This window comes from Macaca fascicularis, chromosome 4, assembly GCF_037993035.2.
Source record: "Macaca fascicularis isolate 582-1 chromosome 4, T2T-MFA8v1.1".
Classification (NCBI taxonomy): domain Eukaryota; kingdom Metazoa; phylum Chordata; class Mammalia; order Primates; family Cercopithecidae; genus Macaca; species Macaca fascicularis.
This window is the reverse complement of record NC_088378.1, coordinates 119,109,455-119,215,036: the sequence shown is the minus strand read 5'-3', so window position 1 is coordinate 119,215,036 and position 105,582 is coordinate 119,109,455. Positions and strand designations below refer to the sequence as shown.

Sequence of the window (105,582 nt, the reverse complement as noted above, 5' to 3'; positions counted from 1 at the left end):
TCTTCAACAAAGCTGGCACTATCCACATCCACTCCTTAAGTTTGCTGTCCACTTCTTGCCTTGCATCTCCTTTTAAGTTTACTTAAGATTGAGAAGCTGATCTCTGACAGCACCATCACAAGGTATAAAAGCGATTTCATGAAAGACCAAAGCCAGCAGGCCATTTCTGTGGTGTCCACACACTTGCTGCTCACCTGTTAGTTTATACAAAGCAGCAAGGGTAGGAGCCACAAATGTTACAGCAAATCACTTTTTTCTACTAAAATCCTGAATGGCAGTGCAGCCATTGGATGTCACTAATTACCTTGTGCTACAGTCACAGCTGGCATGCATCTGGAGTGTCAGGCTCAGGTGATGGAAGAGAGCTGAGCATTAGCCTGTAGCAAGCAATATTGTAGGAAGCAGAAATGATCATCACTTCAAATTGGCCACCAGGGAGTTGAAAGATTCTAATACACACACACACACACACACACACACACACACACAGTTGAAAGATTCTAATACACACACACACACACAGAGAGAGAGAGAGAGAGACAGAGAGAGAATTAAGATTCGCTCTGGTAGCTGAAGCTATCAGGTCTAACTGAAGAATTTGACTAAGACTGCTTATAGTGCTTTTGGCTTTGGGACTAATAAAAATCTGCCTTGTGGGTAAAGATGGGCTGTGAGTTAGCCACTACTCAGAAACCTGGGCCTGTACCTTGTCTGCACCACCAGGGGGGCCTTGAAAATACCATCAAATTAAGGTGTATCAAATCTGTATCTATAGGCTTTGAGGGTATTTGGGACAAATAGGTAGAGAAGACTTCTCTAAATGTTGTCTCCAGAGAATCAAGGGTCACTTGGGTAAGTGACTCCTGAATATCCTGCTGGCACATAAGTTCATTTTAAAAAGCCAACTTGAGTGCTTTATATGTACCATGAACTTAGCATTCAGTATCTCTAAGCCTCTCACCGCCATTCCTCGCAAAACATGAAACCCTTTTGACACAGATGAGCAAAAAGACTCAAAGGTTAACTGCTTAATTCACCTAGCTTCTTATGGCAGAGCAGGACCCAAGTCTGCAATGAAGCTTGCCATGCATCAGAACCACTCACCTTCACCTCCAGCAAACATTTCCTCTTTAATTCTCACACCCCATGGGTGTCCTTGACTAACTGCCACCTGTAACTGCACTCATCTTTTGAAATCTCTCCAAAGATGGTTCTGGTAAACACAGCAGGCAGCTATAGGCAACAGCAGCCACGTGACACCAGCGATCCCCACTGCCCGCCATTATTACTAACACTTGGATGTCATCTAGTCAGCACCAACATGTTTGTTGGCCTTTACACAAACGAAACCCCATTTCCTCCAAGCTAAACAACGTCATAGTATAGTAGGCATCAAGGATGATGTGCTTATTTCTGGAGCTTCCTACCCACAAAACGCCATGTTAAGAAAGCCCCTTTCCAACTTTACTATTAAAGATTCAAATAAAAATGATGCTTACTATCCAGCACTTGACATAACTGACTCTCCATCCTTAATTCTAATTCTCCAATTCGTATCACCACAATGGACAAATACGGGTCGAGATATGTAAGAAATGACTAATAAAGTGAAAAATAATAGACACGAGGGCTAAAATTCATTGCAAACTCCTTTAAGCAAACATAAACATCCATGTTAAAAGCATCACTGTATAAAAGCACATCAAGGAAATTATGAGACAATTCTGATCATTTTCTGCCTTTTATTGTTATTTCAGAAAATATTTGATGTTTCAAAATGTACATTTAAAAAATCCATACAAAACTGTAATTTGTTTTAAAACCAGACAGAAACAGTGGAAAAATGATTTTGAAAAACAGTTCACCAAAAAGACACCCCTCCCCCCAACCCTTTTACATGAAAGCATAAATACGGCAGGTACAAATTTTCCTTGAGTTCCTTGTTGAAATTTGGTCCATATGAACAGGCTAGAGTAGAAAACAGACAATTTGTCCACATTTGCATTATCAGTTGCTCAGGGCACCAGCAGCCTTAGTTCATCCTTCAGATGTTTTTTTAAACAGAGGAACTGAAAAATGAGGTTTACAGTCTCATCACATGAACACTCAAATCTGTACCCAGGGAAACGGTGGTATTACATTTACTATCACAGCCAGAGCCTGTCAGGTGAACAGGGTTATCCACCTGCGGCTGCTGCTTGGCCAAATATCCTTCCTCTCCACGTGAACAAGAAGCTCTAGAATGCTTTTAGGCAGAGCGATGGTGATGTTATGGGCACTACACTCATCTTATTCCTGGACAATGACTTAAGCCCCATCATAAGAATGGTTTTTTCCTCTTCAACAGATTTTGTAAAAATAGACCTCTAAGATGATGCTACATGTTCTAAAAGAGTGCCACAGAAACCCACCCAGGATGAGAATGACAGCAACAAAAGGAAAGTGGCTGCTATTTCTTGTGTGAGGGATGATGACTACCCCTCCCATGGGTCCCATTTCTCCCCCAGTTAGATGTTCTAAGGGACAGAAAGGCTGTGGAAAGGACCACCGGCTGGGAGAGTTATTGCACAACCCGGAAGAGCGAGAAAAACGTGGACAGGCAAGGGGCAGGGGAGAGGGTTGCTGCGACTAACACAAGGTAACACTGAATTAGGAGCTCAAACCGTTCTGCAACAGTCAGACATGTATGTGTTAGCACTTGAGACTGGGAAGTAAAAGTAAACTCCTTTATCATATAAACTTTGGGCTGAATGGGAAGCAAAATAGACCAAAAGAGGTTATGGTAAGCGTGCCTTTTAAAAAAATCTGGCGGTGGGGAAAATAATGGAGAAGCAGGGCTTGCTATGTGGGGCCAGACGGGAGTTTTCGAGGAGGGGGCTGGAAACTCTGGGCTTCCCTTAATAGGTATGCTTGTGGTTGGACCACCTCACTGCCTTCCACAGCCACCCAGCTGGGCCAGAAGAGAACTGACACAAGGGAGAAACCAAAAACAGAACACGCCACAGACCCTAATGCTGGGCAGTGGGGTTTGAAAGAAATGGGGCGAAACTGTCACAATCCGTGTCCCTTTTATATGTAACTGTACTGAGGTATGGTGTCTTTGGCTGCTTGTGACAAGCAGCCATCGAGCCCTGGCAGCTGGGGGCTGGCCACGGAGTACAAGTGAAAACCACACAGCAAAGTAAGGCACTTAATCACACACACACACACACACACGCACGCACGCGCACGCAATCTGCTTGGGACAAAAAGTCTACAGGGGTCGCCAAGCACGAAAGGCTACATGGAGACTGCAAATCCCAATGCTCTTCTTTATAGCTCTGCCAGTCCAGGGAACTCCATAAAAGAATGAGGCAGCTCTCACTGGGGGGAACTGGTCTTCAGCCTTTGCAAGATGGAGCTAACACTCATGCGAGAAGTGGGGTAAAGAGTGAGAAGTTGGTAAAGTCTTCCTCACTGGGACAACCTTGGCCTGGAGAGGGATCCTATTTAGGGTTTCCAGTCATCTGACAATGACCTAATCCTCCAATAATCCCTAAAGTCCTCTCCTGAGGAAAGGAACCATAAGCTCGGAAGGCAGAGCGAGGGAGGAAGAGCACACCACTGTCTCGACTCACAAGCTTTCAGCACTCCCTCTGTGAGAGGAGAGAGCTGAGAACATCAAGAATTGAAGTTTGTGCACTTGTGCCACCGGCCCTTAGGCGGGAGGCGGGAGAATTAGTTATGTGCAGACTTCCCTCTCTCTCACACCAGGCCTAGGAAAAACCAACTAGCAAGGCTAAAGCATACAAAGGAAATCTAAGCCGAGGCCTTTTCTAGGCACAAAGGGAGTCGGCAACCCACTTCTGATTAAAGCATCTGTGGAAGGTAAGAATTTTGTTGTGGAATCCTGGGATGAGATGCACTCTTTCACCCAACCTCTTATTAGCTGCTGAGAAAAAGGTCAAGGGGTACTGACAGAGGAGGTCCAAAGAGAGACCCCAGAAGCACACACCCGCCCCAAGCTTCGGGAGTTCTTAGGGTCCCAGGGTTTCCAGTCCAGACAAGGATCTGTGAATGTGGCCAGGGCAGCAAGGTGTGTACTGGGGTTTCTTACATGTTGGGAAGTTATGCCTTGGGACATGGGCAAGTTTCTCAGCAACCATTTCCGTCTGGTGGCCCAGACACACACAGGATTAGAACTGACTCGAAAGGGAGGACAGTAGCTCCCCTCCTGGCTCAGCCTGCTCCCCCTTCGCCCAGAACCATCCCCTACCTTCAAAAGGAGCACATGCAATTTATAAATAGTGCAGCTATCAGCGCCCGGATGGTAAAAATAACTCCCATCATCCCTGCACCTCCAAGGTGGGGAGCCGGTAGCACGGATCCTTGGTCCACCAGCGCCACCTCCCTCTCCTCCCACTGTGTCTGTCGGCTTCCCCACAAATTGAAGTTAGGACTGTCGAGAGGCCACAGTTGCTGAGGTAGGTCACGTCTTTCCTCCTGCCCTCGGTGCATGGTGCCGAACTCTCAAGCTTGGAGGTGTCTGGCGGAGCCTTCACAAATGGCTTGGCACTTTGGGGCAGGAGAAAATGCATCAAACTGAGGAAAACAGCCAAAGTGACCAAAATTAGAACAAGCTAGCCCAACAAGCTCATAGGATGAAGTGGAATTATTTCAGCTCTGGCAACAGAGTCTGTGTCGACCTGCCAAAGACTTGGCTCTGCTGTGAAATAAACGTGCCAGGGAGGGTGGTGGGCGGGGTGGGGGGTGACAAAGTACCCTACAACTACCCTCTAACCACCCTCCTCCCCAAACATCCCTGAAGCCCAGGCTGGCAAGATGCCAGCCCCACTCACGGTCTCAGGGTTTTTGTTTCACATAAAATAAACCCTTAGCACACCCCTGTCCACCGGGAAGCAGAGCCTAAGTTGACTCCGGCCACTGGGCTGGTGGGACCACATCCAAGGCATGAGGTACTGGCAGCACGGAAAGCTTTGCAAGAGACAGGCACATGAAGTTGTGGCGTCTCTGGCACGCCAAGTGTCCTGGGACAGAGCAACGGAAACCTACAGGCATGAGAATGAAGGTTGCTTGATGGCAAGACTTCAGCTGCTCTGCTCAACACTACCTCTCCAGCATCTGGCACAGCGCAGGCACCTGGCACATCCCAGCATGCCATACATATCTGTTGAAGGCACAACTCAACAGTTTAACCTGGGCTCACCTGAGAGAGGCCTCCTGCATGTGAAGCCCTGCCAGTGACACAGCCTGGAGGGCACCCAGGATGGGTGTTCTATAATGGGGGAGGAAGGTGGGCTTAGGAGGCTGCTGGCTGAACACGTCATTTGCAGTTACCAGGCAAGGTGGGGGGCCTGAACTCAATTACAGCCTCTGTTGGGGCTGTTTGACTGAAATGGCTAAGGGATCCCGTATCAGGTCTGCTGTATTGATACCAAAACTGCCCTTTTACCAACAGTTCTGCTGTGCAGCCCAGAGAAGTGTCAGGGAAGGAGAGGGAGAAATGGGGGAAATGCATATTTTCAAAAACACTGTCTCACTTCCTAAGGGTAATCAAAAGCAACCATGGGTAGCTCTTCCCATTTCTGCAACCTTATTGTGGAGAGGGATGAAGGCCTCCAATGGCATTAGGAAACAAATCCCTCAGTTACTGGGAAGTTAAAATTTATCTATGATGTAAGTGACTTGGAGAAGGAGAGTTGCCTTGATGAAAAGACCCATTTCCCCCTTTTTGATCTAAATTCAGGTTTGGTTTCTGCTGTGATGTCAAGAAGATGACCAGTATACCAAATGACACTACAATTCCTGCACCTACCAAGAACGACTCCCCTTCGCCTCAGCACAGAGTTCGGAGGTTCTTAATTAGGACCTTTTTTTATTATTGTTGTTTTAGAATTTTGCTCTCGTTGCCCAGGCTTTAGTGCCATGGTAAAATCTCTGCTCACTGCAACCTCCGCTTTCTGGGTTCAAGCGATTCTCCTGCCTCAGCCTCCCGAATAGCTGGGATTACAGGCACCTGCCACCACGCCTGGCTAATTTTTTGTATTTTTAGTAGAGATGGGGTTTCACCATGTTGGCCAGGCTGGTCTTGAGCTCCGGACCACAGATGACCTGCCCACCTCAGTCTCCCAAAGTGCTGGGATAACAGGCGTAAGCCACTGCGCCCGGCTGTAATTAGGACCTTTTTAAAGCTGAATGCCCCTTCTAAAAGTCCCCACAAGGCACCATAAGGACTTGGAGGCCTTGTCTTCAGGTGGAGGGGAGGGGAAAGAATCTGTGAGGGAAGGGGCCAGAAAGGCGCCTATCATCTACCCAGAGAGTGATTCTCAGTCAGTCATGGTTTCATGCAGCCTAAAATGCTGTAGTTGTGCTCAACAAACGACAATTCCAAAGAACACTCAACAAGGGCGGCCAGATGGCCAGTGGTCCGAGTGACCCTCCCTGGACACCAAGGGACCAGCATGGGGCTGAAGCCCTTGAGGCTTAGTGTTTCTGCAGCTAGAGATGAAGTCAAGGTAGTAAGTTTGGCCCCTGATGGGGCTGGCTGGCTCTGGAGGTGAGGACCAGCGTATCTCAGGCAGGTTTATGAACCGCTGTTTGGTTTGGTTTTGAATGCTTGTGAATGTCTAAAAAAGCAACGGCGACTGGGACTGCTGGAGAAAGGCCTAGGTCGACTCCTCTGTGGGTTCTGCCACCATTACCTTTCTGGAGGGGCCCGCTGTGCAGTTTGCTCTGCTCTTGCTCTAAGCAGTGGGAAGACGTATCTCCCCCCCCAGAGTGACAGCAGGCTGGCTTCCAATCCGCGGCCAGCCACTGGTAAGCGCTCAAGTCACAGGACCCAACTGAGTTCACACCATCCTTCTGGGTTGAGTTGTCATGTCCCAAATCCAAATGCCTTGGCGTTTACAACGAGCAGTGGCTGCTGTGCCTCAAGATGGTACGTGCAGAACTGGAATCATATATCTCATCAGTTAATCAGCACCAAGGAGATGATGATCCGAGAGGGCCGCTGTCTCTTCTTCTTGCCCATCCACATGAGGACCACCGAGGGCCTGCTGCCAGCCCCAGCCTTCTGTCGGGCAGGCCCTGGGGGACCGAAAGACAGGACTGCAATCTTAGCTCCCCTCCCATTGTAAAAATCAGACAGAAAAATGGCAAGATAAGGTGAAATTAGAAAGTGAAAAGGAAAAGCAGCAGCCATGAGGGAAGAGACAGAGCAAGCAGAAGGGTGCCAGCCACCGGTGCCTGGGGTTCTGGAAAAGCCAGCACAGGACAGGAGTGAGGACAGGAGGTGGCCTGAGGGGGAGAAAGAGAAAGATTTTTGGCTTTATTGAGAATGGTTTGTGGAAGAATAAGAGAAAGCCAAGAAGAAAGAAAGCGAAACCCCACATTGAAAGACAGGTTTCGGCCGTTTGAGACGGAGCATCACAGGCAGGGAGGAGGAGGCAGGGAGGGGCGTGGGCTCCTCGCCCCCTGCTGGGCCCCCACCAAGAGGATTCCTGTTCTTAGCACTTTGGCCTTAGGGAGACTTGAGTTTCTTAGTCCGTGGGGAGGTTCCGTTCTCTGCCTTCACCACTCCATTTTCATGGTAACCTGGGAAGTGGAGAGAGACAAGGATACATGATATTTCTGCTGCAGCTAAGGCAGGAGAGGGGAGGGTGGGGGCCAGGCCAAGGAAAGGGTCCAGGCAGCCCGGCTGCTACACATGGATGCACCAAAGGGGTGCAGGGCTGCAGCCTTGCACAGCAAACAGAAGCCAGCAGATGGCTCCCAGGAGGGTCCTGTCTTCCCCAGGGCCCCGTTTGGGAGGCTTGGTCTCTGACTGCGCTTTAGCAAGAAGGGCCTCGGATGACGCACAGTAACTCAGCAACAACAGAGGCCAGCCTGCCGAAGCCCGAGGCTGGGGCTAGATACTCGCTGAAATCACTGAGATGCTGTCACTGTCTCAATGTCCTCAGTTCCTCTCAGGCCCCTGCAAGGCGTCAGCCCATTTCCAGTTCAGCAAGAACTCCTAGGAGCAGCGGCCACAGAAGGGAGGGGGACGAGAGGCTGTAGGAACAAGGCCTCGCGCGGATGCCCAACACTCCTCTGGCAGAATAATTGTGCTCTTTCTATTGTTCAAAATACCTCCGTGCGCCTGCTCAAAGTCAGAGGTACTGGCTGCAGTCTTATGCCCCATAGCACCCCTGCCAGCCAGGCCTGACTCTGCGACACACCCAGCTGCGCGCGTGTCTGGTTCAAACACACATAAGCCTTTGCCAACCAGGTGGCCGCCTGGAGAAAAGCAGGTGAGTCAGAAAGCAGCGCCCAGTGCAGACAGGCCCCCAGGCTGGGCAGAACGTGCAGGGTTGGCAGGGCCTGGGGACCTGCTGAAGGTGGGTGATGACTGGAGTGCATGCAGGGGCCAAAGGAGAAGTGGGTGTCCCACCCCTACCCCCCACCTAGCACTGTGTCACTGTGAGTCATTCTTGGAGACAGAGGAGGAGCCAGCAAGCTGGGAGGCAGGGGCAGGCTGAGATGTGGAGCAAAAGGGCAGGTGAGGACAGAGGCCACTGTCCGGCACTGAGAATGGGCGGCGGCAGCAGCAGCAGCAGCAGCTGGCTGGGGTCCAGAAGCCACCCTGAGGACACGCTTCCTGCCAGAGTTCCCCGCCCAGCCACGGCCCTGCCCCACGGTGGCCAGGGCTCCCAGCCTAGTTAGGGCCAGCCCCACCCAGTCTGTCCTTGGCCCACACCCAGCCACGTGCCAACCAGGGAGCTAGGAGCCCCAGCCCCGAGGAAGGAGTCAGGAAGGAGAAGCTGGCAGGATTGGTCTGGGGAGCACCCAAGAAGCCTGGTGCCTTGGCTCCTCCCACCCATCCCAGCCAGACTTCCCTGGCTCCACTCTCTGCCAAGGGCCCTGGCACTCACCAGATTCCCTCTTGATGAGCCTGGCTGGTAGTCTGGGTGTAGCTGGGACTCTCCGCTTTGCACTCTGCTCATTCCAGTATTCCCGCCAGTGCCGCAGCTGGGAGTGGATGAAGCGCCACATGAGCCACGCCTGGGCGGCACATACCAGCAGCAGCACGCAGAGCCTGCGGAGGGGCAGAGGGTGGGCTTAGGCCGGGGCTTGGGCTCACAGCCTTGTGGCTGGGTTGTGCGGGGGAGAACAAGGGCCAGGGGCCCTGCCGTTCCCATGGCTCATCAGCTCCTCTTTCACCGCCAGCCCTCTTGCATACCACCACTATCACCAGGAAGAGTGTGTGCTTCAGTCAGTCTCTGCTCCAGCACACATCACATGTGCCAGGGAGATGGGAAGGAAGTGGCGACAGACGTTCGGCCAGCTCTACAATCACGCTACTCCCGTGACGAGGGAGGGGTCCATGGCTGTGTCTCTTCTGCGTACATGGCACAGAACAAGACTAATGTAAGCTCCACAAATACTGGTGGAATTCAAATGATCGGAATTTCTGGAAGAGTGGCTTCTCCTTTAACATGTCACTTAAAAGTGGAGCAACCCTGGGCAAATCACTCTCCTGGGCCTAGGGGCTCTGGGAAATAGTGGCTTCCTCGCTGCCTTTCTCACTGGTACAGGAGGCCACTGGCCAGGCCACTGAGCACATAGTTTTAAAGCCCCCACACGCAAGGAGAAGAGAATGATATCAACTGAGACACTGAGTGTGACGTCTCTATGTGCCACGAAGTGCCAGACAAATGTACGGGACTCCTATTTGGACTGCAGTCTGAGCAGGCCAGGACCAGGGGGTGAAGATGGTTTGGATGGAACCAGAGGCTGCTATCTCTTCTCCCTTCAGGCCTGATATCCAAAGATTTCCAAAAAAAATAGCAACATGTGGGAGACTAAAGGGTCTGCTGCCTCCAGACCTCCTGCAGGGGCTGCGCCAAGTTCAGGAGGCTCCTTGTGGTACTCAGGAAGCCCTGGCTTATCACCTTGGACTTCTGCTCGACTCACCTGCAAAACAAAGTGTTGAAGTTCCCTTTCTCGGGGTCAAATGCCTGGTTTTCCATGCGAGCCAGTCCAAAGCCAATGGCCAGCACGGCGAGGGTGAGGATGAAGAGGCGGGTGACCCCAAAAACGGCAGCCCAGGCACTGAACCTGCCCACAGAGGGAAGAGAGGATGTCAGTCTTTAGCGCCCTTGAAGGAATCTTCACCCACTTCTCCAGAAGACACCCCAAGTGGGAAGAGGATTCAAGGGTGGCTGGGAAAGTGCTTGAGGGATGAGATATCTAAACTCAGATGTTCCAGAAAAAAATAACGTGAGGGCACCACCTGCAGGTAAGTGGGCAGTGTGCACCCAGGGAGGGACCCTCCACCCTCCGGGCCTCAGCGGGAACCCCTGCCCAGGCCTCTAAGCAGGCCAGCCTGCAGCAGCCCCACTTACAGTTTCTCGTTGTTTTCATCTGCAAAGTAGAAGAGTCGAGCCGTGTGGAAGAGGAACTCAGTTGAGTACTGCAGCAGCAGCAAGATCAGGCCCAGGCGGCTCAGGCTGAGGGGGAAAAAGACTAGCCTTACATTCCCTCCGAGATGCTCGTGGGGCAGAAGCCATTGCATCTTGGCTCAGGCTGTCCCCTGTGCCTGGCTGAACTCTGCTTTCCACTCCCACATTCCCTGGCTGGCTCTGCTCCATCCTTTAGGATTCAGTTTAACTGTCACACCTTTAAGACGTTTTTCCTAATACAGACCCGCTGGCTGTTCAGCTGTCCTGTCTCGGTCAGATTCCCTTGCCTGCTCCCACAGCAAATCTGGCCTAGGCCCTTCACAGTACTTAGCACCTTGCACTCATCACCTTGGCTGGAACCAAGCACATAAAAGGTACTCAGAACACATTTGCTGAGCTCTGAGTATAGGAATATGAAGTGTTCCTGTTGTCTGACTTTCCATTATCCAAGCCTTCACAGCTCCGAGATACATGCAGAAGCAGGAAGTGCTCCTTCTGTGTGGTCCTGCTCGTACATTCTCCCCGGTCCTCACCACTGCTACGGTGACAGTGCAGACTGGCTTCTTAGACCCGTTATGCATGTGACACATGAGCATCCAACACAAGGGCAGAGTTGGCATCACCCCACAGCCTTCGGCCCTCAAAGACCCATCCATGAACTGATGCTGCTACAGGCCACCAGAGACAGGAGACAGAGTTCGAGAGCTCCCTCCCCGCCTGAATCTCACTAATCCAAGTCAGTCATTTGCACAGGATGCCTGCTGCAAGGATCTAGTCCAATGCACCTCGGGATTTCCAGGCACCTTGGCAGAAAGTTACACACAGTGAGCTCTGTAAGTGCCAGCTCAGAGAAAGTGTGGGGTGCTCTCTTTTACTGCATGGATAACACTCAGCAAAAGCCCAAATTATCAATGACACAGCTTATTACCATCAATAGAACTCTTTTCATAAAAGAGGCTCTCAAGAACTGACATTATAGCAACTCTTTCTGCCTCTAGATCAACCAAGAGAGACCTACTCTCCAAGTCATTATAAACCAAAGGGAAAGGAATTCCAGGGCTACGAGCTTTAGCAGTGTTTACACTGGACACTGTGAGGCAAGAGCCCAGCTTTGGGAGGCCTTCAAGCTGCAAAGCCATAGTTCAAAGGCCAACATCCATTGGAAGTCTTCCTGGCTCTCTCTGTTGAGGGTCTTCTTCTGGGTTGCAGAGCAGATGATACATACTGTGTTATGGTGCTCATCATTCTAAACTCTCCTTACCTATGTCTATAACTGTCTCTTCAGACTAAGAATGAACCACTGAAGATAAAGAATCTTCCATTACCATCTTTGTATTGTCAAGTCTTAGCATGGTGCTAGGCACACAGAGGGTGTCAACAAATGCCTGATAATTATATGATTGTGTGGACAGATGCATGGACATAAAAGGGCAAGGAACTCTGGCTGGCTCCATGGTCTCACTCACTTTAAGAGGTATGCTCCAGCTATGTGCACCAGGTACAGGCAAATATACTGGAGCTGGCGGGGAATTTCCTCCTGGAAACAAGAGAAGCAGATGGTAAATTTGCTAATTCCCTAACTGAAGACTCAGGGAAGGGGGAAAAGTGCAGGGAGTTGAGAGAAGGCCAGGCTTCTCTGGGCTGCTTTAACACACAGTCCCATGTCCCACGAGTCCCACAGTCCCACTGCATCAGGCTGCTGAAATTCAAGGGCATTCAGGTCCATTCCCAAATTCCAGCAGCCTTGGGTCTAGGGTCAGAGGGCGAGGTTTGGATTGAGAAAGAAGAAATAGGGACTGGAGAAGAGGGCTCTTGGAAATAATTCAGAAGGAAACTATAAAAAGTAAAAATTTAAAAAGACTATGGAAATGGCAAAGACCTCTCCTTTGACATCTAGAAGATGAGAGTTAGGTTTCCTCCAAAGCCACAGGTCTGGTGGAAGAGGCAGGCAAGAGACTGACACTGGTGGACAACACTCATGGGGGTCTACATGGCACTTCTCCAAGAGATGACTCAGCATGTTGCTCAACCCCGAACATATTCCTATCACCACCCAATACTCCATGCTTCTGGAGGAAAGGAAGGGAGGTACCCCCGGGAATAGCAGGAAGGGAGTGGTGAATGAATGGCCTCCAAGAAGGGGGAGAAGTGAGCACTCACCTTCCGTACCTTCTGGAAGTATAGCTCAGGAAGTGCGTGCAGCCAGTAGGCCAGCTGGCATAGGTAGAAAAACTTCACCTGGAAGCTGGAGACAAGGGGGCAAGTCACAAGGGCAGGATAGAGAAAAGTGTCCCTGCAGGCCCTGGCCAAGCACGGGAGGGAAAAGCATGGGCCGAGACTCTGCCTGTGAGGAGCTGGTCCAGGAGCAAGGGAGTAAGGCCAGTGACCACCGCACCCTGAGCCTGGGACCCTGGCTTCTCCGTTGGCCTGTGCCCTTGTTCCACATGCAAGACCACTTAAAGGGACACGGAAAGTCCACAGAAAGAAACAAACATGATTAAAAGAGTGCAGAGGAGGAGGAATCCTTCAGCCTTGAGGAGGGAGCTGATTACAGAGCACTGTTGATGGAGATGGGGACCAACAGATATACTGACACAACGAACGGCTCTAAGCAGCAAGGGAAGGTTCTAACTCAGTCCTATGTCCTTTGCTATTGTTGCTCTTAAAGATCTCAGGAAAGGCAGCCAGGTGCAGTGGCTCACGCCTGTAACCCCAGCACTTTGGGAGGCTGAGACAGGTGGATCACCTGAAGTCAGGAGTTCGAGACCAACCTGGCCAACATGGTGAGATCCCGTCTCTACTAAAAGTACAAAAATTAGCTGGGCGTGGTGCAACATGCCTGTAATCCGAGCTATTTGGGAGGCTGAGTCAGGAGAATCGCTTAAACCTGGGAGGCGGAGGTTGCAGTGAGCTGAGATCGTGCCATTGCACTCCAGCCTGGGCAACAAGAGCAAAACTTCATCTCAAAAAAAAAAGACAAAAAATAAAGTTCTCAGGAAAGGCAAAGGGTGGCCTCCTGAGGGAGATGGCCCCAGGTACTGCCCTCGGGGTAACCCGCCCTCTTGGCAGCACTATATGAGGCAGAGGACGCTGGCTCCGACAGAGCACCAGCCATGGCAGGCCAGAAGGGAAGACACTCTACGGATGTCAGGGGGTCGCCAAGAAGGTAGACAGCCCAGAGGGCATTATGGAGGGAGATGATCTGCTTCTGTATCTGCCTCGTGCAGCTGAGGCACCTCCGTGATGGGAGCCAGCACAGATGGAATTTCATCTGGGGATTCGCTGGTCAAGCATGCTGAGAAGAAGCGGCTTCCAGACAAGTCTACCATCCACAATAGGCTCAGGGCATGACCTGCTCGTCAGGCCAGCTGGGCCTGTGGTGTTCTGGCCACACTCAGCTGGGACAGGAAGGCAGCGGGCCCGGTCGCTCCTCCCTGGGGCTGAGTCACGAGAATACTCACGGGAGGTGCACATGCGGGTAGTCCTCCCAGAGGCTTCTTGGGTTTGTTAAGTATCCTTCCTGCAGTGGGTGAGAAGAGAGACCATTTAGAGATGTGGACATGAGACCTGCTGGGGGCCCTAGGACTGGTCCAGGGGTCAGGGATGCATCCAGCCCCCACCTGACAGAAAGAGGAAGGAAGGGGAAATGCGAAAACAGAGAACTTCTCTGTGTGGGACCCCTGGCGCTTGGCTAGTTTCTTTACTGTGGAAGAGTCATGCTGGAGTAGGAAGGGCCATGGTCTGAGGTCCAAAGACCCACATCTGAAGATGAGTCTGACAAGCGAATTAGTCTTGCTCCTCTGAGCAAGCTCATTAGTCTCCCTAAGCCACAGCTGGCTCATCTGCAAAACAAAATAAAAATACCCACCCTCACAGAGTTATTGTTGGAAATGAATGAGACAGTTTATGTGCCAGTGTCTAGTCCTGTGCCTGGCATGCAGGCGCTCAGGAAATGCCTCTATAATGAATACACAAATGAACTCTAGAATCACCACCCGCTGGAAAAATGAAAAGCCTACTTTGGCTTTTCACATCCTGCTGAATAAGAAACATGGCAGGACCCCGTAGGCCTCACCATGCAGCTGGACTCTGACACCTACACACTGTGTCATTACTGTCCGTTGTTTCCATTACTCTTGCAAGTCCCTTCACATTAGGGCCTTTTCCTGCCTACCTTTAGGATTCTAATATCTAGCCCAGCACCTTATATGGGGTGGGGAAGGTAACATGAAAATCCTCCCATCACAAAACATCTAGAAATGCTGGCGGAAATCTAATGAATATTCTTTTAAACACAAAGAGCTGATGAGCTCACAGTAAGCAAGGGAAATCCCCCAGGACCCAAAGGGAGAGGGAGGCTAAAAGGCAGAGCAGTAAGGTGACACTGTAGCAGCCCAGAAGGCACTTCTCATGGGCCAGGGTTTTTGTGCCCACGTGAGAACAGAAGATGGTGCCTTGGGAGGTGGAACCTGAGACCCTTGTATAAGATCAGGACCTCTGAAAGGCCGCAATCTCAGAGAGAAGAAAGACTAGAAAGTGTTTGCTGATCAACACAGGGAAATGAAGATGTCTGCTCAGCCCATACTCAAGGTGAAAACAAAATCATGTATTCTAAAAATCTGCAACCTCAGGTTCACTCTGAGTTTGCAGGTGAAATATACCACCTGTGTGATCCAAAAGCCACCAAGCTAAGAAATTAGAATTAATAGCGTTGTGGGTCAGTGATACCCTAGGGACATACCCTCATCCAAGGATGCTCAGGATTGCCACAGATAAAACTTTGCTAAAGATGAATTTATAATTCAAGATTACAAAACACGGAAAGAAACAATCTGCCACAGGCAAGAGTCAGCTGACACTACAGGAGTGCAATAAACACCAGTTGGCTGAATGAACAAATGATGAATGCTTTGTGCAATTTCTCTCTTCTGAAGAAAGGGCTCTTATTTGTCACTCAGAGAAGGCAGAGCAGATTAGATTAGGATGACTTCATTTTAGAAATGGGAAAATAAAAAAACAGATAGGCAGGATCTCCTGAAATAAGATAGTTTTGTTTTGTTTTGTTTGTTTGATACGGAGTTTTGCTCTTGTTGCCCAGGCTGGAGTGCAATGGCACGATCTCGGGTCACTGCAACCTCTGCCTTGCAGGTTCAAGTGATTCGCCTGCCTCAGCCTCCCAAGTAGCTGGGATCACAGGCACACACCACGCCCAGCTATTTTTTGTATTTTTAGTAGAGATGGGGTTTCACCATGTTGACCAGGCTGGTCTCGAACTCCTGACCTCAGGTGATCCGCCCGCCTCAACCTCCCAAAGTGCTGTGGATTACAGGCGTGCACCATCACGACCAGTCAAGATAGTTTTTCAGTAGCACAGCTGAAATCTGAGTTGGGCCACAAACCTTCTGGTCCAACAACTTCAGGCTAGGTTGCTTCAGTAAATCAGAAAATCAACTGAGCTGGTGGCTTTGATGAGAAGGCTGAGAACCTCAAATGTTCACACTGGGATTAAAGACAGGGGTTTTATAGTGCTCAGCATTTGGCCAACAAGGTTTAGTAAGAAGTATTCTAGGTTATTGTCTATTAGGATCTTTAGTTGTATTTTCAAGTGAGGGCTGATCCACCCACCTTTGAGTCACTAAACGCCCTGTGATCTGTCGGTATGCCTTTCAGGTAGAGTCCACAGCCCTAATTCCACAAACTTGGGCCTCCATGAGCACAACCTAACTGATAGGTCCAATTGGATACATGTATACCACTGTAGTCACGGTCACCTGGATTAGAAGGAAATGATCTCACCTCGAACTTACATGGCCTCATTTCTAATCTCTTCTCACTACCACTGCCCTCCTTTCTCCTCCCCGGGTCACGCGCTGATTGAGGAATAAAAGTGGATGAGGCTCTCAGGTGGTGGCGTGTGTGGCGGTCGTGACAGTTGTGAGCTCTTTCACATACACTGCTTCTATCACCCCCACCCGCCCCCTCTGTCACGCACACACGCCTGCCTTCATCAGCTCTCCTGCCCTAGGCTACCTCATTCCAGGGACATCAGAGAGGTGACAATGTCTCTTCCTAGAGGAAGCAGCAATGTACTTAGCAGGAAAAATGGTACTTCTGAAACTGAGGTGGGAGAGAAAGTTTTGCCAAAACAAGACTCGCCAAGAAAAGCAGCACTGAGAGCAATGTAAAGCCCAGACAACCTCATGATTTTAAACAGGAACGCTCCTTGGCTTGGCCTCTTACTCAGAGACAAAGAGGTCAGAACTTTGAAGCCAACAAGCAAAGAAACTCCCCAGAAAAATGTTGCCTGCTTGTGAATGTCCAGTCCACTGGGACTGGAGGAGGAAAGGAGTGGAGGGAGGAGAGCAGGGGGAGCCAGAGGAAAAATGACTCACTGCTCTGAGAACAGCCTTTTCCAGACCTCTGTCCAGGCAGCTGTCTGAGGGAGGACTGAGGCTGGGGCACCCTCTGAGCTCAGGCACGCAAAGCACCTGAGTCCACAGGGGGCTGAGGGTGACCCAGCAAGCACCTGAAACCCACCCCAGATCCCATCCACTGACAGGCCCCAGCGGATGGTTTGGAGAAGCTTTTGAAATCCTTTGTTGTCTCTTGATTCTAAAAATCCACCCATGAGCTAAGCAAGGCCTCAACAAGGTAGAGAGATTCCTCCTGTTTCCCCAGCAGCCTTCCTTTTGGTGTGTGAACAAACACAACCACGAAGAACAGCGTAATTCAGACACAGCACAGGCAAGTGCTACATAAATTCAGACATACCTTATATTATTTGACCATCAGAACAACCATGCACTAAAAATCTGCCCTAAAGCAACTAGTCTGTTAGTAGAAACCGGTCCTGGTACAAGCACCAGCGTTAAGGACATTCCCTCTACTTGGTTCTAAAATCTACGGTGGATTTTAGGTTCTAAAATATGAAGTCAGATGTGGCAAGGAAGTCAGACAGGGAAGACCAAACGCCCACCCATCCTGCTTTCTCCAGTGGAGTGTTCTTTTCTTTTTCCCTGAACAATGAGTAGTAGATCAATGGTAGATTAAAAGTTGGAGGCTGACATTCCCATAAAATGATTGGTGGTCCAGCCACACTCCCACTGCTCTCTTTCTATATATGCAGAGAGAAATGTTTCAATCAAACACCAAAATAATACTGGTATTTCTGGTGGGAGGAATTTGCTTTTTTGAACTTCTCTATATTGTTTGCTTTTTAAAAAATAATCATTTATGATATTTATTAAAACAACCAATTCATTACTTAAAAAATGTTGAAGGCTGGAGAGAGAAGATGCATTTGCAGTTTACTCACTCATTCTACAGCCAACATTTAGCGGGCACTTAGTATGCGCCAGGCACCATACCAGGGATACAGCAGTGAGCATGGTGCCTGCTAGCAGGCAGCTCAGAATCTAGTGGGAGAAACAGACAGAGAATATACCAACAAGAAAAGCACCAGCAACAGGCACAGTACAGAAAATGCCAATTGGTGGGGGATTCTCTGAGGAGATGGTATCTGGGAAGAGACTTGGATGGCAAGAAGGAGTTGGCCATGGGATGGCAGAGGATGAAGCCCTTGAGCAGAGAAACCACCAGTGCGCAAAGCCCAGGATGCAGAACAGCCAGGACAAAAGTGGGGTTGTGGCCAGTGAGATGAGACCAGCAGGATCAGCAGGACCCAGATCACATGAGTGGGGAGGAAAAACGATTTCACTGCAAGTGTGATGGGGGCTTTTAAGCATGGGAATGTATGGTTTTATTTCTGTTTTAAAAGATCCATCTGGCTGAGCAGAAAATGGATTGGGGTAGGAGGGTACAAGAGTGGAAACAGTCTCCTAGAAAAAAAGATATTCAGTGTCTAGGCAAGAGAAGATGGTGGCTTGGACTACACAGATCAAGGTGTCTCAACCTTGGCACTATGGCTAGATAATTCTTGGTTGTGGAGGCTGTCCTGTGCATTAAAGGCTGTATCGTAGCATCCCTGGCCTCCACCCACTAGATACCAGCAGCATATTGCCAAATGTCCCCTATAGGCCCAAATCTCCCCTGGTCAAGGGTCACTAGACTAGGGATGGTGGTGCAGGCAGAGAGCGGCAGACAGTCTCAATGGGTTTGGGAGGTACAGCTGGCAGGACCTGCAGATGAAATGACTGTGGAAAGTGAGAGAAAGAAGAGTCGTGAAGAAATTTGCATCATAACAGAAAAATACGATTTTTTAAAAAACAAGCTGTTTTTATGTCTTTTACAGAACTACCTCTCTTCTTTTTCAATCACTTTCCTTCTAGGAAGCACGGTTCCGATGGAGGAGGGCAAGGAGTCAAATGCTGTCAGGAGGAGTTGGGGGTCACTGGAGCTTTCCGTGGTCCCCCGGTCTCTGTGCCTATTGAATATGTTGAGTGGGGAACTGGCTCTCCCCAGAATAAAAGACTGTTAGGTGCCTCCCCAAGACAAGCCTATGTGCTCTCAAACTAATTAGCATCATGTTCAAATCCTTGAAGAACTGAGAGAGGCAAACACAGAGCTGCTGAGCATTTCACACCCTGGAAGGCATGTTAGGCAACTTGGCTCTAGCCTCCAAATCTGGTCACCACGTGTCACAGCTGCGGTGGAATGTCTGGGGGTGAAGCTGAAAGGGTAAAAGTGACTCAGAGATGAGGCAATCCTTCTCCTGAACAGCGGTTAAGCATCTTTGGTATCTTGAGGCTGTTCTGCTTCAAAGCAGCTTAGGCCTCCAGGGGTGGGCACGGACGGAACGTCAAGGGACTAGGTGTGGTCTGAAACCTGGAAGTCTAGGGACTTACGTGCACGGCACGACAGCAGGGATGCACTGTTCACACAGTGTCAATCTGCCCCTGGGACTGTGACAGAGTAGCCTTGCTTGAGAGGACAGAAGTCTTGGGCCTCTCATTTAAAATTCCTAGCGTTCTGCTTAGGAAAGCTGTTCTACGATGAAATGATAACAGGAATAAAAACAATGTGCAAAAGGACATGTTGACTCTGGCTTTGAGAATAGGAATTCAACATTCAGCTCTAGAGACAGAGTTCCTTGTGATGGATGGGCCCATCACTGTCACTGAAAGAAGAGGAAGAAAAGGAGGGATCTGTGGAAGGCCAGGAAGGAAATCTTAAAGAGGTCACAGGGTTGCTGAATTGTCCAAGACCCAGGCATGGATTCCTCGGGGGCCCAGGTTACAGAAAGGTGGAGCTCCAGGTGGTGGTGGGCACTAACTCAACACTTCCTAGCAGGACAGGCAAGGTCTTGTTACAGCAAACTCCAAAGGACCATCCGCATTCCTTTCTATGAGGGAATTTTGCTGTATCAAAGGTTGCTTGAAATAAGAGTCCGTTTACGTAGAAAGGAGGGGAAATTGTCCGGTCCTGCGGGCATCTGTTGCAACGGCATTGACTCTCACAGGATTTGATGAGCTGAGAGAGTGAGGCTGGCCTCGTTTATAGAAGGCCAAGGTAGTAAAACAGAGAGTAAGCTGGGCTTGGAACTCTACGTCCAAGTCCAAACTATCCTTGCTGCTTCAAAACCACAGACCCAAAGGCATACTGCAAAATTTGAGCTTGGAACTCTTCAATCTGTAACAGGGGTATCCGAATGAACATCAAACATATCTTATGGGACCGTGTTTGCAGAAGGGCCTTGTAAAACAATACAGTGTTAATGTAGGTACACGGTATCATTACTGCAGTATTGCATAATGATTATAACAAGTGGTGACTGTTGGCCAAGATGACTCTCTCCAGCTATAAAATGGCATCTCTCTGCAATACCATGAGAATGCAAACATAGTTTCATTTCTAAGAAGCTAAGAAGGTTCTAAGAAACTTGTTCCCCTTAACAGAAAAAGAAAAAGAGCAAGGTGTCCTCTGCAGTCATTTGATCAGCAATCCCAGAGCCGGAAGTGCCCCTTGGTCTGAGCTCTCCCACTTCAGCCGTCCTGAGAATGGCTCACCGTCACCACCACGTAGAAGCACCAAATCACCGAGGTGAAATGAAAGACGACCAGCTGTCCAGATTCATTGAACTTGCTGTGTTTGACCTTGGAGAGATGAAGCCGTTTGCTGATTTTCTAAAGAATAAAGAAAACCCCTCATATTAATATACAAATGTATCCATACTGGGCAGGTTTCAAACTCCTGTTTTCTCCCCACAAAAGGGTTGAACATCCTTAGAAGTTTGCAGCTGGCCATAATCCAAGGTATTTGGTGTAAACCTACTGTGTGCATACAGTGCTTGGTCTAAGGCAAGCATTTTGAGAAAGTGGCAAGATGAATGCCTCTAGCCTACGTGTAAAGAAAATATCCCCAATTACTCCATGTACCACAGACCCATAAGGAGACCATCTCCAGACAGCTTTCTCTCTGGGTAGTAAATACTGCTGTTCCATGTGCTGATTAAAGGAGGCTGTGAGAGGGAACAGAACTCAAAGCGTGGTGAAGGAAGCCCAGGCAACAGACCCAACCAGCGCAAGCAAGTTGGAGGATGAATGGGTGCAGAGCTGCAGTTTCCTCCAAGGCCAGGTCCTCCACCCCAAGGCACCTCCCCAGCTTCTGATCTCAGAATCCAGACATGTCACTTACATCTAAAATGTACTCCTGAACCACAGCGTGCAAGATGATGGTGATGAAGATGTAGAACAAGATTGTGACCAGGTCCTTAGGGCCATAGTGGTAGTGCACGGTCTCACTGTCTGTGGAGGTAATAAAAGTCCCATCAGCATCCCTGGGGGAAGGAAATACTCTGGGACCCAAAACTGAAACGAGATGGGAAGCAAAATGTGCCATCAAATGGTACCCATTTGCTATAGCCCCAGACTCAGAAGAAGGTTTCTGGTTTCTGCCCCAGATTCCTACCCACCCTCTGGTCTTAGCCCTTGGAAGCACCAACGACGGTGACTAAGGAGAACCAAGTGCATGGCTGCATTGTCATAACAGTATCTCCCAAGTCAGTGCAGCAGAGCACAGCGGTTAGGAGCCAGGATTGGAGACCACCAATCCCCATCACTGGCTCTATCACTCCCTAACTGTGTGACTGTGGATAAAGGACTAACCTCTTTGAGCCTCAATTTCCTCCCCTGAAAATGGGACTACAGTTATGCTTTCTCAAGAAAGCACCGCATAAGGGCTGAAGGTGGACTCAGAAGCTGGACTCCTCAGTTTGTACCACAGCTCTGTCCTATGTGATCCAGGGCTATCTATCTCCATGTGTGACTTTTCTGTACCTCAGTTTTCTCATCTGAAAAATGAGGACAACATTTCCTGCATAGTAGGTTTATTATGAGAATTAAATGAATAAATGCGAAGTGCTTAGAACAGTGTCTGGCACATAGTAAGTGCTATATACATACTTGCTATTATTTTTGTTGCTGGGCTATGGTAAGGATCAAATGAGATAATTTGCTTACAACAATCTACAGTAAGTCTGTTTAAATGGTAGCTTATTAAAATACAATTTAATAGTAATAAATGAGACAGCATCCCAGGTAGAGCAATCTTGTGAAACTCTGCCGTTGCAGCCTGTGGACAGGGGAGAATCTGCATGCTTGCTCCAGTCAGTGGGCAGCAGGCTGCGGGGCTGTGAGCCTGGTGGCCGTGTGCCTGGGTCTGGTCTGCTCTCTGCAACCCCCACCTCCACCAGGCAAATGGCTGCTCTCCAGCTGTGCTGCATTCGCTCTGAGTCACACACACATGAGTCATCTCGCTGCTGAGATGCATTTACCAGAAGGTAGCCAGGCTCAGTTTGTTTCAGGGTGGCCAGGGAACAAAGTCAAGCTGACGGGGTCACTCTGGGAGTCCACCCTAATCTCAGCCACCCTAGACTGAGGGAATGTAACGGTGGGCAGTGGTGAGGGGGTGGGAGGAGGTGGCGAGGACAGAGAGAGCGTGATCTTTGAAATCAGACAACCTTTCCTTTTTCCTCTCCCTCTTCCTTTCCACAAAGACCTCTTCTGTGAGAGGCACTGGGCTAACTGTTGAAACATGGAGATAAAAGACACCACCCCTGGTTGGAAAACATACAGTGCAGCAGGGAGACTAACAGACAGATGTACAATTACACTACAGACAGGCAGCACTCCCAAGAGGCACACACAGTGAGCCACAGCAGGCAAGGGCCCCACTCTGGCTCGGGTGAAGGTGGTGGGTAAACTGTTCACTGGTCAGGGTGAACAGGACAGCATCGGAACTTGGGGACCGGCAGGGGAGGCCGTTGCGGGGGCGGAGGGCATCCTAGCCAGAGAAAGCCACACCCACAAAGAATGAAGGGACTGTGGCTGGAGTGCTGGGGGCAGAGGAGAGGTCACCATGGTGAGTGGCAGGCTGCTGTGCATGGCCTTGTATGCCATGTGAAAGGGTGTGGACTTTATCCTGAAGGCAACGTGGAAACATCGAAGAATTCAAATTAAACAGGAAAATGATGACATTTGCGTTCTGGAACATTTACTCTGGCAGCAGTGAACATGCCCAGAGATAAGGACACCAGTTAGAAAGCTGTTCCTGTGATCCAGGTAAGAAGCCACAGGGCATGAACCAAGGCAGGAGAAGAGAAAGGAAGGGAGAAGGAGGGCTGTCAGTGAGAGAGAGCTGATGAGCCTGGGCCACTGAGGACTGAAGGGCTGGGATCCAGGACGGGGAGTCAGGCACTGAAGACCCGAGGAGAAGACATGAAGATGAGGGAGAGGAGACTCATGGCCCTGCCTCTCTGCTCTACCACGTGTGACGCCAGGATTACATTTTCCTTGCCTTCTTCATAAAGAGATCGATTAGGTGGCTGCATATTTTGAAATTATAAAATAAACACAGTTTCATCATCAAGATCATCCTTATTAGGTAAAATGGGATTTATACTCAACCAAACAAGCACAGTCCAAAAATCAGTGAAACAGTACCTGACAAGACCTTAGATTAGCTATTTTAAAGCCCTTTAAGAGGGTCACCTGCTATTCTTGATCCCAAATAGTAGGGTTCCAAAGAGATGTGACCATAGTCTGAAATCCTTGTTGAAACTAGAATGAATGTAGAAATAAACACAGACTTGTGTTCCTTTGCTGTTGAGAGCTGCACACACGTATCCTCATTGGCTGACAAACCATGCACAGGGCTCCATGCTGGGTGCTGGGAGACGGCAGTGAGCAAGGTGGGCACAGCCCCTGCCCTCTTGGAGCTTAGCGGGTACACACCAAATCCTCGTACACTTAAACACCGGCAGCCAAAGAACTGTAACTCAACAACAAAAACCAAACAACCTGATTCTAAAAGGGACAAAGTTCTTGAAGAGACATTTCTCCAAAGAAGAAATACAAATGGCCAATAAAGACACGAAAGATACTCAACACCACTCATTAGGGCAATGCAAATCAAAACCACAACAAGGTTATCTCCTCACACCCATTAGGATGGCTACAATGAAGAAAAATAAATAAATAAATAAAATAAAATAAAATAAAAAACAGAAAACAACAAGTATTGGTGAGGATGTGGAGAAATTGGAAACTTTGTACATTGTTGGTGGGAGTGTAAAATGGTACAGCCACTGCAGAAAACAGTATAGTGATTCTTCAGAAAGTTAACAATACAATTACCACATATTTCAGCAATTCCACTTCTGGGTGGTAGGGTAATTGAAGGTCAGATTTCAGTAAAATATTTGTACATCCATGTCCATAACAGCACTATTCACAATAGCCAAAAAGATGGAAGCGACACAGGTGTCCATGGATTGACGAATGAATAAACAACATGGGCTGTACATATACAGTGGAAGATGATTCAGCCTTTTAAAAAAAAGGAAATTCTGACACATGCTGCAACATGGATGGACCTCGAGGACAGTAGACTAAGTTAAATAAGTCAATCACAAAAGGACAAATACTGTATGATTCCATTCATATATGAGTTACCTAGACTAGTCAAATTTAGAGACAGAAAGCAGAATGGTGGTTACCAAGGGCTGGGAGTGAGAGGAACAGGAAGTGCTATTTCATGGGTACGGGGTTTGTTTTGCAAGACGAAAAGAGTTCTGAAGATTGGTTGTACAATAACATGAATGTACTTAACAGTACTGAACTGTACACTTAGAAATGGTTAAGATGGTAAGTTTTACGTTATGTGTATTTTACAATTTAAAAAACAGTAACAGCCGGGGGTGTCAATGCTCTGAAAAAACCCGCATGCAGGTGTGTCAATGCTCTGAAGTGGACTGAAGGCTGGGGGTGTGGAGCAGAAGGTTGGAGACCTGCAGAGGTGGGAGATCAGGAAGGACCCCTTAGAGGTCAGGGCAAGACATGTGGTCTGTACCCTAAAGGAATGAAAGCTACTGGAGGAGTTTAGTCACATGTTCATACAGAAATCTCTTCCTGCCACAGGGAGAACGGGTTAGAGCGGCAAGGCTGGAAGAGCAGTCAGGAGGCGCCCGCAGGAATTCCAGGTGGAGCAATGGGAGAAGACATGTGCGTCGGGTAGACTCCGTGACGGAATCAAAAGAACCAGCTAACACGCTGGCTATGCAGATTGATTCAATCATCGTAACTATCTCATGAGATGAACAAGGAAAGTGAATGAGGAAAGAGTTCACAGAGCTAAGGGACACAGTCTGTTTCTTGGGTTTCCTCATTCCTAGAACCCAGCCACCAAATGCCACCTCAAGGTCAACACAGCCCCCCATTCCACTCCATCACCGCTCCATTTCTGGTAACATGCCACTCCTCTGACCTCTTATTCCTACTATCATAAGGAACAGCTTCACACACAAATACTCAAAACTATATTCTAATTTGCAGAAATTATCTCCATGGCTTCCCTCCTTACCTGCTATCTTCCTACTTTTTGTTTTGTTTTTCGAGACAGTCTCGCTCTGTCACCCAGGCCTGAGTGTAATGGCACAATCTCGGCTCACCACAACCTCCTGGGTTCAAGCAATTCTCTTGCCTCAGCCTCCCAAGTAGCTGGGATTACAGGCGCGGGCCACCACATCCAGCAATTTTTTTTTGTATTTTTAGTAGAGATGGGGTTTTGCCATGTTGGCCAGGCTGGTCTTGAACTCCTGACCTAAGGTGATCCACCTGCCTTGGCCTCCCAAAGTGCTGGGATTACAGGTGTGAGCCACCACACCCAGCCCTATCTTCCTACTTTTGATCAGAGGAGGAAAGTATTAGGTTGGTGCAAAAGTAGTAATAAGTTGGCTTGGCGCTTTCTGTTTTCATAGAGCTGCAGGGGTTGGACCTTTGTCCTCTTCCAGGTGCCTATAAACAAACTGTTGTTTTTGATTTTTTTTTTCTTTTTAAATTTTGGTTGCTCACTAATTCTTACAAAAATCCTCACACAAGACCAGGCGCAGTGGTTTACGCCTGTAATCCCAGCACTTTGGGAGGCCAAGGCGGGCGGATCACGAGGTCAGGAGATCGAGACCATCCTGGCTAACACGGTAAAACTCCGTCTCTACTAAAAATACAAAAAAAAAAAAAAAAAAAAATTAGCCAGGTATGGTGGCGGGTGCCTGTAGTCCCAGCTACCCAGAAGGCTGAGGCAGGAGAATGGCATGAACCCGGGAGGTGGAGCTTGCAGTGAGCTGAGATTGTGCCACTGCACTCCAGCCTGGGCAACAGAGCAAGACTCCATCATAAACAAATAAATAAATATCCTCACACGACCCAGGTTAGAGCTCCCACTTCTCATAGACTGCCCCTGTCGTGCATGAGCTCTCAAAAAGAACAGCAATCGTTTGGCAATAATCTATTATATTTTTTTTAGAAGAATAAGTCCAGCACATCTCTGGCCTATGAGGCCAGACAGGTGACTCTGATTTTAGATCAAAACAAAATGCCTACAAGGGTGCAGGGGGAGCACAAATGAGCCAGGTGGTCCAGGTGTCTTAAGATAGCTGCATTCAATACAGAGGCCCACTGCATCAAGCAGGTCATATTCTTCACTTCCACAGAGAAATATGCTTTACACTGTTTTCCTTTAAACACATCACCCTCTTGGTCTATCTTTCACATCTCCACTTTGAGAGAAACAAGTTTAAGAGATATCCACTGACCTTTCAACCTTACTAAATAAATACACATTAAAACTGAGATAAACGGTAGCAACAGGCAGCCTCGATGTCAGGGACACACTAGAGAGGAGGGGCACATCCCACACTGTGTCCCGCAGGGGTGAGGGAGGCAGTGGCGAAGCTGCATCTCAGTCACTGTGGCTACGGGAGAGGCGCAACCCAGTGGCTGGAGTCCCAATATTTCAAAAGCAAAGAAAAATCTTTATGTGGAATCATCTGATTTTAAAATGCTGGTGACTAATTCGAAATTTTTAAAAACACTGTATGGGCCAACACCAGACTGGCCAAAGAAAACACATCTGTGGGCCAACTCTGACTACAGACCACAGATGTGTAACCTCCAACCTTCCTGACCCCCGAATACCTTTCCAACACCAATACTCGATGAGCCTTCTTCCTATATAACCCGATGGAGTATGCCAATATGCTCTAGTGGAGGAATTAATCTAGCTTTGGTAAAAAGCACCTTCAATGACGACCTTCCCACCGTAGTGGGTTATCCCACCTCCTACCAAAAGTGACACTCGCTTTGCTTATCTTTGATTACAGTTTAAAGGGAGACCTGAAACAGTCAGAATCTTGGCTGTTTTGACAATCTCTGTGGGCAGCTGTCCCTTTTGGGGAGTCACATTCTGCTTGACCTCCTGCTCCGCTTCCTATGACTAATAGGTATTTTCCTGTTTCCTTCTGAGGTCACCTGCAAGCGGCTTCTCCTGCCTGCCTTTACATTTCCCAATCCTGTCTGGATCCCACCGTGCGGTCTCTGACCTCCTCTGCACAACCTGAGCTGGTGTCCACTTACTACTGCCATCCCATCTGCTTCTGAGAACTCCTCTGAGCGGGGGCAGGCATCTGTCCTAGAAGCTTCTTCTTTTGTCTGAAAGCTAGTTGTTTAAAGAGCATCACTGTACTCCCAGTTGCTTTCCGAAGCCCTGCAAATCTGGATTTGTAAAATTTTCTTCTGTTGGTTTCTGTGCTAAGAGCCAACTCTGTTTTCATATTATTTTGAGTCTTTTACACTATATATAAATCCAGAATTAGATACGGAAACATCACCACAAACAAAAGCCGGAGGCAAATGATCACCTGGGGAAAATATTTACAATTCAGATCAGAGACAAAGGGCTAATCTTGCTAATAGGTAGTAAGTTGCTATAATTTGACAATAAAAGGATTTTTAAAAATCGAGTAGAAATGAACAAAGGATATAAACAGACAAGCCACAGAAAAAAGAAACATAGAAAAGATGATCCTTATACATTTAAAAAAATGCTCAGCCTTACACAGAAGAGATATGCAAATTAAAACTACACTGAGATACCATTTCATACCTATCAGATGGGCAAAAATCCAAAGCTTGACAATATATTCTTGCTCAGGCTGTGGGGAAACAGACTCTTTCTTACACACTGCCAGCAGGAATGTAAAACGGTACCACCTCTTTGGAGGGCAATTTGGCAATTTCTATTGAGATTACAAACGCATCAATCCTTTGATGCAGCAATTCTACTTCTGGAAATTTATCCTGCAGCTGGTACCTGCTACAGTCAAAATGACATGTGTACAAGGTTATACACGGTAAATGAATGGAAACAACCCATGTTGTTTTATCTATAGGGAACTGCTAGACACAGTTATAATACACCAGGGTTACTCAACATGTGGCCATGGGCCAATAGCATCAGTAACACCTGTGAGCTTAGAAACGCACATTCTTGGGCCCTGCCCCAGGCCTACTGGCTCAGAAACTTAAAGTAGAAATCTGTATTTAACCACACCTCCAGGTTATGCTGACCCAGCAACAATTTAAAAAATACTTATGTAAGCAATAGAGCGATTTAAAAATGAGAAAAATGAAATCAAGAACAGGGAAAACTGTAACCAGGGGATTTATGAATCAGAACAGTGGTTACTTTAGGAGGGGTGCTGACTGGGAGGGGCAGGAGGAAGCTGGGGTGCTATATCTTGATCTAGGCTAGAGCTGCATGGGTGTGTACATAGGTAAAAATTCATCAACATGGGCACTTGGCTGCATGCACTATACCTCAAAACAAATTTTTAGAAAGTTGATGATGCTCTCTACATCTTGATATGAAATGATATCTAGGAAACACTATTTGTTGGGGAAAAAAGCCAGGTACAGAAGAAGCATATAGTATTCCATCTTTTATGTAAGAAAGGGCAGGAAAGAAAAATAAGCATTTGTATCTACATAAAGCAACACTGGATGGCCAGTTAAGAAAGTGTGGGAGGGCCGGGCGCGGTGGCTCACGCCTGTAATCCCAGCACTTTGGGAGGCCGAGGCGAGGCGGGCGGATCACAAGGTCAGGAGATCGAGACCACGGTGAAACCCCGTCTCTACTAAAAATACAAAAAATTAGCCGGGCGCGGTTGTGGGCGCCTGTAGTCCCAGCTACTCGGGAGGCTGAGGCAGGAGAATGGCGTGAACCCGGGAGGCGGAGCTTGCAGTGAGCCGAGATCGCGCCACTGCACTCCAGCCTGGGCGACAGAGCGAGACTCCGTCTCAAAAAAAAAAAAAAAAAAAAAAAGAAAGTGTGGGAGGGTACACAGGACACAACAGGGACTGCCTACAGGGAGGAGGGGTGTGAAAGGAAGGGAGGGCAGGGTGGGAACAAGGCTCTCCCTCTGTAGTCATGGACTGGATGGGGCACAGGGAAGCTGGGAAGTGGGAAATAGTCTATCTTGGTCTAGGTTCAATTGGTACAAAAAACCCTGACCTAGGTTAGAGCTGTACAGGAAAGTGTTTCCATACAGATTTATAATGGAACCATGTGAATGTATTTCTATTCAAAAAATAATTTTTAAGTCTTCAAATTCTTCCTGCTTTGTACAAATAAAGTGGTGTCTTCTTATCTACCTTGTTGCTCTATTTTTTTTTTTTTTCCATAGGAAGCCAGACCGAGCATGAAAAGACCTGAAGCTCACTTCTGGAACCGCCACTTGTCTGTCATGTGATCCAGGGTCTCTCTGTCTCAGTTACCTCTTCTGAACAATGGGATAAAACCATCTACCTTTTCTCACAGAGCTATACATTGTAAGGTGCTATGCAAATAGATGAAAGCATTATGCCTATTTCCAACAGAAAGAATCAGACACTAAAGGAACAGAAGAGTCACTTGTTCTGTGCTATGCACGGTACTGAACACCTCTCATGGGAACATTTACTCTTCACGGTAATCCCGGATTATTATCTCCATTTACTGACATGGCGCTGAGGCGCAGAGGTGAGCAGTTGCTGTACCCCCAGGACCTGCAGCTAGGCAGCAGTGGGGCCAGGACTCAACCGTGCTACTAATGCCAGGGCCAAACCCATTAGCTCCCAACCAGGCCTCTCTGCCTCCTGACGTCCCTTCAAATCACACAGAAGGTGCACTCATTAAACCCTGAAGGCTTGCCCTACCCCCCAGGTGGCAGGGAAAAAAGAGGAGCTTAAGACAGGCATGGGGCAAGCAGCCTCCAGGGGCAGCACTCTGACCTCCACCCCTCCCCACTCTCCAGGCTGCTGGTCTACTCCCTCTGTGGCCTCCCAACCTGGAAGATGTGACCAGCGGTGTTTGAACTACAAGCATCACCATAGTTCTCAGACACATGAGCATACACACACACACACACACACACACACACACACACACACACACACACTACAAGCATCACCATAGTTCTCAGACACATGAGCATACACACACACACACACACACACACACACACACACACAAAGGCTGTTACAGGTTGAATTGTGCCTCCCAGCACTTTGGGAGGCCGAGGCAGGTGGATCACAAGGTCAGCAGTTCAAGACCACGCTGGCCAACACAGTGAAAACCCATCTCTACTAAAAATACAAAAATTAGCTGGGCTTGGTGGCAGGTGCCTGTAATCCCAGCTACTCAGGAGGCTGAGGCAGGAGAATCACTTGAACCTGTGGTTGAGTGGAGGTTGCAGTGAGCTGAGGCTGCGCCACTGCACTCCAGCCTGGGTGACAGAGCTAGACTCCGTCTCAAAATATATATATATTTGAAGTCCTAATTCAGATACAGTCTTTACAGAGATAAATTAAAATGAGGTCATTAGGGCGGAAACTGTTTCAGTATGACTGGTGGTCTTCTAAAATGGGAGAAATTTAGATACAGAGACAGACACAAACAGAGGGAGGGTGATGACAAGAGACACAGGGAGAAGATGGCCATTTATAAGCCAAGAGAGACTTAGAACAGATCCTTCCCTCACAGCCCTCAGAAGGAATCAACATTGCCATCATCTTGATCTCAGACTTCTGGTCTCCAGAACTGTGAGACAATACATTTCTCTTTAAGTCACTCAGTTTGTGGTACTTTGTTATGGCCATCCTAGGAAATACACACATACACACATACACACACACAAACACACATGCGCGCGCGCGCGCCAGAGAATTAAAGATCTGACGGATCTTCAAAGTTACCATTTTAACCCCACATTGCATGCTTTGGAATATATTTTCTCCATTTTTATAGTAAGGAAGGAAGATAAAGAAAGGATACTTACATGACATAAAACAATGTAGCAAAGATGAATGGAAGGTTGAAAAGAAGTTAAGATCCTGGACTTCTGCATTGCTTTTTTTTCCCTCCCCACCCCAGGCTGGAGTGCAGTGGCACAATCTCAGCTCACTGCAACCTCTGCCTCCCAGGTTCAAGCGATTCTCATGCCTCGAGTAGCTGGAATTACAGGTGCGCCCCACCACACCCGGCTAATTTTTTTGTGTTTTTAATAGAGACTGGGTTTTGCCACTGGGCGCAGTGGCTCACGCCTGTAATCCCAGCACTTTGGGAGGCCGAGGCGGGCAGATCATGGGGTCAAGAGATCGAGACCATCCTGGCTAACACAGTGAAACCCCGTCTCTACTAAAAATACAAAAAATTAGCCAGGCATGGTGGTGGGCGCCTGTAGTCCCAGCTACTCGGGAGACTGAGGCAGGAGAATGGCATGAACCCGGGAGGAGGGGCTTGCAGTGAGTCGAGATAGCACCACTGCCCTCCAGCCTGGGCGACAGAGCAACACTCTGTCCAAAAAAAAAAAAAAAGAAAGAAAGAAAGGATACTTCCATGACATAAAACAATGTAGCAAAGATGAATGAAGGGCTGAAGAGAAGTTGATAAGATCCTAGGCTTCTGCATTGTTTTGTTTTTTTTTTTCTTCCCCCCAGGCTGGAGTGCAGTGGCATGATCTCAGCTCACTACAACCTCTGCCTCCCAGGCTCAAGCGATTCTCATGCCTCAGCCTCCCAAGTAGCTGGAATTACTGGTGTGCCCCACCACACCTGGCTAATTGTTTTGCATTTTTACTACAGACTGGGTTTTACCATGTTGGCCAGGCTGGTCTCAAACTCCTGACCTCAAATGATTCTGCCTGCCTCGGCCTCCCAAAGTGCTGGGATGACAAGCATGAGCCACCGCACCCAGCTGGCATTGCTTTCTTGATGCACCATTCCTTTTTATAAGGCTGTAACCCTCCCTGTAGCTTTCCAGAAAGAAATATACAAGGATTCCTAGGTGCCAGGCACATACTACAGACTCCACTGTACTTCAAAGTTCTGTGACTTCTGCATACAACATCGCCTGGGCATGACACATGCATTCCATAGGCTGCCTCATGTGAAGAATGCTTACAGCTAGGGGAATGTGTGAACATTTTAAAATTCAGGGAGAGCTGTAAAGAAAAAATAATCTCTCAAGAGTCACATACAAAAAAAATTTTTTTAATTAAGGCTTTTTTTTTTTAACTTACATGAAAAAAAGAACAATTTCAACAAACCCATCATTAAATTGACAAAAATTATGTCAGTAAAAACAAGTGATTAGGAAAAAAAAATTATCTGGCTGGGTGTGGTGGCTCACGCCTGTAATCCCAGCACTTTGAGAGGCCGAGGTGGTGGATCACTTGAGGTCAGGGGTTCCAGACCAACCCGGCCAACATGGTGAAACCCTGTCCCTACTAACAATACAAAAATTAGCTGGGCATGGTGGCGGGTGCCTGTAGTCCTTGCTACTCAGGAGGCTGAGGCAGGAGAATAGCTTGAACCCAGGAGGTGGAGGATACAGTGAGCAAAGATCGCACCACTGCTCTCCAGCCTGGGCAACAGAGCAAGACTCCATCTCAAAAAAAAAGAAAAAAAAGAAAAAATTATCCTACCTAGATAGAAGAAACAATTTGATCAGGAGAAATAGGAAAGTGAAGTTCAAGTAAAGATGTGGGGTGGGGTCCAGGTCAGAAAGGGTGCGGGGGGGGGTGGGGGTAAGAGCAAGATGATTCACTAGGAGAAGAGACATTTGGGGGCTCAGTGCAGCAGTTCAAAGATGTGGGTCTGCAGGCTCTAGCCACGTTCCTGCTGACCGCAGGCTGCAGGCTGGTTAACAATCAGCCACAGCCACTCTGTGGCTCTGCTTATTTAAGCCTCTACAAGCTCCACACAGAATGGGATAAATTATCTGAGCTACGACAGGGAATTGGATAAAAATCAAGCTGCGTCTGAAGAAGACACTTCTAGGCTGCATGGGTGTTCAGTGTGTGAAAATTCGTTGAGCTGAACACATGATTTGTCCACCTTTCTGCACAATTGTTACACTTAGTAAGTTTTAGTTATTGGGGAAAAGAATCAAGTCCAGGACTGGCCACAAGTCCTGGGTCAGAGGCTCCCCATTCCTTTTCAGATGGCCAACCAATAAGGCCAGGGACACTGGGGGCCGTGGTTTTTCTCTTATTCATACACACAGAACCTCAGGGTCAGAGGAGATCTTTGTGGCTATTTGGCTCAACAGGGCCAGGACAGAGCCAAGTCTCTACCTCCCTGGTTGGGACTGCCTATGCCCACTGCCCCATTTGATAAACCCAGCTTTTCTAAAGCTTTCCAGAACCCTGGTGCTGTACAGGTGTGACCACCCCAGCCCCTCCTTGGCTCTCACTGGTGCATCCTTGGGAGCACGAATCAATTCTCTGAGCCTCAGTTTCCTTGGCTGTAAAAGGAGCAGGCTAGGCTAGATGAGTCTCAAGTCTCCTCCAGCTGTATGGGCCACAGATTAGGTAGCTTTCATCTATAATCAAGTATGGCTTCCATCTCCAGAGCCACCGCTGTCCACCTGTCTCTTTCCTTTCTTGACCCCCCATGAGCTCATCTTACAAAGAGGGGCTCAGCTTGATATGTGATGCCAACCTTTCAAGTATATGATACAAGCAATAGACAACACTAATTCCTGCCAATCACCAAAGGGAACAAGAATCATTTGAGCCCTGGAAAAAGGCCTTTGGCTGAATGAGGCTTTAAAACCATCTGTCTGAGGTTGTTTTGACTGCAGTGAGTCTCATCCTAGAAGAGGCTGCGAGAACAATGGCCAAGCTATGGTGTAGGAGGTTCTTAGGCCTTTCATCTCTGGCTGCAAAATGCAACAGAGCAGATGGTAGTAATAAAGCCAATTGGGATCCACAGGGCCTGGGGATGGATCCTTATTACCTTTGATCACTGCAAAACAAACCCATCTCTGGAAGAGCTCCCTCAGCCTCAACCTTGGTGTTCTAGGCGTGCAGCAGCAGGCAGGCTGAGCAACGTCAAAGCTACCAGAACTGCTGCCCACATTGCCTTACAAACATGTACATGACTTTTTTTTTTTTGAGACGGAGTCTCTCTCTGTCACCCAGGCTAGAGTGCAGTGGCGCAGTCTCAGCTCACTGCAACCTCCACCTCCTGGGTTCAAGAGATTCTCCTGCCTAAGCCTCCAGAGCAGCTGGGACTACAGGTGCGTGCCACCATGCCCGGCTGATTTTTTTGTATTTTTAGTAGAGACGGGGTTTCACCATGTTAGCCAGGATGGTCTTGATCTCCTGACCTCTTGAGCCGCCCGCCTTGGCCTCCCAAAGTGCTGGGATTACAGGTGTGAGCCACTGCGCCCAGCCACAAACATGTACATGACTTCTTAGGGAGCTGTAGCCCCAGCTGGAAACCAACTCCACTAGTGATACTCCCCACCTCCCCCAACCTTTCCCAGGACCCGATATTTATAGAGAAACCAAAACTAGAAAAGGACAGAAAGATGCAAATGAGTTACTGGGTTTAGGGGTTTCCCTATCTTACCTTTGAGGTTACAAGCGCAGGATTATTTGAAAGCCTAGAGATTTTCGCCCACCTCACTTAAAATCACGCTTCTCGGGCTAAAGCTCCGGGCACAGGAACCTCCGGAGCTCTTGTTAAAATGTAGGTTTTGATGCAGCAGGTCTGCGCTGGGGCCTGAAAGTCTGTGTTTCTCACAGGTTCCCTGGTGGTGCCGATGGTGTTGGTCTATGGAAAATCTGAGTAGCAAGCCCTTCAGAGGACTCCCAGGGCTTCCTGTCTACAGGAACCACTGGGGTTGAAGGAGTGGTCATCACTCTGGATTTTGCAGATGGGAGATAGAGACCCAGGTGTTAAGTGTTTTGCCCAAGACAATTCAGCAAATTAGTAGCACAACCCAAGACAACCTTGAGGCTAAATGCTTAGCCCGTTTAGGCTCACCTGTCGTAGATCAGACAGGAAGTCAACAGGCTTGGAGTCTGCCTGTGGGAAGAATCAAACTTTTCTTTTCTGACCTTTATAGTCTATACATTTCTGATCACACACGAGATACTTTGGGGTAGTTTAATTAGAAAGAAGACTCAAGAGTGTGTAATGGTAAGATCAGAAAACACACATTTTATTCCTTGCCAGAACTGAGCAGGGTGGACGGTTGTGGCCAGTTAAATTTGAATTTCAGATAAACGATGATTAATTTTCTAGTATAATTCTATCTCATACATCATTTGGGACGTACTTATACTTTTAAAAAGATATCTATTGTTTATCTGAAACTCTAACTGGCAGTGCTGAATTTTTATTTGCTAATAGAATGGCAAGCAGAAATGAGGAGAGCAGGAAGTTAGTAAAGGAATATTTCCTGCTTCATCACTGTTGTCCTTGAAGAAAACCTCAAGGATGCCAGGGTGGCAGGGGCTCCACCAGGATGCATAAGATGCATCACTGCCACTACTGTGTGCATCTCTCTGAAAGCAGCTTAATTTTTTTAACCAGCTGATTATAATGCACAAAGTCGTAAATTTATAGCTGGTGTTATGAGCTAAATTGTGTCTCCCCCACCTCCACCAAATCTTGTGGATGTCCTAACTTCTAGCACCTCAGAATGTGACCTCATTCAGAAACAGGGTCTCTGCAGATGTAGTTAGTTAAGATGAGGTCACCGTGGAGTAGGTTGGGCCTCTGATCCAACATGACTGTGTCCTTATGAAAAACAGAAATTTGGACACACAGACGTGTACACAGGGAGAATTCCGTGTGAAGACTGGCACTGCACTGCCGCACGCAAAGGAACTACCAGAAGCCAGGAGGGAAGCCTGGACTAGATCCTTCCCAGAGCCTTCTGAGGAGCGGGGCCCCTCTGCTGGCCCCATGGTCTCGGGATTCTAGCCTCCAGAAGGCTGGGATGGTAAATTTCTATTGTTTTAGCCACTAGGTTTGTGGTACTTTTGTTACACTGGCCCTAGGAAACTAGTACTGGGAGCTGGGAAGAAGAGAAAGGAGTATAGAAGAAGAGGGAGTTATGGCAAAACAAAACCTTCAAGAAAAGGCCCCAACCACATTACTTATTAACTTTGTTCCTTAGAACTTGAAAATGTCAGCTGAGGAAGACACAGGGATTTGGAAATGATGGACCCCCTTGTATGAAAACAGTTACTGGCTCTACTAAAATTCAGTTTTAAATGTTGAGTTGAGCAAGTTACACACTACTTAAGGAAGAAACCTTAGAAGTCAGAATTTACGCTGGTTATGGAAAAAAAAGGTACATTTCCAAGTTAGAGTGCGATCTAAAGAGATTTTGGGGAGGGTTTTTAAAATCACAACCTTAACAGACTTGTTATTGTACAGTGTTTTTTCCCATGAGAAGTCTGCTTTCCTCCAGTTCTTACAAACCAAACAATTACCATATTGGGTTAGTGATTAAGAAGCTCAAAACAAAATTAAGCAGGCTATTCTGATTTCATTCTCTCTCTTGATTATTTGCTTGTCATATTTCCAATAGCCCCAAATGGCAAGATTTAAATAAAAGATAGGCTACTTAAAACACTTAATCTTCTCTTTCTAAAGTAACTGAAACCCCCTCCATTTACCATGTACTTTACTGTACCTTTTCCTCTACCCAGGTCTGTTCTGGGCCTGGAGGAGGATTCCAGGAGCAGAATTCAATAGTCCCACCCTGGGAAAATGCCAAAGCCCACTGGCTCAAGTCACGCTGGCCTATGTACAGTTACTAGAGCCACTGTGCCCCCCGAGGTGTTACGAGAACCCTCCGAGGTGTCTGTGCCTCACTTGATGGCTTTTGCTTATGCTGGTCCCTGTGCACGGAGTGCTTTCTTCTGCCCAGACCTCTCCCTCTACTCACAACACAACGCAACCCCACACTCAGCAACATCTTCTGTCACCACCCCTTTGTTTTTCCTTACCACATAACCTTGTACATTTCCTTCATCACCCTATCACAACTACAATTTAATTCATTGTTTACTTGTTTATTACCTCTCTTAGTTTCATTTATCATGAAACTAATAAATGATAAGTTTCATGACATCAGAGATCAGATGGGTTCTGTACATTATTTTCCACCCAGACCCTGGCCCACAATGGGCACACAAATATTTGTCTAGCTTGATTAATTAATTAAGCAAATGAAGGCATGACATGGTGGCACTCCACTACCCCCACTCCCCCTTACTCAAACACTGTAGGAAGCTTTTTCTGCCCAGAGGGTCTGAGTTCAGCTCTAAAGTGTGCTTACCTACGCTTCTCATGCTGTTGTGAGAACAATGCTTGAGGATATCACTTGTCTTGCCAGTGTCTCTGGGAAGGTTTCAAACTCAAAAATCAACCCTCTGATTATGATCTGGCTTTACAAATAGCCCTTCTTATAATAAAAGGATGCCCAATCACATGCACATCAACTTTGGAGGTCTCCAGGGCAATTCTTTCTCATGGTAAATTAGTAACACAGCTCTGGGTAGGTAGGGTATGATCCAGCATCCCCTGTAAGTTGACTTCAGGGAGAAATGTAATGACAACACCAGCACAATATTTGATAACTGGCTGTCTCTGTAGACATTTATAAACTGGCATTCTGATTTTTTTTTAATCCTGTGCATTTTTATATTTACAAAACAACTTTAAAATTGAGGGTTTATGGGTCACGAGTATTAAATGACAGAGGATATTTTGGCAATACATACATAAAACCTTTACATACTACTTAACCTAGAAGTTCCAGTAATAGGAAGTTATCCTAAGAAAGCAATCATAAATAAACATAAAAATTTAGCCACAGGAATGTTCACTGTAGTACTATTTACAATAAAAACAGGAAACTTAAATATCCATATGGGGCTGATTGGATAATTTGTGGTAATCCCTATTAAGAAACATCCTGCAGCTTTTCAGAATATCTGGTTGAATGGAATGATAATCAATGACACAAAAAGGTTCATCATATTATAATAGCAAAAAATTGTGTTATAAATCAATATTCCAAAACATTCTAACTTTAGTTTTTTTCTGGGTGATGGGGTCCTGTGTGACTTTTATCTTCTTAATGGTTTTCTGTGTTATAATTTTTCTCTAAGACTTATGTATCACTCACATAAATGTATTTTGAAAAAGTGCTGAAGAATAATTTTTAACTAGTTACAAAAGGTCAAATACTATCTATATTTCACTTATATGAAGTACCTAAGGTAGTCAAATTCACAGAGACAAAAAATGGAATGGGGGCTATTGGGGGCTAGAGGGGGTAGGGAAAGGGGAGGTAGGGTTTGGTGGGCAGAGTTTCAATCTGCAAGATGAAAAGAGTTCTGGAGATGGATGGTGGTGATGGTAGCACAACAATGTGAAAGTACTTAGTGCCACTAAGTTACACGCTTAAAAATGGTTACGATGGTACATTTTATGTTATATATATTTTACAATGTTTTTAAACTAAAAAATAAATCAGTAAATCTTGAGTACAGTCGAGTCTCTGTTATTAGGATTTTCAAGAGGCAAGAGTAAATAAGCCCGGATTTGACTTAGAACACACAGCCCTGAGCTATATCATCCACGTGCCCCCAGCACTAGAGTGTGCCCTGGGATGAGCAGGCATCTGTCTGCTTGCTGACCACTGGTGCTGGCCACATGTTTCCTGGCCCACTGAGGCCAGAGATGCCCTCCAGTCTCTTCCGTGGCAGTTTTCTTCCTCTCTTGCCAGTGCCCCTCGGTTTGACTCTCAGATGAAGAAACTGACTTGGTTGCCCCCAAAAAGCATGGCTTCCTCCCAATCCTGGCCACAGTGACTGGGGCCAGGAAAGATTCATGGCTATATCCTCCATGAGCCGCAGGTTCAGGATTTGCCCCCAAAGTCTTTTAGCTAGTAGCTGGCAGAGCCAGACAAGGAAAAGAATCTCACCTTAAAGTCACCTCTCTACTATAAAGAGGAAAAGGCCGTGTGCAGTGGCACATGCCTGTAATCCTAGCACTTTGGGAGACCAAGGCGGGTAGATTACCTGAGGTCAGGAGTACAAGACCAGCCAGCCTAACACGGTGAAACTCCTTCCCTACTAAATACAAAAAATTAGCCAGGCGTGGTGGCGCATACCTGTAATCGCAGCTACTTGGGAGGCTGAGGCAGGAGAATCACCTGAACCCGGGAGGTGGAGGTTACAGTGAGCCAACATTGCGCCATTGTACTCCAGCATGGGCAACAAGAGCAAAACTCCCTCCAAAAAAAAGGCCGGGTGTGGTGGTTCATGCCTGTAATCCCAGCACTTTGGGAGGCCAAGGTGGGCGGATCACCTGAGGTCAGGAGTTCGAGACCAGCCTGACCAACATGGAGAAACCCTGTCTCTACTAAAAACACAAAATGAGCCAGGCATGGTGGCGCATGCCTGTAATCCCCACTACTTGGGAGGCTGAGGTGGGAGAATCACTTCAACCCGGGAGGCGGAGGCTGCAGTGAGCTGAGATCGCGCCATTGCACTCCAGCCTGGGCAACAAGAGTGAAACTCCGTCCAAAACAAACAAACAAAAACAACAACAACAAAAGAATAAAGAAGAACTACGTTCAGCAAACAAAAGTCCTTCCTTTGTTCATCAAGAGGCCACCCAGGACTTTGCTACTGAGAAAGGAGTGATGCTCAGGTGCTGGTGGCGGGATCTGAGAAGCCCAAAGTTGCAGACCTGTGCCCAAGGGCTGGACTCGGCCTTCAGATGATGTGTTGGTTTGGTTTACACAATGTTGACCCACATGGTGTTTGCAGAATTTCTAAATTAGCTGGCAACATTTAAAAATCAGAGTTTTTCTACCTAAAAAGAGATTTCTTTGGATTCTTTTGTGGAGGGTGGCAAAGGAAGTTCTTAGGCACACAAGGTTTACACTCCTATGTGATGACTGGCTGGAAGTGAGCAGCAGCTACTCCTTTAGATAGACCCCCTCCCCTGTCCAGTTCAGCGATTTACCTGCCTGGCCCAGCTGCTCCTTGAGCTGCAGCCCCTCAACTGTACTGGGAACTGCCAGTGAGGCCGCTGTGGTACCTGGCATGATGCTGGCTGGGTTCCCTGTAAGTGCTTGGAAATGCTCAGCCACTATGGGGGAAGCTTGTGATGCAGCAGCTGTAGTCAGTGGCCCTTAACAACAGCCGTGCAACAAGACCTGGGGCTGGGCCTGAGGTTTAGTCCTTACCCCAACCCAGTCAAGAGTGCAGCACTCTGTCCCCCAACCATGCTTCCATGCACTGTCAAAACGCAACATCCTGCCCATTGTCCTCACTGAAAATGTTAAAAGAAAGCCATGCTCTGGAGAACAGATCAATGGTCACGACGCCTCATGTCCTGTCTCCAACAGAACTCAATGTTAGATGCTTTGGAGAAAGGAGTAGGAGCTGCATGAAGCACCACGTGGTGCAGCAGGTCCTCTTCTGATGAAGAAGAGAGAGCAGAAGAGAGGGAAGTTCTTAGCTGTTAATGCTGCACCACTGCAATCTCAGTGGTGGAGGCTGCCAGAGGCTGGTTTCAATATCTAAGAAGATTATACACAGCTAGATGTGGTGGCTCACGCCTGTAATCCTTGCACTGCGGGAGGCCAAGGCGGGTGGATCACGAGGTCAGGAGTTCGAGACCAGCCTGGCCAACATGGTGAAACTCCGTCTCTACTAAGAATACAAAAATTAGCAGGATGTGGTGGCACACACCTGTAATCCCAGCTACTTGTGAGGCTGAGGCAGGAGAACTGCTTGAACCTGGGATGCAGAGGTTGCAGTGAGCCAAGATTGCGCCACTGCACTCCAGTCTGGGTGACAGAGCAGAGACTCCATCATGGGGGAAAAAAAAAAAGATTGTACACGGATGGTGAAAAGGAAGCTTTCCAGGTTCTTCAGGATTAACAGGGCCAGGAGAAGATGGAGACCAGTGATTCTTACCTGCTGTAGGCACGCTAATGTTATACTGAGGTAAAATAAATAGAAAGGCAGTCTTGGCTGTGACCTGTAAAACAAAGGAAAAGAGTTCCAGTTTAGCTTCTGGCCACATCAAAAGAAACAAGTGGAAGCTGCTAACCGCCCCTTTTACATCTTAGACCCTCAAACCTCTTGACTGAACGGTTCTGCCTAATGCAGAGTTGGCACTAGTTTTTGTTCTATTTTTCTTTAATGACATGCCTCTCAATACCTGTACGCTGGGACCCAGATGGTATCTAGACTGATACTCACTGCAGATGAGATGAAACAAGCTGTGTGTGACAGGATGGGAGCTCACAAGTGAATAGTACAAATCTGTTGGCCATTTATTCATTCATTCAGATATTTATCAGTTTACTTCTGTGCATCAGCATTGTGGAAGACAGAAACTAATAAATAAAGTCACAACCTTCAAGAAGGTTAGGGCCTAGCTGAGGTTTCCCCAGCACTTTGGCTGCCTGTGCATTGAAGAGCAACCCTGAAAGTTGACACCTGAGCTTCAGAAACAGAGAATTCCAGCTGCTAATTTCACATCTACCTTACTGGGAGTCATGGGACCAGATGTAACATCCCACATTGCTGGCTTATTTCAAAAACTGCCTTTAAAATCTTAGTTGTGCTGTGAAACAAAAAACTGTGGTTTCCACCTAGTTATGAATGGCCAAATCAGTACTGTGACAGTTTAGCCAGCAGGGGAGAGATGACAAAACTTGGGGGTTTGAAGCTTGGACTCGAGAATCGACTACCTGGTTTTAAATGCCAGCTCTACCATTTTCTTGCTATGTAACTACCAGCAAGTAATCTTATACGCCGAGCCTCAGTCTGCTTGTCCATAAAATCCGGGGTGTTTGTGATACCTCAGCTGGTCTGGGTACTACAGACTGGTGTGGCGCTGGCCCAGCTGTTAGCGTTGTTCAAGGATCCCCAGAGGTTTCGGATGTGCAGGTGGGCCTGAGAACCACCATCCACACTGTTCTGAAACCTGCAGTGAGGCCAGGTGAGGAGGAGGCCCAGGACCAGGCCTTTCCCAAGGGCCCTCTGGAGACACCTCATCAATAAAGGGTGCTGGTTCTTCTCTAACAGAGGTTTGAAGGATGCACATGTGAGGGACGGGGTGGGGGGACAAACACACTGGACAGTGGCAAAGGCAGCATGGAAACGAGTGAATGATGCATCACAGATGCCCTGTGTTGCCCAGACATGCCAGCGAGAGGTCACTATCCTCAGCTACTTCTAGAGACAACCCACTCCTTTGAAGAGCAAATCTCCCCCATCCCCTGGTCAACAAGACCCATCCCATTCAGTGGGTGTCGTTTACTCTGCACACACAGACGCAGGACGAGCCTTCTCGTGTTTCTGTGCTGCTGCCTTAGACATGTCCGATCAAGCTTGCAGGGAAAAACCCAAATGAGATTAGCTAAGAGAAGGACTGATAGCAAACACCAAGCCCTATCCGAATATACAGGTCTTCCTAATCCCCACCCTAAAACCTTAATACCTTTGGTCAAGACCTTTTTCAGTGTTCTCAACCTACCTTCCCGTCCGACTGCCTGTATTTTCTTTAGAACAGATGTGCTGGGTTTCAGCCAATACATTCTAGTCACTACTTCCTTTGGGGAGTTTTAGCCCCTCTCAGTTTGTGTCTTACCTTTCCTATACCCACCACCACACACACAGTTGTCCTGATTAGAATCTCACGCATCCCTTCATGACCCACCTCAATTGTAATGTGAAGCCATTCCCAGCTATTCAAGGGCATGACCTCTGCTTGCCGGATGCACTCTGTGTCATGCTCTGCTGTTTTTATCGTTTCCTTACCCTTGTTCATAGTTCTCATCAGCCTCTCACCTCCTCCGTAGTTCTCATCAGACTCCTCACAGTCCCACAGGCAGCGACTGTGCTGTCCTGTCCCATTTATCCTCGCAGCCCCTCTCACATAAGGAGCCCAGATGCACACAGTAAGTGCTCAGTAATGGCTCATTGCTTAAGATGAAAAACCAAAAGCCAAGTCAGCTTCATTCAGCTGTACTTATTCCCCCTCTGTCACGGGAGCTGTTCCCACTGCCATCATCCAGGCTGTCCTCTGTCACCAATGGCCTTCTCCGTGAGACCTGTCCAGGCACTAAGCCACCTGAATCCAGCTCTGCCAGAGCCCCTCCTGACCACGCTAGCCATGGTGGTTCTCCTTCTCTGAACTCCGCTCATATAGGTCATTCCTGGCCCAACCACCTAACACTCCATATTGTCTGACAAGACTCCTCTGAAAATAAACGTCATCTTCTCAGCCTGAAATCCCTGTGAAGGAAGATCAGAGGAGCTGGAAGAAATGAGAGAAAGGAGGAGCCAGGGGAATGGCAGGCAGGCAGGCATTAACCACACACTGCCCTGCCTAGGCACATCTCTCTCACTTGATTTCATTCAGGAAAGGCACATGTCTTCTGGAGCACAGGGTGGAGTGGACCTCTGTGGGGCTTGGGCTGTCTGCCATCCATTCTCCTCTCTTAACAGCACCAGGGTTTCCTGAGGGAAGCCTCCCTCCAGCTGCGTGTGGGCATAGGATGTGTGTGGCGTCACTACGGGGTATGGGAGGATGGAGAGGACAGACCCTCTCCTCAGGGCAGGAGCCCGGCCAACCGGACACCCTCCCCTGGGCTCTGGCTCTTGAGCGGGTATGAGGAGGTGCTGCTGGCCCCCAGAGGGCCTCCTTCAGCGGGCCAGGGTCCACTTCTAAGACACATTATCACTCAATGTGAAGAGCACTGGTGTTCAACTCCAGCTGCGCATTAGAATCCCTGGGGGAGCTTCTAAAATCTCTCTGCCTGAGCCACACCCCAGCCAACTGAACCAAACTCTTTGGGGCATGGGCATTTTGTCAAACTCCCCAGAGCATTCTGATGTGCTGCCAAGTCTGAGAACTTTTGCATTTTTTTTTAAAGGAAGATAGACATCTGGTATGTGGGCTCTACATATATTCTTGCCCTCGCCCAACATATACAGTTAACTGTCACCATTCACACGAGTTATGTTCTTTCAAGTCACTGCAAACACTGAATTAGTGAACACTGAAACATTGCTCCTGGGAGAAATACAGGGTTAGGTTCCTGCGAGCCTCTGGTCCCATTTTTTTCAACAGATCAATTCATAACCTTGTTTTATGTGTGTTTCTGTTTAAAGACACCTAATTTAACGTACATTGTTGATTCATTAACATTGAATTCATGGCCAACAGCGCTATAACTCATGCCAGAATAAAGCTTATCTAACCACATATGCTATCTTCATGAGGCACATCACAGTCATCCTACGCTCAGGACACTAGACAGCACTTCTGCATGACAGTTGGGGGCCATTTTTAAATAGTGAAATCACCAAGAAGCAGCATAAAAATGCAAAAAAATGTGGCACTAAAGAGACTACGAAAAAGACATCTGTCTACAGGATGAGAGCTGGAACGGGAGGCAGAGTGTCGCCTTGTTTGGCCTCAACTGGGAATGTGAGTGTTGGGCAACTCAAAAGCTCTGCACATGTCTGTGAATGACCAAGGAAGCCGATTTGGGGGTTACAAATAAATCTCAGCAAGTAAGCGAATTTGCAAAAACAAAATCCACAAATAAGGATCAAATGTATCAGGGCAAACCTGAACGTCAGCACCATGAGGGCCAAGATTTTTCTTTTTTAACAGCCATATCCAGGTATAATTTACACAACAATAAAAAAAATTCACCCGTTTTAAGTATACAGCTCTAAAGCATTTATCTTTATTTTTAAACTATCTCTTCCTTGGGGAAACATAAGATGTAGGAGCGTGGGGATCTGACCTGCCTTGATGATCTGACTTGCCTTGTTTGAGGCACACATCCGTGGATGGCTCCAAACTGCCCCAGAACACAGCGGCACTCAGCAAATGCTTAAATGAACACAGCGACTAAGCAGGAGAGAGCTGGTGCTGTGCTCAGCCATCTGACCCTCATCCTGTCATCTGTCCACGATTATTCTTCTACGTATATCCTCTCTCTCTCGGTCTGTCCCAGAGCTGGGTGAATAGTAGGTTTCCTATAAATTCCTATTTGACAAACTCGTAAGGTAAGCAGCTGTAATATTTAGTGACTGCAGATGAATGCTTACCATGTTTTCTGAACGTGATTCTGAGAGAACAGGATCTAGGACCATAATCATGACAAAAATACTAGATCCCAGTATTTTTTCCATCCCTAGCACCCTTGGTAGTGGCAGCAGAAACCATTCTAAAAAGTGCAACTTTCTCTGTAAACAGCCATGCTTGCTCCCACATTACCATATCTCAGCAAGATGGTGTCAGTTGCTCTGGTTTATAGATGAAAAAGCCAAATTTGAGGCACAGAGAGATAAAGTAGCCTCCCGAGACCTCACAACTATACAAGCAGAAAAGGCAACATTCAACTTGACTTTTTAAAAAACTTGTCCCCAAAACAAATTTAGGAGGCACACAATACTGCACATAGAATAGAATGGTAATGTAAAATGCAAGCAGGAAAGAACACAAAAAATATGCATTTTAGGCAAAGAAAAGAAGCAAGGAATGAGGCTGATCCACAAAAATGCATTCCAGGAAGTCCTACTCATTGGCTAAAGGTGGCCAGAAATTTGGCTCCAAGCTTTTCCGCAGCCACCTGAAGGAGGAAGGAGTGATCGGCTCCTAGATTGACCATATCCATCCATTAAAAAAGCAGAAAGCACTAGTCAAGGGCAGACTTACTTCTTCAGCCTTCTTCTGTGCCTTAAAAGGGCCTTTAACACCCCAAATCTTCACTCCATGACCCTCTCCCGACCTCAGACCAGGGATCAAACCACTAACAAGTCCCTCCCCACAAGCACCGGCTGAGTTCCTGTAGTACACAGGGCTGAGAATCAGGAGCCTATTAAAAATGTCATTCCAATTATTTCTCATCCCTCTAAGGCTGTTTATAGGAAACATTATTGAGTTTAATAGCATTTTAAATGCCAAGCTCAGTGGGTAAAAGGTTAAAAGTGACAACGTGCTAATACACTAATGTAAAAGGAGAACACTGAAATATGTAGGAAGGGTCACATCACACACACACATACACACAGAGAGAAACAGAGAGTGAGAAAGAAAGTTTCATTATATTTTTAACTAAAACAGGGCATCAAACACCAAGGCAAAGGCCTTGAGCATGCTTGTGTAGCCATAACAAACCAAAACTGTTCCACATGCCATGCTGTATTAGGGGCACATGAACCTGAGCTCTTGGCTGCAACTAGACCAAGGATGCTGGTGAAATAGCTGCTTCCAGCTAAGCATAGTGGATGTAGATTCCAGTCCCAGGTCTGCTGTGGGCCAGCTGGGTGACCTTGGGCAGAGTATTTCGCCTCTCTAGACCCCAGTTGACTCATCCATTAACAACAACAACAGTTAATGTTATCAAGTGCTTACTCGGTGCCATGCATGAGTCCAAGGTCTTCACACAAATCTATCTCATGTCATTCCCACAATGACCCTACAAGGTAGGCACTAATCATGTCCCCATTTCACAGATAAGCACGGGAAGGATAAAGCCAAAGCAGCAGCTCAGAAGGAATGTCCTTAAAGGTCCTTCTCACCCTCAGCTCGAAAAGGCAAACTTTACCTGATTCTACTTACTTTCCAATGCCCAAAACGCAACCTTACACTGACAAACTTTGTAAGAGGTCTTTCCAGAAGTTTAAAATATATTGTTGCTTCTTCACTTTGTGAAGATAAGGACTGGGTATCATCTACGTCTGACAGAGCAAGAAAATAAGGCCTCTCAGGTTAATCCACCACCTGCCAGCCACGGGCACTGGGTACGCCTAGGCTTCCAGATGCCCAGATAGGTTCTCCTTCCACTGCAAATTGTTAGCTGGTCACCAAAGACGAAAGAGAAGAACTGTGAAGAAAGCAGTTTCATGGCTTCTCTTTTAAATATTAAATCCTCTGGTTTGGTTTATTCTGTTTTGTTTTTTTTTTTTTCTTGGCAGACACATCCATGCATTGGCACTTGGAAGGGGTTGTGTGGGCAGACCAGCCCCCAGGGGCAGACAGGGGACAGAAGGCCTTATTTTCACAGAAGCAGCTCTGCTCTTAATGGCTTCTGTCTCACGGACACCACCCCTCCCACCTAAAGGACAAAACACAGAGACACATGTGTCCCACGACTGACGACCCTCATTTTTAATTCCTGAGAAGCACAGGATAAGGCCAAGTGACAGGTCCTACAGAGGCTGGGAAATTAGGCACCTAAAACTTCCCTTCTTCTCCCAGCTTGGCCTGTTTTTGGAATCCAAAGGGTCTTCACTAAAGCTTCCCCAGATTGATTTTGCATCTTTCTGTGGAGGAAGTGAACAGGAAAAGTTCAGGCAGACAAGAAAACCTTGGAAAGTTATGCCCAGTTGGTGGCGAAGAGATTTCTGGGTTTTGTTTTTTTAAACAAAAGAGTCTTTTAGCTTTTTTTCTTGGCATGTTTACGTCCCAAGCCCACTGATCACCTGCATGCGCCAGGGATGCGGTCCGGGTGCGACGGACGTGGGTTTGCAGCCCCTCCACTGCTCGATAAAACGCAGATACAGCTGAAACAAAGACGCTTTTCACTTGCGCTTTCTGAAAATCTCCGTTTTGAAGGGCCAGAGGCTGGCTGCCACGGCTAAGCGCCTGAATCGCAGGGGGCAGAGTTCTGACAGTACCTTTCTGTGTGGCTTTTAGCAACGCCTAGAGATTCTGGTTTTTCACCTGAAAAACTGCCTTGATAGGAAAATCAGGCAAAGCTAAACAAACACGCACACAACAGATTCTCTACAAGCCTGTGATCACAATGTTGAATAGACTCACTATTAACAGTTTCGATAGCAGTTTTAGATTAAAAGTGACATAGTGTATTCATGAAAAAATACTCGTAATTTGAATAGCCACAATAAAATTATGTTACTTGGTTTGTTACAGTCATCGTTTTGAAAGTCTAAACTTTATATTGGGATACAGAGGAATGCAGAAAGAGTCACAGTAAAGGGTTTTAAAAATCTTTGGAGTTGGACTTTTCAAAAAAGAGAATAAAGCTTGAACTTGCTATAACATACATCCCCAATTTGGGAAGTTAATCGGGTACTGAAAAACAGAGGGTGGCCTAGGGAAAGCCCTTCTCCACTGCCTTTATATCCACAAGTTAATTATAACTTTAAGAAGACTGTATATTTAAGCAATTTATGCTGGTATAGCTTGAACTTGGCATACTTATAGATAGTCTTATATAAAATATAGGAATTTGCCTGAAGTAAATGTATTACTTCTCTGAGAGCCTTAATATATATATTCTCATCCTCCCCTAAAAAGAGCACTGAGTTGGTATTTCTAATACTTATCACTTGATTATATACTTCACTCTCACTCACACCCACCTGCCCCCACCAAGTAGCTTTTCCCCTTATCTGGATAGCAAAGCATACTCATAAACCATTCCTTATGGAAGCTAAAAACTACATAAAAATTTTTAAACGCTCAGGCAAAATAATTTTTCAGAATAGTGACGTTCTTAATATTTATTTCTCCTGCATCATGGGGCAGAGTTCACATTACTGGTTGTGTCTGGATATGAGTAAAACGCACATTGGTCAGAACAAAATATTTTTACTTTTGGCCAAAAGCCACCCCTGTTCTGAGGCAGTATCATTGATACATTAAAAATAATAACATAAAAAAGAAAGGATTATGGAGTGCAAAATTTTAGGTTGCGAGTGAGTTTTTGAGAGTTGAGATTAGGTAATATTTTAGACTTGGCCGCAGACAAGAAACCCCTCATCGGTGTAGCACAGTGTCATTTCAGTGTCATTTCAGCTACAGTTTCTAAAGATGTTTTTGCTCCATAAGACAGAAAGCAAAAAGAGAGGAGGGTCATTCTCATCAGTATAGATGTGTCTGCAACATCCTGTCTGTCACTGATCTTCAGCAAGTAACAAGAGTGGGTACCAGGGAGAATCAAACCCAAGGAACTTCTGGCATTTCCTGGTATTCAGGGAAATTAAAGGATTATTCAAGGTCTCCACAGACTCAGGGTAGCTGGACCAGGCAGGACCCAGGTATATTTGCCTTCATTTGCTTGTTTGCTCTTAGGGAAAGCAAGAGTTGGCAGACAGTGATCTGCTGCAACCATTTTAAATTATTCTCCACCATCTGGAAAGTTTCCTGCTCAAAACATCAGCATGCTGACCCCCACATTTTGACTGAAGAGCTAGGCACGTGGATTAGAGCCTGCTAAGAAAATGAACCGTGAGTTCACACAGCGATGCGGCAGGGTGAAGCCATCTCCAGGGGCCATAAACCAGACCCGTCAGCAGGGCTGCCGGCCAATTCTCACAGGAAGCCTTCAAATTCCTCTGGGTATTTGTGTAGGGGCACATAAAGACAGGCCTTGACCCTGGGTGTCAACCTCCGCCTATCATTAAACTAAGCGAACTGAGGCCGGAAGGTGAAAATACGAGTTTTTAAAATGTTAGACGTGTGATCTCTGCTGTCCTAGTTTCCGTACTACCCCTACTCCATGGAGGAGTGTGTTGGTAAAAGGGCTTAAATGAGAGATCCCACGGAGTTGGCCATGGTACCATTCCAGTAGCTTTAGAAGTCAAGGTCAGGCTGGGGACCTCTGCTCTGTGTGTCTCAGTTCTGAATCACCTTGGTTTCCTACCACTCTCTGTTACAACAGTGCATCCCCCTCCTGTGGGAAATGCATCAAAACACACTCGGCACTGGCGTTTGAGTCCATCTTGCTTGAGTCTACAAAGACCGGCCAAGGACCACCTACATGAGGGAACCTGATAAGCAGAACTTCATAATGATGATTTGATTCCAGCATCTTAAACCAAGGCCAAGAACATTAATGAAAAACATCTAGCACTCAAACATCTCTGTTTGTCAGCAAATAATATTCACAAGGGGATATTCAGAACCATCTTCAAAGTGGAGAAGGAAAATAACAACATAAAAGGCAAGAGTTCCCAGGAAAATGTGCTACAGATGAACAGGAAATACAAATCTAACACCAAAGGCAAGGCCTCAGGTAAACGCTCCCCATACTTTGCCACAACCCAGTCTCCACATACCCCTAAGCCAAATAAACAAAGCCTGGCCAAATGTCAATATTTAAATATCATATCCCAAGGTTTCTCTCTCACATACACAGTTATGTACATATAAAATCTTATTAGACTAACTTGAAAGTGGGTTTTAACTAAAATATAAAAAGACTTGGGGATTTTTTCTCAGTCCTGCTAGGCTAGTCTCTATTCCAAGCTCTAGCATCCCAGGAATCTGACAGTGACTTCATGCAGGGCAAAGGTGGCCCAGGAAGAAAACCAAAAATCAGACGGAGAGGCTGGACCCCCATCTGAACTCACAGCTGGGTCTCAGAGGTTGACAGCGGGCATCAGACACCCTCGGCCATGACTCAATGTGCAAAGCCACACTTGGTGCTGAATGCAGGCCTTGGAGCAAGGTCCAGGAGGCCAGGTGTCCCCCACCCCTGGCCCATTCAGCAAGTCTCTTTCAGGGGGCTACAGGAAGGGACAGGAACTGCCTGGGACACGAATGACCTTAAGTTTTTGCCAAGAAGCACAGATAATCTCTCTGTAAGAAAGTCACAGAGTAAGAGCATAAGAAGGGGGCAGACACAGACACAAACAAAGAGAAGGAAAGAGGAAAGCAGCTCTCCTGCCAAGGCCTTGCAGGAGTAGGGGAAGAATGGGGAGCATGGTTCTCTTCCTTCATTCTTCTAGTCACTGCTATGGTCCCCACCCCCACCGACTGCACACACACCCCAAGCAGGAACCAAGGCCATGGCCATGCCAAGAGCAGCTGGAAGAACCACCCCCACGTGCTGTTTCTGCCATCTCCCTCTGACCAAGCCCTGGAAAAGACAACGGATCTTAAAATTCCACAGGCCCTGTTCCATAGTCCTCCATGGCTCCCTATTGCTCAGGAGAGAATCAGGACCTATGCTGGCATTCCGACTCCAAGGTGGCCCTATCTTGCTTTTCACATTTTGACCCCTCCACTCTGATACTCAGGAATTTTGCTCCAACCCCACAGCAGGCACCGCCATCCCTGGTAGGAATGGCACCACGGCTCAAATGTGCAGCTCAGTCAGATAAATCAGTACGCAAATAAGTCATTTACAACACAACAGAATCATCACTCTCACAGGGCAGGTACAGGCGGCACAGGTGGTTCAGGATGGAGAGGCTCCTGACTGTGAGAACTGAGGCTGCCCCAATCCAGGGAAAACTTCACCAGCAACGGTCTACCTGATCTGCACTCTGAAGGGCTAAAGAGGCAAACAAGAGGCAGGAAGGGTGCTACAGGCTGAAGGAACCGCATGCACTAAAGCAGAGAGAAGGGAGAAATGTGACTCCCAGGGAAAATGAGGGGCCTGCATATGGACGGTAGTGAGGCTGGAAGGTTGGCAGGAGGCAGGTCCTATGAAGGACCCTTTATGGCAGGTATAAACATTGAACTTCATCCTACATGTGAGAGGTAGCCACAGATGGTTTTTAAGCAGGGGGCAACCCAGTACGATTTCCATTGCGCCAATCTCATTCTGCTCACAGTGGAGAGAAAGGGCTGGAGATGGCAGGTGAGCCAGGCAGCACAGAGACTTAGATTACTGCAAAAAGAGAACATCCAGGCCTGGACTTAGGCAGCGGCAACAGACCTGGGGTAGTGCTAGGCAATTTTCAAAAGGCCTGATGGCACAATTAATTAAGGTGAGAGAATGGCCAAGTGTGGTGCTCAGGTCTTATTCAGGAAACAGACACACAAATGTCCAATTTAAATAAAATGTGCTAGGGGTGATGACAGACATTCACAGGATGTTGTAGATGGCTGGGGGGGTGAGAGGGGAAAAGGGCACTGAGAAGGCACAGTCAGAGGGGCCAGAGGAAACCCAGAAGGAGCCCAGCAGCCCAGGGAGGACACCATTGCAAGGAGTCAGCTGCACACCTGCAGATGCCCCAGGGAGGACCCGTCAACTCAGGACTGAAATGTGAGCAGCACGTGAGCAGGTTTTTGTTTTGTTTTCTGATGGGTCCCAAGTGCCTACAACAGCACTTGGCACATAGTGGGGACTTAATAAATATTTATGGAATGAATCTGTGAAGTGTCCATCAGATTTGTAAACCAGAGGTCACTGGTAAATGCTGCCAAAGTTGGAGGAAAGGGGGGGCAGAGCTGGTGTGCATGGGTGAGCATGGAGTGGGAGTGTGGAGACAGAAGTGTGGACTGCTCAGTCTAGCAGCTCAACTCGGAAGGAAAGCAAACAGATTGGGAGCTAGAGAGGAGTGGACAGTCAGGGAGCCGCGGGAGAAGCTTGGACCACGTGTGGTGATGAGAAAGACCATGGAGAGAAATATGGTTGGATGTGCAGAAAAACATGGGGGCATAGAGAGGATGATCTCCTGGGAATTACACCAATCCAATGGGTGTTTCTTCGGAAACAGATCCAGGACTGCAGAGAGGGATGCCCAAGAAGGAGCACTGGGCCTGGGCAGCTTTTGTTAAGACCACACCCTTTCTCAGTTCCCCAAGACCCCTGCTGCTTGTGCAGTTTAGACACCTTGTCATGATACACACACCAGCTATGGAGAAGATGCTCAATAAACACCCCATAAATTAATGTACTTTCAGAGGAGCTGGAGGGGAGAGAGGTAAAAACAAAATTAACATCCTCCCTCCACTATATTCGCAAAGGGGCTGGGAAATTTTCTGCTATTTAATCAATTCTTTTGAACCGATGCTACACTGCCACTCTCAGCAGCTGTGACTTTACTTTCATTCATTTCTCTAGAGGGACAGGCAGGGCCACCTGGACGGATTTACAAGGGATGACTGTTCTGCACGTTCCCAGGGGGAGAATTGTCAGGGTGCCAAAGGGGTGGAGGGCCACGGGAGGCCTCCGGTCTCCTCTCAGCCTGTCAGCCTTTACTGCATCGGCTGGACAGACAGAGTTCAGAATCAGAACCCACAGACATGTAGATAAGCACCTGGCCATGGGCCAGGATCCACGTTCATGTTCTACAGCCACAGTGACAGCTGCCCACAACCATGGGGCAATTCCGGATCTGACAATGGCCACACCGGGTTTTCTAAACAGGTATGTCACGGAAAGCATTACAAGTATGGTGTGTTTCTTCATGTGCACAAAGCTGGCTGGTAAGACAATTTCACACCCTAGTAATATGTCTTTGTTTAGCACTGTCCCTACACAACAAAATATAAAAATTTTTAAAAATCAATTCTTCAGTCACAAAATATTGAGCACATGCTCTAGGCAAGGCAAAATGCTACTGGAGATGAAAAAAATTACAACATCCACTTCCTTCTCTCAAAGGCTCAGGGCCAGAATCCAGAGTCAGGCTATACGTCTAGTCCAACTTCGTTATCACAAAGACAATAAAACCAACCACTCTTCTTTGAATATTTACTGCAAGCCAGGCAAGGTAAAGGCACTTTGCACAATTACCTCAAATAATCCTCAGCAACCCTGCAAGGAGCGACAATGACATCTAACGTGTGAGATCTTATGAAATGCCAGGCATTGTGCTAAACGCCAAACAGGATTACCTCATCTAACCTCCAACTCTATAAGGAACTGCTACATTACTACTATTCACTGAACTTCTATCACCTGCCAGGAACTGCTCTGAACACTTACAGAAATGATCTCACTTAATGCTCCCAGCGGCCCTAATGTGCAGAAAAGTGAGGCCCAAAAAGCTTAAGCAACATGCCCCAAGGCACACAGTTAATAAGCCCCAGAAGCAGGACTAGAACCCCAGATCCATCTGACCGTGACATCTGCACTGTTAATCACCATGCTACCTGAACAACGTGCCTAAGATCTAATGATCAAAATGAGACCTTGGTGCACAAAGGGTTCATTTTAAGACAAGACATGTCACAGATCAGAACAGCGTTATGCAAAGGGCAAGTGGAAGCTCCTTTGCTTCCTCCAGGGCAGAGACCATGTCTTTATTTATCTCCATACCCCCAGTGTTCTTGGCACAAAGGAGAGACCCAAAAGACATCTGTTAGTGCCCTGGGTTGGAGATTTCTGGACCTCCTCTGAGAAGATTTCTGGAAGGGGCTGAGCTGAGCCAGAAAGACGTACAGAAAGTGGATAAAAGGGGGCAGGTGAGGGTTAGAACAGAATCATAATGGCACTGAGAAAGGCCTGGAGAAGGCCTAGAGATACAATCGTTTAGCTTAGGATCGTCATGACAGCTTTACAGGGGCTGTCCACTGTGTGGTCCAACTTCAGATCTCAGCTGTGCCCATTTGTTCCAAATGAACCAGTCTAAAATGGAAGAACGAGTATCTGGCCCTCAGACCCCTTAAAGCTTTCCTCCCCTTCCTTCTCTCCTTCCCTCCTTCCCTTCCTCCCTTCTTTCCTTCCTCCCTCCCTTCCTTCCTTCCTTCCAAAAGCTGCCCAAAATCAGCTGTCTCCTGAGTTCATCAATGGGGATATCATCTATTCCAGCATGGTGCACATTTCAAAGCTTTGCTTCCCACAATGATTCAAACCAAGATAAAGAAATGATTGTCTCTCTCAAAGTATAAAGGAGGCAGCATTGTAACATAACATTTGAAACTCTTTTCAGCCACAAAACTCTAAAAAACCATCTCATATTTAATAATTAAACAATTAAATTTTATCAGTTACCTAACAGATATGTGAGTCCAAGCTCCTGCATGTGAAACTGTCAAGAAAGCCATTTCCTGTTGGATACAGATATTCAAAGACTAGTGGCAATTAGACACAGTGATTAGAATGCCATTTATGCTGCACCAGAAACTCCTCCTGGTCCCTGAGGGCTAGTGTGCAAAGCACTGGGGCAAGAGAAGGAAATGGGTTTAAGTGGTGCTTGAATATTATCTGAACCAGCCAAAAGATGGAAGTGGAAGCATTTAATGTGCGACCACTTTAAGAAGCAAGGGTGATTCTAACTCTCCCCAGAAATCAGGGCAAAAGTAGCTTAAAGTTAGATGTGTTGCACTATTTGGCTTATTGCAATCAGGAAACGTCTGTCCAAAAGTCCTATTCTCAGAGATGGTAGTATTTCAGGGACGTCGATTTAGCTTTGCCACCCTTTGATTGCCTGTTGTCATATATGAGGTAGGATTCAAACAGAAGGCAGAAGAGCATCTGTAAGTTCTACTGGACTGCACAGTGCTCCATCCTACCCTGTGTCCCAGAACAGACAGCTTCACCTTTGAGGAGTACTTCAGTGGGCTTCCGGTGGAATCTGCAGAACAGGAGACAGCATGAAAGGGGTATTCATCACCTGGCTCCTTTCCTGCCGGACAGTTCTGGCAGTGACTGCAAGCCTCCACCAAAGCACCAGCCCCTCCCCTTCAACCACAGCTCTCAGTGGTATTTCCTCTCTCTCCCTTCCCTCTTAGCTCTAGATCCATGCTATCCTCAGCCCCTTCAAGCTTAGGGATATCTCCCCACGTTCACAAGCCTTGGAATGCTTTACTGTTCCTTATCTGTTTCCCCTGAGCCAGTCCACGCCCTTGTTAATAGTGCCTACATAACCGCTCCTCAATTACCCCACCTGTTTCCTGTTGGGACCCTGACTGATGTAGATATGCTCCTCAAATAAAAGACTTAATACTAACACCATATGATAATAATTAACCTCATCAATGTAACCGCTGGCAATGGGACACTATTTTCATTTTATTTTATTTTATTTTTTGAAACAGTTTCACTCCCATCATCCAGACCGGAGTGCAGTGGCAAGATCTCAGCTCGCTGCAGCCTCCACTTCCTGGGCTCATGTGATTCTCCTGCCTCGGCCTACCGAGTAGCTAGGATTACAGGTGTGCACCACCACACCCGGCTAATTTTTGTACTTTTAGCAGAGATGGGGTTTCATCATGTTGGCCAGGCTAGTCTTGAACTCCTGGCCTCAAGAGATCCACTTGCCTTGGCCTCCCAAAGTGCTGGGATTACAGGAGTGTGCCACCATGCCCAGCCAAACAGGACACTTTAAACCAGCAAAATTACCCTCCACACACATCCTGGTACTATCCCTCATGAAACGCATGGGAGGCACACAAATTGCCACTCTTTATGGGCCATCTAATTTCCAAAGGACCAACACTGTTGATAACCAGCATCAGAAATGGTTTTCTTTAGGCAAGACACCCTGGGACTGGCTTCTCACAAACTCAGATCAAGATAAACCACCGCGGTGAACGACCACTTTCCTGCCTGAGTTTTTCAAGGGGGCCTTTACTGAGGCAGGAGGAGTTGAATACAGGATCTTGAGGACACCACTGGCCTCAGGCTGCAGTGACGAGTATGAGTCCTGGCTTCATGAACACTTGATCACATAGCTTTTTTTGTTATTTTGGAAAACCATATCCGTTATGAATGGAGACTGACTCTATACTAACCAATACTGTCTCCTAATTAATATCTGATCTGTTTCAGTCCGGAAGGCAAAGGATCTTTACCTTTATGTGCTCAGAGTGCCACACAGGGTCGCTTGGATGAAGGGATTACGCTGCTGGTCCCTAGCCATTTACCTCCCTTTCACAAAGGGATTCTTTCTAACGTTTTCAGGATAGAGCAGCAACTGGAGTGAGGGTGGGCATGCAGGGGAGGGTGAATGAGGGAGGAGGGAAAGTCTGCAAACAAACGGGCCACTTATCTCCAGGAGTCTTTCTACCTTTTCCTACAGCTGAGTAGCTTGGGGGCAGGTTGTCTGCCAAGCTTCCCTGGCCCGTGTAAACACTCTGGCACCAGCTGGGGTTTGGAATCTGCTGAGTCTCTGCCAGCTGGCAACCTGGAGATGGGTCAGATTAAAGGAATGCATAATGAAGAAGGGGGTGGGAGACAGAGGCTGTATTTACACAGAGGGGGTCTGCAGGGGTCAGTACGGCGCTAGCCAAAGGGGCCTCTGGAAGTAGAAAAATAGGAAGGGAAAAGGAAGGGGTTTCAATGTGCCCAAGCACCATGTCCCACCCAACTGGCCCAAGACTGTTATGTTCATTTATTTTTTTCCTTTTAAAAACTAACTTCTTTGTCCCCTTCTCAGTCCCCCACAGCATCTCCCAAGCCAATTACACACAGCCCTTTGAAAGGTTTGCAGCTGGCCGCTCGAGAAGGCTCAGCATGATCAGACAACACGGACACTTGATCTTCTGAGATCCCAATTTGGGAACGTTAACACGGAAACCCTAGCCACGTGCTGACAAGCAGGCCCTGGGCCACATTCTGCCCCAGACTGAGTCCAGGCAAGAGGAGAGGGCACAGATAGCCAGCAGTACCAAGCAGCTATCCTGGCTTCCAGCCTTAAAGAGAGACAGGCTCCCGGCTCCCCCATGCAAAGCCCAGGGAGCACGGATGCAGAGAGGACAGCCCTGAGACAAGAGCAACAGTCTCCCCAGCCCTTTCACTACCCTGCGGAGGCAAGGGGGACAAGAACAGACTGAAACCTGTTGGGTATTCGGTGGCCACACCTGCTAGGAAGGCTACCTGCAGCTCTACTACAGCCCATGCAAATAGGTAAAGCTCAAATGGCTGTACATATATTACTAAGAGGAAGCAGAGGGGAGAAAAGTGCAGTGAGGAGGCAAGAGACCTGTTTTGTTCCCTGGCAGCTCAGCCACAAACCCGACGGGCTGCCTCCAGCTGCTCCCATCCACCTTTGCATCCATGGATTCTTCCCCATGCTTCTGGGACACGGCTTCACCTCCAGGCCCATGGTGCAAGCCTCAGCTCTTCTTGCTTTCTTGGAAATCTCTGCTATAGCAGCCACCTCTATTCCAGTGACACTCAGATCTACTTTTCCTGCTGGAATCTTTCTCCCCAGGATGGGAGGTGCGAGGCTGCATCTTTACCTAGATAGTGCGTCATTAACTCCCATTCAGCATGCCAAACCTGGTGCCCAGGAGAAAGCTCTATACTTGCCTATGTCCCAGGCTGCAGTCCAAGACTCCCCACCTTTCCTTATAGCCCCTTGTTGGCTTTTTCCTTCACTATTTTATTAAATCCATCATTTCTACTCCCGATGCTGCTAAGAGCTTCATATTCTCTTTGTCACTAGCCTGTAGGAGAGACTTCTAACTGGATTCTCAGCCTCAAGACTCAAACCCCCTTCCTCCCCTCCCACTATCCATAGCTAGAACAGCCAGGCATATACACACAAACATGCACACACACACCACAGCCCCTCCATGCCTGCTGCTGCTTAAAGGATAATGTTAACCTCTTTAATCTGGCGTTCCTAAACCTCCCTCCCTCTCCACATTTGATTATCACAACTTTTCAAACTAATATGATAGCCTTGGATGTCCTAAAGGATATATTAAGGATATTATTCCGTTAAATACTCTCCAAGATCAACAAATGTATTTGGTAGAGAAATACATACCTCATTAATACTATATGAAGGCACTGACAAGTCCTGCAGTAAAGAAACAGTCAAGAAACAGTCAAGAAACAGCCTAACATTTCCCAAGGCAATCTGGCCCAGGAACACTTGTGTAGCAGAATACTTAGTGGCTGCTTTCTTTGATTCTCTGAATGTCCTTTCTTGCCTGCACTCCAGCAACCCAAATCTGCCTTCCATTTGTTCATCTGCCTTGGCTTTCCTTTGAGAGCCTGCTCCAGCCTCACCTCCTCCTTCCTCCTCCCCATTCTACCATCTTGGCTGCTTCCTCCTCACACCTGAAGCACTCGCTGCCTGTACCTCTTTGTTGAGAGGTAGTAAAGCACAATAGTTAAGAGTCCAGATTTTGGATTCAGAAAGACCTGTGTCAAAATCCCAATTCTGCCCTCACTAACTCCGAAACGGAGCTGTTCAGTTTCTTGGTGTAGACAGAGATGGAATCCATAAAGAGGAATGTGGAGGGGACTAGTGGGATTAGAAGGTCAAATCTAGCACAAGGCCTAGCACATCACAGGTATTCAATAAATAACAATTAGTCATTCTTCCTCTTCTTTTTTATCATTGCTTTGTAATTTATAATTTTCTGGGTTCTCCTGCCCCTACCCTTTGCATATATCAAGTTTAAATACGTGCTGATAAGGCCACCAGCAGCAACAGTTCCATCTTCCATGGGACAGCAGGAATACACCCTAACCTGCCAGCCCTGAACACACCATCCGCCCCAGCACACCATCCACCCCAGCCTACCAGCCCTGAGCAAGAGGCTCTCCCAGGCAATCAAGTCCTAGAACTTCACAGAAGCTCCTCAACGTTACCACCCAGCCCTGCCCCCACCGCCTGTTTGCTTACTGCACCCCTGGGAAGGGATGCGGAGGCAAGACATCACACTTTGGTTTTGAAAACCAAAGTGGGCCAGGCGCAGTGGCTCCCGCCTCTAATCCCAGCACTTTGGGAGGCCGAGGCAGGTGGATCACCTGAGGTCAGGAGTTCAAAACCAGCCTGGCCAACATGGTGAAACTCTGTCTCTACTAAAAATACAAATTAGCCTGGCATGGTGGCGTGTGTCTGTAATACCAGCTACTCGGGTGGCTGAGGCAGGAGAATCGCTTGAAACCAGGAGGCAGAGGTTGCAGAGATCACGCCACTGCACTCCAGCCTGGGCAACAGAGTGAGACTCTATCTCAAAAAAAAAAAGAGAAAAAAAAAGAAAACCAAAGTGAACAGATTTCACCCAAAAGCTGGCTGGGTAACTTATTTCCACAGACTCTCAATGGGGCAGCAATGGGCTACTGTGTTGGGGTTTAAAAGTTTTCTAATTTTCACCCTTTCAACAACCATTTCACCACAGGCCATTTCATCCATGGCTTATGCAGTCAATGTCAAGAAGAAGTTACATTTCCATTTTTAGAGTCAATCTTTTTTTTTTTTTTAAAGAGGGTCTCGCTCTGTGGGCCAGGCTGGAGTGCAACCACGGCTCTCACCGCAGCCTCAACCTCCCAGCTTCAAATGATCCTTCTACCTCAGCCTCTTCAGTAGCTGAGATACACGCCACCATGCCGAGGCTGGTCCCGAACTCCTGGCCTCAAGGGATCCTACTGTCTCAGCCTCCCAAAGTGCTGAGATAACAGGTGTGAGCCATTGCGCTTGGCCAACTTCTAGTCAATCCTGACTTGAGTTTTTCCTGATGCTTTTGTATCCTTCTCTGACTGGTCTAATACCCTCACTTTCACCTTCTGAGCCACTGTTCAAAAGGCTTTTGAAAAGTAACGCTTTGATTTATATTCGATGGGAATGGTATCTGTAAGATCGAGGGTGTGGGCTTCTCTTTTCAGCACCCCTTGGCTGCCCTGCTTTCAAGCCCCCTCCTCCTGCCCTCTTCACTCTCCCACTTCCACTCCCACCCTCCACCTGTGCCCTGGCTTCTGCCCCCAACCCCCCAACTCTCCCCCAGCAGTGGGCTTGTCACTAATCCAAACTTTCCATCTTTCCATTCCCCAAATAAAACCACTTCAACATTGCCTTTTTCTGATCATCAAAATAATACGCATTTCATTGAAACAAATATATATATATGAATAGACAGATATAAACATGGAGAAAAAAAGTAAAATTACTTGAAATCCTACGACAGAGAAAAACACTGGTGCTATTTTGACGATCATCCTTATAGATATCTTTCTATAAAAATAAAACACATCCAAACGTTTACAGAAAAAGGCTCGCACCAATATGGTATTCTGTAAGCTGCTTTTAAAAAAACCACAACCATATGTTTTGGACATCATTCTATGATACTGCATACAGATTTATGTCACCATTTTAAACTGATCTAGCCAATCCCTTACTGGTAGGCATTTAGGACAACCTCATCTTTAAAAAATGCTAACATCTCAAAATATTTGGATATACTATTGAGTGGGAAAAAAAAATCGGAATTCAGCCTGTGCATTTTTATTACAACCATAAAAAATCATAGTGTCCAGGCATAAAAACAGAATAAAAATTAAGTCAATTTTGTAAAGTGGAAAAGCTATAGGAAATCTGCTTATAAAAGTGGTATTTACACAGAAAAGAAAGTCCTTCAACAAAAACAACATGTAAAATGCAAAATCTCCATTATTTTTAAACATGTTACGATGGTTAGGTCACAACTCAGTATAAAATATTTCAAGCAGCTGATCTCCATTCAATTTAATCTCATAGTTTTCTTCCCAGTGGGAGAGGGAGACAGCAGTAAGCAGTGCTGAAGCCATATGATCTTTGAGAAGGAACAAGGTGAGGGGTAATTCTGGAGCTTGTGGCTCTTGGGGGAGGGCATTCATGCGCAAAGCCGGGGGCTGGGGGCTCAGGCATGCAGGGAGAAGTAGGGCTCAGAAGTCACCAAGAAGCCCTCAGCAAACCCACTCAATCTGTACTTTTTTGGTTTTGTTTTGTTTTGTTTTTGTTTTTGAGACAAAGTCTCGCTCTCTTGCTCAGGCTGGAGTGCAGTGGCACGATCTCGGCTCACGGAAACTTCCACCTCCTGGGTTCAAGTGATTCTCCTGTCTCAGCCTCCCGAGTAGCTGGACTGCAGGCGTGCGCCACCATACCCAGCTAATTTTTTGTATTTTTAATAGAGACGGGTTTTACCATGTTGGCCAGCCTGGTCTTGAACCCCTGACCTCAAGTGATCCACCCGCCTTGCCCGCACAAAGTGTTGAGATTATATGCGTGAGCCACTGCACCTGGCCCAATCTGTACATTTCTTAACAGTCTTCGTGGCCCAGGCAGCAATGTTTGAGTGTAAAAGGTATAGGCCAGGCGTAGTGGCTCATGCCTGTAATCCCAGCTCTTTGGGAGGCTAAGACAGGCAGATTGCTTGAGGTCAGGAGTTTGAGACCAGCCTGGCCAACACAGCAAAACCCCATCTCTACTAAAAATACAAAAATTAGCTGGGTGTGATGATGCATGCCTGTAGTCCCAGCTACTCGGGAGGCCAAGACAGGGGAAATGCTTGAACCCAGGAGGCGGAGGTTGCAGTGAGCCAGTATCGTCCCACTGCAGTTCAGCCTGGATGACAGAGTGAGACTCCATCTCAAAAAAAACAAAAACAAAAACAAAAAAACTATTTTGGGAGGCTGAGGTGGGCAGATCATCACCTGAGGTCAGGAGTTCGAGACCATCCTGGCCAACATGGCGAAACCCTGTCTCTACTAAAAATACAAAAGTTAGCCAGTGTGGTGGCGGGCACCTGTAATCCCAACTACTTAGGAGGCTGAGGCAGGAGAATCGCATGAGCCTAGGAGGTGGAGGTTGCAGTGAGCCAAGATCGTACCGTTGCACTCTAGCCTGGGCGACAAAGTGAAACTCTGTCTCAAAAAAAAAAAAAAAAGATATGTCTGGAGAGGAATGGATGCACCAGGATGTATAGACGGTACACAACCTATAATATGAAAATCAGAGGCACAGAAAATGGCTGCTTAATGATAGAGGCAATACTCATGGAATTAATTAATATTCAGGTACTCTGAACAAATAATATTGAGTCCTTACTGCATATCAAGTTCTATAAGGATGCCGTGCATGCATTATTCACTTACTTGGTCCTTTCAAAAACTCACTGAAGTAGGTACAAGAATTTTCAATCCCCTTTTACTGATAAGGAAATGGCCACAGTTAAGTAACTTCATCATGTTATCTAGTTAAGTACAGGAGCCGGTAAAGAATCAGACAATCTAAATCAAAGCCTGCACTCGTCATGCATACATACCACCGTTATTTAGAAGCCCTGTGTGATGTGGCAATGAGAAATGGAGAATCAGGGTGCATGTCCTGATAAGGCAACTGAGCCTCAAATCTGCAGCCTATTTTTCCAGAGAAGGAGAGCGTGCAAGTTAATCATCATAATAAATCTTTTCTAAAAGGAGCTCTATATACTATGTAAGAATGCCCTATCTTTCACTTTCAAGAGATCTCCATGGAAATGAACAAAATCAAATATGACCTGGAGCCAGTTCTCTGCAATCTGTTTAGTTTTACACATCCCCCTAATCTGTGACTTCGGCCACGTCACCATGGTCATTTTTTAGACACGAAATGAAGAAAAGGCACTTAGGAATAATCACAGAAGTCGTTCCTGGAGGAAGCTGAGCTTGCAAGCTGAAGGACAGTATATTTAGCTTAAATATGATGACTGGGAAGTCTAGGATACTATATTTGGGCAAACTGTTGATTTGGGGTTTGGTAAGTTCTGGTTTTGGCAGCAGCGCCCTTCTCCTGCCCTACCCCCACCTCAGGCCACGTGGGCTCAGCTATAGAGCACAGCTCTCGCACAAGCAAACCTGCAGACTTGGCCTCCCCAGGGCTCTGGGGAGCAAAGCAATTTCTCCAGGGATTGATAGGGTGAGAAACTACTTGCAATCAGCAAGTAGCCAAACTGGATGCCAGAAAAGTAGGAGCCTGGGAGCACCAGGTGGAAGCATGGTCCCATTCTGAGGCCCAAAAGCCCCCCAAGTCCAGTCCCTTAATGAGTGCCTCACCACTCTGGCCATCCTGAACTATAACCACCAGTTTTCCTTTCTATCGTCCCCATTAGACAGAGCAGAGAGCGTATCTTGAAAATCTCAGAGCAGCTGCTCAATAAATGTGGAATGAACTGAAGAGTTCTGGAGATTGGTTGCACAATGTGGATACACTTAACACTACTTAACGGCACACTTAAAAATGGTTAAGATGGCAGATTTAATGTTACGTGTATTTTACATAATTTTTAAGAAAACACAATAGTGACACTATTACAGCAAACAAAAGGTAATGGCACTTGGATCCTTCTAATACTCACTGTAGAGTGTAGGTTGAGTAATTTGAGTTTAGGAAGTATGGGAGGGTTAATTAGGTAACCTCCCATACACCCTGTTAATGGTGAATCATGACTTGCTGCAACAAAAAGTCACAGAGCGGTGGCAAATACAATCCCCCATTAGGCTTTTTCATGTGTCCCAAAGAAGGAAGAGTCAGGAAAATGTGTCAGTGGCTAGAGATGTGGCCCCAAACCCATCCAAGAAATCACACTCTAGTAATTCCAACGAATATTTTTCCTCACACCCTTTTAGCCTCAAGACCTTGCAGCTGGCACTCTTATTTATTAAGAGAGAGAGAGAGAAATGGAAAGCTTTTCACGAACCTGTGCCTTCCTTAAAGGACATGAAGATGGCATTTCACAAAGTGGGATCTCTGGAATGTAACTATACACTACTTGGAAAGAGATGGTCACAGACTTGAGAAACGGTGGATACTACTTTAGTAAGTTTATATGCTCTGTGAATCTCCAAGAAAGGGGGCATACTTCTGTGGCCCAGAACCCCCAGCCCCCACTGTCATCCCCAGGGGTTTCAACAGTTTGGACTCTACATCAGGAAAGATCAGTGGAACACACGCGACGGACTACTTGGAATACCCTGAGTTCAGATCCTGGCTCACCAATTTACTAGCTGTATCATCTTGGGCAAGTGACTTGAATTCTCTCGGCCTCCATCTCCTTCTCCTTAAAATAGAGTAAAGGACTCAGGCTGTGAAGTCAGACACACGGAGCTTGAATTGTGGCTCTGGCATTGATGAGCAACGAGAGTCCTTAGTCTGTGTAAACCTCAGTTCACTCATGTGTAAAAGAGGAGGCACCACAGTATCTGTCACACAGGCTGACTGTGGGGGCTGAATGACAGAATACAGGTAGAGTGCTTTTTACAAGACTGTGCACAAAGCCGGTAGTCAATACAGAAGACATGCTTGTTATCTTTGATTCTATAAACTGTGAAGTGCTCTATAAATGCTACCCATCTTCTAAGGCCTAAGTCAAGTCCCATTCTTCATGAAGATTTCCTGATTGCTAGAACCTAAACACTCTCTCACCTCTGGACTTACACCATTTGTAAACTACTATGTTTACCACAAATGTATCTGCATTGAGTCATATGCCAATATGTGGTATTATATCCTACATTGCTATCTAGTGGTTCAGACATAATTCTTATCTCAAGTTTTTATTTTTGTTGTTGTTTTTTCCCCAAACAGAATTGTGGGAAGTTAACTGAATTTAAAAGCAATACATACCTACTGTAAGAAAAATTTTAAAAAGAAACATATAGGCTGGGCGCAGTGGCTCATGCCTGTAATCCCAACACTTTGGGAGGCTGAGGCAGGCGGATCACCTGGCCAGCCTGGCCAACATGGTAAAACCCCGTCTCTACTAAAAATACAAAAAATTAGCTGGGCATGGTGGCAGGCGCTTGTAATCCCAGCTACTTCAGGAAGTTGAGGCAGGAGAATCACTTGAACCTGGGAGGCAGAGGTTGCAGTGAGCCGAGATCGCGCCATTGCACTCCAGCCTGAGCGACAAGAGTGAAACTGTCTCCAAAAAAAAAAAAAGAGAGAGAGAGAAACATATAAAGTTGAAAGCTGAAGTCTTCCATAACCTATCTCCTAGAGAGACACCAATGTTGACAGTCTGCTGTGTGTGATCTTTCCAGATGTCGCCTGTGCATACATAAACATAAGGTTTTTCTTATTAAAATAGGCTCATCCTATACATACTAATTTGTAATCTATTTTTTTTTTATCAGATATCAGTCAATGTCAACACAGAAAGATTGATCTTGTCCTCTTTCCAACAGCTATAAAGTATTCCGTTGTATGGCTCTATCACAATTTACCTAATCCGTTTGTTGTAGGTGGATATTTGGGTTATTTCAAATGAATTCTGATGTTAGAGCAAGAGCTGTGTCCTGTGTCCTGTGTGTTTTGGCATCTCCATGGAGTTAGCACAGTGAGAAGCATTCAGTAAACTGTCGTATGAACTCTGACAACATTTGCTCTGAGTCACAGAGGATTACTGGCTCACAGTTTGTCAAATATAACTCTCAATAACCAGCACTGCTGGGGCAAGCCAGAATAACGGGCAATATTCATAGTACCGGCCCTGAGCTATCATTCTCAGATCAAAAAGACAAGCTGTTCAATATAGTTTTGATGCTAGCTCCTTGCCTATATTAAAATTATTTAATGACCCAGCAATTCCACCCCCCAGGTATATATCCAAGAGAACTGAACACATGACATCCACACAAAAACTTGCACATGCATATTCAGAGCAGCATTATTCATAACTGCCAAAAGATAGAGACAAATGTCCATCAACTGATGAATGCATAAACAATATGCACTTTGCCATACAATAAAATGATTCCGTCATAAAAATAAATGAAATACTTATACACGCTACAACATACATGAACCCTGAAAACATGCTACATGAAAGAAGCCAGGTATTAAAAAACACATATGGTATGATTCCATTTATATTAAATGACCATTTGCGAGTCCAGAGACACAAAGTAGAGAGTTGTTGCTGGGGTGGAGATGCAAGTGGAGATTAAGGTGGGATGGTGAGCAATGGGAAATGAATCCGAACAGTTTTTTGTTTGTCCATTTGTTTTGTAGAGACGGAGCCTCGCTCTGTCACCCAGGCTGGAGTGCAGTGGCGCAATCTCGGCTCACTGCAACCTACACCTCCCAGACTCAAGTGATTCTCCTGCCTCAGCCTCCCAAGTAGCTGGGACTACAGGTACACGCCGCCATGCCCGGCTAATTTCTTTTGTACTTTAGTGGAGACGGAGTTTCTTTTTTTTTATTTTTTTGAGACAGAGTCTCGCTCTGTTGCCCAGGCTGGAATGCAGTGGCGTGATCGCGGCTCACTGCAAGCTCCACCTCCCGGGTTCATGCCATTCTCCTGCCTCAGCTTCCTGAGTAGCTGGGACTACAGGCGCCCGCCACCACGCCCGGCTAATTTTTTGTATTTTTAGTAAAGACAGGGTTTCACCATGTTAGCCAGGATGGTTTCATCTCCTGACCTCGTGATCCACCCGCCTTGGCCTCCCAAAGTGCTAGGATTACAGGTGTGAGTCACTGCGCTGGCGAAACAGGTTTCTTGTGAAGATGATGGAAATGTTTTGGAATTAGATAATGGCAATATCATAAAGCACAGTGAATACACTAAAAATCACTGTATTATACACTTTAAAAATCACTGTACCGTACACTTTAAAATGGTAAATTTCATGGTACGTGAATTCTATCTCGATTTTAAAATGCAAAAACAAAAACAAAAACAAAAACAAACTATAAAAAGGGGTTATCAACTGGTAATTCCACTTTACCACTCATGTACTGAAAAAATATGAGATTCGATAGAATGTCAAGTGCTGTGCTGGATACTAGAGATACTATGGTAAGCAATGCCTCCTGCCCTCAAAGAACGCACAAAGAGGTTGTGGAGTGTGACGGGCTGCACACGATAAACTTGGGGTCATCAGAACCATGATAAGGGAAGCACAGGGAGAAAGGAGGGCTTTCCAGAAAAAGTGGGCTGCAGCTTGAAGAATGAGGAACGGTTGGCCAAGTGAAAAGAGGAAGCATGTCCCGAGTAACTTGTATGAGGTGGCAGAGGCAACAGAAACATCATAGAGGAGCTGAAACATAATCAATAGGAAAAAGCCCCATGATCCAAATGTGCCCAACAGAATAACTTTAAAACTCCAACATGTATTTTGCCTCCTGTTATATACCAGGCACTTCACAGATGCTGAGAATTTTTTTTTAATTAAACTTCTGGGGTACATGTGCAGAACATGTAGTTTTGTTACATAGGTGTACACATGCCATGGTGGTTTGCTGCACCCATCACCCGGTCACCTACATTAGGTATTTCTCCTAATGCTATCCCTCCCCTAGCCTCCCCACCCCGCCACAGGCCCTGGTGTGTGATGTTCCCTTCCCTGTGTCCACATGTTCTCATTGTTCAACTCTCACTTATGAGTGAGAACATGCGGTATTTGGTTTTCTGATGCTGAGAATTTAGCAGGGAGCAAGATCAATGAAGGCACTGGTAGCACTTTCAGTACGTAACCATACATTTCCATGGGTATACAGTAAACAGTCTATGGCTAACTGATTCATTGACCTGGACACGGTATTTTAAAAGGACCAGTACAATTTGTCAATACCTATCAAAAATACGAATGCAGTTAACGTTTTGACCTTATCATCTCACTTCTGGGAAAATATCCAACAAGATAATGCCCATATAGGTACAAAATGACATATGGACCAAGATATTCACTGGTGCATTGTTTATATGAGCAAACCACTGGAAACGACCCAACTGTCTGTCAAAAGGGGACTGGTTAAATGAATTAAGGTGACCCTGCACAATGGAAGACTGTGCAGCCTTCCACATGAATGAGGAAATTCTCTGCGTACTGACATGGAAAGATCGCCCAGATATTTTGTTAACTGAAAAGGCAAGGTGCAAAAGTGTAAATAATACACTTCATTTTGTATAGGAAAGGAGACAGACACATAGATAGACAGATATAAGTATATATCTTATTTATAGCTTCTTGTATTTGCTTAAATAAACCCAACAAGACAAATACATAAAAGTCAATAAAAAGTGGTTACTTGGGGCTGGGCGTGGTGGCTCACGCCTGTAATCCCAGCACTTTGAGAGGCTGAGGTGGGCAGATCACGAGGTCAGGAGATCGAGACCATCCTGGCTAACACGGTGAAACCCCGTCTCTACTAAAAATACAAAAAATTAGCCGGGCATGGTGGTGGGCGCCTGTAGTCCCAGCTACTTGGGAGGCTGAGGCAGGAGAATGGCGTGAACCCAGGAGGCGGAGCTTGTACTCCAGCCTGGGGGACAGAGCAAGACTCCGTCTCAAAAAAAAAAAAAAAAAAAAAAAGTGGTTACTTGGGGACAGGGAGCTGGATGAGAACAGGTGGGGACGGGCAGTTCTTAATGAATTCCTTTTTATGTTTTTTATTTTTGAGTCACATGAATGTATCACCTAATGGTACCGATTCCAAAACTTTTTTTTTTTTTTGCCACGTGAATGTATCTCCTAATGGTACCTATTCCAAAAAAAAAAAAAAAAATTTAAGCTATCCGCATGCACATGCTAAAGTAGCCAGCATTCCTAATGTGCTCAAAAGCATCTCTTACTGATTACCCGAGAACCCAGAAGAGACAGCATGGATAGAAAAGCTTCAAATGACCAGCAGCAGCAGAAAGGCAACTCAGACACACACCATCCTGTGTGTACATGGGACCATTCCTGATAGATTCATCCTGACTACGTGGTAGGTACAGAGGTGCTGGGGATACCGAGAACATGTGAAACACCTCTTTCCTGGGGTTGTAGAGGGATGGCTCATGGCAAGCTCAAGGAGCCATGCCCCGCCCTAGTACAAATTGGAGTCACTCTCATGCTGAAAAATCTTCAATGGCTCCCTATTACCTAAGCTGAGGACCAAACCCAAATTTTCAAACAAACACCTCCATGGCCAGAACCCTGCCTGCCAGTCCGGTGTCACCTTTCACCACTTCCAACCTTAACCGGCCCCTACCCAGCCCACTCTGGCAATATAGAGACACTTGCCATACTCCCCCTGCGCCCATGCCTTCTCTCTGCCTGGAACTCCCCCTCCCCAGCACATCTGCCTGCCCCATGCCCCTCGAGCCTCAAGGACCAGCCCAAACTTCTCCTATTTAAAATGAACGGTCCCTACCCCTCCCAGGGGGGTTATGCTCCCTTCCCAGACACACTGTACCCACCACACACAAGAGCAGCAGTGACACTGTCACTCCCTAAGGACTCTCAACTCAATGGAGGCAGAATCTTCACCTCTTCATCCTTTATCCCTAGCCCCAAGAACAGGGCTTGGCAGAGAGCAAATGCTCGGTCCAAGTCTCGCTGAATGAATAAACAAGAGAAAGACAGAGGTGGGGAGAAGGGAGGAATTAACGCTCTCAGGGCAGAGGGGCTGGGAAACACCTTCTGAGCAGGTGGTGCTTTTGCCATATCTGAGGTGGGCCTTAAAAAAGAAATAGCAGTTATAGGATGAAACGGGGAATGAGATGACTTGGAGTGCATGGTGCATGAACAAAAGTAGAGAAGCATGAAGGAGGAGGGAATGTTCAGGGAACACAGGTAGGTTGGTCTGCAATGAGGGTCAGAGCAAGGATGAGGCCTGTGGGAGGTGCAGAGTCCAGGACAAAGGCTGAGATTGCAGGGAAGCTCTGACGCCAAGCTAATTGCCCAGCCTTTAGGCGGGCACCTTGGAAGGAGTCTAAGTAGGGAGACCCAGGCTTAGCTCTGTGTTTGAAGACAACCCGTGACAGCTATTAGGACCAACCATAGCCATTCAGGTGAGGAATATCAAGTACCTGAGCTAAAACAAAAGATCATCAGGACGAGAGGAGACCTGAGGGCAATTCAGGAGGTAAAACCACTGAACTTAGTGAACAGACATTGGGGGCAAGGCAGGGGAGGGCAAGCGATGGCTGCAGGTTTCGGTTCCGGTATATACACTTGCTGAATTTCCCTCTTCTAGAGATCATGCAAACTACAGTCATGCATGGGGATGGCGGTATGGGAGCTAATAAAATTGTGGTGTCACCAACAGGCCTTGGTAAGAAGACCCCTAGATACTCAACTAGTCTGCTAGAAATCAGACAAAGGGAAAATCTCACTGCATCTATTTCTAGGGGGTCTGGCAAAAGTTTAGAGATGAACAGCATACAATGGATCAACCAGTCTTCTTCACGTTATCACACGCACTTCAAAAAATTACTTACTGACACCTTCATCGGAACTTTCAGGTGCAAAATATAGGTAGACCCCAGTACATAGTGAGTGCTAAGTAACTTTTTTGAATAAACGTCACATACAGGCCATGCCTACTTCTTCTGTCCACCGAACATGCCATGGCCCTCCCAACCTCTACTATCTCTAGAAAAGCTTCCACAAAGGAAGTTCCCACTCCCTCTGCCTCCGCTGAACACCGGAACAAAACCAGTTTCCTTAAGTAAGGCCACGGTACTTGCATGCAAACTTCTTTATGGCTTATTTAGCTAATAAAACAAAAGGTAGAGGGAAAAGATGTTCTAACTCACTGGGTCCCTACCTTTTAAAAAATTAGAAGTTACATGAGATGCAAACAAATACCTTTTTTATTATAATAAGTCCATAGGACACTTCAGTGATAAACCATATGAAGGCAATGCAAGACAGTGAAACGGAATGATGTGCATGTTACAGGAGCACCACCAGCATCACGGCACACCTCAGCATTATAAGAAGGTCTAGGGAAAAGCCCTTTCTCTCTCCCAGCTTTCACTGTCCTTGCCCACTCCACCAATGCCCTGCTGCTTGCCTGTGTTACATGAAACATAAGAGAAAGAGAGCTGAGAACGGCCTTGCAGTTTCTGAAGTCTCTGAATCAACACCAGAGACAGTTCAGCTGCTTTGGGGGCTTGCTTCCTGGTTGGGGGTTGAGACTGGAATGTCCCCAGGTGGAATTTCTCACCTGGATCAGTGCCTCAGCATCCTAACCAGACTTCCTGTCTCTAATCTCTAGTCTCTAATCTCTAATCTCTAATCTCATCCCCTAAACCACTCTGGTAGTCTCCAGAGCAACCTCATTGCACCGCTGTCGTTCCTAACAGTCTTTAAAGGTTCCCATTACCTCCAGGACAGTCTCAACTCCACGGCAGGACCTAAGGGGCCCTCGGGTGATCTGGCCCCACCTCCACCCTTGTCCCTTGTCCCCGCTGCGTCCCACCTCCAGAGCATCCTATGACACCAGTGTGCTGAGTGTCCAATGCTCCACACCAGCTCATCTGTCTACAAAGGATGGACTGTTCTATCGCCCTCCCATATCTCCTTCTTTGGCCTTATCTAGCATCCATCTATTCCTATTCTGAGCTGGGAGACCACCCCCTCCGAAAGCATCCCCTCTAGCAGACTACACTTACTGAGCACCACCGTATGCTAGACCAGGAGACCCACATGGCAGCTCAAGTGGGGTAGTCATCAAAGTGACTGTACTTGCCTCCTTTTATCTATCTCCCTTACGAGATGGTAAATTCCTTGTGATTAAGCAACGTGTCCTTTTTCTCTGTGTTCCCAGCATCTAGAACCATGGTTCACACAAAAGCACTGCTTAATCAACATTTGCAGAACTAGGGGCAAGAGGTCAAAACCAGCTCAGTTCAGACTCACGTCCCTTGGGCCATGTGAGCAGCAACCCAAATGGTAGGGCTGAGAAACCAACAACATTGGTCAAGTTACACTTAGCTATGCCACAGCTGCAGGCTAAAGGCGTGGTAAGTGGTCAGTGAAAATCTGGCGAGGCCATAGTTGTCATGCCTGAAGTTATCTGGACCCAGGAAATGCAGGGAAGAGTAGCTGAGAAGTGTCACATTCTCTTCTTTCTGAAGCTCCAAAATGAGCACAGTAGAGAGAGTTGTATCAACAAATATGTTAGCTGGCTTGCATTTCATATTTCAGTGTTTTGTACAGAGTAAGTGTATTTGCTGAATGATTATAAATAAAATAAAACTCAATGGCCAAATGGTTGAATAGTGTTGAATGTGGATATTTCCCAGGCTGGGCGAAGAATGACAGAAATGTTTCTTTTACATTTCTTGGGTAATAAAATGTACTATGCAGCAGACCAACTTTGCTTTTTACTTCAGGGCTATAAAATTCTAGCTTTCCAGAAATTTCTGCAGATGAATCAGTCTGGATAGCCAAATTCTCCATATTGCCACAGATTTAGTTTTGAAACTTCAACATTGTTCATTATGGATGGTGATTTTAAGGTCACAAAGCCAAGCCCAGATTCCTTTCCAATATACGGATTTTCTCCTTCTCCACCATGGGTTCTGCCTTTAAGCTGTATTTCACGCCAACCCCGAATTTGTGCTAGAATCTGCTTTCAACTCAAGTAATAAATGAAACCAAGATTAGCAGTGAGCCCACTAACCTAATGGAGGCACAATGTTTCCCTAGTTACTACTCCTAAAGCTACAGGATTGGGGGAAGGTGCCTCTCTCCTTCTCCTCCCAATTTCTGACTGGCAATTTAGTTTTATACACATTTTCCAGTCCTGTTCTACAGGCCCTTTTTAAGAAGACACAACCAGGCTACCAGACATTCGACACGTCCATGAAGCAGGTGAGGCCTAGAGAGGTGAAGGGCCTTGCATGGGCCACAAGGCTATGTAATGGAAGAAGCCAGGCCCCTGTCCTCGCCCCTTTCACTGCACGCCTCCATGCTGCAGGCCTTCCACTGGCACCAGCCATAACTCATCCCTTAAGAGCCCTGAAAGAAGGGCACATGTTCCAGCCATCATACCTAAACCAGAGCCCAAACTGCTATTTTTTTTTTTTTTTTAAATCAACTACCACCCGTTCCTTTCTACTTCAACATTCCTCCTCCAAACAGTCACAAAATCCACATAAACAAGTTATTCCTTGCCCGTTGAGGTCACAAGTTGATCCAGTACAAAGCTGGACTACAAACTAAAAACACAGTCTCTACTACTCCAAAAGCGTGGGTCTGAAAAGTTCCAATTCTGCTCTGAGTTCTGAGGAATTCTTCTCAGCCGGAAACCAGGCATTGTGAAGCAGGCCCTGTGATTTCCTGCAGGACTCCAGGAATTGCTGGAGGGAAGGCCTGTTTATCCTGGGATTGCTCCTCCAGGTCAGGAGCTCCCAGACTGTTCTTAACCTTCAGGAAAGGAGCTGATAAATGATTGCATAAGTTCGGTCTCTACCCTTTGTCCTGAGGTAGGTATGTCCTTCTCCCTCTCCAATAGCCACAGAAGTCTTCATAACAGTGGTGGGCCCCTCAACAGTCTCTTTTTAAAATTCTCTATAAAAAGAAAAATTAAACACACTCTAAGAGAGAATATCTACACTTTTATAATAAAGATGAAGGAACAAACTGATTAAACTAACAATACTCTGTCCCTGCAAAATTCAGGGGCTTTATTAAGAAGTCCTCTTTCCATTTCAAAGGCAGGGCAATTGAGGCTCAGAGAGCTATGTCCTTCTCATCAGAGGTACAATCATCAGCTCCACCAACCCAAAAAAGACATTACAGATCATGTTTGGGTTTGATGTTTAAAGTCTTAAGAAACCATATGGAAGAGTTCTCCTAACTCCAGCCAGGGTTTCAATCAATACAGGCCAGCAACTTGGTCTTGGACTTTCCCAGCCTTCTGAACTATGAGAAATAAAGGCAGGGCCAGGCGCGGTGGCTCATGCCTGTAATCCCAACACTTTGGGAGGCCAAGGCGGCTGGATCACCTGAGGTCAGGAGTTCGAGACCAGCTTGGCCAAAATAGCAAAACCCCATCTCCACAAAAACACAAAAATTAGCCAGGCATAGTGGCAGGTGCCTGTAGTCCCAGCCACTTGGGAGGCTGAAGTGGGAGAATCGCTTGAACTCAGGAGGTGGAGGTTGCAGCGAGCCAAGAATGCACCACTGCACTTGAGCCTAGGCGACAGAGCGAGACTTCATCTTAAAAAAAAAAAAAAAAAGAAATGTAGGTTGTTTAAACCACCAAATCTATGGCATTTTTGTCACAGCAGCCCAAACAGACTGCCTTTACGCAATAACGTATGTATAAGGGTACCAACTGTGCCTCACAAGGTATCTAAAAGTGACCGCCACTCTTGTCCTTGAATACTGACTACACTACACCTAGGGCATTATTACTTAATTTAATAAACCACCCCTTCCATCAACAGCGATGGCTAGAGGTTGAGGTTCAATAGTCTGAGTACGCACCTGTCACTCACATCAAGTTGAAGACCTGACTCCTATCCACAAACCATCTATCAGCTTTAAGCTACCACACTAAGACCTCTTTGAGGAGAGGGACCCCACCTATTCATCTCTGCATTCCCAGAGCTCAGCACAGGCCCAGAACAGGCACTCAAGCACTCAATAAAAAGCTGCCAAATAAATGAGCACAGCACTCAATTTCAAGACTTCTACATAAATATTGGCATTCAAAGGTACAGTCTGGAATTCCAGTGGGCAGAGCTGTAGAAGACCACCAGAGATGAGTCAGAAGACTTGGAATCTAGCCCCCGTTTTGCCAAAAATTCACTCTACTATCCTGGGCAAATCTCCCAGTCAATAAGGGTCTTATTTTGTTTTTCTATAAACACAGTAGAAGACTTCTTAGGTTTCCCTCTAAGATTTTAAACTTATAAAATACACAGCAAAGATGTGCCCTTGAGCTACAGCTACAATGTTAACTTGATGATAAGGGCAGTAAAAATATAACAGCCAGAGTCATCTTCTCTTACACAGATGCTGGGTAGTAGCAGGCAGTAACTTTACTAGTAGGTAAAGCTCCTGTGTGTTTGCTTATGTTCACATGTTATATACACACACATTTGGGTCACTCCCTGTAGTCTCTTTCAGGGAGATGCAAATTTCAATAATTGTTCCAGGCAGAAAAGCCTCCAAGTGGAACAAAGAGCCACAGACATTACTTCCAGGTAATAAACAGATTCCACTCAGACAAAGAAAAATAAAGCAGCCTGTGGCTACATTCCATAGACGCCCCATTTGTGGAAGCATTAGGGCTGAGCTCTACATGAGAGCCAGACGTTGCTGAGTTCTTATTTTGGCTCCGACTCTAACTTGGAGTGGATGGTCCTTGGCCAAGTCTCTGCTCTAGAAGCCAGGCTCTGGATGAGTATGGCAACCCCCATAAACCATCCCGATTACAGGGTGAGGCGAGTGAAGCATTTCACAGATGTAAAGTGCTGCCAGCCCCCTCCAGACAAATGAGGAAAGCCATCACAAGGCAACGTGGCTTAGTGGAGAGTCACAGGGCAGCCCCTCTCCTAATCCTGGGCTCCTATAAACTCACCAGAGGCCTCAGAGATCTGCCTCAATCCCCCCTGCCCCCCCCCCCCACACACCCTGCCTCCATTTCCCCTGCTGAAAAGCAAGGACTTTTTCCAAGAGTCACTTGCAAAGCTCTTTAAACCACACAGTTAACTCGCAATGTTAACCAGCTGCGACCAAGTTAGGTGTGGTTCTCCTCTACTGTGGGACATCTGAGACAGTAGAGGTATACCAAGGCAAAGTAATAGAATGTATAAAAGATAAAGGTCTGTTTGTGAAATAAGAAGGGCTGTTCAGGAACCATGCTAGTACTTTTACTGTTCCCCCCGCCCCCACCCCCGCTCTTTTCTTTAACCATTAGGTACCAATGGATACCAGATACACAGAGCTGAATAAAAAGGTTAAGAGATACTATCAGTAAAGTTTCCCACCAAAGCCTGCTAATAGCGCTCTTGCTGATTAGAAAGCACTTCTGTCATTTGGGAACTCTAATCCGCTCTTATCAACCCTCTGGCTTCGTCATTTATCAGGGTGGGAACGAGAGGTACATCAACTATGCCACAGAGTGATTTCTGGGGCCCCTGCCCATGAAGAAGCAGATCAAAAAGGAGCTCATGCCTGCCAGAGTGAAGCTTTCACCATAGCAACACATGTTATTCTACAAACAGTCGGGACTAAGGCGCTCTGTTGTGACTGGTCCGGACGGTGCCCCCGAGAAACGAGTGACTGAGGGTTCAGACAACAGAGCAGGCAAGAAAAGTGGTACCTATTTAACTTGCAGGGCAGTCTCCCTGTGGTTTTTGCTTCTCCACAAAGTTAACAGTGGCAGCCCTAAGACCCTCCAGTACCCACAGCCTGAGTTCTAATAAGATGGATGTCAAAGAGAAAACAGGTGTTCTCCGTGGAGCAGCTGCACCACCAGGCTCCGTGGGGAAAAGAAGTTCTGGGGTAGAGAGATTGGTCTGTTTGGAGATTAGATGGCTAGCAGTGGAGAACTTGGGGGAAAGGTCTCCATCTCAAAACATATCATCTCTAAAACAAAATACAGCCAGGAAGCTCAGTGAGCCACCTGAGGATGAAACATACGACTCCCAGACCCACCAATGAAGTCAATAACAATAGTCATCCGTGTACTTGTTGAGACCATTAAGTGTCCACGTGCCAGATACAGTGCTGGGTATTTTTACACATATTAGCCTTCACTGGGTAGTTAGGGTTAAAAAGTCATTAGCCGATCAATGTCACTTTCCTGGATATCACATTTGTGCCAAGGAAAGAAACAGGAAAAATCAGTGTGCCCTTACATCCCATAGGATAGGATTACACTTGAGGCTTGACCAGTAGAAAATCTAGCTCCAAATGTCTGCTCTGTTGCTCATATCATGGAGGCATCCGTATAGAAATCCAACCACAGAACAAGAGCGCCCAAGAGAATAAGTAACCCTCCTTGGTTTCCTGTCTAACTTCTCTAGAACACCATGGATAAAGTAAAAGGCTAAAAGGGAGATGCATAAAGTTAGGAACTAGAAAAGCTGGCAAAGGCACTTCTTCAAAAGTGCATTAGAAGTTAGTCAAAAAGGCCAGGTGCGGTGGCTCAGGCCTATAATCCTAGCACTTTGGGAGGCCAAGGCAGGCGGATCACCTGCAGTCAGGAGTCCGAGACCAGCCTGGCCAACACGGTGAAACCCCGTCTCTACTAAAAATCCAAAAATTAGCCGGGTGTGTGGCACGTGCCTATAATTTCAGCTACCCGGGAGGCTGAGGCAAAAGAATCACTGGAACCTAGGAGGCAGAGGCTGCAGTGAGCCGAGATCGCACCACAGAGCACAGAGCGAGACTCCTTCTCAAGTTGGCCCATGTCCACAGACGTATATGTGCGCCATTTGCATATGTCTTTCTATGAACACAATAGGAACAGGATTGTTTTATGATGCTGCTAACATTCACAGACAGGACCTGCAGCCACATTTCAGGTTATGATGCCTACAGGTATGTCTGGGAGGATGTGAACCAGTGCCATGGAAGCCATGTACTAGCAGGTGGTGACATAAAGGGCTCCATCGTATATGCTACAAACATTTCACCCTGACAAGTCAATCAGTGTCAGGAGCAGGGAAGAAGGTGGTTCCTGAAGAAAAGGTAAATCTGCCAAATCTGCCTCCAAAACAATTAAAAAGCAAAAACCAGCCACCACCAAGAACTCCTCTGGGTCCCTAAACCTTGAAGTCATCACAGACCAGAAAGAAACCAAACTTATAAATGATAGGCTCAGAATTGTGGAAACATTCCTTTGCAGCTGCAGAGCCTGTAAATGAGCTTAAAAAAAAAAAAAAAGTTTCAGTCTTGAAATGACATTTGAAAGGTAGTATATAAATTGCTTCCTCTCTTCAGTGCACCCCCTTTTTCCTCATTCTCCATTCACTAATGAAAGACTTTTCCTCTTCTCCTGCCTGTTTCAATTTGAAACGTGGCACAGAACGGGACACTGGAAGGAGAAGGGAAGGTGGGGGGAGGTGGCTACTTTCAAATCTGACACACATACCCTCCAACCGGCTGTCCATACCCTGGTTGACGGTCAGGCCAGACTCCACCTAAGACAGGACTGAAGGACCAAAGAGTAGAGTAGAAACTCCCCCTCGTGCCACCTCTCCCAAAAGCAGACTTAACGGTGGAAAGGAAGGAGGGGGAAAATAAAGTTCCACATTCCTGACATTTTTTAGCCAAGTGCTGTGGCCGCACAGAGCAGCTTCTCTATTCCAAGCAGCCTCTAGGACTGGGAGAAAACCTGGGTTCAGGGAGGGAAAGCTGCCCCCTGCCTTTGAAACAGGATGGCTCAAAACTAAACCAAAATTGGGGTAGTGATAGGGGTGGGCGGTGAGAGCAGAGACAGCCTTTCATGTGTGTTCCCAAAAGGAAATTATCCCAAGGGAAAGAATTTAGAGTCATCATCTCCCTGGGGACAGAGAACTAGTAAGCCCTGGGGTCCCTAACAGGGAAACAGAAGCCCCCTGAATGCAGAAGAGGTGACCAGTGAGTTGGGGAAAGAGCAAGGCAGGGATGCAATGCAGACACAAGCGCTGTGGCCGCCTGGGGTGTGGGCTGACAGCGGGAGAGGGACCCAGCCCATTAGCAGACGCAGGTCAGAGGACCCCAGAGGGAGGAATGGCCAAGAAAGTCGCTCTTTGTGGGAAGAATTATAATTGAGTTTTCCTGGCTCAGCTTCTGAATGAAGGCATCCTAGCTGGGGCCAAGTCAGAACCCCAAGAGCCTATGTCCTCTCAGCCATTTCTCCCATTCCCCTTGTACCTCTTCCTGTCGTCACTTCTAGGAAAAGGGTGATGAGTCCCCACTTGCACCTACCATCCCACCATATGCATTCCTACATACCCACACATGCACACCACACACTTCCAGAGGGAAACCCAGAAGATTCTAAGTGATATCCAGCCAGTCTTGTGCTGGGTTATGAGGCGTCTCCCCCTGCTTTACTCTGAGTATGACGATGCCCATATTTGTTTCTCTGTGGTACCTACAGTATCCAGGACGCTTCTGATCTCATGTGATAGAGGCCGCAGTTCCAAACTCCCCCTCCCCACCAAAAGGAACACTTATCTCTGTGGAGAGTTAGTCAGTAGGTAAAGACAGTGAGGCCGCCCGCCATGTGCCCGGCACAAAAGAACACAAGACCTTCTTACTGGAGGCTTAGGGCAAAGCCCTCTTTCTCCCAGAGAAGCACAGACTGATGATCTCACAAAGTACCTCCAAAAGAAGGAGACAGCTGCCCTGCAGGTCCTGTAGGTTCAAGGTGCTATGGGAACAAGCGATGGGGTTGGCAGGAAAAGGGGGCCTGTAGGCACTTCAACCAGGGGCCTAGGTACATTCCCCAATCCAAGCCTAAGGGGGAGACAGAGTAGTTTTGTTTGTTTGTTGTTTTTCTCGTCTTGGGCCTTTCTCTTTCACCAGGTACTGGAAGTAAGAGTTCTTAGCACCTTTCAACTTCTAGAGTGGCAGGTTTAATGCACAGGACTTTCCATAAGACTAGAGACGGGGGAACGAGGTAGGTACCAAACTCAAAGCGCTGGCAGCTCTTTCTGAGCAAAGATAAAGCAGGTAGGGCCACAAACCCTAACAAATGCTAGAAATACGAAAGAGCCACAGGCTATGTGAGAAACTTGGCCGCTGCAGAGCCTGTGGCTTTGAGGTTTACAGCTGTCACGTGTATCTTTCCAGCCACACCCTCCAAGGCTGGGGACACGCACTTGGAGTCCTCTTAGAATGGAGGACAGCAAACAGACAGGAGAGAACGCACTGGGCAAAGGAAATTCTGTTATTTCGTTAAGCTGTTATTATAATAAATAATCACAGGGCTCCGGGCACAAGAGACTTTTTCATGTTGGTAGATGTTATGGCTTTTGTTGCTGATATGATCTCAGTTAAACCTTACAATCACCCTGTGCGGAAGACCAGTTCTATGAACGTCTTTAATGATGGAGAAACTGAGGCTGCAGTCAGCTTTCAGTCAGACTAGTCACAGAACAGGGACTGAGACACAGGGATATGACTCTGTGTGACACCACACACTTCCAGGGGAGAACCCAGAACAAGGTGGAGCAAGCCTGATCCAATATACCACTAGAGAGAGCTATGAGAGGGAGAGGAAGGACAGAGGGACTGAATTAAAGGAGCACTACCAAAAACTGGAGTGGAGACCCCAGTCCTAGTACCACCGTTTATTTCCTACAGACCCTAAAGCCCAGCCACGGACACATTCATTCATCCAACCCTGACCTGGCCACCACAAGAATGTTCCCAGCTTGAGAGCAGCTTCGCCAGCCAGTTAGGGCCCTTGTCATTCATAGAGATACAGGGAACCCGGAGAGGGACAGGGAAGGAAATTTAGCCAGGCAAGCCATCCTCCATCTCCGAGGAAGTTTGTAAATGATCACAGCTTCCTAACCCAACCATGAGAATGCAAGAAGCAACCTGGCCCAGAAGGGAGGACAAGGAGTCTCAGGAACCAGAGAAGACAGCGGTGAGAGTGAGGGGAATGTCGCTCATATATCTCACTTCTGAGACAAGATATACCGCAACAAACCCATGCCAACCTTCCTCCAGTTCTTCCCACTTTTGACTATCACATTTTTCTTGCTCTGCAAGAGTAGGGAATCCTTCCCATCAGTCTTGTGAATTCTGACCCCCTGCTGGCTTTCTACAACTCCCTGCCTGGGAGGCCAACACCAGGACATTGCTGTCGGGGTGGGATCCCCATCCTCTGCCCACCACTCCTACACTATAAGAGAATCAACTTCCCCAAAAAGTGGAGGGTATCCCTGTCTCTCTTCTTGTCTCTGTAAAGGGGGTGAAGCTCTGGGTCGCCGCAGATGTATCTAAAGGGACAGTCCACGGAGTGGTCAAGGATATCCAAAAACTGGCCTTCTAGAGCACAGCAAAAAAGTGGGAGCGAGAGGAGCGCAGAAGGCCACTGCTGGGATGGGGCCAGGGCCACACGTGAACATCCCAGCACGTTCCAGAGCTGAGATGCAAAACACCCAGAAAATCAGATAGGAAGTGGAAAAGGGTCAGGGTCTCTCCTACTGGAAAAGCCCAGAAGAGCTAGTGGCCACCCCTCGGGGGAAGAGGGGATTGTGCAATGACTGCCGGTCTGGGAGTCTCTGGGCTTGGCTCCCGGACTTCAGAAAGGAAACCCCACGCGTCAAGCCAGGGTGGCAGCGCGGCGGTTGGTTCGAGGCCAGGCTGGGGTTTCAGGGCTGCAGACAGAGCTGCAGGATACGGTGAGTCCCCAAGGGAGCGGCAGAGCATGGCATGGCTGGCACGGCGGGGAGCTGAGGGTGCTGTCTGGGCTGTCCGGGGTACAGGCCGGAGGGATACAGTGCACAAAGCTGGGGTGCAGATAACGTACACGGCAGCCAGGAGCCCCAGATCAGAGGAGGGCCCGCTGACCCGCAGGGGTGTGCCGGGTGGCGCACGACAGGGGGCACTGTCCCTCCAGCTCCCTCCTCCCCAGGCTCTCACCTCGAACATAAGCCCGATGAGGACGCAGAGCACCAGGCAGAAGCCGATGTCCGCATGGTTGTGGATGACGAACTCCTGGCTGAAGAGCGGGTAACTTTTCGTCCTCCTGCGGAAAGCCATGGCAGCGGGCGCGCAGCGGCCGGCGGGGCCCGCACCCTGCGCTCACGAACCGCAGCGCAAACTTCTCCAGCCCCGGCCCGGTCCGCCCGCCGGCCCGCCGCCCGCTCTCCCACAGCCGCCCGCCCGCCCAGCGCGGAACAACTTCGGGGCCCGCCCCCTTCCTCCGCCCGCCCCCGCCCCCGCCGCCCGTAACCGCCCCCGGCCGCAGCCCCCGCCCAGCCCGCTGCCCGCACTCGGCGCGCCCGGCCCCGCCCTCCGCGCGCTTAACCCTCTAGCCGCTGGGCACGCGCTGGCGGCCGGGGCGGAGGCGTCCGGGGGCGGCGAGCGGGACCCGGCTCCTCCTCGTCCCGCGCCAGCGCCGCGCCCGGCCGCATTCTCGGGGCCGGGGGCTCGGCCGCTCACGGCGGAGAAAGCAGGCCGCGGAGGAGGCGGGCGCCCGGGCCTGCCCGGACAGGAAGTGGGCCCAGGTTTCCCATTCCTCGCTCTGCTCCTTCCTCCGCGGCAAGGGCAGGCCCAGGAGGCAGCGAGCGCCCCGGGGGTGGCCGGGCAGCCGGATGCTCTCGGGGTTGCGGGCTGTGGCCCTGGGGGTTGAGGGCAGCGCGGGTGCGGCGGAAGCAGGGACGCTGCGAACCGGCCTTTTCGCTGGCCACAGCGCCCTGCACGGACGATCAGTGAATGGAGATTACTCAAGTATTTATCGAGAACTTGCAGTGGGCTAGGCACGGTTCAGGTTGTGTGAATGCGCAGATCAACACACCGAAAGACCCTGCCTTAGGGGAGCTTTCCCTCCAATGCGGGGAGAGGGTGGATGATTGCAGTTTTGCCCAGTAACTTTTGGGAACCTCACGCCACCATTAATTAGCTACACACATCTCACCGAAAGTCTACCTTACATATTAATCAGAAGAAGCGAAAAAGGAAGGCACTTTCTCATTGAAAGTTTCTATTTAATATTGTCTTAAAAGTACTCCTGGAAGGACAAAAGGTGTTTTTAATAAATTAATTTATATTCTCAAATATTGGATTTAATCCTACCAGTAATGAAGGAGTCAGTTACTTTCTAGATGTGCAGAAATTACTTAATGAACAAAAAACTAATTCCTATTCCATTTTTTATTAGGTCCACAGTTGTTTCACTTCTGAGTAAATATGATTTTTTAAAAGTGGCACGGGGTGGAATGTAATTGAGAAAGGATGGAGTTCCTAGAGAAATTTTACTTTCTCAATTTACACTCCACCTTACTTAGCATACAGTCTTGGGTCTGTAATTCCCTTATCTGACTCTCAAGGAAATGAAAAAGTAGTGCCTAGATTGGACTAAACCTCATTTAACTTCAAGACTGACCTTTCTCAAAGTTGAACCTTCGTCTTGTGAGGAACAGAAAAGATCAAGAATTGTGAAGCACCTCGATTTTCCAGCTGTGAAGATGTGTTCAAATTTTCAACATGCGGCCACATCTATGAGGTTGAACTTTATACAATTGGTTTATTTATAGGTTCAGATGGTTGAATTTAACAGTTACCCCCACCGCTGCTATTATTATTATTATTATTATTATTATTATTATTATTATTTTGAGACAGAGTCTTAACTCTGTTGCCCAGGCAGGAGTGCAGTGGCTCATTGCAACCTCTGCCTCCCGGCTTCAAGCAATTCTCATACCTCAGCCTGTAGCTGGAACTACAGGTGTGTGCCACCACACATGGCTAATTTTCGTATTTTTTAGTAGAGATGGGGGTTTCACCATGTTGGCCAGGCTGGTCTCAAACTCCTGACCGCAAGTGATCCGCCGTTTTTTGAGACGGATTCTCTATTGCCCAAGCTGAAGTGCAGTGACGCCATCTGGCTCACTGGAACCTCCTCCTTCCAGGTTCAAGCAATTCTCCTGCTTCAGCCTCCCTAGTAGCTGAGATTACAGGTGCCCTCCACTACCCCCTGTTAATTTTTGTATTTTTACTAGAGACAGGGTTTCACCATGTTAGCCAGGCTAGTGTCGAACTCCTGACCTTCAGTGATCTGCCCGTCTGGGCCTCCCAAATTGCTGAGATTACAGGCCACTGCACCCGGCCTTTTGCTACACTACACTACACTACACTACACTACTATACTATACTATGGGCAGCACAGTAGGTTTGTTTACACCAGCATCACCAGAAACACGTGGTTAATGCATTGCCCTACCGTGTTACAGTGGCTATGACATCACTAGGTGATAGGAAATTTTCAGCTCCATTGCAGTCTTGTGGAACAACTATTATATATATTGTTTGACCAGAACATCATTACATGGCATATGAGTGTATGTCCTCCAGTTTTTCGATATTCCTCCTGTCAAAAAGAGGCAATTCATTCCCCTCCCCTTGAGTGTGGGCTGGACTTAGTGGCTCACTCCTAACAGATAGAATATAGCGTAAGTTATGGTATGTGACTTCCAAGACTAGGCCAGAAGAGGCATTTGGGGTTTCTGCTTTCCTTCTCTCAGGTCACTCCCTCTGGAGGAAACCAGCTGCCACTTTGTGAGGATACTCATAGTCCTGTGGAGGCATATCCTCCATATGGCTAAGGCCTCCTGCCAACAACCATCACTGACTTGCCAGGCATGAGTGTGCCACCTTGGAAGCAGATTTTCCAGCCCCAGTCAAGCCTTTAGATGACATCAGCTGCTGCTAATCTCTTGACTACAACCTCATGAGAGACCCTGAGCCAGAACTAGCCAGGTAAGCCACTCCTGGATTCCTGACCCACTGCACCTGGAAGAGAATAAATATTTGCTATTTTAAACCACTAAATTTTACTGTAATTTCTTATACAGCAAGAAGTAGTTAATACTGCTAAGCTTACAATCTTTTAGAATAGACTCAGACATCATTACAATTCAGTGTGATGCTGGTGACTCTTAAGAATAACCTGAAATATACACACTCTGAGTACAAGCAAAAAGTAACTTAATTCTGTCTGGGGGTGTGGGGAGGAGGTCATTTGGGCTGGGCCTTTACCTGACAGATTGTACTGTCAGAGAATGCAGAAAAGGTGTGGTAGATGAATTTGGAGAGTTAAGACAGAGCTGGATTGTGGCAGGTTTTGCATACTGTGATAAAGAATTGTGACTTTATTCTGCAAACAATGGGAAGGAATGGAAAGTTGGTGCTTTTCATTTGTTTGTTTTTGAGATGGAGTTTCGCCTTTGTTGCCCAGCCTGCAGTGCAATGGCAGCATCTCTGCTCACCGCAACCTCCGCCTCCCGGGTTCAAGCAATTCTCCTGCCTCAGTCTCCCGAGTAGCTGGGATTACAGGCATGTGCCACCACGCCCGGCTAATTTTGTATTTTTAGTAGAGACAGGGTTTCTCCATGTTGGTCAGGCTGGTCTTGAACTCCCGACCTCAGGTGATCCACCCGCCTCAGCCTCCCAAAGTGCTGAGATTACAGGCGTGAACTACTGCACCCGGCAAGAAATGGAAAGCTTTTAAGCATGACCAGATCTGTCTTTAGAGAAGAACTATCAGGACTATGGAAGACCATCCTGATTTAAACAGGAAGACCACTTTGGAAACTATTATTAACAGTCCAGTAAAGTAATGAATACTTCTCTCTTTTTTTTTTTTTTTTTTTTTTTGAGACGGAGTCTTGCTCTGTTGCCCAGGCTGGAGTGCAGTGGCCGGATCTCGGCTCACTGCAAGCTCCGCCTCCCGGGTTCACGCCATTCTCCTGCCTCAGCCTCCCTAGTTTTTTGTATTTTTTAGTAGAGACGGGGTTTCACCGTGTTAGCCAGGATGGTCTCGATCTCCTGACCTCGTGATCTGCCTGTCTCGGCCTCCCAAAGTGCTGGGATTACAGGCTTGAGCCACCGCACCCGGCCCTCTCTCTTTTTTTTTTGAGACAGGGTCTCTGTCACCCAGGCTGGAGTACAGTGATGCAATCACGGCTCACTGCAGCCCCAACCTCCTGGGCTTAAGTGGTCTTCCTGCCTCAACTTCCGAGTAGCTGCAACTACAAGTGCACACCACCATGCCTGGCTAATTTTTATTTTTTTTTTAGAGACAGGGTCTCCCTATGTTGCCTAGGCTGGTCTCGAACTCCTGGGCTCAAGTGATCCTCCTGCCTCTACCTCCCAAAGTACTGGGATTACAGGCATGATCCACTGTGTCTGACTAGCACTTCTCAAAAAACAGTAGCAGTAAGAATAAAAGGGAGTTGAATGAATCAGAACTTGCATCTGGGATGACAGAAATGATGGTGGGACCATTAAAAAATTTATTCGGAATAGCAGATAAAGAGCATGTTTAAGGGAGGAGAAGAAGGTGGCCTCCACTTTGAGCAAGCTGAGGTTGAGGAGCCATGGAACACTTTGACAGCTCAGTTGGAAACTGTTGGATTGAATTTGGGGAGGGAAAATCACAACTAAAGTATTTTCAGTTCATCTTCAGTAGGACTGTTGAAGTCATCAGGTGACATGAGTGTTCCTGAGAGAATGAGAAAAAGTCTGAGGTCAGCAGAATCCTGGTGAACCCCGACACTCAGAATGGGGGAAGATGAGGAAATGGAAAGGGTGGCGTAGACGAAGCCACGACATAAGAATTTCATTAAGGACGGGTTGAATCAGGCAGAACGAGAATGAGATGAAGCCCCTAGATTCAGCCATCCTGGCTTTTAGAGACCACTTAATTGAACATTGGAGTGGGCTTAACAGTAGGTAGAAGTTGAGAAAAGGAGGTGGGTAAAAAGGTCTATTTGTAAAAAAAAAAAAAAATGTTTTGTGAGAAAAAGAGAAATGGATGGTGTTTTGAGGGCTATGGAAGATCTAAGGAAGGATCTTTAAATTATATTTAATTTTTGAGATTGGAACATATTTGGAGACAGAGAGGAAAAACCAGGAGACAGGGAAATACTGAAAATACTTGAGATACAGGAGATCAGTGATGAAACCGAGGAGGAGACCGGAGGGTGGCTCCAGCAATAGGAACAAAAGGGAAAACTCTCCTGACAAGGATCAGGGACCTAAAAATGGGTGAATACAGTTCCATCTGGATGTGGAGGAAATAACAACCCCTTACATTTATATTGCACTTTCCAGTCACCCTGTGAAGGAGGTAAGACAGTTATTACCAGCCCTTTCTTGTAGCTGTTCTGAGACATGACTGACCAAGGGCCACATAATGAGTAGGTAGCTGAAGCTGGACTCAGACCAGCCAGTCAGGCTCTCAGCACAGGGTTCCCTTTGCTGGACCATACTTCAGCCCGCTCAGGCTTCCTAAAGCACAGCACTGTAAGGCAGACACTACCTCTCCCTCTCTACCTATCTAGTCATGGCTGCCGACAATTCGGCTGTATCAATTTTTTTTTTTTTTTTTTTTGAGACAGAGCCTTGCTGTGTCACCCAGGCTGGAGTGCAGTGGCATGATCTTGGCTCACTGCAACCTCTGCCTCCTGGGTTCAAGTATCCAAAAAGAACCTGGGATTACAAGCATGTGCCACCATGCCTGGCTAATTTTTGTATTCTAGTAGAGATAGGGTTTTGCCATGTTGGTCAGGCTGGTCTTGAACTCCTGGCATCAAGGGATCTGCCCACCTTAGCCTCCCAAAGTGCTGGGATTACAGGCATGGGCCACTGCAACCGGCCTCAACTCTTAACTAAATTAGATTACTCCCTTTTTAAAAAACAGAACTTATGGTTTCCAATCCCTATGTCTGTGTGTTTTTGTTCACCTCTCAATGTTAACCACCTTTCAAAACAAAGAGTGTGCACCTCTTCTATCACTAAGCTTCATGGCATTAGTCTGGGGGCATTGACACAGCAATTTGTGTGTAGCTATCAGCTAGGACCAGGTCCTCCTGCAATCGGTATGTTTGTCTATGAGTTTTACCCCTCATTACATAGTGCAGTCCTTCAAGGCATGAATCCTGCCATGGAGTACTGTCATAGTCCAACAGCATAAAGCACAAGAGTCCCACATCTTATGTTCTCATCAGATATTGGTTGAATGCATGATTGAATGAGAGATGCTGTTGCTGTGGGCTGTGTAAGAATGACCACTATCCCCAACCTTATCTACTTGGAGCACAGCATGCTTTTGTGTTGATGAATTCTTTCCAGTAGCTGTCCTTTCCCCAAAGTGGAAAATATATTTTCTCACGTAACAAGAAGCCCAGACTTAGTTCATTCCTAGGGATAAGTAATGCATCAAAGACCAGGATCTCACTATCCACCCACTTTGAAACTTGTTTGCTTTTGTTTCAGGCTTACCCCTCATGGTTACAAAGTGGCTGCAACAGCTCCAGGTATTCTATCCTTTAACACAGAATAACTCAAACAACAAGACCCAAAATTCAGACAAGAAGGAAAGGGACTTTTGAAGAGTGAAGAAAACTTTCCTAGAAACCTCAGACTTCTCCTCATGCCTTATTGACCAGATTGTATCTCATGCCCATTTCTAAACCAATCGTTGGCAAAGTGAATGGTATTGATGTGATTAGATTAACTTTACCAAGAATGCATCCTCAGAGAGGCTGAGAAAAAGTCCAGCCTCCTTTGAAGAGCCTGGCTACCTTTTACCTGAACAAAACAAGAACTCTGATGAAAAGAAAAATGGAGAATTTATGTGGAGCAGGCATCCAGAGTGTCTATGCCAGGATTTTTTTTTTCAGTGCATTTCACCAGTTATATTTTTATCTAAATCTTTACCTTACAAGATATGTGGCACATTTGCCTAAAACAAGCCTTGCTTTCTGATTTCTGTGCACTCGGCACTTAAACCTTGCAAATGTCATTTACCTGACAGTCACTGTCAAGGAGTACCTGGCTAAAGAATCTCCAGCTAGACAAAGTAGAAGTATCTGTGCTCTGGCAGTTGAATATATTGTATCAGGCTCAACAGCAGCTTTCACCAAAGGATGAGACTTCACAACCATTAGATCTTCTTTTATTTTGTTTTTATTTAAAAAAAATTTTAACACACCATTGCTACCTTGAGGCCATTAGATCTTCTTACCCCCAATACCACAAAAATTTAGTGGAATCAGGGGTATATCAAGACAAGTGGAGTAGGGGAGCTGGAAGCGGTCAGCCCCCAGGGCAGGCAATGAGGGATTGTGAATTTGGAAAGAATTTTAAAGCAGTGATACAGCTCTAAATGCAATGTACTATCCTGGACTTAGCTCTGGAAGAGAAAAAACATATTAGTGGAAAAACTGATAAAATTCAAATAAAGTCTGTAGTTTGGTTAATAGTATTGTACCAATGTTAATTTCTGTTTTGATAAATGTACCATGGTTATGTAAGCTGGATGAAAGATATGTGGGAAATCTCTCTACTATTTCTGTAATTCTCCTGTAAACCTAAAAATATTTCAAAATAAAAGATTTAATGTTAAAATTGACTGAAAATTGATCCGCTTTTTTATTATCACCGTGTGCTGCACATGCTAAACAATTTTAGGAATAAAATACTTCCTCCCCTCCTCCAAATCTTTCGGTCTAAGTTCTAAACAATTGCTGTTTAGAATCTTAATAATATGTATGTAAATTTCAACTTAGCATATTTTTATTATTTATCTTTTAATGAACTTTGCAGGCTGGGTGCAGTGACTCATGCCTGCAATCCCAGCACTTTGGGAGGCCAAGGACAGAGGATTGCTTGAGCTCAAGATTTCAAGACCAGCCTGGGCAACATAGCAAGACCTCATCTCTACTGAAAAAAAAAAAAAAATTAGCCAGGCATGGTGGCATGCACCTGTAGTTCCAGCTACTGGGGGAGGGGGGTGCTGAGGCAGAAGGATAGCTTGACCCAGGTGGTTAAGGCTACAGTGAGCCATCACTGTACCTCTGCACTCCTGTCCGGGTGACAAAGTGAGACCCTGTCTCAAAAAACTAAAAAAAAAATTAAACATTGCATTCTACATGCAAGTTAATCCTAGAAACTCATGTACCCAATCAGCCTCTGATGTGTGCAGTGTCAGGTACACATATTTGTTCATACCCTATTGGAATCATCTGAGTTTGTTTGGGACACAGTTCACTTCTCCAATCTGGTACTACAGATTCTTGTGTTTAAACTAAAAATTTCAAACGGTGATAGCATGGCGATTGTAAAGACAAAGAAACAGGACTGGTTACTTTAATTCTGTCATTCTACATGACCACTTGAACCTTTTATTTGTGTTTAAAACTTAAGCTAGTGAAATACAGGGCATAATGCCAATACTATCATTTGTTTCATGGCATGCAGTGTGTGTGTGTGTGTGTGTGTGTGTGTGTGTGTGTGTGTGTGTGTGGCATTCTTTTCATTTTCATTGAGAGGAGCAAGGGGTTAAAAATGATCTGCTCCAGGGCTGGGCATGTTGGCTTATGCCTGTAATCCCAGCACTTTGGAAGGCCAAGGCAGGAGGGTCACTTGAGCCCAGGAGTTTGAGAATCACCTGGGCAATATAGGGAGACACCCCATCTCTACAAAAAAAAAAAAAAAAATTAAGAAAAAAAATCTCCTCCTGGCATCAAATATGCTAAATATAAGAGTGAATGCAATTAAGATTTGAGGTATTAGAAACTACCTTAGGGCTGGGCACGGTGGCTCATGCCTGTAATCCCAGCATTTTGAGAGGCCGAGGCAGGTGGATCACCTGAGGTTCGAGACCAGCCTGGCCCACATATAAGTGAAACCCTGTCTCTACTAAAAATACAAAAACTAGCTGAGTGTGGTGGCACACACCTGTAGTCCCAGCTACTTGGGAAGGTGAGGCAGGAGAATTGCTTGAACCCAGGAGATGGAGGTTGCAGGGAACTACGATCGCTCCACTGTACTCCACCCTGAGCAACAGAGCAAGACTGTGTCTCTCAAAAAAGAAAAAAAGAAACTACCTTAAACATTATAGATCCACTTTCTCACTTTAGAAGCAAAGAAAGGAAGGCTCAGATCTTGCTGCCATTAGTAAGGATTTCATGAGCAGGGTTGAAAACAGGCCCCCCTCCCTCCTGGTCTGTTGCTCCCAGCACTGCCTCTGAACCCTATGCCTGTTCTCCTTTAGCAGACAGGCGATAACTCAGAAAAACCAAGTCCCTTGTCCAATGGCCACGAGTGACTCAGTGGCAGAGTAGGCGTGGGAACCAGGACTCCTGACAGCTCCAGGGCTCTGACCACTGCGCCCAGTTTCCCCTTTCCAGCTCTCATTCAGCTAGAGACAGAGCAATTCCCGGCAACTAATGAATGTGCCACCAGACTTTCAGATGGCAAGAGGGGAGCATTGTTAAAAACAGACTTAAAAAAAAAAAGGACACAACTTGACACTAGACATGAGTAAACTTCAGCCAGAATTCCCACCACCAGAAAAATACTGGGATGTGACATTTGGGAAGCCAGGGAACAATTTCAGGTACTGTTTTCCTCTAATTTGGGAGACATCTTTGTTTTTTGTTGTTGTTGTTGTTGTTTGTTTGTTTGTTTGTTTTTGAGACGGAGTCTCACTCTGTCACCCAGGCTGGAGTGCAGTGGTGCGATCTCAGCTCACTGCAACCTCTACCTCCCGGGTTCTGGTGATTCTCCTGTCCCAGCTTCCTGAGTAGCTGGGATCACAGGTGTGTGCCACCACGCATGGCTAATTTTTGTATTTTTAGTAGAGCTGGGGTTTCACCATGTTGGCCAGGCTGATCTCAAACTCCTGACCTCAGGTGATCCGCCCCCTTCAGTTTCCCAAAGTGCTGGGATTACAGGTGTGAGCCACCGCGCCTGGCCTAATTTGGGAGGCATGTTTGGATGAAAAGTGTATTAGAAACTTAAGCTGCTGACAAATATGCTTATTCCTTAGTTTTTCTTTTCTTTTCTTTTTCTTTTCTTTTTTGAGATGGGGTCTCACTCTGTTGCACAGGCTGGAGTGCTGTGGCACGATCACGATTCGCTGCAGCCTTGGCCTCCCAAACTCAAGTGATCCTCCCACTACAGCCTTCCCGGTAGCTGGAACCACAGGCGCATGCCACCATGCCCAGCTAATTTTTAAAATTTTTTTGTAGAGACAAGATTTCACTATGTTGCTCAGGCTGGTCTCAAACTCTTGGGCTCAAGCAATCCTCCCACCTCTGCCTCCCAAAGTGCTAGAATTACAGGTGTGAGCCACTGTGCTGGCCCTTAGTTGTTCTATGTACACAGAGAAAGCAATAATTATCAGAGGGACACTGTTAGGATGCAGTATGCCATCACACTGAGGAAAAGTTCAATAGAAAGAACTCTGTGGAAAGAAGATTTCCATGAGCCAAAACACAACTCATGAACCCCTGTTACTCAACTGCCGTGCCTGCCGTCTCTGAGCAGCTGTCTCCTAGGCCGCAGAGAAACTCAGAAACTATCTTGATTAAAATTAGGCATCTCTCTGTGAACCTTGTTACCAGTCCTTGCAATTCATCCCATCGCTGCTTTTCAGATCACAGCCCAGTGTTCAGGAACCATTCGCTTGTTAATTATCAGGCACAGACAATGCATGCAACTACCAGTGTTCTGCTTTACACAACTCTCTACCACAGTAATTGGTTAGATATGTCCCGCTCCCTGCTGGACTAATAAATGAACTCTTACCACGTGCTTGGAAGGATGATGGATGAGTGAGCAGAGGATAAATGGATGGATAGGTAAATGGATGAGTGATGGATGTGTGGGTGGATGGATGCATGTGTGGATGAGTGGATCGGTGGGTAGTAGGTAGATGGATGAATGGGTGAATGGATGGTTGGTTGTGTAGAAAGGTGGCTGGGTGGATGGATTCATGGACCAAAGTGTGGAAATCTGTACCATTCCATCTTTATGTTGATACCCAAGGTAATTCCATAGTGAAGATGCCCCAAGTGGATTCTGCTTCCAAGTAAAAGATGTTCAGGACCAAAGTTATGTTTAGATTTGGTAGAAGTTTGCCTTGGAGTAGACTTTAAGACCCTGAAAGGCAGGGATCATAGCTTTCCATCTATGAGACAGTAACCATCATTGCCTGCCACAGAGTAGGTACTGAGTAAATATTTGTTGACAAACATGAATGAATGAATTATTTGGAAAACACAAGGACGGGCTCTCCTTGACTCTGAAGTTCAACCCCACATTCTGATTCTTCATGCTTATATAGTTTTAAAATTGTGTTTCTTTATAAATTGGTTAGGCATCCAGAAGTGTCCTGTTATGATGCAAAACATTCTTAGATGTTAAAAAATATTAAACCCTTTGCATCTGTTGTCCCTTTGTCAGGAATTGGCTGGTCACATTGCTGTCTCCCTGATTCTTTGCTGATGATGTTGGGCATGGGGCAGGTCTGGCGGTTTCTCTGACTGGGCTGAAGGACTTTTGCTGACAAGTAGGAGAGGGTCCTTTACAGTAGGAATCACCACGCCTGCAAGGAAGGACCCAAAGGCTCCCGTCTATCATGATCTCAGCAGCCAACCCCTGCCTACCATGCCTTCTTGGCAATCCTGCTCCTGATTTGAATGGAATTCCTCACTTTGTTCCATGGGTTTCTGCAAGCTGAGCAGGACACCTAGGTGAGGACAGAAGTGAAAAGAGAAGAGAAAAGGTGAGAGCAAGAAAGGAAACATGAGAAAAAGGGAGACACACAACAGTAAGAAGAGAAGGGAGGAAAGAGAGGGACATGAGCAGGGGATGGGAGAGACAAAAAATAGATTGTATTTGCAGCACAATGCCTCTAGTAATAATATTATCATTATCTTGCCTGAACAGATGTGCAAGGACTCCCATCTACTCATTATCCAACATGAAAATGGAACGCGTTTCTATCAGCCTCATCGGAAATCTTGGCAGATGCTGTCAGAAAGTGTGTGCTATTCCTGAGATGTGATTTTTCAACAGTGTAGACTGTACTATTTGACTAGGGGTGGGAAAAAGAGGAGAGGGAGTTGATTGTGCTTTCATTTGGTTTTGTTTTTAATTTTGAAATTCTTCTCTCCAAGAGGACCTTGCCTTGGACTATGTCCAGCTTTGCTGAATAGCCATGTCTGCATGACCAGTGGTCTGGGGCTGGCCGGCAGTTCCAGGGCCCCACCAAAGCCCAGTGCCAAGGGCCCATTTCTTTGAAATAGTTCCCTCATGGTTCTCACTTCCCCTTACTCCAACATTATTCATAGCTACCATGCCCCTCTATTCCACTTCTGCCCTGACCTCAATGTCTTGCATTGAGACATTTGAAGAGTGTGGTTCAAGGAAAGAGCATGTTTGTTCCCAGCTGAACAAGGCTCAGGGAGACTAGCAGTGCCAGAGACAGGAGTGGGCACCATTCGTCTCTGAATTAAGCCATGCAGTGTGCAAGTTCCCCATGGCAAACACCACCTTTCCCTGGGAAGACAGCCAAGGCCTGGAGCCCCATGTAGGAAATCTCCTGTGAGAGGCCCTTCCTGAGCCCCACAGAAAATGATTCTTTTCACAGGCACTGAGTCCCCTTCTTTTCTAGACGCAAATGCCCACATCACATTCCCCCTTCCTGGCCTTCTACACTCTGCCCCCGTGCCAAGTGCCCTCACCTAGGCCCCCTCATAGCTCATGCACCCCTTTCCCTTCCTTTCCACACTCAACTGGCCTCCCAGAGCCCTCAGAAAGCCTCTTCTACTCCCCAGCTGGGCTGTTGACTCTCCCTCCATCCAGCACTCTATGCTTCTTACATGAAACTGCTCCATGCCGTGACCTAACATCTCCAGAGTCTCCTCTCGGGTTGAACAGACATGATTTGTTGACTTTGCCAGATTAGCAAAGGGAGCAAATTCCATAGATGCCTCTGTCCCTAAGTCTCAAAGTGCAGACCTTCATCTTGATAGCAGGAGCGAGGTGATGGAGGCAGCCTGGGATTGCATAAAACAGTAACAGCAATATGACAGCTCTGTAGGGGCAATTATTCCCTGGCAGGTCTAAGGGCTAACCCTTAATCTTTCCAACAAGGCTCTGTAGTAGGTACTATTACTAGCCTCATTTTATAGCCAAGAAAATGGAAGGCTGGGCGCTGTGGCTCATGCCTGTAATCCTATCTCTTTGGGAGACGGGCGGATCACTTGAGGTCAGGAGTTCAAGACCAGTCTGGCCAACATGGTGAAATCCCGTCTCCACTAAAAATACAAAAATTAGCTGGGTGTAGCGTAAACCCAGCTACTCCAGAGGCTGAGGCACAAGAATCGCTTGAACCTGGGAGGCAGACGTTGCAGTAAGCCAAGATTGCACCGCTGCACTCCAGCCTGGGCAACAGAGCAAGAATCTGTCTCAAAAAAAAAAAAAAAAAAAAAAAAAAGGCCCAGCGCGGTGACTCATGCCTGTAAATCCTAGCACTTTGGGAGGCCGAGGCGGGTGGATCACCTGAAGTCAGTAGTTCAAGACTAGCCTGGCCAACATGATGAAACCCTGTCTCTACCAAAAATACAAAAATCAGTCGGGCATGGTTGTGCATGCCTGTAATCTCAGCTACTCGTTAGGCTGAGGCAGGAAAATTGCTTGAACCTGGGAGGCGGAGGTTGCAGTGAGCCGAGATTGCGCTACTGCACTCCAGCCTGGGCAACAAGAATAAGACTCCGTCTCAAAAAAAAGGAAAGAGAAATGTGTTAAGTGACTTTTCCAAGGCCCCAGGTTAGCAAGAGACAGAGACCCCTACTGTGCCTGGGGAGGGGCTTTCTGCACTCATTCAGCTGCCTTTCCTGGCATGCCCTGGGGATGGCAGGAAACCTGGATCCCAGCCCGGCTCTGCTGTTTCTAGGTGGGTTACCTCAGGTCAGACACATTCATTTCCCAAGTCTCTGTTTTCTAATCAGAAAAATTAGGGGATTTGAGGAAATTTCTCAGGGCCTTTTTCATTTGGTGATGCTGTCATTTTTTTCCTAATGATAAAAGTATTCAGAAAGCTCTTCAAATTTTCTGGACTCAGGGCCAGCCCTAGGCAAAGGGAAGAAATAAGAGACAACATTGATCTTTGGTGACACCTAAAGACTCTATCTGTGCAACCTTTTCCTCTGTCCAGAATAAGCCTTTGGTGTAATCCCTGCTGCCTCTGGGGACCCTAGGGCAAAGTCTCGGGGAGGGCGCAAAGAGGGCTTGTCCATCACCTGAGGACGCAGAGGACACATGTGCCCTGCACATCAGGATGAGTAAACCTGAGCTCCTTACTGAAATAAAGCCGTGTTTTGAGTGTGTCCTCACTTGTAACCGGGATAAATGCACTGACCAGTGCTAGTCAAAGATGACCTCAACAACTGCTCCATTCCAACTGTCTTGGGCAAGAGGGGAGTGATTCTTCATGCTTTAATATGAGATGGAGTCATAAATACTGTTTCAGATGCCAGGGAAACACATGCTCAGAGACACCAGCATCATACTGTCATGCCAGGAAACCTTCCGTGACTGCCTGCTAGAGGAAGTTCACATCCCTTAGCTTGGCTTCTAGGAGCTCCAGGAGCAACACTCTCACCTTCGCACCTTGGCCTCTGCCTTCCCTAGCTAGACACTCATGAGTACACATCCCCCCGATTCCCCGACCAATTTTGACTGAGCCAGCAGCACGTCAAGGGTTAACCCTTACCATTGGTAAAAATTTTGTATCATCATATTTGGTTGATTGTAAGATGCACACTTTTTCTCATTTTAACCTCTTACTCATTTAACATTGATGTTACAATCATTGACATGTCATTGTTTTGTGGCACTTTTTCTTTCTTAGTGATTTGTAAAATAACGGTGCATCGTGACTGAAGGCCTCTCGGATTTGATGAAATACTGGAAGTAGCATTCTCCAGATTTGAGCTCTAGAAGCTCAGCCGGAAGCTGGGAACCTGTGTTCCCATATGCTGAGTTTGTTTTCCCAGTTAGGACTGGGTCCTAGTGTAATGGGGTGATATCTGGGAATATCACCTATATAGCTCCCTAGTTGTAACCAAGGGTGGTATTCAAAGTGTTTAATGACCATACCAGGCCAGGTACAGTGGCTCACACCTGTAATCCCAACACTTTGAGAGGCCGAGGTGGGCGGATCACTTGAGGTCATGAGTTCAAGACCAGCCTGGCCAACATGGTGAAACCCTGTCTCTACCGAAAATACAAAAATTAGCCAGGCATTGTGGCAGGCGCCCGCCTGGAGTCCCAGCTACTCAGGAGGCCGAGGCAGGAGTCTCCCTTGAACCTGGGAGGCAGAGGTTGCCGTGAGCCAAAATCATGCCACTGTACTCCAGCCTGGGTAGTAGAGCAAGACTCTGTCTCAATTAAAAAAACAAAACAAAACAAAAAAATGACCATACGAATTAGAAGAGAAGACGACCGAAAACAACTGGCTTGTGTGTCCTGGAGCTTACCTGCTGAATCCCAGGCCTACTACCGTGCTCTTTACCTGTTGGTTCTCAACTCTGCTCATTCCTTATTTTGTGGATACTTGACAGCACACTCAAGGAACACTGCCTGTCGCCCAATCCCAGGAGATATTCCCTAATCAGGCTGAGCCGAGCGAGCATGGCTACCCTAGGCTCCTTCAAGGGTGGGTATGTGTACTAGTTTTCTGTTGCTGTTGTAACAAATTACTACGACTCTAGCTCAAAACCACACACATTTATTTTCTTACAGTGATGTAGGCCAGAAGTCTGGTTCAGGTCTCACTGGGCTGAAATCAAGGTGTCCACAGGGCCGTGTTCCTTTCTGGAGGCTTGAGGATAGAATCCGTTTCCTTGCTCTATCAGGTGTTGGCTGATTTTAGTTCCTTGCAGCTGCAGGAATGAGGCCCCTGTTTCCTTGCTGGCTGTCATCTGGGGGTCTCTATTAGCTTCTAGTAGCCTCTCTCTGTTTTGTTTTGGTTTTTTAATGATTAAGTGTAGAGTTTTTTTTTGAGGCTAAAACTTAAGGATAGCCATCCAAGGGCATAGATTCAAGTTGCCCTGAGTATATATTCCTATTAGCAGTAGTTACAAGTGACCCTTGTTTGTTTTCATTACTACATTATATTTGTACATATTTAAGGGATCTCTCTCCGGTTCTTACACATTGCCTCCTACATCTCAGTCCCAAATCCTTCCCACGCTGCCGTCTCCCTTACTCCGCTGAGCTAATGTGATTAGATGGGGCGCACTGGTAATCCGGCAGAGCCTCCTCTTCTCAAGATTCATGCCCTTAATCATATCTGCGAAGTCCCTTTTGCCGGGTAAGGTGACATAGTCACAGCTTCCAGGGGACTAGAATTTGAACATCTTTGACAGCATTATAATGCCTATTACAGTATGTAAACCATCCTTGCCAATGAAATGTAGAGAGAAATCTGCTGAGGCTTGCAGGGAGGATTTTGCTCTCTGATTAAGAAGAGAGACATTAGGAGGTCTGCTTTGATTGAGGTGGTGTGAGCTGTGGCAGCTATCTAATAACCATAGGGCCCTAACACCAAGAATAAAAGCAGACACACTGAGAACAGCAGTAAGAGTATCAAAGTGAAAAAGTAGAAAGAGCTTGGCCTTTTGATAACAATGTTTAGTCACCAAGCCAATCCTAGAACACCTACTTCCAGACTTCTTGAGAGATACTTTGCTATCTTTATTGCTTAAGCCACTGTTAGTTAAATATTGTTACTTGTAGCTAAAATCATCCCAGTATTCTGTTACTTGTAGCTAAGTCATCCCAGATAAAATTTAACACCTTCATTCTTGGTCCATTTCAACAATACCTTGATTTACTACTTGGTAATTTCTTTGTCCTACCTATTAATAGTATCTTGGTCCTACTATAGTACCGATACTACCCACCTCCTCCCTAAACTTTTGCCTATTTAACTAAGGTCCTAGCCTCCCGCCTAGTTTCTCCTGGCACCCTCTTTAGGGGCTAGGCAAGGCCCCTATATTTCCAGTTATGGCTGGGGATTAGTCTTGGATGAACAGATCTCCCCAGCCCATGACACCGCCTGTAGATTGTACCTCCTAGTTGAGATGATTGTCTGAATTATACTTGACCTTGCTGCCTTTAAAACATGATTACTCGGAAAGCTGACTGGCTTCACAGTGGCTCCATCTCCCCAGCCCTGACCCATCCAGTTTCACTGTTTAATCCTGCATTTCTGGGGTCACATCATAATACACTCTGTCCATCTTGATATCTCTGGTGTCTCTCCTTTTGTGTTTTTGAGACAGAGTCTCACTTTGTCATCCAGGCTGGAGTACAGTGACACAGTCTTGGCTCACTGCAGCTTCAACCTCCCAGGCTCAAGCGATTCTCTTGCCTTGGCCCCCCGAGTAGCTGGGACTACAGGTATGCACCACCATACCTGGTATTTTTTTTTTGTAGAGATGGGGTTTCGCTGTATTGCCCAGGCTGGTCTCAAACTCCTGGGCTCAAGTGATCTGTCTTAATATCCACGCATACTAGACCACTGGCCATTCTTTGACTACTCTTTTCACTTTTATGCTTTTACTCAACTTCTCATGCTGGTCCTTCAATCAGAAATGCCCTTTCTAGACTCTCATATCTACTCTTATATCTTTACCCCTAAATCCTTGTGACAATCTTGTGAGGAGGTGCTATTACTCCCATTTTGCAGATGATTTAAAAAAATTAGGTCACTTATTCAGGATCGTACAAAGTGGCAGACTGGGATGCTAATGCAGGTGTCTCTTACTTCAAAGCTCACGTCTTTTCATTCCCGTGTTTGGCATTTTAGAGATAGATAGTGTCCAACCCAAGACTTGAAGGACTCATTTCCCTCAAGGCGTTATAAGCACCCCGGGTGCAGGTCTGATTATTTATTGACCACTAAAGTCAGTGGTGGGCTTGTAAATGGTTAACAACTGACTCTCCGAGGGGCTTGGGGGATGCCCTGATTTACAGAGGTTTTCTGAGTCCTGTGGAGTAAATACTCCCAACTGACTGATTCCGAGCTACTAGCATGATGTATGTCACTGAACAAGGGGTAGGGAAGAGATGCGCAGTAGCACACGTTAGAGGGTATTTCCACTATACAGACGTCATTCATCTGAGCAGCCTCAAGGGCACAGTTAATAGTAAAATGTAGGGAAATAATTAAGAAATGATGAGTTGGTATCTTTATTACCTTCATTTTAAGTCTGATTTATTCAACAGTGATTTTATGTAATTTAATCTTTAATAATCATTACATTTAACAGTTTGCATATTTCCTAAACATTTAACAATTAGACTCATAAACTGGTTTGAACCAGCTCCAGCTCAGCACTGCTAAAGTCTATTATAATACTTTGCTTTTAATAGACATGGAATGGTGGTAAGGATGCTAATAGAAAGGACATGATTCTCCACTTATGAGCTTTGAATGCAGCTGGTAACCCAGATTTCAGTATTCTTGCTACATCTGAGACTTTCTTAGTTCTATCTCTCACACCTAACAGAAGGCCAAACAAATGAAAAATAGTTGAGGGTGGAGACCAAAGAATAGCCAAAGTTCCAGCTAAGGACTGTGAATATTGAACTCTGCCCAGGGTCAGGGTGGGGCCCGATGCCTGCTTGCAGTTGAAAACGGTCCTCTACAACTGGGCTTGAGCAAGCCTCTGAGCTATAACTGTCTTTTCTCCTCGCCTCTTCCTGACCACGCCCACAACAAGAGAAGTACTGAAGAAAAAGCACCAGTCATAATATTCTATTACATTCCAGAAAGGACAGCCTCCCAGGAAGTGGGGAGCCTAGAAAGAAGTAAAACCTAAATTGCATCCTCCCAAAGGAGGCGAAGTCCTGCACTTCAGCTATCTTAACCTTTTGTTATGGGTGCAGTGCTGATCTTAATGGAAACTGGAGTGGGCAGGCACAGCTTAGGGAAAGAGGGACAGCTGGTGAATCAGCTGTGTTGCATTACAGTCAGCACTATCCCTGTCATGGTTCAGGGATTATACCATATATGGACTCCAGCTCAGGACAGGCGATCCTGCTGATTTGCATCAGGACTCCCCTAAAATTGCATCTTGGGATTAGGTCATCATTACTAGAAAAGGGAGACCCCAGAGAGGTTGTCAGTATGAAGAAATCAGGACCAATTGTGGTCTGGTAAGGCAAAGATGAGAGAAGGAGGGTGCAGTCCAGCTTTGCTTGGGAATGAAGTCCAGAGCCTGAGAAAGTGTGGGAGTGATTCTAAGAGTGGTTGCAAAGGGAGGGAGGGAAGGAGGGAGGGAGGGTTACAGCAGAGGACCCGCCCCCTTCTGCAGACTCCATCCTGCCTCTCACCCGCCTGGGGCTGCAGAAGCTGTATCCTGAGGCAGACTCAGTCCAGTTTAATAGGGATCAAGGGGAATACCTCCCAAGTTTCAAACATGAGAGGCACTTTCTCTTACTGTGGGTGAGGGTGGCTGTGATGCTGCTGAAGATGCAGAAACCCTACTGGCCAAGTTGGAGACAGTCCAGGCTCTGAGTTATTCTAAGGTCAAGGTGGGTTCACCTAAGTAGAACAGAGCTAGTTAACCTCCATCCCCCCAACTCTGTGTTCAGGCTGGGTGATACAGCTATATGGGGCTATGGGCATCTAGGGGAAAAGAGAGGAGAGAGGGATGGGGAGCGATCTGGGAAAGTGGCTTTTAAGAGATGGCCAATAAATTGGATCTAATTTGTAAAGATTAAACTATATTTTTTTTTGGTGTTTGAGCAATTTCATTGCTTTAACTTTTTTTGTGTGTTTTGAAGGACCAGCTTGAAGTGTTTCAGGACACTTCTGTCTCTGTGTGCCTCTTGATTTGGTTCAGAAGACCAGTACTATGGAATACTCTATCGTGGTGGTAATTAACTACTCGATATGCAAAAGACAGACAAATCTCACAAACATAATGTGGAGCAAAAGAAGCCAGACACAAAAGAGTACTGTGAAATCCCATTTATGTCAAGCTGAAAACCAGGCAAGACCAATCTGTGATGTTAGAAGTCAGGATAGTGGTCCCTTTGTTGGCGGCTGTGGCTGGGAGGGGCTGGAGGGCTCCAGGAGTGCTGGTAATGCACTAATTCTTTGTCTGGGTGCTACTTACACAATGTGGACATACTGGGCTGTCCATTTATGATCTGTGCACATTTCTGTATGTATGCTGTATTTCAATCAAAAGTCTCAAAAAAAGAAAAAAATAAAAGAGAGAGAGAAAGAGAAAAACCAGAATGTAATCTTGTGAAATAAGTAATCACAGAAAGTATGAGCTATGTGCCAACCAAAAATAAGCCTCTGAGGATTGGTGAGGCTGGAGAACAGTATCATAAGGCTAAGAGTCAGAAAACCTGATTTCCAGTCCCACTTCTGTTATTCACTGGTAAAAGGATGCTGGAAACTTAGCTCCCCTCAACTCATAACAGCCAGTGATTAAATGAAAGCCTTCAGGAAAATCTAAAGCTGTTCCCCATTCCATGCCTGCCAGGAAAGGTTAAGGATCCCAGCTGAAGACCAAACACCAAGAAACTTGGATGAAGAGTAACAATCTCATGTCTGTATAATGCTTCCCACTCCCAAAGCACTTTCATAATCATTATGCCATTTGATTTTTCATAATAAGGTCAGGAACGCAGGCTCTAGGGCCAGGCTGGCTGGGTTGGAATCCTAGCTCCATCTGTTGCTAGCTGCTTGACTTTGGGCACATCAGCTCTGTGCCTTAGTTTCCTCATCTGCAAAACAGGGACATGAGGGGATTCAATGAATTTAACATGAAAAGCATTTACAGTGATGCCTACCACACAGTTAGCATTTGATAAATGTTAGTTAAAACAGGAACAAAAGTCCAGATAGTGTTATCTAGATTTTATAGATGAAGAAACTAAGGCTCACAGGCTATCACAAGACTAATTCACAGCAGATCCAGAACTGAAACCCAGGCCTTTTGGGTTACAACACTGACTTGTTAGGTTATCTGGAATAATCTAAATGGACTGGTCAATTTTTATGTGATAATAATAATACAATAATAACAACAACACTACCTTTTACTGAGCACTCACTAAGTGCTTTACGTACTATATCTCATTTAATCCTCATAATAATCTATGAGGCAGGTGTTGTTATCCCCATTTTAAAAAGGGACAAATTGAGGACTAAAAATTCAGAGAGCAAACCTGGGTCACCCAGCTAGTGACAGGGAAGGCCAGATTCTGAATCCTGGTCTCTGTAAACACAGGACCTGCGTTTTCAACCACTTACATTCCATAACCTCTGGACAGAAAAATACCACCATGGTTGCTTACTTTATAAACATTTGGGGGTTTCTGGGACAAATTGGGTGATTTTTGTAAGTTCCCCAAGGTCAGGCAGAGCCCTTCTTATCCATCCTTCATCCTTCTCCTGTGCATCAGTACTGGACCTCCATAGGTGTCTCAGAGGCTCCCATGGAAGGATTTACAAATCAGGCTCCAAGAGCTTAAAAAGCCAGGCTCAGTAGTGGAGAGGCACCAGATGAACTCTTGATAGCCCAGGCAAGAACTGGGCACCAGCAGCATTACTTGATGGTGTCAAAGAGATACAGGACCAAATGCCAGGATGCAGAGGGAGCCCTGGTGCCTGGGCACACAGGCTTTGCAACAGCTATCAAGTTTGCAAAATGAAAACAAAGGGAGAGACTAATAAGACTCCACCTAGAGGCAGCCACTCCTGGACAGGATGCCCCTCCTAGATGGCTTCGGATGGCTGCCAGGGAACATCTGCCTGGTTAAAATTTCAAGTGAAGACCTAATCGAAGCAGCTCTTTGGCAGGCTTTGCACTGGCCAGCCTGACTCTGACATACGCTCCGATGCCCACACATGGTTGTGGCTGGCAGCTCAGGCAGACACGACTGTTTTGGCTTCTGTCATTTCTTTTTCCTCCAGGCGCTCAAGTCCTTGATTCCAGCTCTCCTGATTAGGGGTTGTCATCAATCCGCACACCCTGCCTGTGCTTCCTGGGGCCCCCTGGTGGATGATCAAAGGATAAAGGGATGGTTTGAGGCAGGAAAGAGAGTTGGGGATGGTAGTGCAGTGGACTGTGGATCTTTCCCCCACAGGCTTCCAAGAGGTCTTTTGTGAATATCTCTCTTGTCCCTCACTGGGTGAATGATTTACTGTAACTAAAGGGGCCACACACACAACAGCTCTCACCCTGGAATGGACTTTGAGAGGGAAGCAAAAGGAAGCGTTGCCCTCTTTCCTGGACTTCCCTTTGGAGCACCCCACAACTCTCAGGGGATTTAGAAGGTAACACATTTAGAGCTTTCCCAAAAGAATGTGCGGCTGTGGCTTGAGCAAAAGGTGTTTACTCCCATGGAGGTGGGATTTTTATTGCTAGTTTCAACATCAAGTAGGTGTGAAAGTTATATACAAATCCTGACAATCAATACCACCTGAGAAAGGCGAGAAAGAGGCTGCATGGGCCAATGCTTCACAAACTTAAGGTGCACAGCTTGGAAGCGCTGAATGGTGGGAGGTGGGGATCTTGTAAAGTGTAGATTCTGAACGAGTAGGTGTGGAGTAGGGCCCACGGTCTGTGTTTCCAACGTGCTTCTGCCCCAGGAAGACCACTCTGGACTAAGAGCATGTGCATTTCTTAGCACCCACACTCACCTCCCGCCACCAAAAACATGAAATAAAACAAAAACAGGGACATTGCATTTCCTGGAAGTGTCTTACATGATACCAGTTAAAACTCTCTTTTTTTTCTTGCTTATAAATTTTTTCTTTTTCCTTTTTTTTGAGATGGAGTATCATTTTTTCGCCCAGGCTGGAGTGCAGTGGTGTGATCTCAGCTCACGGCAACCTCTGCCTTCCGGGTTCAAGTGATTCTCCTGCCTCAGCCTCCTGAGTAGCTGGGATTACAAGTGTGTGCCACCATGCGCGGCTCATTTTTTGTATTTTTAGTAGCAACAGGGTTTCACTATGTTGACCAGGCTGGTCTTGAACTCCTGACCTCAAGTGATCCGCCTGCCTTGGCCTCCCAAAGTGCTAGGATTACAGCCTAGAAATTTATTATTATTATTATTTTTGAGACAGAGTTTCGCTCTGTTGCCCTGGCTAGAGTGCAGTGGTGTGATCTCGGCTCACTGAAACCTCTGCCTCCCGGGTTCAAGTGATTCTCCTGCCTCAGCCTCCTGAGTAGCTGGGACTACAGGCGTGCACCACTATGCCCAGCTAATTTTTGTATTTTTAGTAGAGATGGGGTTTCGCCATGTTGGTTGACCAGGATGGTCTCAATCTCTTGACCTTGTGATCAACCTCCCAAAGTGCTGGGATTACAGATGTGAGCCACGGCACCCGGCCGAAATTTATTCTTAAAGGTGGCTTTTACTGATGTACATAAAAATCACTAGAAAACATGGTTATAGGCAAATTTTATTATTTCTTTGTGTTTTTCTACATTTCCCAAACTTTCTACAAATGAACCTATATTGTTTTTATTTTTCTTGAAGGCTAAACTTGAAACATTTTGTGTTGTTTCAAGGCCTTTTATTTCCCTGGTGCTAGCTAGACCAGAAAGGATTGTTTAACATCTCAGGGCAGATGTCTGAACCTTTGCAGGTGTTGGGAGATTCAGAATCTTCTGGTGTTGAGGAGACCAAGCTTGGTCAGGTCGGGACCGTGTTGAATCACTGTTTAACATTGAAGGAAGGCCAGGGAAGGCCTGTGAGAGACAAGCAGTCTCTGCCTCCTGAGGTCGTGCTGACCGCTTGCTGGCCCAAGTCTATTTCAGTTTCTATGTCTGTGAACAAGGCCAATTTGCATGAATGATGGTCTGGCATC

General features: G+C 46.7%; 2 protein-coding genes across 5 annotated transcripts; one reads left to right on the top strand and one right to left on the bottom strand.

Moving 5' to 3' along the window:
• Positions 1 to 1,728: 1,728 nt before the first annotated feature.
• Positions 1,729 to 82,030, bottom strand: TRAM2 (translocation associated membrane protein 2). Of its 4 annotated transcripts, none has more exons than XM_065543924.2 (11): positions 81,798 to 82,030; positions 41,017 to 41,080; positions 21,033 to 21,205; positions 20,405 to 20,521; positions 13,901 to 13,959; positions 12,600 to 12,684; positions 11,906 to 11,976; positions 10,383 to 10,487; positions 9,952 to 10,095; positions 8,910 to 9,073; positions 1,729 to 7,593 (listed from the first exon to the last, which is right to left on the bottom strand). In XM_065543924.2, the coding sequence occupies exons 1-11, from the start codon at positions 81,915 to 81,917 to the stop codon at positions 7,520 to 7,522; spliced, it is 1,176 nt and encodes a 391-aa protein (XP_065399996.1). In that variant the 5' UTR covers positions 81,918 to 82,030; the 3' UTR covers positions 1,729 to 7,519. The 4 variants fall into 4 exon arrangements, 3 of the variants coding, with proteins under 3 accessions (XP_065399996.1, XP_005552807.1, XP_073893935.1); XM_005552750.5 differs by having other exon boundaries at positions 21,033 to 21,142; XR_012433735.1 differs by lacking the exon at positions 12,600 to 12,684.
• LOC141410244 (uncharacterized) lies at positions 81,916 to 89,292 on the top strand. Its single transcript, XM_074039109.1, has 5 exons — positions 81,916 to 82,065; positions 82,193 to 82,607; positions 83,274 to 83,382; positions 84,401 to 84,635; positions 88,155 to 89,292. The coding sequence occupies exons 1-4, from the start codon at positions 81,916 to 81,918 to the stop codon at positions 84,519 to 84,521; spliced, it is 795 nt and encodes a 264-aa protein (XP_073895210.1). The 3' UTR covers positions 84,522 to 84,635; positions 88,155 to 89,292.
• Positions 89,293 to 105,582: the final 16,290 nt, after the last annotated feature.

What these genes read in the sequence shown, in the direction of transcription:
- LOC141410244 (XM_074039109.1), top strand. Translation starts at nt 81,916, where the DNA reads ATGGCAGCGGGCGCGCAGCGGCCGGCGGGGCCCGCACCCTGCGCTCAC. An exon ending in CAGCGCGGAACAACTTCGGG is followed by an intron (nt 82,066 to 82,192) that starts GCCCGCCCCCTT and finishes TTAACCCTCTAG; the next exon opens with CCGCTGGGCACGCGCTGGCG. An exon ending in CATGCGGCCACATCTATGAG is followed by an intron (nt 83,383 to 84,400) that starts GTTGAACTTTAT and finishes TCCTTCTCTCAG; the next exon opens with GTCACTCCCTCTGGAGGAAA.
- TRAM2 (XM_065543924.2), bottom strand. Translation starts at nt 81,917, where the DNA reads ATGGCTTTCCGCAGGAGGACGAAAAGTTACCCGCTCTTCAGCCAGGAG. An exon ending in TACCCGCATGTGCACCTCCC is followed by an intron (nt 12,685 to 13,900) that starts GTGAGTATTCTC and finishes CCTTGTCTCCAG; the next exon opens with CTTCCAGGTGAAGTTTTTCT. An exon ending in ACTTCCAGAAGGTACGGAAG is followed by an intron (nt 11,977 to 12,599) that starts GTGAGTGCTCAC and finishes TCTTGTTTCCAG; the next exon opens with GAGGAAATTCCCCGCCAGCT.